Below are 118,637 nucleotides of genomic sequence, written 5' to 3'. Positions count from 1 at the left end.
TCCCAAGGGCCTGGGATATTAGAGGTATTATTTTATTATGACACAGCAAACAAGATAGATATGCTGGATTTCGTATCACAAAACCACAAGTCGAACACTTCCCAAGTGTCTAGGACTGTGTGATGTATTATTATTATTATTATTATTATTATTATTATTATTATTATTATTATTATTATCAAACTCTTCCCAAGGGCCTGGGATATTAGAGGTATTATTTTATTATGACACAGCAAACAAGATAGATATGCTGGATTTCGTATCACAAAACCACAAGTCGAACACTTCCCAAGTGTCTAGGACTGTGTGATGTATTATTATTATTATTATTATTATTATTATTATTATTATTATTATTATCAAACTCTTCCCAAGGGCCTGGGATATTAGAGGTATTATTTTATTATGACACAGCAAACAAGATAGATATGCTGGATTTCGTATCACAAAACCACAAGTCGAACACTTCCCAAGTGTCTAGGACTGTGAGATGTATTTTCAGATGATGCGCGCAGATCCCAGTCGGGTGGCCTTTTGCAGTTATTATTATTATTGGCCCAGGCAGCCTGCAGAAGACAATCCAATATTATTGATGTGCATGCACATCACAACATAGCACACATGTGCATTAGGCCCAAGTGGATGGGGTTCGTCTCTGAATATCGAACTCTTCCCAAGGGCCGGGGATATTATTATTATTATTATTATTATTATTATTATTATTATTATTATTATTATTATTATTATATTAGAGGTATTATTGTTGTTGTAAGTTGTTAGCTGGCCCTGATTGTTTCCTGTCTGGAATTCCTCTGTTTTCAGAGTGTTCTTCTCTACTTACTGTCCTGATTTTAAAGTATTTTTTTAATACTGGAAGGCAGATGGTGTTCATGTTCATGGTTTCCTCCGTTCTGTTGAGATTCTTCACCTGAACCTTGTGGATTTCAGTGGCTTCTCTCTGTCGTCTGACATGGTGGTTGTGAGAGTGGCCCAGCATTTCTCTCTTCTCAAATAATGCGCTGTGTCCAGAATATTTTTTTCAGGCTTCCAAGTCGGGTTCAGATTAGCAGGGGAGAAGTGGGAGAGGCTGGGCCCTGGCTGCTCTTTCCTATCTCGCCAAAGCAGTTGGAGCTTCTCGTTTGGCAATTCCACAGAGTCACGTTTGCAAGCAATTTCCATGTATTTGCTGCTTTTGGGAGTGGAAGTGCATGTATGTATGAGTGGACACTTACCATCATGAGCATCTGCACTTTGGGGTGAACTATTGCTATTTACTAGGGATGTGCCATCCATACCTCACAACCTCTGAGGATGCCTGCCATAGATGTGGGCGAAACGTCAGGAGAGAATGCTTCTGGAACATGGCCACACAGCCCGAAAGACACACAACAACCCCATTAAAAAGTGGTTCAAAATTACTGTATATACTCGAGTATAAGCCTAATTTTTCAGCCCTTTTTTTAAGACTGAAAAAGGCCCCTCGGCTTATACTCGGGTGAAGGTTACTGGTTGGCTTATATTTGGGTCAGCTTATACTCGAGAATATATGGTACATTTATTATTTTTCTCTATTATTATTGGTATTATTACATTTATTATTTTTCTCTATTATTGTTGGTATTATTACATTTATTATTTCTCTATTATTGTTGCTACTATTACGTTCATTTTACTCTATTTTTATTATTATTACAGTAGAGTCTCACTTATCCAAGCTAAACGGGCCGGCAGAATGTTGGATAAGCGAATATGTTGGATAATAAGGAGGTATTAAGGAAAAGCCTATTAAACATCAAATTAGGTTATGATTTTACAAATTAAGCACTAAAACATCATGTTAGACAACAAATTTGGCAGAAAAAGTAGTTCAATACGCAGTAATGCTATGTAGTAATTACTGTATTTATGAATTTAGCACCAAAATATCACAATGCATTGAAAACATTGACTACAAAAATGTGTTGGATAATCCAGAATGTTGGATAAGCAAGTGTTGGATAAGTGAGACTCTACTGAATTAATACATTATTTCTGATCTTATTATTGTTGCATTTATTATTTTACTCTATTTATTATTGCTTGTATTATTTTCCTGTATTTATTATTATTATTATTATTACATGTATTATTTTACTCTATTATTATTAAAAGGATACATAAGCACATTTACATTGAAGAAGATGAGAATAATGATTTGATCAGAGTCGGAGAGTCTTATCTTAAATTTGAGCTTTATGTAAATATTCAAAAACATTTAACCTACTGATGCCTCAATTAATGTCATTTTATTGGTATCTATTTTTATTGCTGAAATTTCCCACCCTCGGCTTATACTGGAGTCAATGTTTTCCCAGTTTTTTTGTGGCAAAATTAGGTGCCTCGGCTTATATTCGGGTCGGCTTATACTCGAGTATATATGGTAATTACAAAACTGAGATGCTCTGGCATTTTATTTCTAAAGTGTTTCTAAAGTATAGGTAATGAAGTTGGCATGAAGTCTATTTGTGCCTGACCCTAGGGGTTGGTACTCATCTCCATTCCTAAGCCCAAGAGCCGGCGTTGTCCTTAGACACCTCCAAAGTCATGTGGCCATTGGTATGACTGCATGGCGCATTGGAACGGTACCTATTGATCTACTCACATTTACATGTTTTCTCTCTCTCTTTTTTTATTTATCTTTGCACCCTAATACTATTACTGCTTAATTTGTAAAATCATAACCTAATTTGATGTTCGATCGGCTTTTCCTTAATCCCTCCTTATTATCCAAGATATTCGCTTATCCAAGGTTCTGCCGGCCCGTTTTGCTTGGATAAGTGAGACTCTACAGTATGTAAATGAAAAAAAAAACCATTTACATATTTTCAAACTGCCAAGTTGTCAGAAGCTGGGGCTAACAGCAGGAGCTCACCCTGCTCCCCGGATTTGAACCTCCCACCTTTCAGTAAAACAGAGTCACTGATAATAACCTACACCTGGTCTCCAATTACACAAAAGTTTTGCATGGCTCTGACATGTCTTTCCTGAAAGGAGTGAAGAATTACACAAAAGTTTTATATAAACTTTATTAGAAACGGTGATCAACCACAAAACATTCCTTGGGTGGCATAGTCAACAAAGTATTTTCCATTTTGGGAGAAAAATATGATTACAGAGCAGCAAACTGGTGGTACTGGTCCGAAAGAGACGAGGGAGGTTCTGGTCGAGGAGAGAGGACTCAAAACGGTTTCATGAAGGCAACGGGTTAGCGAGATGATTGGACAAAACTAACAGAATGCATTTCAATGAGAACAAATGTAAGATACGAGAATTAGGCAGAAAAAGGGGACGATGCCTGGCTCCAATAGAGTCCTATGGGAAAGTGGTTCTTGGCCCATCAAAGTTTGTTTACTGGCCAGAAAAATATAGTGATTCAGGCTAGAGTTTCTTTCAAATGTTTCAGTTTCTTTGTGTATTATATTCACGGTGATGCCCTTCATTGTTTTGATTTTAAAAACACACAAACATCTTATAATCGGAAACAAACAAAACAAAAACCTGCACTTAAGCCGCCCTCCAGAAGGACGTTTTTCCAATGTTTACGATGCAAGAAAGAAAATACAATTTCGGGAAAAGGATTTTCCACACTCAGAAAAAGTTTTTCCAATGTTTACGATGCAACCAAGAAAGTATAATTTTGGGGAAAGGATTTTCCACACTTGTCGTCCTGCTCATAAAAATATTGGGTTGCACTTATTCGCATGGCAATGAAGCCACAACTTAACTCGTCCCATTAACTTCCATTCGTTGTGAGTTCAACTAAATTCCCAGAAAGTTCTGCATTTTAGAGGCATTTCATAGTAGGAAAAAAGACTTGACATCGGGATGAAGAGAGGAAGACAGGGTTTCTGGAGGGAAAGAGCTTTTTTCCCTGGAAGACAATGGATTCAGAGGGGTTGGGGTAGGATACGTGGTCGTTCTGATCCGTTGGGAAACCACGTCAAAGCTTCCCATGTATTTCTGCAGTCCTAAGAGGAAAGCCAGAATGCAACCACCGTTTGAAGCACGACATGGTGAATGTCCTTCTCGCCAGAAGAGAGTCCATTCGGCAATTTTGCAAACGACGCAACGCAGATCAGCAGAGACCAAAGCAAATCCACGTCTATGATGGAGATGGACATTCCAACCTTGGGACCATCCGTGATCCTTCCTGGTCCACGAGAACGAGTTCTGAAAGTCAAAAGCCTCCCACGTGCATTCGTCACAGAGACATCACCACCAGATGATGTTTGGTGGCAACCAGGCTCAAGAGGAAACCGGGCAAATCGGCATGCCAGTGTTTGTATATTCAGACATCAGATCAGGACTGGTTCAAGGTCTGGAGACCAGGAATAATCCCTCTGAGGAGTGGCCTAAAGAGCTGGGCATGTTTAGCCTGCAGAAGAGAAGGAGGAGACATGATGGACATGTCTAAATACAGTAGAGTCCCACTTATCCAACACTCGCTTATCCAACGTTCTGGATTATCCAACGCATTTTTGTAGTCAATGTTTTCAATACATCGTGACATTTTGGCGCTAAATTCATAATTACAGTAATTACTACACAGCATTACTGCGTATTGAACTACTTTTTCTGTCACATTTGTTGTCTAACATGATGTTTTGGTGCTTAATTTGTAAAAGCATAACCTAATTTGATGTTTAATCGGCTTTTCCTTAATCCCTCCTTATCATCCAACATATTCGCTTATCCAACGTTCTGGATTATCCAAGGCATTTTTGTAGTCAATGTTTTCAATACATCATGACATTTTGGTGCTAAATTCGTAAATACAGTAATTACTACATAGCATTACTGCGTATTGAACTACTTTTTCTGTCACATTTGTTGTATAACATGATGTTTTGGTGCATAATTTGTAAAAGCATAACCTAATTTGATGTTTAATAGGCTTTTCCTTAATCCCTCCTTATCATCCAACATATTCGCTTATCCAACGTTCTGGATTATCCAAGGCATTTTTGTAGTCAATGTTTTCAATACATCGTGACATTTTGGTGCTAAATTCGTAAATACAGTAATTACTACATAGCATTACTGCATATTGAACTACTTTTTCTGTCACATTTGTTGTCTAACATGATGTTTTGGTGCTTAATTTGTAAAAGCATAACCTAATTTGATGTTTAATCGGCTTTTCCTTAATCCATTCTTATTATCCAACATGTTTGCTTATCCAACGTTCTGCCGGCCCGTTTATGTTGGATAAGTGAGACTCTACTGTACTCAAGTATATACTGTATAATATATAATTAGGTTGTTTCAGTAAGTTTAGGAGTCCAAAAAAGCATATTGTATTGTTATAAGGAAGAAGGAACAAGCTTGCTTTCTGTTGCCTTGGACACAATGGAGCCATGGGTTCAAATTACAGGAAAGGAGATTCCATTGAACATTAGGAGGAACTTCCTGACTGTAAGAAGAGCTGTTCAGCAGTGGAACTCTCTGCCTCTCCGAGAGTTTTAAGCAGAGGCTGGATGGCCATCTGTCCGGGGTACTTTAATGGTGCTTTTCCTGCATGGCACAAGGGGGTTAGACTGGGTGGCAGGTGCTTTCTCTTCCAACTCGAGGAGTTTGTGGTCCATCTCTCCAGTTGAAGAATAGATGCATCTGAGGTCCGGTCATCAGTCCTGCAAAGGATGGACAAAGCTGGACGGAAAGGAGCCCGTCCTTGTGCCGTCGCCTTCAATGAAGCCGATCTGGGAAGACAAAAAAGGGCAACAAGGTGGAAGAACAACATAGGCTGGATGCAAAAACATGTGGTCATTTAGATCAGGCATGGGCCAACTTGGGCCCTCCAGGTGTTTTGGACTTCAACTCCCACAATTCCTAACAGCCGGTAGGCTGTTAGGAATTGTGGGAGTTGAAGTCCAAAACACCTGGAGGGCCCAAGTTGGCCCACGCCTGATTTAGATCATTATATCAAAAAGTTTACTTACTTACTATATTGATATAGTAAGTAAGTAAACTTTTATTACGGTCAATGACCAGCTCGTAACAGGGGTACCCAGTTCTGTACATCCATGTCAGACTTCATTAATAACAATAAAATTATAATTAATTTTTTTTTAAAAAAAAAATCATTATAAAATTGAATTATTTACCATTATTATTCAACCTCTACATCAGGGGTCCCCAAACTAAGGCCCCAAACTAAGGCCCTCCGAGGTCATTGACCTGGCCCCCGCCCTCAGTTTTATAATATAATATATTGTATATACATATAATATTGATAATAATATTATAATATAATACAATATAACACTAATAATAATACCATATAATAATATTAATTATATATTCTATATTACATATAATATTACTAATAATATTACAGTATAGTGGTATAGTTCAATATAGTAATATATAATGCTAATATTGTGCTATGCTAATAATATAATATATTGTATGTACATATAATATTGATAATAATATTATAATATAATACAATATAACACTAATAATAATACCATATAATAATATTAATTATATATTCTATATTACATATAATATTACTAATAATATTACAGTATAGTGGTATAGTTCAATATAGTAATATATAATGCTAATATTGTGCTATGCTAATAATATAATATATTGTATGTACATATAACATTGATAATAATATTATAATGTAGTACAATATAACACTAATAATAATACCATATAATAATATTAATTATATATTCTATATTACATATAATATTACTAATAATATTACAGTATAGTGGTATAGTTCAATATAGTAATATATAATGCTAATATTGTGCTATGCTAATAATATAATATATTGTATGTACATATAATTTGTAAGCCACTCTGAGTCCCCTTTGGGGTGAGAAGGGTGTGATACAAATGTAGTAAATAAATGCAGTACATAAATAAATAATAAATAAATACATTTTAGACTTAGGCTCGCCCAAAGTCTGAAATGACTTGAAGGCACACAACAACAACAACAACAACAACAACCCTAATTAACTTGACTATCTCATTGGCCAGAAGCAGGAGCACACTTCCCATTGAAAATCCTGATAAATATATGATGGTTAAAATTATCTTTATTTTTAAATATTGTATTGTTCTTTCGTTGTTGTTGTTGTTGTTGTTGTTGTTTTTGCACTACAAATAAGACATGTGCAGTGTGCATCGGAATTTGTTTGTATTTTTTTTCCAAATGATAATCTGGCCCCTCAACAGTCTGAAGGATTGTGGACCGGCCCTCGGCTTAAAAAGTTTGAGGACCCCTGCTCTACATCAACTCTATGTTCGACCAATTACAATGGACTTTCACTCTCCAAAACTCTCCGGGAGACATATCTCCACCCTACGATATGCAGACGATGCAGCACTGATTTCAAGAACTCCAATCGGCCTCAAAAGGGCTTTGAAAGCATTAGCACAATATTGTAGGGATGAACAGTTACAACTCAACTATCAGAAAACGAAAATCGTGGTGTTTGCTAAAAGACCTGAGCCCCACCACTGGACTATAGATGGAAACAAAATTGAGCAGGTCCCTTGTTTCAAATATTTGGGAGTAGTCCTCCACTCTTCCGGCATATTGATATAATGATCTAAATCCCAGCTGGAAACCAAATTTGTCTCTGTCCAGTGAAGAAGAGGTCACACTCACCCAATTCTGCTCGTCCTCTTCTCGCGTCACCACGATCACCTCGCCCTTGGAGAACGTCAACTCCCGGGCTCGGTCTCCTCTGCAGTCGGCCAAAGCCATGACCCGCTTTGGCCGTCCTTTGGCCTGCAAACACCAAAGCTTATCAGGACCATGGAGACTGCAATGCTTCCTCTTCCTTTTTTCGGTGAAACGCACTTCCTACACCGCCATATAATCCAGATTATCAAAGCAGACAATCCACATTAACTTTGACCTGGATTATATAGTAGAGCCACGGTGGTGCAATGGGTTAAACCCTTGTGCCAGCTGAACTGCTGACCTGAAGGTTGCCAGTTTGAATCCGTGAGACAGGGTGAGCTCCCGTCTGTCAGCTCTAACTTGTAGAGACATGAGAGAAGCCTCCCAGCATCCCCTGGGCAACGTCTCTGTAGACAGCCAATTCTCTCACAATAGAAGTGACTTGCAATATGCTCTCAAGTCGCTTCTGACAGTTAATAATAATAATAATAATACTTTATTTTTCTATCCCGCCACCATCTCCCCGAAGGGACTCGGGGCGGCTCACAATAATAATAATAATAATAATAATAATAATAATAATAATAATACTTTATTTTTCTATCCTGCCACAATCTCCCTGGAGGGACTCGGGGTGGCTCACAACAACAACAATAATAATAATAATAATAATAATAATAATAATAATAATAATTTTCTATCCCGCCACCATCTCCCCGAAGGGACTCGGGGTGGCTCACAATAATAATAATAATAATAATAATAATAATAATAATAATAATAATAATAATATTTTTCTATCCCGCCACCATCTCCTCAGAGGGACTCAGGGTGGCTCACAATAATAATAATAATAATAATAATAATAATAATAATAATAATAATATTTTTCTATCCCACCACCATCTCCCCGAAGGGACTTGAGGCAGCTCACAATAATAATAATAATAATAATAATAATAATAATAATAATACTTTATTTTTCTATCCCGCCACCATCTCCCCGAAGGGACTTGGGGCGGCTAACATGGGTCTGAGCCCAACACAGAAACAAAGTATCACAATTTAAAACACATATCAATAACTAAAAACAATAATACAACAATCATGTTTGGACTTGCTGTCAGGTCCTGCAATTTTTTGTCCCACATTTTGACGCTGTCTACAAGCGCCCTGTAAATGTACACATTTGTGACTGCAAAAAGCATAATCGCTATTAAGAAAAGTGCAGATACTAATGGCATTTCCAGTTTTTGTTTTGAAATCAGACGTGACTGGCATGGCCATCGTTGGGGTGGAAATGTAGCCGAGTGAGACCCTCGTCCGTCATCTCCCCAAACTCACCGGAGCAAACCTTCTGGGCACCGGCACCGGCGGAGGGCTCTGCATCAGGGCGGGGGCCTTGCTGGGCAGCAGGTCGTCTGGACAACTGGACGTCTGTGGGGAAAGCGGGGCCCCAGACTTGCCCACGGAGCCACCGCTGATCCTCCGGTAGGACCGGGTGCTCTCTGAACTGGAAAAGAAGAGAAGGCGAGTGTAACGGGGTATGAACGACTAACACCAATTTGGAAAGATGCAAACCACCAAAGACTCAGGGAGGAGACCTTTTACTTTAAAGGGTAGAGTAACTTGGGTCAGGATATATGTGACAGAGGCTTAGATGTTGGAAGGACAATAACAAGTTTATTCAGGTACAGAGCTTAGTGGTTACAATGTTTTTCTCACTTAGAGGTATTCTTATTAACAGTTACAATACTAGAATGAGATGAATCAAACTCTCTAAAGTATCACTTCTTTTCTTAAAGTAGTTAAAACCTATTCCTCTGCTCCTTTCTAACGATTACTTCAATGTTTGGACTATCCAGTGATTTCAAACCACAGTCACCCCTGTGATATACTATCACAGATTCTCTGTGCCTTAGCAGGTCACAGACTACATTAAATCAGTCACCAAACTTATTTAAAACTGACTCAAAATGAACAACTGAGTCTCCTTGATCCCATCAACCTGGAATCAATCTTCCCTGTGCCTTATCAGAGCACAGACTTGACTCTCTTTTTTAAACTCTGCACTTCTTCCACTAAACAGCAGTTGGCTCCGCCTATTTCTCCATGGCAACCAGCCTCTGAGTGCTGAGATACAATAACTGTAATACTTACCCTTTTAAAACATAAACACACAATTAAACCTGTGTTTTATTAATGATTGTGACTTTATTTTATGTCTTTTTAATTTACATTTGCGCGTTTTTTATTCGGTACTTGATGTTAGTGTATGTTCGTTCTGTATTTGTAAGCCCCTAGTCCCCCCAGGGAGATGGAGGCGGGGTATAAAAATAAAATTATTATTATTATTATTATTATTATTATTATTATTATTATTATTGAAGGAAAATGCGCACAGATTCGGATTAACAGCTGGAAAACACGTGTTAAAAAGGTGTGCTTAAAACCCGACTTTGGCCGGAAAATATTAGGAATTGTGGGAGTTGAAATCCAAAATACCTGGAAGGCTGAAGTTGGCCCATGCCTGCACTACACCAAAGGTAAAAAAGGTAAGGGTTTTCCCCTGATGTTAAGTCCAGTCATATCTGACTCTGGGGGTTGGTGCTCATCTCCATTTCTAAGCCGAAGAGCTGGCGTTGTCCATAGACATCTCCAGGTCTTGTGGCTGGCGTGACTGCATGGAGTGCTGTTACCTTCCCACCGGATCGGTACCTATTGATCTACTCACATTGACATGTTTTCGAACTGCTAGGTTGGCAAGAGCTGGGGCTAACAGCGGGCGCTCATTCCGCTCCCAGGGTTTGAACCTGGGACCTTTTGATCCGCAAGTTCAGCCGCTCAGCGCTTTAACACACTGTGCCACCAGGGCCCCCAGTTATCACAAATCAGTTCCATGAGACGCTGTTACTAACTCCTAAGGAGGCGGATTTTCAATCCTTTTCCCAAATGCTAAGGTCCAAGTCCCACCTGAACCGGACGGGCGTTAGTGGCCCTTGTTCCGGAGCGGTGCCTGGAGACGGCGGAGGCGGAGGCGTTGTTGTTGTTGTTGTTGTCTGCGTGGGCTCCGACCGCCTCCGTTGCGCCCGGCCCTCCGCCTCGCAGCAGGTTTCCCAATAGGCCGTGCCTTTGACTTCCACGGAGTTGCGGAAGCTGGACAGCGGCCTGGGCGTTGCAGTGTCCACTGGGCCAGGAGCAGCGGAAGTGGGCGAGTGCCAGACATCAGAGGCATCCGGGGACTGGGTCAGGGAGTCGGGAGCATCTAGAAGGAATTGGGAAAGGGGAGTGAGACAACAACAACCATTTATGACAAGGCTCAGAATGACAGAGAGACAAGGCCTCTACTACGTGACAGGAGGAAACACGGGAAGGAGGTCATGCTAACCCAGGCATGGGCCAACTTCGGCTCTCCGGGTGTTTTGGACTTCAATTCCCACAATTCCTAACAACCGGTAGTTGAAATCCAAAATACCCAGAGTGCCAAAGTTGGCCCATGCCTGTGCTAACCACTTCTCTTTGCCCAAATCTTCACTTGCTCCCCGAGACTCTAGTTTTCCAAGTACAGTAGAGTCTCATTTATCCAAGGTTCTGGATTATCCAAGGCATTTTTGTAGTCAATGTTTTCAATATATCATGATATTTTGGTGCTAAATTCGTAAATACAGTAATTACAACATAACATCACTGCGTATTGAACTACCTTTTCTGTCAAATTTGTTGTATGACACGATGTTTTGGTGCTTAATTTGTAAAATCATAACCAAATTTGATGCTTAATAGGCTTTTCCTTAATCCCTCCTTATTATCCAAGATATTCGCTTATCCAAGGTTCTGCCAGCCCGTTTAGCTTGGATAAGTGAGACTCTACTGTAGAACATCTTTTCATTGTTTTGGACTTCGGACACCAGAATCCCCAGCCATTGGAACAGCTGGCTAGGGCTTCTAGGAGTTGGAGGCCCAAACATCTGGAGGGCGGCAAGCAAGTCAGTCAAGAGGAGACTTCTGGGTCTCGACCTCCTTAATCTGACCCTTGCAGCCAAGACCGCTTGTTCCCCTACCACGTCATTCATTCCATGCGAGCCTGGAGTCATGGCAGCACAGCTTTGCATTTTGATTCAATTGCAACTGCAAGATGTAACGTGTTGCCATCATCATCTCTTTTGGATGGGAGATATACAACGTGGGTAAACAAGGTTGTGTCTGTTAAGTCACAGTAATATTATGCATATATATTGACACGTAGCAGTGTAGTGTTTCTAAAGTTGATATTTCAGGATTAAATTCCCACAAGTATGTGTTCATATAACAAAACAGTTTGAGTTTTGATTCCGCTCACTACGGAAAACAAAAAACCTTAGTTCTACACTCTATGTAGAGCCACGTAGGAATTGAATGAATGAATGAGAATTCAAGGAGAATATAGAGTCTCTGCAACATAATTGGCCTTAAAAAAAAACCTGAAGAAGGGCTTGACCCGAAACAAAGAAGAAAAAAACCCAGGACTCTTTGTCGTGCATCCCTTTAAGGACACAACAAACATTTCTCATATCAGAGACTTCCTTCATTTCTACTTACCAACCTTCTCCTCATATGCAAAAAAGAGAAAGAAGACAACTACTTGCAACATACTGTGCAATTATAATATTGTTATAACAAGTCGCGAAAGAGTGAATTGAACTCTAACTGTTTTGCATTATATACTTTAAGCAGCAGAGTAATTAAAACTCAAACTGTTTTGTTATATGAACACATACTTGTGGGAATTTAATCCTGAAATATCAACTTTAGAAACACTACACTGCTACGTGTCAATATTTCGGTGGATATATATCCATAATATTACTGTGACTTAACAGACACAACCTTGTTTACCTTCTTTGTACTGTATAGATATCTGTGACTTTTTAGATATACAACGTGGCACATTTCAAAAGGATTTGTTCAGAGGGTCGCAAGTTTCTCTAATAATCATACCCTGTTTCCCCGAAAATAAGACAGTGTCTTATATTCATTTTTGCTCCCAAAGATGCGCTAGGTCTTATTTTCAGGGGATGTATTATTTTTCCACATACATTCAAATTTATGGTTGAATTTTTTTAAAAATGAAAATTTATTATCTACTGGACAGTAGTTGTCATCACAAACCAGCGTAACCAAACTGTGAACCCTTTCAAGAATGTCCATATTATATTTTATTGCTATACTGTTTTTAAATTACTGTTTTTAAATTTCTGTTTGTATGTAAATTTATGTTGCTGTTGGGCTTGTCCCTGTGTAAGCTGCCCTGAGTCCCTTCTGGGAGATGGAGGTGGGATACAAGAAGAAAGTTCTAATAAAGTTCATCAAGGGAACTACTGACCGCATAGGGAAGCTGATGAAGAAGCACAACCTACAAACTATCTACAGACCCACGAAGAAAATCCAACAAATGCTACGGTCAGCGAAGGACAAGAGGGATCCTCTCTCTTCTGCAGGAGTCTACCGGATCCCATGCAGCTGTGGACAAGTCTACATAGGGACCACCAAACGCAGCATTGCCCAAACAAGAGTCAAAGAACATGAAAGGCACTGCAGACTAATTCAACCAGAGAAATCAGCCATAGCAGAGCATTTGATGAACCAGCCTGGACACAGAATACTATTTGAGAACACAAAAATGCTGGACCATTCTAACAACTATCATGTCAGACGACACAGAGAAGCCATTGAAATCCACAAGCATGTGGACAACTTCAACAGAAAGGAAGAAACCATGAAAATGAACAAAATCTGGCTACCAGTATTAAAAAACTCAAAAATCAGAACAGTAAATAAAAAGCAATACTCTGAAAACAGAGGATTTCCAGACATGAATCAACCTAGGGCAGTTAACGACTCTAAACAAAGGATGCCCCAGAGGCAGGAAGAAGACAGCAGATAAGCTTTTCAATGCTAATTAAAGTGATTAACTACACAACATTCACACTGACCTCTCTCACCCTAGACTTTCCACAGATACATATTAACCTCTTTGCTTAGTTTTCTCCATACCTCACAACCTCTGAGGATGCCTGCCATAGATGTGGGCGAAACGTCAGGAGAGAATGCTTCTGGAACATGGCCACACAGCCCGAAAGACATACAACAACCCTGTGATCCTGGCCATGAAAGCCTTCGACAACACATTATTACTTCTTGTTACTACCTTTATTTCCATGTACAACAATCTATGGTATGTACATTTATCGATCCTGCATGCTTCCAAACAAAAACTTTGCTAGGTCTTACTTTCGGGGGAGGCCTTATATTTAGCAATTCAGCCAAACTTCTACGAGGTCTTATTTTCCGAGGATGTCTTATTTTCAGGGAAACAGGGTAGCTGCTTTTGGCTGACCTGTCTTTGTGAGGGAACTTCCTCTGGTGGGTTTCTTGAGGGGCAGAGGCGGAGGGGTCTCCTCGCTGCCAGGCCGCGACGGGACCAGGAGGCTTTCGTAGGTCTTGTTGGTGATGTCCATGCCTGAGCAGCTCCATCTGTTTGGAGGAAAGAGGGCAGGCTGGTCCAGGGTTGGAGAAGGCGAGGACCCAAAGGACCGCTGAAGAGGACTCACCTGCCAGAGGAAGCAACAAAGCAGAGGGTTGTTGTGTGTTGGGGAGCTGGAGATGACAGAGGAAGCTCACCTGCTCTCCACGGATTCGAACCACCGACTTGTTGGACAGCAGTTCTGCCAGCAGAAGGGTTTAACCCACTGCGCCACTAGGGGCTCCAGGGCCGGAATGAAAGTCTGGGATGAGGCCAGCCTTATATCCAATCATGTTTATGAGAAAAAGAAAACCTTGTATAGGATGCCACCCAATTCACTGTTTGAACAGGAGATGTAAATGGTCACCAGGAATGAAAACCAGGCTTGAAAAGAAAAGTAAAGGCCAGAGAGGAGGTCAAAACTGTAAAATGTGACTGTATAGCCCAGCCAAGAACATGAAAACATATTTTAAAGAGCAACATATTATTCATTGCCTGTTAACTTTTTATGAATAATACAACACAGTATTAATGACATACTCTTTAATTGCTTTTTAACAAAAACTACCAACACCTGCACCACAAAAATGGCCCTCAAGAGGGTTGTTGTGTGACTCTCTGGCCATGTTCCAGAAGCATTCTCTCCTGACGTTTCGCCCACATCTATGGCAGTCACCCCCAGAGGTTGTGAGGTATGGAAAAACTAAGCAAGAAATGTTTATATATATCTGTGGGAAGTCGAGGGTAAGGGAAGAACTCTCGACAGTTGGAGGTCAGCGTAAATATTCCAATTAATCACCCTAATTTGCATTGAATGGCTTCATCTACTGGCTACTTTCTGCCTGGGGCCATCCTTTGTTAGCTGCCCCTAGTTCCCATGTCTCAGAGTGTTGCTTCTTATTTACTGTTCTGATTTTTGAGTTTTTTTAATACTGGTAGCCAGATTTTGTACTGACAAGAGTACTTCCCTCACCCTGGACTTCCCACAGATATATATAAACCTTCCTTGCTTAATGTGTTGTCGAAGGCTTTCATGGCCAGAATCACAGGGTTGTTGTATGTCTTTCGGGCTGTGTGGCCATGTTCCAGAAGCATTCTCTCCTGACGTTTCGCCCACATCTATGGCAGGCATCCTCAGAGGTTGTGAGGTATACTTAGTTTATCCATACCTCACAACCTCTGAGGATGCCTGCCATAGATGTGGGCGAAACGTCAGGAGAGAATGCTTCTGGAACATGGCCACACAGCCCGAAAGACATACAACAACCTTCCTTGCTTAGTTTCTCCATGCCTCACAACCTCTGAGGATGCCTGCCATAGATGTGGGCGAAACGTCAGGAGAGAATGCTTCTGGAACATAGCCACACAGCCCGAAAGACTGTGGTGGAGGCTCCTTCTTTGGAAGCTTTTAAGCAGAGGCTGGATGGCCATCTGTCGGGGGTGCTTTGAATGCGATTTCCTGCTTCTTGGCAGAATGGGGTTGGACTGGATGGCCCATGAGGTCTCTTCCAACTCTACTATTCTATGATTCTTTGTCAGTTGGAATGTTGCGTGAATGTTGCAGTTAATCACTCTAATTAGCATTGGAAAGGTTCGTCTCTTGCCTGGGGGGCATCCATTGTTCAGAGTCATTAGTCATCCCTGGAGCTCCTCTGCCCTCAGAGTGTTGCTTCCCATCTACTGTTCTGATTTTTGAGTTTTTTTAATACCAGTATTAGAGTGATTAACTGCAACATTCAAGCAACATTCCAACTGACAAAGAACTCTTCTCACACCCTGGACAGATATATATAAACCTTCCTTGCCTAGTTTCTCCTTACCTCACAACCTCTGAGGATGCCTGCCATAGATGTGGGCAAAACGTCAGGAGAGAATGCTTCTGGAACATGGCCACACAGCCCGAAAGACATACAACAACCCTGTGATCCTGGCCATGAAAGCCTTCAACAACACATTCAACAAAGCAGAGTTTGCAATGTTTACTTTGTGGATTGTGAACTTCAGCATCCCTCACATGGAGGGTCCAATGGCTGATTCCAAGGATTTGCAGTTTTCCAAAGGAATGTTTCTGGGCTCCAGATCTGGTTCCCATATAGAACCAACACCAGTCCTGTCTCAAAGCCTCTGCCAAGAACCAGATTTAACCACCTGATTTGCATGCCTGTTTTATATACGAGGCACAGGTGAAAAAGCTTTAGATGTACAACACAGAGTAAAGATGTTGATGTTTTATTGATGTGACATTTGTCTTATTTTCGATATTTGTTTTACTGTTTTATTGCTGTTATTGTATTGCTGTCGGGCATGGCCCATGTAAGCCGCTCCGAGTCCCTCCGGGGAGATGGAGTGGGGTATAAAAATAAAGTTGTTATTATTATTATTATTATTATTATTATAAAGCACCTTCTCATCCAGCTCGTCTTCGCTGTCGTAAGAAAACTCTTGAGGAGCTTCCCAATCATAGTCCACGTGGATCGGGGCCACCATCCGCCCCATCTGCGCTTGCTCCAGCTGCAAAGAGATGCCCGTTATGATCAGTAGACTATTATATCTTCCGACATGGTGACACCAATCCTTATCAATAGGTATGCTTTTATCTAATCCAAGTGTGGTTGTTTATATCCAAATAATACTGAATTTTACTTACATTTTTCTTAATGATAACAGAGTCTATAGTTGAGAAGGGAGTTGACCCTGGATCTCTCCAATGAGAGTCTGAGATTCCAAGCAACGTTCCCACATGTCTGTCAATGGTCACCCACAACTCACCAGGTCTTCACACTCGGTATGCTTGTACTTTTTGGCCACGTCCAGAGGTGTTTCGCCAGCTGCATTTACTGCCCATGGAAAAGAAAACAACAGCTCGCCTGAACTAGGGAGCCCGACACGAAGGGAAAAGGTGGTTCTGATATTCCCATGTATGTGCTCCAAAACAGCACACAAGACTATTGACTTGAATACCTGGAACCATGAATGACTTTCCGAATAAAGATTGTATCTATGTACAATTGTATTAGTTCATGCTTTTACTAATATTTTGAAGCTATGCATTTTCTAGGAATGATAATACTTCCCCACGCAATAAATAGCAGATTTATGGACCGGGCTGTGGTGCAGCTGGTTCGTAGCCGGCTGCAATAAATCACTACTGACCGAGAGGTCATGAGTTCGAAGCCAGCTGGGGTCAGAGTGAGCTCTAGACCATTAATAGCCTAGCTTGCTGTTGACCTATGCAGCCCAAAAGACAGTTGCGTCTGTCGAGTAGGAAATTTAGGTACCGTTTTATGTGGGGAGGCTAATTTAACTAATTTATGATACCATAAAAGCCTTCCAGCAGCACACAGAAAGGAATGAGGAAGGCCCAGGCTGTGGCGCAGGCTGGTGAGCAGCCAGCAGCAGCCAGCTGCAACAAATCACTCTGACCAAGAAGTCATGAGTTCGAGGCCAGCTCGGAGCCTGCGTTTGTCTCTGTCTTTGTTCTATGTTAAGGCATTGAATGTTTGCCCTATATGTATATAATGTGATCCGCCCTGAGTCCCCTTCGGGGTGAGAAAGAAGGGCGGGATATAAATACTGTAAATAAATAAATAAATAATACTCCATCAAGGACTCGGTGTCACAAGTGGACAATGAAGCGGCAGCTCCCCCTGTGGCCGGAATCGAGCATAATACCCTCATGAAGCCGGAAGTTGGAAAATGTTAAATTGCCTCTGTGTCTGTCTATATATGTCGTATGTCTAAATGGCATGGGATGTTTGCCATGTATAGGTGCATTGTGATCCGCCCTGAGAAGGGTGGAATATAAATAATGTAAATAAACAAATAATAAATAAATGCTTTTGATAGCCTTTGGATACTCTCTGGAAGCCAACCCATCCTCCACTACACGGTCTGTCGTCTTCACCACGACCGCATGGCTGGATCTCAAATGCCAGGTAGTCTTCTCGCCTATTGGCTCTTTAACCCTAACATGACTCTAAGAATGACTCTTTTACTACCTGCGCTTGTGGAGGCCTTTCCCTTCAGCAAGAGTTTGATGCAGTTGGGCTGGTTGCACTGGGCTCCATAATGCAGTGCGGTGTTTCCGTCGGGCGCAGGGCTGTCCAGGTTCCCCCTGCACACGGACACAAAACGAACGGAAAGCACACACCAGCTTGCTTTTAAAGAAGGACACAACAAAGAATCCTGTGCCTGGTTTGAAAGTGTGATTTCCTGTTTAATTGTGCAGTCCTTACTTTGGAAGTCATTGCTCTACTCCAGAAACTTTGTTTTTGTGGCACAAACCATGTTGAATTGGTTGATAACAACAACAACAACAACAACAACAATAATAATAATGTAATAATAATAATAATAATAATAATAATAATAATAATAATAATGGATCATTGATGTTGCCATCCCAGGTGACAGTCGCATTGACGAAAAACAACAGGAAAAACTCAGCCGCTATCAGGACCTCAAGATTGAACTGCAAAGACTCTGGCAGAAACCAGTGCAGGTGGTCCCGGTGGTGATGGGCACACTGGGTGCCGTGCCAAAAGATCTCAGCCGGCATTTGGAAACAATAGACATTGACAAAATTACGATCTGCCAACTGCAAAAGGCCACCTTACTGGGATCTGCACGCATCATCCGAAAATACATCACACAGTCCTAGACACTTGGGAAGTGTTCGACTTGTGATTTTGTGAAACGAAATCCAGCATATCTATCTTGTTTGCTGTGTCATACAACGTCGTTGTGTCAATAATAATAATAATAATACATCACACAGTCCTAGACACTTGGGAAGTGTTCGACTTGTGATTTTGTGATATGTAATCCAGCATATCTATCTTGTTTGCTGTGTCATAAAATAATAATAATAATAATAATAATAATAATAATAATAATAATAATAATAATAATAATATGGGTGCCATGCCAAAAGATCTCAGCCGGCATTTGGAAACAATAGATATTGACAAAATTACGATCTGCCAACTGCAAAAGGCCACCTTACTAGGATCTGCACACATTATCCGAAAATACATCACACAGTCCTAGAAACTTGGGAAGTGTTCGACTGATTTTGTGAAACGAATATCTATCTTGTTTGCTGTGCCATACAATAATAATAACAATAATAATAATAATAGTAATAATAATAATAATAATAATAATAATAATAATAATAATAATAATAACTGCAAAAGGCCACCCTACTGGGATCTGCACACATCATCCTAAAATATATCACACAGTCCTGGACACTTGGGAAGTGTTCGACTTGAGATTTTGTGATACGAAATCCAGCATATCTATCTTGTTTGCTGTGTCATAATATAATAATAATAATAATAATAATAATAATAATAATAATAATAATAATAATAATAATAGAATGAACATTTCAAGCTACTCTGGGACTTCCGAATTCAGACAGACAGGGTTTTGGAGCATAAGACTCCTGACCTCACGATTGTGTTAAAAGACAAAGTATGGATTGTCAATGTTGCAATCCCAGGGGACAGCAGGATTAAGGAGAAACAACTGGAAAAGTTGACACGATGTGAGGATTTAAAGATCGAATTGCAAAGACTCTGGCACAAGCCAGTCAAGGTGGTCCCAGTGGTGATCGGCACACTAGGTGCAGGGATTAAAGGCCTTGGCCTGCACTTGAACACAATCGGCACTGAATAAATCACCACCTGTCAGTTGCAAAAGGCCACCTGACTGGGATCTGTGCGCATTATGCGCCAATACATCACACAGTCCTAGACACTTGGGAAGTGTCCGGCATGTGATCCAATACAACAGCCAGAAGAGTTTCTACTGTGGACTCATCTTGTTGTGTTTCAAATAGTAATAGTAATAATAGTAATAATAATAATAATAATAATAATAATAATAATAATAATAATAATAAATCACACAGCCCTAAACACTTGGGAGTGTCTGGCGTGTGATCCAATACAACAGCCAGAAGAGTTTCTACTGTGGACTCATCTTGTTGTGTTTCAAATAGTAATAGTAATAGTAATAATAATAATAATAATAATAATAATAATAAATCACACAGCCCTAAACACTTGGGAGTGTCCGGCGTGTGATCCAATACAACAGCCAGAAGAGTTTCTACTGTGGACTCATCTTGTTGTGTTTCAAATAGTAATAGTAATAATAATAATAATAATAATAATAATAAATCACACAGCCCTAAACACTTGGGAGTGTCCGGCGTGTGATCCAATACAACAGCCAGCCGAGTTTCTGCTGTGGACTCATCTTGTTGTGTTTCAAATAATAATAATAATAATAATAATAATAATAATAATAATAATAATAATAATAATAATAATAATGTACAATTATGGTCTCCTGGATGGAGAGGGCATCACAGTGCCACCCATCTCTGCCGACAGCAGGCAAGGAATCCTCTGAGGAAATATTTACCCGTTCTGAATGATGAAGTCCACCAGTGGGAGGGAAGACCTGTTGGCCCAGCGCACAGCCAGGTGCAGGGCCCGCTCGCCTGGTTCCTGTCCCAGGAAGACAACACAGAATCACTTTGCGAGCCAAAAGAGAATCAACATTTTGCTAAACTTTCTGTGCCAAACCTCTTCTTAGAAGGGTTCAAGTCAGATCAAGAACGAAAGGACCAAGTAGATCTTAATCCGAAGGAAATCCTGCATCCTCTATGCTTCTCGTGTCCTTCCACTCACCTGTCCGTCAGGGCTGGCCAACGGCTTGGCCAGGTCGTGTCCCTCGGCAAAGGCCTGAAGCGTGGCCAGAAGATCCCGGCTCCTGACGGCTTCCCAGACGCGGTGCGGTTCGTCCTTGGCGGACTTGTGGACATACTTGCGCTCCATGTACTTGGCCATGATGAATTCCTTCCGCGCAACCCTGCAACCCAAGAGAAGGAACGTTCTCAAAAACGGTGAGATGACTACTGAGAAAAGATGACCAAGAAAAGACTTTCTGGACTCGAGCAAGGATCCGTCTCCTCCTCCAGCATCCCCATTCTTCCTGTTTAATTTCAAAATTGCTGTTGTCTGTCTCCAATTTCTATCTGACATTGGACACTTGTCATTGGTTTTCCTTGGAAAGATTTGCTCAAAGGGAGTTTGCTATGGCCTTGCACTGTGACTTAACCCCAAATTCCCCAAGAAGTGTCCATCCTGAATAGAGTAGATTCATGGACTTGGTGGGATGAGTCCACGGAATTGGTCAGAGCTCCCACTTTTGAGGTCTAGACATTTCCAAAGATGTTGCTGTGCCGGCACAGAATATCCCCATTGAATAACCCCAGAAGAAATAGGACATTTCTGGACTAGTTTCTCATTCTGGGAGATGGCATCTACCCTACAATGGCCACCACACCAACACCTTTTCCTTGCAAGAATGTCAGTGTCCACTCACATGTCGCTGGTCGAGGAGGGCTTCAGGCTGCCTTGTGCCGGCAAAGTGGCCTCCATGACGTCATTAAACTTGGCATTTCCAATGCTGACGGCCAGCTATGGGAAGGTAAGAAATATGGGTCAATGGGGAGGAAACGAATCATCCTAGGAAACAACTCTGGATGTGACTTTTTTATTTCTGGTTTGCTCAGTTGTGGTGCAGGTGGGACAACCTTGTATGGGATGAGAACAGGATCTCCTGGAAGCCTCCCAAGGAAACTATTATCCTGTTGGGTTGCTGTGAGTTTTCTGGGCTGTCTGGCCATGTTCCAGAAGCATTCTCTCCCCCCCCCCCCCCCCTCTGTCTGGAACATGGCCAGACAGCCCAGAAAACTCACAGCAACCCAATGATTCCAGCCATGAAAGCCTTCAACAACACCTTATAGTTTGGATTTTAATGTATTTATTATTTATTTTGTGAATCGTTGGAATGTTTTTGGTCAAATGTCTTGTGTTGTTGTTTTCGGGCTTGTCCCTGTTGTAAGCCGCCCCGAGTCCCTTCGGGGAGATGGGGCGGGATATAAAAATAAAGTTTATTATTATTATTATTATTATAGTTGGCCACTCCAACATTGAATCCTGGTCACTGTATCTGGTTTTATTGAGGGAATTTTTGTCATTAGGTTTTAAATCTTGGTTAACTGATTATATGTCTTATGAACTTATGTTCATGTGGTATTATGTTCTAATTGCTGTATGGTTTTAACTTGTATGTGTTCTGTTGTGTTGGAAATCGCTCTGAGTCCCTTGAGGAGATAAGACAGTATGTAATTAATCATCATTATTATTATTATTTTATTTTATTGTATGACACAGCAAACAAGATAGATATGCTGGATTTCGTATCACAAAATCACAAGTCGAACACTTCCCAAGTGTCTAGGACTGTGTGATGTATACTATTATTATTATTATTATTATTATTATTATTATTATTATTATTATTATTTTATTGTATGACACAGCAAACAAGATAGATATGCTGGATTTCGTTTCACAAAATCACAAGTCGAACACTTCCCAAGTGTCTAGGACTGTGTGATGTATTTTCAGATGATGCGCTCAGATCCCAGTCGGGTGGCCTTTTGCAGTTGGCAGATCGTAATTTTGTCCATGTCTATTGTTTCCAAATGCTGGCTGAGATCTTTTGGCACGGCACCCAGTGTGCACCCATTATTATTATTATTATTATTATTATTATTATTATTATTATTATTATTATCATCATCATCATCCAGTGTGCCGATCACCACCGGGACCACCTGCACTGGTTTCTCAGTGGTGATTGGCACACTGGATATTATTATTATTATTATTACTACTACTACTACTACTACTACTATGACTACTACAACTACTACTATTATTATCCTGTTTCCTGCAGCCACAAAAAAAGTAGTAAGTAACTAAAAGTTTATTTCTATACCGCCCTCTCTCCCGAAAGGGACTCAGGGGGGTTTCCAATATAAAATCAGCATAAAACATTGTACGATAAAACACTAAAAACACTATAAAACCTTCTAAGAATTAAAAACAAAACATAACAATTGACTAAAACAATCACAAAAAAAGTGGAGCTGGCCAACATGAGGTCCAGGGAAATAGCCACTGCTGCATAGAATCTGTTTCATGGCCTCTTATTGCTGATCTCTGCAATGGTTTTATAGTGGATCATTTGCGATACATCTCATACATAACAAATTTGGTTGTTTATGAGTGTTTCGGTCAGTTTGGGAGTCCAGAAAAGCATATTTGGCCCAAAAGAAAGAGAGAAAGAAGAGGATAAACAGCCCATTGCTCCCAATGTTCGGATCTGTCGCTCACCAGGAGTTCGGAGGTGCTGAGCACGTCCAGCGTCAGCGACTGGATGCGGGAATAATGGACGCCCAATTCGCGGTGAATCCCCGAGCACTCGATGCACGTCAGGATGCCAAGGTTGGTCGAGAGCCACGTGGGATCTGTAAGGGAACAGGGGAGCATTGAGGCTTTGTACAAAAATTATTACATTTCCTCCCTATTCTTCTTATGCACAGGAAACTCCCTCCTATAGAGAATCAGCTCAAAAAATGCACAGAAATGCAGATGGTCATAGTCTACTCTTATTCCTGAGTCCCTTCTGGGTTGAAGGCTTTCTCATTCTTCTCCTCACTCTGTAATATTATAATTCATTTCCCAAGCAAAAGGTGGACAGATTGATTCAGGACGATCGTCATATCACTCAGAGAGAAATTTCAAGCGCAATTGGCATTTCACAAGAACATGTGGGTCACAGTATTGCTTTCCTTGGCTGTTTGAAGATCTGTGCTCAGTGGGTTCTGTGAGACGCCGGTTGCAGAAACAGAGTGTCAACGGCTTTTGTGACGGCTTCAGAAAACTTGTTCATCGTTGGCAGAAATGTATCCAATTGTCTGGTGATGGTGTGGGAAAGTGAATAGTGGTCGTTAAAGAACATGTTCTGAGGATTATTTCTGTGCTTGATTTATTAAAATATTCCCATCCAAACCCAAGTAACGAAGGTGGAGGCATTACTTTTCATTCAACCCTCGTAATATAATATATTGTATATTGGTAAAGGTAAAGGTTTTCCGCTAATGTTAAGTCTAGTCATGTTCGACTTTGGGGACTACAACTCCCAGAGTTCCCAGCAATGGCTAATGGCATGCTGCTTTGGAATTCCTGGGGAGTATTGCAAAGGGAAATTTTTCCAAGGCCCTGCAGAGCTTCCACGCACAGTCCATTATTGCCATCTCTCAATCAGACTACAACTACAACAGTCCATCATTGCCATCTGTCAATCAGACTACAACAGTTCCATTAGGCGGGAAGCCTTAGCATTGAACGGTTGTGTTGTTAAAGTTCGAAGTATGGAACCCTGCGCAGACGGTCAGTCCATGCGACTTAAGCAACATTCCGTCATTGAATTCTTGACAGCAGAAGAATTTCAAGCATAATCGGCATTTCACAAGAACGTGTGGGTCACATTATTGCTTTGCTTGGCTATCGGGTCCTGTGAGACGCACGTTGTGAAAACAGAGTGCCGACTTCTTCCGTGGCGGCTTCAGAAAACTTGTTCTTCATTGGCAGAAATGTATCCAATTGTCTGGTGATTATGTGCGAATAGTGGTAGTTAAAGAGCACATTCTAAGGATTATTCAATATTTATTAAAATATTCCCATCCAAACCCAAGTAACGAAGGTGGAGGCATTACTTTTCATTCAACCCTCGTCTATTGAAACTTCTAGCTTAGTTCTAGGAGATTCTCTGTTTGTACCTGGAGCTCCGCAGTCGCAGCAGTGCCTGTTCCCGGGCAGGTTCTTCACCTCGGCGATGATGAGCTTGGTCAATTCCTGCAGCCCGGTGTCGGCCACGCCGGCCGCGGAAGACACGCAGCTCCCGGGGTCCCCCTTGAAGGCCTTGCTGAGGGATTCGTCCTTGCTGTTCTGGAGCACAGACACCCACCTGGCCGGCCCATGAAGAAAGACACCGTCCGTCACCTTTCATAGAGGACCAACCATTCCATAGATCAGGGGTCCCCAAACTAAGGCCCTCCGAGGTCATTTACCTGGCCCCCGCCCTCAGTTTTATAATATCATATATTGTATCTATATATATAAAAGAGTGATGGCGTCACGGCAGCGGACAAAACAACAAAGGTAAACACCCCACAACCTCGAAAATTGACAGCACAACCCCTCATCCATGCCTCTAGGTTGATACAACAAAAAGAAAAGAAAAATAAAGTCCTAATTAGAGGGAGAGGAATAATTGTTTTTATCCAATTGCTGCCAGTTAGAAGGCTAAGCTCCGCCCACTTGGTCTCCTAGCAACCCACTCAGCCTAGGGGAGAGGCAGAGTTAGGTCTCACTTAGGCCTCTTCCCCACTGCCTATAAAATACAGATTATCTGATTTTAACTGAATTATAGGGCAGTGTAGACTCAAGGCCCTTCCACGCAGCTATATAACCCATTTATAATCTTATATTATCTGCTTTGCACTGGATTATCTTGACTCCACACTGCCATATAATCCACTTCAGTGTGCATTTTATACAGTTGTGTAGAAGGGGCCTCATATAATCCAGTTCTAAGCAGATAATATAAGATACTTTATTTCCCATATCACCATACTTCGCCACAGCAACACGTGGCCGGGCACAGCTAGTATCATATATTGTATATACATATAATATTGATAATATTATTATAATGTAATACAATATAACACTAATAATAATAATAATACCATATAATAATATTAATTATATATTCTATATTACATATAATATTACTAATAATATTACAGTACAGTGGTATATAATGCTAATATTGTGCTATGCTAATAATATAATATATTGTATGTATGTACATATAATATTGATAATAATATTATAATGTAATACAATATAACACTAATAATAATAATACCATATAATAATATTAATTATATATTCTATATTACATATAATATTACTAATAATATTACAGTACAGTGGTATATAATGCTAATATTGTGCTATGCTAATAATATAATATATTGTATGTACATATAATACTGATAATATTATAATGTAATACAATATAACACTAATAATAATAATACCATATAATAATATTAATTATATATTCTATATTACATATAGTATTACTAATAATATTACAGTATAGTGGTATAGTTCAATATAGTAATATATAATGCTAATATTGTGCTATGCTAATAATATAATATATTGTATGTATGTACATATAATATTGATAATAATATTATAATGTAATACAATATAACACTAATAATAATAATACTATATAATAATATTAATTATATATTCTATATTACATATAATATTACTAATAATATTACAGTAGAGTGGTATATAATGCTAATATTGTGCTATGCTAATAATATAATATATTGTATCTAGATATAATGCTGATAATATTATAATGTAATACAATATAACACTAATAATAATACCATATAATAATTATATATTCTATATTACATATAGTATTACTAATAATATTACAGTATAGTGGTATAGTTCAATATAGTAATATATAATGCTAATATTGTGCTATGCTAATAATATAATATATTGTATGTATGTACATATAATATTGATAATAATATTATAATGTAATACAATATAACACTAATAATAATAATACCATATAATAATATTAATTATATATTCTATATTACATATAATATTACTAATAATATTACAGTACAGTGGTATATAATGCTAATATTGTGCTATGCTAATAATATAATATATTGTATGTACATATAATACTGATAATATTATAATGTAATACAATATAACACTAATAATAATACCATATAATAATATTAATTATATATTCTATATTACATATAGTATTACTAATAATATTACAGTATAGTGGTATAGTTCAATATAGTAATATATAATGCTAATATTGTGCTATGCTAATAATATAATATATTGTATGTACATATAATTTGTAAGCCGCTCTGAGTCCCCTTTGGGGTGGGAAGGGTGGGATATAAATGTAGTAAATAAATAAATAATAAATAAATATATTTTAGACTTAGGCTCGCCCAAAGTCTGAAATGACTTGAAGGCACACAACAACAACAACAACAACAACAATCCTAACTAACTTGACTATCTCATTGGCCAGAATCAGGAGCACACTTCCCATTGAAATCCTGATAAATGTATGTTGGGTTAAAATTGTTTTTATTTTTAAATATTGTATTGTTCTTTCATTGTTCTTGTTGTTGTTTTTATACTACAAATAAGACATGTGCAGTGTGCATCGGAATTTGTTTGTATTTCTTTTTCAAATGATAATCCGGCCCCTCAACAGTCTCAAGGATTGTGGACCGGCTCTCGGATTAAAAAGTTTGAGGACCCCTGCCATAGATGATCACCATTGGCGGATGAAGTCTTCCAGACACAACACAACCCCCTTATCAAGGCTTTCCTCTCTCTCGTTGCCTTCGCTGAAATTACTTGACCCACAAGCTCTTTGGGGCCAAAGAAACACCCATTTGTGTTCATTGTCCAACGCTATCCAATACCCTGCTACTCAGGGTTAAATGCAAATGTCATAAGAACAGTGTCATTTTGGGAAAGAGGAGACATGGCTTTGTGCGCAAGCATTTAATAAACAAGTAATAATAATAATAATAATAATAATAATAATAATAATAATAATAATAATTACTATTATTATTGACTGTGCAAGGAAACCGACGAAACCATGGATCATCTCCTCAGCTGCTGTAAGAAAATTGCACAGACAGACTACAAACAGAGGCACAACTATGTGGCCCAAATGATTCATTGGAACTTATGCCTCAAGTACCACCTGCCAGCAGCAAAGAACTGGTGGGATCACAAACCTTCAAAAGTATTGGAAAATGAACATGCAAAGATACTGTGGGACTTCCGAATCCAGACTGACAAAGTTCTGGAACACAACACACCAGACATCACAGTTGTGGAAAAGAACAAGGTTTGGATCATTGATGTTGCCATCCCAGGTGACAGTCGCATTGAAGAAAAACAACAGGAAAAACTCAGCCGCTATCAGGACCTCAAGATTGAACTTCAAAGACTCTGGCAGAAACCAGTGCAGGTGGTCCCGGTGGTGATGGGCACACTAGGTGCCATGCCAAAAGATCTCAGCCGGCATTTGGAAACAATAGACATGGACAAAATTACGATTGCCAACTGCAAAAGGCCACCCTGATGGGATCTGCAGCATCATCCGAAAATACATCACACAGTCCCAGACACTTGGGAAGTGTTCGACTTGTGATTTTGTGATATGAAATCCAGCATGTCTATCTTGTTTGCTGTGTCATAATAAAGTAATAATAATAATAATAATAATAATAATAATAATAATAATAATAATAATAACTTTATTGTTATACCCCGCTTCTGTCTCCACAAAGGGGCCTCAGGCCGAGCCCGAATAAAAACAATAGCAATATAAAACACAACAATAGACAAAGAACATGCACAATTATAAAAATTTAAACATTAGCCAATAAAAACAAATGACAAGAACTAATAAAAACATGGATTAACAAGTACTGTATTGACATGGTCTGGACTTAGGTTTATGTGCAATGGTTCCTTGGAAGAATGGTAATAAGTAACTATATGTTTTAAGCTTGATTATTGTATTTTATGGATTACTGTATATGATTTTTGATGTGTTGCTGTTTTTATTGATTGTTCGGCATTGAATTTTGCCAGTTGTTGTAAGCCGCCCTGAGTCCCCTAGGGTGAGAAGGGCGGGGTAGAAATGTTGTAAATAAATATTAATAATAAACTGCTCGTTCTCTTTATTAATACCAGCACCCAATGAGGAGTTTCCCAAAGTAAACAGTAGAACTTACACAACACACTCTTGTTCATCTTCTGCTTGGAAGTGATAAGTCCGGCTGTCTGCAAGGAGAAATTTTTTTTTTGTCATCCATGGGAGTCCCAAAACCAAACCCTTACAGATCTGGAGGACCCAATGTAAAACCATAGCATCCTCTAACTAGAACTGGTTAATCCAGCTGTGATACAGCTGCAAGAAGTTGGTTTCAGACTTCACGAACAAGTTCTTTACATACGTGTCACAAGGTCAAAGGACTTCTTATCCTCTGAATGGGGTCTCACTTGGCAGGTCAGCAGATTTAACTTTACAGGAGGCCGGTTTATCTGCAAAAGCAGAGTTTGGGAGGTTAGTCCATCATCCAGTCATCTCTATCAACTAAGATGGATCTATATCTATTGATCTATATAGGCCCGGGCTGTGGCGCAGCCTGGTGAGCAGCCAGCTGCAGCCAGCTGCAACAAATCACTCTGACCAGGAGGTCATGAGTTCGAGGCCAGCTCGGAGCCTGCGTTTGTCTTGTCTTTGTTCTATGTTAAAAGGCATTGAATGTTTGCCTTACATGTGTAATGTGATCCGCCCTGAGTCCCCTTCCGGGTGAGAAAGAAGGGTGGAATATAAGTGCTGTAAATAAATAAATAAATAAATATTTTGCAATATATTATTTTCACAGAGGGAGTGAAAAATAGGCAAATTAGATGCTCTGAGACTCTATGGGAAGACCTTGAAGCCCAAATGTGTTAGACATGATCTCCTTAATTTCAGCCCGACCAAGTAGCCATGAGATCATGTCTAACACGCTTGGGCTTCAAGGTCTTCCCACGGAGTCTCTCAGAGAATCTAATTCGCCTATTTTTCACTCCCTCTGTTCTCAGGCCTAATCTAGCTTCTCTTGAAAACTCTCAATCATCTAAAGGCTGATTCCAGGGACCCAGGACTTTAACTTTCCCCTGTGGAATCCAAAATATTTTCCCCTTCTGTGGCCTCTTCTGGCTGCAATGCAAGTTAATAATTTTTAATCTGATTTATAGTGTATTGTATAATTTTTTATATGTGTGTTTATTGTAAGCCGCCCTGAGTCCCCTCTCGGGTGAGAAGGACAGGATATAAATGTTGTAATAAATAATAAATAAATAAACACTTCCCTACCGCCCTATGTTTGCATTCACTGAACATGTGGTTCCTTTGGTGACAGATGTCACTCCCACTCTGTAAGCCCGACTTACTGTGCTGTGGGAGATGGTGAGGAATCCGTACTTCACTCCGCACTTCCTCTTCTGCCAGACTTTCCTAATCCTAGGAGAGAGAGACAGAGAGAGAATCAAAACAGAGGAATCAGAAATGGCAGCCAAGATCCCAAGTAACAAATGTTCTATACAATGGCCATTTGCACATTGCCCAAAATGAACAGATAAAGAGGAAATACTTCACAGACAAGAAGAGATGAAACCAAGAAAAATGGACACTGGATGATGAACTCACACGGATAGGAAACAAAGCTATACAGGGCCGGGCTGTGGTGCACCTGGCTAGTAACCAGCTGCAATAAATCACTACTGACAGAAAGGTCATGAGTTCGAAGCCTGGGTCGACCATTAAATAGCCCAGCTTGCTGTTGACCTTTGCAGCCCCGAAAGACAGTTGCATCTGTCAAGTAGGGAAATTTAGGTACGCTTTATGCGGGGAGGCTAATTTAACTAATTTACAACACCATAAAACTGCCAGCAAAACACGAGGAAAGGAATGAGGAAGTACAGCCACTAGTGGACGGTGAAGCAACAGCTCCCCCTGTGGCCGGAATCGTGAAACTGGAAAAATGTTAAATGCCTCTGTGTCTGTCTATACTGTATGTTGTTTGTCTGTTGGCATTGAATGTTTGCCATATATGTGTTCATTGTAATCCGCCCTGAGTCCCCTTCGGGGTGAGAAAGAAGGGCAGAAAATTAATACTGTAAATAAATAAATCAATCAATACAGGAGACGGACGGCAGGGATTTGTATCAACAAATTGCCAGAATTCTGCAATTGCACCAAGGTGTGGAAGGGATTGTACCAAATAAGGGTATGTTTCTGTTGGCTAAAATGACACAATTGATTCTTGCTTTGGCCAGAGTGGTGCAGAAGTACATTTAATGGCACACGCATGGAACACGCAGCACAAAGGCCACACATGTCTGGCTCTGACCCGTCACTCTTCTTGTAGAGGAAGCCCGACTTCTCGGTCCCGTACTGCTTGTTGCCTTGGTGCTGATGGATGCTGTACCCACTCCCAGAGTTCTTCCTGTTGAGATTTTCCTGAATGGCCAAGAGGCATCATAAAATAAATAAAAATAAACTTTATTTTTATATCCCGCCCCATCTCCCCGAAGGGACTCGGGGCAGCTCACAACAGGGACCAGCCCGAAACAACAACACAACATATTTAACATAAACTTAAAACATTCCAACAATACACAAAATAAAATAATGGACAAATACATTAAAAACCAAGCAGATAAAATCAGAGTAATTAAAAGCAATGAAAAGCATCACACGATGGTATGGACAGCATAATGTATTGGTAATGCTTTATTATTATGGCATTGAATGTTTGCTGTTACTTGTTGGAAAGCACCCTGAGTCCCCTCGGAGAGATAAGGCAGGATATAAAGTTTTATTACACGAGGGTTATCCAGAAAGTAGATTACGCTTTGGAATTAAAAATGAACAAAGTATAGGAGAAAACATTTACCATATGCAGTTGAAAGCCACACCCAAATTCCACTTCTCAACATAGTCGTCATTCAGATCTAGGCACTTACCATAGCAATGAATGAGCTTGGCAACTCTTTCCCCACAAAACTCTGCCGCTTGTGTCCTCAATTAGCCGGCTACCCCTTCCCGTAGCTGCGCATCGTCGCCAAAGCTCTGCGTTGAGGACGCAAGCGGCAAAGTTTTGTGGGGAAGGAGCTGCCAAGCTCATTCATCGCTATGAGACGTGCCTAGATTTGAATAATGAAAGGACCAAGGCACTGACATCTCCAGCCCATCCTCTATTCGGATATCAGCCAGCAAGCCAACGCCATAAATCAAGAAATAGTTTTCTAAGATCTACAGGGATACTTGCAAGAACACCTCAGCAAGCAAGAGTCCAAAAGTGGCAGGCAAAAACCCAGAACCTCAATGCCATCAACTCTTTGCTCAGGATACTGGGAAAAGCGTGTGAGAATAAGGATTAATGCTGTTTTGGAATTTAAAAATGAACAAAGTATAGGAGAAAACATTACCATATGCAGTTGAAAGCCACACCCAAATACCACTTCTCAACATAGTCCCCATTCAAATCTAAGCACTTCTCATAGCAATGAATGAGCTTGGCAACTCCTTCCCCACAAAACTCTGCCGGTCACCCTTCCCGCAGCTGCGCATTGTCGCCAAAACGCTGTGTTGAGGACGCAGGTGGCAGAGTTTTGTGTGGAAGGAGTTGCCAAGCTCATTCATCTACTTTCTGGATAACCCTCGTATTATTACTAATGGATTAGCCGGTGCGTCGGATAATACAGTGTGTCAGATAAGTGCAAGTCGGATAACCGGAACTCTACCGTAATGGATTAGCTACCGGCTGTTAGTAATTGTGGGAGTTGGAGTCCAAAGCACCAGGAAGGACGGCCGAAGTTGGCCCAGGCCTGATGCAAACTCTGATCCAAACGTTTTATGGCAAACCTATATGGGTGCCTCAGAGGCATGGGCAAGTGTGGGCCCAGAGGAAATCCCCCGGATGCTCGCTCACTCACTCGCTCGCTCACTCACTCACCCCCTTGTTCTCCATCTGCAAAAGGCCTCGGAGGGAGTCGCGGATGTGCGTGAGCTGCTTGACCTCTTCCTCCTTGGCCTGGCGGAGCTGGAAAGAGAAGAAGAAGGAGGAGAAGGAGGTGGCATCAAGGGCACGGACGCCACGCCGGCGGAAAGCGGTCCAGCCGGTGGCCGGGAGTTGCAGCCACGGCGGAGCAAAGACACTCCGAGGAGCATTCTGTGCTACTACCGGAGTCGGGCTGTAAGGCCCAGAGTGTAGACAAAACAACATTATGACTTGCAGCAACTCCACTTGCACCATTAACATCATTAACATGGGGCCGGGCTGTGGCGCAGGCTAGTGAGCAGCCTGCTGCAATAAATCACTCTGACCAGGAGGTCATGAGTTCGAGGCCAGCCCATGGCGGGGTGAGCACCCATCAATTAAAAAAAAATAGCCCCTGCTCGTTGCTGACCTAGCAACCCGAAAGATAGTTGCATCTATCAAGTAGGAAATAAGGTACCACTTATAAAGTGGGGAGGCAAATTTAACTAATTTACGACGTTGGAATGAGGAAGTGCCATCACAGTGGATGATGAAGCCAGAAACGAACATCCCCTCAGGAGAAGGTTAAATTGCCTCTGCGTCTGTCTCTGTCTCGGCTCTATGTGCATATGGGCATTGAATGGTTGCCCTGGATGGATACAATGTGATCCGCTCCAAGTCCCCTTTGAGGTGAGAAAGAAGGGCGGAATATAAATACTGTAAATAAACAAATAATAAATAACATTAGGATTATTTGTTCCTGGGGTTGTTGTATGCTTTCCGGGCAGTATGGCCATGTTCCAGAAGCACTCTCTCCTGACGTTTCACCCATATCTATGGCAGGCATCCTCGGAGGTTATGAGCTATGGAGACACTAAGCAAGGAAGGTTCACATACCTGTGGAAGTTCCCGGGTAGGGAGAAGAATTCTTGTCTGTTGACAGAAGAATTCCAGACAGGAATCAATCAGGGGCAGTGAATGACTCTGAACAAAGGATTCCCCCAGGCCAGGATGTGAGGCTAGGAAGGCCATGTAATGCTGACAAAGGTGATTAACTACAACATTCACACTGGCCTCCAACAGACAAGAGTTCTTCACCCAGGAATCTCCACAGATATATAAACCTTCCTCGCTTAGTGTCTCCATATACCTCACAATCTCTGAGGATGCCTGCCATAGATGTGGGTGAAACGTCAGGAGAGAATGCTTCTGGAACATGGCCATACAGCCCGGAAAACACACAACAACCCTGTGATCCCGGCCATGAAAGCCTTCGACAACACACTTTGTTCTTGGGTTATCAATATCATTTCCTAATTGGTCCTGTCATTAAAAAAAACATGGGAAAAGTTTATTAAACTACAAAAACTTTGTTTTTGTGGAACATCCAATGGCAGCAAATTTTGCTATAGTTTTTCAATGAACTGCAGTGGCGCTATGGGTTAAGTCCTTGTGCTGCTGAACCGCTGACCTGGAGGTTGGCAGTTCGAATCCGCGAGACGGGGTGAGCTCCTGATGTTAGCCCTAGCTCCTTCCAACCTGCAAATGTGAGTAGATAAATAGGTACCGCTTTGGCGGTAAAAGGCAAAAAGACGCTCCAAGCAAGTGTCTACAACAATGCTTGGAAGCGGAGAAGAACACCTCCCCCAGAGCCACATAAAGCTCTGAATGTGTTTGAATCCCTTAAATCAGGTAACATTACTCACAGCACGGGACAATTTTTCATTTCTGCTTTTGGCAGGAAAACCAACTGTTCTGTCCCCCAGAGGTTTGGTTTGCATTTTTTCATAGTTGCAGAAAATAGCACCTGTTTGCATTTGTTCCAGGGTTGCTGCATATTCTGCAGCACTCTGATAGTCAACCATTAGCAGAGTTTGTAGCCTGTTTGCAAAGCTTTGCTGCTTGCAGCCTGCAAATGTATCTTATTGTTCTGGAGACTGCCCCTTTTCCTGGGGAAAGAAGGCTCCATTTTGAGAAGCCTCTTGCCTTCTAGACTGAAGAAGAAAGAACTTAGATGTGCTTGTGTGGCCAAGCCAGGCCAACTCTGACAAAGCCATCGTAAGTACTGACCTGCCTTTAAAACCAGTGCTGAGCTCTTTCTAAAATTAGTAGCTTAGCACTGGGGCAGAGAATATCTCAGGATTTCTCTGCCACTGGAGGAAGTTCTACCTACTTTGCCTCAAAAACTAGCTTGGAGTTTAGATAGTTATCGACCTGCTCTTTCTGATAGCTCAGGGCCTCAGGATCTCTTCGCCTTTGGAGGAAGTTAAACCAGCAGCTAAAGGGGAAAAGCAAGAAAGGAACATCTGCAAGGTTTTATAAGTTGACTGTTTACATTTGCAACCTTAACTACGTGTGCCAAGTCTGTCATAGACTTTGTGAAAATAAAATTTTGTTTGATTGTTCAACTTAAAGTGCCTTTGGTTACTGGGATTTCCAGAGCTTCTAAGTCAGGCCCCGCAGTTCACCTGGGCAAAGGAAAAAGCACATCTCAAAGCTTTAAAAGGTGCTTGGGTGTGATGGCATACCAACAGTTGTCCAGAGTTAAAAATACAGTTCATAATATTTGGAAATGGATGAACACAGAGACCCATAAGTGACTTACCGCATGTAAAGACGTGGCTAGCTTCTCGATGAACGGGTACAGGTTCTGAGACGCCTTCCAGCCGTCTTGGAAAAAACTGAAAATGATGGAGTTTGGTTTTCAATCCCCAAAGAAGCATTTAGAAGCAGAAAGACAAGGAGAGACAATAACACTGTGAAGTTAGATTGCTCTGCTGTGGACAGACAATTTTCCGTCACATTTGAAGCAACTTAGGAATTGCAAAAAAATATGAATGACTGGCTATAGTGTTGAAATTTATCACAAGCAGTTGGAAGGAAATGCCAACCCTGAATTGGGAACTTCATTATATTTGTATGTGATTTTATGACCTGTTTTATTGTTTTTGATTCATTTGTTTTATTGCTTTGTTTTTATATTGTTGATGTTCGGGCTTGGCCCCATGTAAGCCGCCCCGAGTCCCTTTGGGGAGATGGGGCGGGGTATAAAATAAAATTATTATTATTATTATTATAACTTACTTGTGTTGTGCATGATAAAACTTGATAAGGCTCTGCAGAAAATCTGGACCTTGCTTCATTTGGCTTTCATTTGCTTTCAGAAGGTACTGCAAAGAGAGGAAACGAGCAAAACATTCAGGTGATGATATAATAGAGAGGTTGGGTAGCATGGCATTATCTTTTGCTTATTTTATTTTTTATTTTAACTTTAAAATAATAATAATAATAATGATAATAATAATAATAATTTTATTGGTGCTTTCCTAAAAGTATAATACACATAAATAGTGATATAAAAACAGACAGTACTACACATAAAGACATCCACATAATATAAACCTCGTGATGCCCCCAGTTAGACAGACAAAAGAGAAGAGGGGAAAAGAGGAGAAAAAGAAAAGGGAAAAAAAGGAAAGAAAGAAAAGAAATTATAATAGTGAAATGAGAACGAATAACATATAACAACATACACATATGCAGCACTGTGTGAATATATATATGTGTGTGTATATATATTTTTTAAAATAAATTTTTATTAGAGTTTCAGATAAAATTAACAGCTGAGTAGTGGAAACAAAGAGGGGAGGTAAGAAGGGGGGGGGGTGTGCATGGATAAATGGAAAAAAGAGAAAAGAGAGAGTCCAACCAGAAGAACCCGCGGAAAACAACCGATAAAAAAAAAAACAAAAAACAAAAAACACATACACAAATAAACCAAATAGTGCAAATAATAATAAAAAATAAAAAAAAATAAAATAAAAATAAAAATTGACTTCCATCTCTTACACAGATATTTTGTATCCTCTTACATTTGATCTATTTCTAATAATTGTTTATCTAAATTAGCATCATTATTTGTTTTTCTCTTAAGTACTTCTTTATCAAGCCCCAATCCGTTTGCCTTTTTGGTATGCCATTATTATTTTTTAGTAAATACGTCAGTTTGTCCATATTCATAATTTCCAACACTTTGTCTATCCAACTGCTTAGCTCGGGAGTTTCTTTCTTTTTCCAATCTTTGGCATATATTATTCTAGCCGCCGTGGTGAGGTAATTAAACAAAGTTTCTTTATTTTTATCTTTTTCTATATTGAGCATACCCAATAGAAAATACTTTGGGTCCAGCTCTACCTTAATTTGCAACATCTCTTGTATTTTTTGATGGATTTCCTTCCAATATTTCTTCGCCTTTTTGCATGTCCACCAACAGTGGAAAAATGTCCCCACCTGGTCGCCGCATTTCCAACATTTGTTTGAAGTTTTTTTATAATAGTTTGATAATTTTTGAGGGGTCAAATACCAGCAATAGAACATTTTAATCCAATTTTCTTTCAATTCTATGGCATAAGTTGTTTTTAGTCTGGAGTTCCAGGCCTTTTCCCATTCTTCTAAATAAATTTTTTCCCCTAAATTTTTAGCCCATTTAGTCATGTTTTCTTTTATTGCTACTTCATCCGTCTCCCATTCTATTAGTTTTGTATAAATTATGGATATTTGTTTTTTTCCCAATTTCATTACCTTATCCCAGAAACTATCTCTCTCTTCAAATCCTAGAATTTTGTCTTTATTATAATATTCTTTCAATTGCATGTATTGGAACCATCCAACATTAGGGAATTTGCGATTTATTTCTTCCTGACTTCGTAGACTATGTTTTCCATTTTCTTTCACTAGGATGTCTTTATGTGTGTGTATATTCATATATATATATATCACACCCTCCGCTCCTACCCTCTTTTGTGTATTTTCTGATCGGTAGCAATGGGGAGTTGAATGCAATGATGGTATAGCCAGATCTTTGCGGGATTGGCCCAGTTGAATTCTGCCAGGAAAATGCCAAGAACCAAAGGCTTGACAGTTATACCACCTGGGCATTGTGTGATTCTATTGAACCAACATCACTATGCTACACTTAGACAATGCCAAGTTTATAGCAAATATGAAGGTTGTGCAGATTATCATGTGTTTTTGTTGTTTGACACTAAATGCATAATAAAAACCAACCAGCAATGAAGCTACAATGCAAGGTAAACAAACTGGCAATTTTCAAACACTGGTCTGCATTATGTTGCTAAGCCTAACTGGAATATTCCCATGGAATTGCTAAGATCCATTTATGTGTTGTCTTATCATTTTATAAGTGAACCATTAAGGAAAACTAATCAGGAGAAAAATAACCCTACAACTCTTGTACCAAATGCAGCGGCACTGGATTTATGTTATGGAAAAGTACAATTATTTGCAAGCATACATCCCAAAAGGAATGAGATGGAAAAATATGGAGAATTGGATAATATGTAAAAAAAATAAATAATCATAGCATACTAAAAGTCACATTTAGAATTATTATTTTAGAAAAAAGAAAAGACAGAGTGAGTATTGGCAGTAAAATTTCACTTCTGTTTATGTAACTTAGTGCTAGAGTTGTAGCGTTCGCTGTTTCAATGTATTCTACTCATTCCGCTTCTGTTTAGGTAACTTAGTGTTGATAGTTGTAGCGTTCAGTGCTTCCGTGTCTCCTACTCTAACCTTTCGCCTTCTGTTAGTTGTGCAAACATGCATACTTGTGAGTGACTCTCTCTGTTGCTCTACAATCTGTTGCTCGAGGTTATCTAAAGTGTATGTTAATTAATATTTTTTAAAAGAGAAAACAACCAAAACAACAACAACAACAAAGGACTGCAATAGACCTCCCATAACCCAGGAGCCCTGGAGCCCAGGATGCTTCCTATGAGCCCCGTTCCATGATATTGTGCATTGGCTTCCATGGGCTGTTATGTATGTTAACACTGGAGCTATTCAAAGGGGTGACTCATTCCCTGGCCAAACCCCAAATGTTCCACAGAACGGGGAAAAAGGCAGCGAGACGGAGGCCTGCCCGGCTTTCCTTGGACCCTTCTGCAAAATCCCTTCACAAAGAGACAACCCTCAGAGACTGTACACAGAGAATGGCTCAACATTGTCAAGGAACCAAAACGCATATTATATTTTTCCCCCCCCAGAGACTGAAGAAAGTCCTCCTGAGACTACAATTCTCAGAATTCAATAGCAGTTTTGCCTACAATAGATATCCACTGACCAAACTTGATTTCAGTCTACCGTATATACTCGAGTATAAGCCGACCCAAATATTATTTATTTATTTATTTACAGTATTTATATTCCGCCCTTCTTTCTCACCCCGAAGGGGACTCAGGGCGGATCACATGACACATATAGGCAAACATTCAATGCCTTTTAACATAGAACAAAGACCAAGACAAACATAGGCTCCGAGCGGGCCTCGAACTCATGACCTCCTGGTCAGAGTGATTCATTGCAGCTGGTTGCAGCTGGCTTGCTCTCCAGCCTGCGCCACAGCCCGGGCCCGGCAATTAGGTGCCTCAGAATATAAGCCGAGGCACCTAATTTTACCACAAAAACCTGGGAAAACATGGACTCCAGTATAAGCCGAGATACCAACAAAATTACCGTATATACTCGAGTATAAGCCAACCCGAATATAAGCCGAGGCACCTAATTTTACCACAAAAAACCTGGGAAAACATTGACTCCAGTATAAGCCGAGATACCAATAAAATTACCGTATATACTCGAGTATAAGCCAACCCGAATATAAGCCGAGGCACCTAATTTTACCACAAAAAACCTGGGAAAACATTGACTCCAGTATAAGCCAAGATACCAATAAAATTACCGTATATACTCGAGTATAAGCTGACCTGAATATAAGCCAAGGCACCTAATTTTACCACAAAAAACCTGGGAAAACATTGACTCCAGTATAAGCCGAGATACCAACAAAATTACCGTATATACTCGAGTATAAGCCAACCCGAATATAAGCCGAGGCACCTAATTTTACTACAAAAAAACCTGGGAAAACATTGACTCCAGTATAAGCCGAGATACCAATAAAATTACCGTATATACTTGAGTATAAGCCAACCCGAATATAAGCCAAGGCACCTAATTTTACCACAAAAAAACTGGGAAAACATTGACTCCAGTATAAGCCGAGATACCAATAAAATTACATTAATTGAGGCATCAGTAGTTCAAATGTTTTTGAATCTTTACCTCAAACTGTCATTTAAGATATGAGTGTCCAACTCTGATTAAATCATGATTCTCATCTTCTTCAATGTAAATGTGCTTATGTATCCTTTTAATAATAATAGAGTGAAATAATAAATGTAATAATAATACTAATAATAATAATAAATGCAGTAAAATAATAAATGTAGTAATAATACTAATAATAATAAATGCAGTAAAATAATAAATGTAATAGAGTAATAATAATAGAGCGAAATAATAAATGTAGTAATAATACTACTAATAATAATAAATGCAGTAAAATAATAAATGTAATAATAGAGTAAAATAATTTATTATTAATAATAATAATAGAGTAAAATAAATGTAAAAGTAACAACAATAATATAGTAAGATAATAAATGTAATAATAATAATTAATAGAGTAAAATAATAAATATAACAATACCAATAATAATAGAGAAAAATAATAAATATACCATATATACTTGAGTATAAGCCGACCTGAATATAAGCCCACCAGGACCCTCACCCAAGTATAAGCCGAGGAGGGTTTTTTCAGTCCTAAAAAAGGGCTGATCAATAGTGAGGATTTGATCAATAGTGAGGATCTCTCCCAAGCTTTAGGCCCACGTTTTCCCTTCCTACGTTCCTGTTAGATAAAACCTCAATTACCCTCTGGTATGTGAGAGCCCCCATATAAATGGGCTACAGAGAAGATTCTGGTATTCTGTACAAATTGTTAGGTTCTCTTCTTCCAGTTGTGCTGTGGGTAAGTCTTCCCCAGAAGAATGCACCAAGACACGCGCTGGGTAGATTCCAACAGGTTTTTATTGTACAGAATACCAGAATCTTCTCTGTAGCCCATTTATATAGGGGCTCTCACATACCAGAGGGTAACTGAGGTTTTATGGCTGGCATCTGTTCTTTGTCAGCGCTTGCTCTGTGTCCGAGATGTCAAAGATCGGAGATCATGACAGTTCATCATTTTCCATCTGGGAAGGAGGAGGGGAAAGAGGCCTTGCTTCCATGAAAGATTGCACCGGGGACTAAATGGAGATGAAAGAAATCATCAGGCAATAATACGGCCTTACGTATAAGGAGGAGTGCAGCCAGGAAAGTTTGCAAACCACACCTCACATTCACTCTCAACTAATCATGGAGGGAAAAAAGTCTCCCAAAGGTGTCCTAACATTTTTTGGTTATTACAATGGAATCCACGTATACGCAGGAACCCCCTTCTCGCTCTCGTTCTGGCAACTCATCCACAGCAGTGCTTGCCTCGTCGTCTCTCTGAATACTGTTTTCCATTGCATTTGACAGGATTCTGGCTGGCTTTTGTACAAGAGGATTTTCTGTATGTGTTTAAATCAGGCCATCTGGGTCCCGGTGCTGCCAAAGAATGACTCCGTCTTGGCAAAAGACATCGATGTTGCAATGGGTCAGGGAGTTCTGCATTTGCAGTAAAGGTGCTTCGGGCCGTGCATCGTCTCGTTTTTAACAATATTATCTTGTATCGGTGCATAGTATGTGTTGAGACTTGTCCACGGCTTCTGCTGACAGCTATCATCTGCAACTGGCACTTGTTATGATAATTCTATGTCGAGCTCTTCTGCAATGTTACAGAAAGGACAGGGAGCTTTGTTTTCCGTCAGATGTTGGGCTCGTCATCTGAAGCAGATACGTCCATTGATAACATGGTTTTGTTCCTGGTTATCAAGGTCATTTCCTAATTGGTTCTCGTAGAAACATGGCAAAAGTTTATTAAACTTTTAAAGTTTATTAAAAGTTTATTAAAACCATTGTTTTTGCAGGACATCCTGCTATAGCACATTTTTCTCTAGTTTTACAATGAATATTCAATGAATATAGGGCTGGGTTTTAGCCCAACTGGTAAATTACCAGCAGTAATAAAATCTACCAACTGAATGGTGGCCAGTTCGAAATCTGGTCGGGGTGAGCGCCCAACCGTCAAGCCCAGCTCACTGTTTACCTAAGAAGTTCGAAAACAGTTTAGAGAAGTAAGTAGAGAAATTAGGTACCACTAATTAGCAGGGGAGGTATTTTACGACACCATAAAGAACAAGACCAGAAGTGCAATGACCAAAAGGAAGGTGGAAGGAGGAAGTCCTGAGCAAAAGCACCCCCATGACTGAATCCGAACTCAACCTCCAAGACTTTGAGACAACATAAGTAGACTCCAACTGATTCCAAAATTGAAGAGCAATACACCCACAGAAGAGGACTGCACCAAGATCAGGGGAAGACATCCAGAAGGAACAAGCAGCGAAAGAGATCCTTCCTACCTCACACATTTGGAGCTGAAAAGTCCGCCGCTCTTTCTGCAAGTCCTCCGCAATTTCCGCAGCCGAGAGCTCCGTCTGAATGACGCTCGAGATCTTGCTTCTCTCCTTCTCCTTCTCCAGCTTTGCTCTAGGAAAGAATGCCACCATCAGAAGAATTTGGTCTCATTTGCACAAGCTCTCAATTGTATTCTCTCCAAGCCCATCACAGCCACCTCCTAGAAGACTTGAACCCAAGTCCGATGAAGCAGCTAAAGCAGGAACTAAAGGTACCATGATATATCATAACAGTTACGCTAGGCAAGACTGATGGCCACAGTTATGCATCCGTGCTGTACGCTCCGGTTTAGAGACGATGACCGCGAATGAACCCGTACGGCCTTAAGTGAGGACGTTTTCAGTCCCGGGAAGAACTATTTTCCTATGTTGATGGGCACCAACTTTCACAGGTTTTACAGCAGCGCTTAGTATTTTATTAGAGCCCTGTTTGGAAGCGTTGTCAGTCAGAGGTGGAATCTTATGCACAGGAATCCCACAGGCCTAGTCTATGGCTGAGCGGCACGATTGCAAGGGGCAAGTCCCATTGGCTGGCTTCCTCCTTTGTGCCGCTGGACCCACAACAAAACACCTTTGTCTTCCGGGAGGAGACGGCAGGACCGGCCTCTCCGGCCAGAAGCAGCAGCAGCAGCAGCTACTTACACTTTGGTCTCATAATCCTTCCAGGCTTTTTCAATCTGTTTCTTGGATTCCTGCCGAGCAAAAGAGAAAGCGAGGAGGGAGAGACGGGAAAAGCGGAAAACAAAGCGTCAGCAAGGAGCGGCAGTTAGCGTGACATTCCACATCTAGCACAGGCATGGGACAACTTCATCCCTCCCTCCGGGTGTTTTGGACTACAACTCCCACAATTCCCAACAACCTGGGCTGGTGCCCATGAGTGGCATGAGTGGCACACGGCTCTAGCCAACCACATGTGGAGACAGTACGAGTAGCACATGGCACTGTCCAGGCACATGTGGATACAACACGCATGGCACATGGCTCTGTCCAACCACATGTGGATACAGTACGAGTAGCACATGGCACTGTCCAGGCACATGTGGATACAACACGCATGGCACATGGCTCTGTCCAACCACATGTGGAGACAACATGCATGGCACACGGCTCTGTCCAACCACATGTGGATACAATACGAGTGGCACACAGCTCTGTCCAACCACATGTGGATACAGTACGAGTAGCACATGGCACTGTCCAGGCACATGTGGATACAACACGCATGGCACACGGCTCTATCCAACCACATGTGGATACCGTACGAGTAGCACATGGCACTGTCCAGGCACATGTGGATACAACACGCATGGCACATGGCTCTGTCCAACCACATGTGGAGACAACACGAGTGGTACATGGCTCTATCCAACCACATGTGGATATGAGTGGCACATGGCTCTGTCCAACCACATGTGGATACAACATGAGTGGCACATGGCTCTATCCAACCACATGTGGATATAGTACGAGTGGCACATGGCTCTGTCCAACCACATGTGGATACAACATGAGTGGCACATGGCTCTATCCAACCACATGTGGATATAGTACGAGTGGCACATGGCTCTGTCCAACCACATGTGGATACAACATGAGTGGCACACGGCTCTGTCCAACCACATGTGGATACAACATGAGTGGCACACGGCTCTGTCCAACCACATGTGGAGACAACACGAGTGGTACACGGCTCTATCCAACCACATGTGGATATGAGTGGCACATGGCTCTGTCCAACCACATGTGGATACAATACGAGTGGCACATGGCTCTGTCCAACCACAGTCCATTCCTATGCCCACATTTTCTCACCCAGCCCTAAAAAACCACGCTTTTCCCAACCATTAAAGAGCACCTACCGATCTCGCGTCCTTCAGCTGCCCCTTCAGCAGGCTGTCCAGAGGGAAGGAGACAATATTGTTCAGATTCTGCACCTGGAAGAGTCAAGCGGAGGGGAGTTCCTTAGGGTTCCAAGAAGTTTTGGCATCATTTTTCAAAAAGTTGTAACTTCTAACAAGGTCATGCCTTTCCAAAGATCATAACCTCTCCAAAAGGTTCTGGAGATTTCCTTTTCCCAAAAAAAAAATACAGCCTGGAAATGGGTGATGAGATATTGGAAACCTGAATCCAAGACATTGACTGTTTCCAAAGCAAAACAGAACTCACAGAGAAGGACACCGGCCCCACCGGGAAGTGGCCTTACCAGGTTTTTGAAAAGTGCCGTCACTTCCCTGGTGAAGACGGCGAGGTTCAGGAAGCCCGTGGAAAGCTCGTGGTTGTTCTGGGAGAGGTGGTTGTTCCCAAAGTTCTCCAGGATTTCACTGTATTGCTCTTCATTCTCCACGTGCGCTAAGAGAGGAAAGAGCGTCACGGCTTCTCACGGCTTCTGCACAGGAATGAGTGAGCCCAGGGCGCATATCCCATAGTCGTCTGGGAAGTTGGGTCCAATTCGATCGTTGGTGGGATTCAGAAGGCTCTCTCATTGCAGGTGAACTATAAATCCCAGCAAATACATCTCCCAAATGACAAAATCATTTGAGTCAGGTATTTGTGCCAAATGTGGCCCAGGGACTGAAAATACATTCTGCATATAATAGGATTAAAACTGGCTGGGTAGGAGGTACCGTATATACTCGAGTATAAGCCGACCCAAATATAAGCCGAGGCACCTAATTTTACCACAAAATAACTGGGAAAACATTGACTCCAGTATAAGCTGAGATACCAATAAAATTACTGTATATACTCAAGCATAAGGCGACCCAAATATAAGCCGAGGCACCTAATTTTACCACAAAATAACTGGGAAAACATTGACTCCAGTATAAGCCGAGATACCAATAAAATTACTGTATATACTCAAGCATAAGGCGACCCAAATATAAGCCGAGGCACCTAATTTTACCACAAAATAACTGGGAAAACATTGACTCCAGTATAACCTGAGGTACCAAAAAATTTACCGTATATACTCGAGTATAAGCTGACCTGAATATAAGCCAAGGCACCTAATTTGACAACAAAAAAAGCTGGGAAAACATTGACTCCAGTATAAGCCGAGATACAAATAAAATTACCGTATATACTCAAGCATAAGCCGACCCAAATATAAGCTGAGGCACCTAATTTTACCACAAAATAACTGGGAAAACATTGACTCCAGTATAAGCTGAGGTACCAAAAAAATTACCATATATACTCGAGTATAAGCTGACCTGAATATAAGCCGAGGCACCTAATTTTACCACAAAAAAACTGGGAAAACATTGACTCCAGTATAAGCCGTGATACCAATAAAATTACTGTATATACTCGAGTATAAGCTGACCCAAATATAAGCCGAGGCCCCTAATTTTACCACAAAAAAACTGGGGAAACATTGACTCCAGTATAAGCCGAGATACCAATAAAATTACATTAATTGAGGCATCAGTAGGTGAAATGTTTTTGAATCTTTACATCAAACTAATTTAAGAAATGACTATTCAACTCTGATTAAATCATTATTTTCCTCTTCTTCAATGTAAATGTGCTTATGTATCCTTTTAATAATAATGAGTGAAATAATAAATGTAATAATAATAATTGCAGTAAAATAAATGTAATAATAAATGCAGTAAAATAATAAATGTATTAACAATAATAAAAATGGATTAAAATAAATGTAAAAGTAACAACAATAATAGAGTAAAATAACAAATGTAATAATAATAATAATTAATAGAGTAAAATAATAAATGTAACAATATCAATAATAATAGAGAAAAATAATAAATATACCATATATACTTAAGTATGGCTGTTGGAAACTATGTTTTGAGTTTGTTTTATTGCATTTATGTGATTTAATTGTTTAATAATTTGAAATTTATATTTATTATTTCTATGTATAATGCAGCATTGAATTTTGCCATAGTCTGCAAGCCGCTCTGAGTCCCCTTTGGGGTGAGAAGAGTGCGGTATAAATATAGCAAATAAATAAATATAAGCTGACCTGAATATAAGCCCACCAGGACCCTCACCCGAGTATAAGCCGGGGAGGGTTTTTTTTTTCAGTTCTAAAAAAGGGCTGAAAAACTAGGGTTATACTCGAGTATATACAGTAATAACACAGATAGAATGTTTATGCTTTAATTTAAAAGAGATCCTTAGTCAGCATTCTTGTCGCATAATATATTCAAAAGTAGATTACGCAAGAGTCAACTCGGCCGAGTGAGTGCGGCTCCAAAGCCAGTTATTTGCTTCTGGCGACGAGAAAACCCCAACGTGACCGTAAGGAATATTATCTACACATTTCTAACCGATGAGAAGGAAGCGGCTGTCAGGGAATGTTTAGAAACAGTGCAGAAAGTTTAGAAAGAGCAGCAGAATGGCTCAGAATTGCTTCCTAAGCCTGGAAAAGTTCACTTGGATAGCATATGATTGCAAGAAATAGTCCCATAAACAACATCTTAGTGCAAAAATAGTGTTACTATCTTACTGTTTTAGCATGTTACTGTGTCTATTGGGTTTCACTTTGTTGCATTTTTATCTGCTGATGATACGCGTCCTGTATGGATTTTATTTTGTTTTATTGTAACTGCCTGGGCTTGGCCCCATGTTAGTCCCTTCGGGAAGATGGAAGCGGGGGACAAAAATAAATATGTTGTTATTACAACATATTGGGGCAAAAATAGTCCACTATATTTATTTATTATTTATTTACAGCATTTATATTCCGCCCTTCTTTCTCACCCCGAAGGGGACTCAGGGCGGATCACATGACACAAATAGGCAAACATTCAATGCCTTTTAACATAGGACAAAGACAAACAACATAGCTCCGAGCGGGCCTCGAACTTATGACCTCCTGGTCAGTGATCCATTGCAGTTAATTGCACTGGCTTGCTCTCCCGTCTGCGCCACAGCCCTGGGCAACTATACAACGTATTTGTGCAAAAATAGTCCAATAGACAACTTATTAGTGCCAAAATCCTCCACTATACAACATATTGGTGCAAAAATAGTCAAATAAACAACATATTTGTGCCAAAATAGTCAACTATACAACATATTGGTGCCAAAATAGTCCATAGACAACATATTAGTGCAAAAGTAGTCCACTATACAACATATTTGTGCCAAAATAGTCCACTATGCAACATATTAGTGCAAAAATAGTCCAATAGACAACTTATTAGTGCCAAAATCCTCCACTGTACAATATATTGGTGCAAAAATAGTCCAATAAACAACATATTAGTGCCAAAATAGTCAAATAAACAACATATTAGTGCCAAAATAGTTAAATAAACCTATTAGTGCCAAAAAAAGTCCACTATACCACATAGTAGTGCAAAAATAGTCCACTATACCACATAGTAGTGCAAAAATAGACCAATAAACAACATATTTGTGCAAAAATAGTTAAATAAACAATGTATTAGTGCCAAAATAGTCCACTATACCACACAGTAGTGCAAAAATAGACCAATAAACAACATATTTGTGCAAAAATAGTTAAATAAACAATGTATTAGTGCCAAAATAGTCCACTATACCACACAGTAGTGCAAAAATAGACCAATAAACGACATATTTATGCAAAAATAGTCCACTATACCACATATTAATGCAGAAGTAGTCCACTATACAACATATTGGTGCCAAAATAGTCCACTATACAACATATTGGTGCAAAAATAGTCCAATAAGCAACATATTTGTGCCAAAATAATCCACTATACAAAATATTGGTGCAAAAATAATCCAGTAAACAACATATTAGTGCCAAAATAGTCGACTATACAACGTATTAGTGCAAAAGTAGTCCACTGTCCAACATACTGGTGCATAAATAGTCCAATAAGCAACATATTTGTGCCAGAATAGTCCACTATACAACACATTGGTGCAATAAGAGTCTAAACCTCCAGCCCTTTGTGGACCCTAGTCTATGGCAGTGGGTTCCTAGGAGTCTGAAAGCGTTTCCGGGCCTCTCTGGACCTGCCCCCGAATCACTAGGCCCGGAGTTGTTTTCCTTCCCCTGCCCCACTTCCTCCACTGCCATGGGGACGCATACAGAGCCATGCACTTACTGAGTCCCGAAACATGGATGGCTTTCACATATTTCCTGATCCGCTGCAGAATGGCTTGGTCTCCGTCCAAAGTCTGCAAAGCAAAAAAAGAGAACCCAGTGGTTGGTTGCGGTGAAGGAGAGGAGAGGAGGGTTTGCCGGGCCACCCAGAGTCCCTCTGAAGCTCATGCGCCTGGCAGATGTGCGGGGCGGCTGCCAAGGTTCCCAAAAGCGGAGTGGTTGGGCATACCCGGGACGGACGGGCTGGAAAGTGCTTGAGTTGCAAAGAGTGGAGCATGAGGAGTGGCTCCGTGCCCAGCTCGTCCTTTGATGCCGCTTGGTGGCAAAGCACAGAGTTTGCATACGATGCGCATGGAGACCGGCAACCACAGGATTTGGGGCAGAAGATAATGAGAAACACCCCCAAATCTGTGTGTGGCGTTTGAGGGGATCAAGCAAAGTATTGCTAATGGTACCCTTCTGCAGATAGATTTCAGTTAACGCAGCAGTTATGTTGCTGAGCATTACATCTTGGGGCTGGGCTGTGGCGCAGCTGGCTAGTAACCAGATGCAATAAATCACTACTGACCAAGAAGTCATGAGTTCGAAGCCCGGGTCGGGTTAAGCGCCCAACCATTAAATAGCCTGGCTTGCTGTTGACCTATGCAGTCCCGAAAGACAGTTGCATCTATCAAGTAGGGAAATTTAGGTACGCTTTATGCGGGAGGCTAATTTAACTAATTTACCACATCATAAAACTGCCAGCAAAACACGAGGAAAGGAATGAGGAAGTACAGCCACTAGTGGACGGTGAAGCAACAGCTCCCCCTGTGGCCGGAATCGTGAAGCTGGAAAAAAATGTTAAATGCCTCTGTGTCTGTCTCTACTGTATGTTGTTTGTCTGTTGGCATTGAATGTTTGCCATATATGTGTTCATTGTAATCCGCCCTGAGTCCCCTTCGGGGTGAGTGAGAAGAGCGGAATATAAATACTGTAAATAAATAAAATAATAAATAAATCTTTATCCAAAGGCCTGAGTGAAGGCAGGATGCATAGGGATAGAGGTCCGACTCCCTACGCCAACCAAAGGTTAACAGGCTTCAGCAGCCTTTCTCTTGAGCACTAACAACATGCAGGCGTGAAATGAAACAACCAAGTCGGGTAAGTCTTATATCAAAAGGAGAAAACATTTTGAACCTTTGAGAAAACATAGACAGACTCATAGAGGACGTTCACTGTTGAAGCTCCATCTGAAGCTCTCCAGAGGTGGACGTCCACCACCTCTTTAGGAAATCTGTCCCATCACCAAATCCATCTTACTACCAAGATGTTCCTAAGGTAGACGTGAAGGTCTCCCCTGATGTTAAGTCCAGTCATGTCCGACTCTGGGGTTGGTGCTCATCTCCATTTCTAAGCCCGAGAGCCGGCGTTGTCCGTAGACACCTCCTAGGTCATGTGGCCACTGGCATGACTGCATGGAGCACCATTACCTTCCTGCCAGAGAAGGACCTATTGATCTACTCACACTCTGAAGGTTGGTGCTCATCTCCATTTCTAAGCCCGAGAGCCGGCGTTGTCCGTAGACACCTCCTAGGTCATGTGGCCACTGGCATGACTGCATGGAGCACCATTACCTTCCTGCCAGAGAAGTACCTATTGATCTACTCACACTCTGAAGGTTGGTGCTCATCTCCATTTCTAAGCCAAAGAGCCGGCATTGTCCGTAGACACCTCGAAGGTCATGTGGCCACTGACATGACTGCATGGAGCACCATTACCTTCCCGCCAGAGCAGTACCTATTGATCTACTCACACTCTGAAGGTTGGTGCTCATCTCCATTTCTAAGCCCGAGAGCCGGCGTTGTCCGTAGACACCTCCTAGGTCATGTGGCCACTGGCATGACTGCATGGAGCACCATTACCTTCCTGCCAGAGAAGTACCTATTGATCTACTCACACTCTGAAGGTTGGTGCTCATCTCCATTTCTAAGCCAAAGAGCCGGCATTGTCCGTAGACACCTCGAAGGTCATGTGGCCACTGGCATGACTGCATGGAGCACCATTACCTTCTTGCCAGAGAAGTACCTATTGATCTACTCACACTCTGAAGGTTGGTGCTCATCTCCATTTCTAAGCCAAAGAGCCGGCATTGTCCGTAGACACCTCGAAGGTCATGTGGCCACTGACATGACTGCATGGAGCACCATTACCTTCCCGCCAGAGCAGTACCTATTGATCTACTCACACTCTGAAGGTTGGTGCTCATCTCCATTTCTAAGCCCGAGAGCCGGCGTTGTCCGTAGACACCTCCTAGGTCATGTGGCCACTGGCATGACTGCATGGAGCACCATTACCTTCCTGCCAGAGAAGGACCTATTGATCTACTCACACTCTGAAGGTTGGTGCTCATCTCCATTTCTAAGCCAAAGAGCCGGCATTGTCCGTAGACACCTCGAAGGTCATGTGGCCACTGGCATGACTGCATGGAGCACCATTACCTTCTTGCCAGAGAAGTACCTATTGATCTACTCACACTCTGAAGGTTGGTGCTCATCTCCATTTCTAAGCCAAAGAGCCGGCATTGTCCATAGACACCTCGAAGGTCATGTGGCCACTGACATGACTGCATGGAGCACCATTACCTTCCCGCCAGAGCAGTACCTATTGATCTACTCACACTCTGAAGGTTGGTGCTCATCTCCATTTCTAAGCCCGAGAGCCGGCGTTGTCCGTAGACACCTCCTAGGTCATGTGGCCACTGGCATGACTGCATGGAGCACCATTACCTTCCTGCCAGAGAAGGACCTATTGATCTACTCACACTCTGAAGGTTGGTGCTCATCTCCATTTCTAAGCCCGAGAGCCGGCGTTGTCCGTAGACACCTCCTAGGTCATGTGGCCACTGGCATGACTGCATGGAGCACCATTACCTTCCTGCCAGAGAAGTACCTATTGATCTACTCACACTCTGAAGGTTGGTGCTCATCTCCATTTCTAAGCCAAAGAGCCGGCATTGTCCATAGACACCTCGAAGGTCATGTGGCCACTGACATGACTGCATGGAGCACCATTACCTTCCCGCCAGAGCAGTACCTATTGATCTACTCACACTCTGAAGGTTGGTGCTCATCTCCATTTCTAAGCCCGAGAGCCGGCGTTGTCCGTAGACACCTCCTAGGTCATGTGGCCACTGGCATGACTGCATGGAGCACCATTACCTTCCTGCCAGAGAAGGACCTATTGATCTACTCACACTCTGAAGGTTGGTGCTCATCTCCATTTCTAAGCCCGAGAGCCGGCGTTGTCCGTAGACACCTCCTAGGTCATGTGGCCACTGGCATGACTGCATGGAGCACCATTACCTTCCTGCCAGAGAAGTACCTATTGATCTACTCACACTCTGAAGGTTGGTGCTCATCTCCATTTCTAAGCCAAAGAGCCGGCATTGTCCGTAGACACCTCGAAGGTCATGTGGCCACTGACATGACTGCATGGAGCACCATTACCTTCCCGCCAGAGCAGTACCTATTGATCTACTCACACTCTGAAGGTTGGTGCTCATCTCCATTTCTAAGCCCGAGAGCCGGCGTTGTCCGTAGACACCTCCTAGGTCATGTGGCCACTGGCATGACTGCATGGAGCACCATTACCTTCCTGCCAGAGAAGTACCTATTGATCTACTCACACTCTGAAGGTTGGTGCTCATCTCCATTTCTAAGCCAAAGAGCCGGCATTGTCCGTAGACACCTCGAAGGTCATGTGGCCACTGACATGACTGCATGGAGCACCATTACCTTCCTGCCAGAGAAGTACCTATTGATCTACTCACACTCTGAAGGTTGGTGCTCATCTCCATTTCTAAGCCAAAGAGCCGGCATTGTCCGTAGACACCTCGAAGGTCATGTGGCCACTGGCATGACTGCATGGAGCACCATTACCTTCTTGCCAGAGAAGTACCTATTGATCTACTCACACTCTGAAGGTTGGTGCTCATCTCCATTTCTAAGCCAAAGAGCCGGCATTGTCCGTAGACACCTCGAAGGTCATGTGGCCACTGGCATGACTGCATGGAGCACCATTACCTTCTTGCCAGAGAAGTACCTATTGATCTACTCACACTCTGAAGGTTGGTGCTCATCTCCATTTCTAAGCCAAAGAGCCGGCATTGTCCGTAGACACCTCGAAGGTCATGTGGCCACTGACATGACTGCATGGAGCACCATTACCTTCCCGCCAGAGCAGTACCTATTGATCTACTCACACTCTGAAGGTTGGTGCTCATCTCCATTTCTAAGCCAAAGAGCCGGCATTGTCCGTAGACACCTCGAAGGTCATGTGGCCACTGGCATGACTGCATGGAGCACCATTACCTTCCCGCCAGAGCAGTACCTATTGATCTACTCACACTCTGAAGGTTGGGGCTCATCTTTCTAAGCCAAAGAGCCGGCGTTGTCCATAGACACCTCCAAGGTCATATGGCTGGCATGACTGCATGGAGCACCATAACCTTCCCGACCTATTGATCTACTCACATTGGCATGTTTTTGAACTGCTAGGTTGGCAGAAGCTGGGGCTAACAGCGGGAGCTCACCCCACTCCCCGCATTCGAACCTGTGACCTTTTGATCCATGAGTTCAGCAGCTGTACCTATTGATCTACTCACATTGGCATGTTGTCGAACTGCTAGGTTGGCAGAAGCTGGGGCTAACAGCAGGAGCTCACCCCACTACCTGGATTCGAACCGCCAACTTTTTGGTCAGCAAGTTCAGCAGCTCAGCGGTTTAATCTGCTGCACTACCGTGCACTACCTTTCCCACTTGTGTGTGTGTGTGTGTGTGTGTGTGTGTATATATATATATATATATATACTAGCTGTGCCCGGCCACGCGTTGCTGTGGCGAAGTCTGGTGGTCTGGGAAATAAAGTATTGAGGAATTGGTGGTAGTTAAGGTCAAGGGTCAAGGTTTTCTCCTGACATTAAGTCCAGTTGTGTCTGACTGCACACTGAAGTGGATTATATGGCAGTGTGGAGTCAAGATAATCCATTTCAAAGCAGATAATATAAGATTATAAATGGGTTATATAGCTGTGTGGAAGGGCCTTGAGTCTACACTGCCATATAATCCAGTTAAAATCTGATAATCTGTGGAAGAGGCCTAAGTGAGGCCTAACTGTGCCTGTCCCCTGGGCTGAGGAGGTTGCTAGGAGACCAAGTGGGTGGAGCTTAGCCTTCAAACTGGCAGCAATTGGATAAAAACTATTATTCCTCTCCCTGTAATTAGGACTTTATTTTTCTTTTCTTTTTTGTTGTATCAACCTAGAGCCGTGAATGATGAGTTGTGTTGTCAAATTTCGAGGTTGGGGGGCCTGTAGTTTTGTTGTTTTGTCCGCTGCCCTGATGCCATCACTCTTTTATATATATAGATATTCTCCCAATCCCCTGAAGGTTCAGCCAGCAGAAATCAAGCCAGTCAGTTGTACGAGCCTCAATGGAGTGATCCAGCTGCAGTTCAAGCGTGCACCATCTCCTACACACACACACACACACACACACAGAGGCGGGGATGCCAAAATCTCAAATAAAGGACGAAATTCAATATTTTTGTTCCTACAAGTTGGAGCCATGGCTGGGTTTGCAGCTGGGGTGACCTCACATCAGGCAGACCCCGTGGAGCCGCTCCATGTCGGGATCTCGTCTACACGGGGTGCTTCCAAACCAGGCCCCGTAAGACAGACTGAATCTTTGCCAGCTGTTCAGAAAAAGAAGAAGGAGGAGGCTTGGAAACTCTCCCTCTGCTTCACATGCGGGAGTAAAAATCAATGGGAGCCATTCTCCACCTCCTGGCACTCAGCAAAGTGGGGACGGGTTGGTACGGCAGGGATGAGGTGAGGGTGGCCAGCTGGCAAGAGAACCGGCCGAGCCAAGAAGGAGGGCAGAGGAATCTCAAGTGAGTGCCAGCACAGGGAAAGAAAGAAAGAAAGAAAGAAAGAAAGAAAGAAAGAAAGAAAGAAAGAAAGGAAGAAAGAGAGGGAGGGAGGGAGGGAGGGAGGGAGGGAGGGAGGGAGGGAGGAAGGAAGGGAGAGAGAGAGAAGGAAAGGAAGGAAGGAAAGAAGGAAGGAAGGAAGGAAGGAAGGAAGGAAGGAAGGAAGGAAGGAAGAGAGAGAGAGAAGGAAAGGAAGGAAGGAAGGAAGGAAGAAAGAGAGGAAGGAAGGAAGGAAGAGAGGAAGGAAGGAAGGAAGAGAGGAAGAGAGAGAGAGAAGGAAAGGAAGGAAAGAAGGAAGGAAGGAAGGAAGGAAGGAAGGAAGGAAGGAAGGAAGGAAGGAAGGAAGGAAGGAAGAGAGAGAGAGAAGGAAAGGAAGGAAGGAAGGAAGGAAGAAAGAGAGGAAGGAAGGAAGGAAGAGAGGAAGGAAGGAAGGAAGAGAGGAAGAGAGAGAGAGAAGGAAAGGAAGGAAAGAAGGAAGGAAGGAAGGAAGGAAGGAAGGAAGGAAGGGAGAAAGGAAGGAAGGAAGGAAGGAAGGAAGGAAGGAAGGAAGGAAGGAAGGAAGGAAGGAAGGAAAAGAAGGAAAAAAGGAAGGAAGGAAGGGATAGAGAAGGGGGGATTCTGAAGTGCTCCTCATGACACCTGTCAGAGTTCTGCACCCAAGAAGAGGCCACAATGTCAATCAAGATCTTGATTTTCCCAATCTGACTCTTGCAGCAAAGCCAACTTGTTCCCCTACCCCGTCATTCATTCCATGTGAGCGTGGAGTCATGGCAGATTACCTTCGCATTTTCATTCGTATCAGTTAAGTTTGGTCCAGATCCATCGTCAGCTGGGTTCAGGGCTCTCTGGATAAGGGTGAACTACAACTCCCAGATTCCCAGGGCAATCACCCTTAAACCCTGCCAGTATTTGCAGTTGGCCGTGTTGGGTCTGTCCGCCAAGTTTGGTCCAGATCTGACATCAGTTGGGTTCAGGGCTCTCTGGATAAGGGTGAACTATAACTCCCAAAACCAAGGTCCACTCCCACTAACCCCTGCAGTATGTTCAGTTGCTCCACTCAAGGTGAAGCCTTACCTTGAAATCTTCAGTCTGTCACTCTAATCAGCCAACCTTTTGTCCAACCTGATAGGCAGCAGCAAGCCAGGGCAAATATTTCCCCAGAAGCAACACAAACGAAAGGTCGGGTTACATGTAAACAAAGGAAATGTTGGCCTCGGCTTTGATAAGATCAGGTTCAAGTCCCAACTGAGCCGTGACATTTCCAGGGTGGCCTCAGACCACGCATGGGCCAGCTTGTTTTGGACTGCAACTCCCACAATTTTGGACCTCCACGTGTTTTGGACTGCAACTCCCACCATTCCCAACAGCCTGACCATAAGGGAAAGTAGTGACCCGACACCTGTTGAGATGCATCATGGCATCACACTAGGAAGGATCCCGATCTCTGAACGGCATGTCCACCCCTCGTGCTATTATCCAAGCACACTGCACTAGGACTCCTATCATCCCCAACCGAGATGCATCAGACTAAGCCTCAGGAGGATACGTTTTGCAGCCTGAGACAGGAAGTGCCTTTTCAATCAAATTGCATAATATTTAGTTGACCAAACGAATGTGTCAACGGTCTTTCCTGTGAGACAGTTGCCACATAAGAGTAGACACTCAGAATGACAAATTGTGGCCGCAGATTTCTCCTGCAGCCAGAGCAGAACTCATTCATGCACAGAATTCAATACAAAGTTTAAAACCCAAAGAGTTTGATAGAAGAATGTAAACACTCAAGTTCAAAACAACGGAAAGGTATCTGCATGCAATGACTTCCAACAGAAGAGAAGATGTCACGGGGAGAGAGAAGCTGTCCAAAAATGTCACCAAATAAGACAGGACATTAAGATCCAGGATGAAGGCTGATGCCGGGGATATTTCAAAGGAACCTGCAAAACCTCTTCTGAGGATCCTTCCCTTAAAAAATCCCGTGATGTTCATGGAGTCACCATGCGTCACCAGGTGACTTGATGCAGAGAAAGCATTTGATAATATTTATAGGAGTTGTATAGACAGGCTATTAGGAACGGTGGGAGCTGGAGTCCAAAATACCTGAAGGGAGGGCTGAAGTTGGCCCAGGTCTGGAATATATGGTACACAATACTATAGAACATCTATAGAAGCATGAAGACCAGCAAGGAGAGATGATATGCCTGGATGCAGAGAAGGCATTCGATAATATTTCTTGGAGTTGTATAGACAGGCTGTTAGGAATGGTGGGAGCTGAAGTCCAAAACACCTGGAGGGAGGGTCCAAGTTGGCCCATGCCTGGTATAGAATGCTATAGGATATCTATAGAGGCATGAAGACCAGTAAGGAGCGTTGATGTTCTTAGATGCAGAGAAGCCATTTGATAACACTTATTGGACTGTTATAGATAGGGTGTTAGGAATGGTGGGAGTTGGAGTCCAAAACACCTCAAAGGAGGGCCCAAGTTGGCCCAGGCCTGGTATAGAATGCTATAGGATATCTATAGAGGCATGAAGACCAGTAAGGAGCGTTGATGTTCTTAGATGCAGAGAAGCCATTTGATAACACTTATTGGACTGTTATAGATAGGGTGTTAGGAATGGTGGGAGTTGGAGTCCAAAACACCTCAAAGGAGGGCCCAAGTTGGCCCAGGCCTGGTATAGAATGCTATAGGATATCTATAGAGGCATGAAGACCAGTAAGGAGCGTTGATGTTCTTAGATGCAGAGAAGCCATTTGATAACACTTATTGGACTGTTATAGATAGGGTGTTAGGAATGGTGGGAGTTGGAGTCCAAAACACCTGGAGGGAGGGAGGGCCCAAGTTGGCCCAGGCCTGGTATAGAATGCTATAGGATATCTATAGGGTCATGAAGACCAGCAAGGAGCGTTGATGTTCTTGGATGCAGAGAAGGCATTTGATAACATTCACTGGACTTTTATAGAAAGGTTGTTAGGAGTGGTGGGAGTTGGAGTCCTAAACACCTGGAGGGGGGGCCCAAGTTGGCCCAGGCCTGGAATATATGGTATAGAGTGCTATAGGATATCTATAGAGGCATGAAGACCACAAGGAGCGATGATGTCCCTGGATGCAGAAAAGGCATTTGATAACATTCATTGGACTATTATGGATAGGCTGTTAGGAATGATGGGAGAGAAGGCCAAAATTGGCCCATGCCTGGAGGGTTGAAGTTTCCCCAGGCCTGGTATAGAATGCTATGGGATATCTATAGAGGCATGAAAACCAGCATTGATGTTCTTGGATGCAGAAAAGGCATTTGATAACCTTCACTGCACTTTTCTAGATAGGCTGTTAGAGTTGGAGTTGGGAGTTGGAGGTGGCAGTTGGGAGAGGTGGGAGTTGGAGTCCAAAACACCTCAAGGGAGGGTCGAAGTTTCCCCAGGCCTGGTATAGAATGCTATGGGATATCTATAGGGTCATGAAGACAACATGGAGCCATGATGTTCTTGGATGTAGAGAAGGCATTTGATAACATTCACTGGACTTTTATAGAAAGGTTGTTAGGAGTGGTGGGAGTTGGAGTCCTAAACACCTGGAGGGGGGGGCCCAAGTTGGCCCAGGCCTGGAATATATGGTATAGAGTGCTATAGGATATCTATAGAGGCATGAAGACCACAAGGAGCGATGATGTTCTTGGATGCAGAGAAGGCATTTGATAACATTCACTGGACTTTTATAGAAAGGTTGTTAGGAGTGGTGGGAGTTGGAGTCCTAAACACCTGGAGGGGGGGGCCCAAGTTGGCCCAGGCCTGGAATATATGGTATAGAGTGCTATAGGATATCTATAGAGGCATGAAGACCACAAGGAGCGATGATGTTCTTGGATGCAGAGAAGGCATTTGATAACCTTCACTGCACTTTTCTAGATAGGCTGTTAGAGTTGGAGGTGGCAGTTGGGAGAGGTGGGAGTTGGAGTCCAAAACACCTCAAGGGAGGGTCGAAGTTTCCCCAGGCCTGGTATAGAATGCTATAGGATATCTATAGGGTCATGAAGACAACATGGAGCCATGATGTTCTTGGATGTAGAGAAGGCATTGGATAACCTTCACTGGACTGTTATAGCCTGTTAGGAATGGTGGGAGTTGGAGTCCAAAACACCCGGAGGGGGGGCCCAGGTGTTCCTGGGCTGGAGCCGGGGCCGAGAGGGGTCCCGTGCGGTGCGGGTGAGTGCGTGCTCCCTCCCTCCCTCCCTCACTCCCTGGAGGGCTCACTGACCTGCTCGAGGGCGGCGGCGGCGGCGCGGCACTTGTGGATCTTGTCCGGGGATCCGGGGCGCGGCTCCTCCGCCGCCAGCGACACCAGCTCGGCCAGGCTCAGCGGCTGCTCCGGCATCGCGAACCGGGGACCGGGACGAGGAGGAGGAGGAGGAGGAGGAGGGAGGAAGGCAGGCAGGGCGGGGGCAGAGGAGCCCCACTCACATCCCGCTCCCCGCCGGGCCGCCCCACCGCCTCTTCCTCTCTTTCTTTCTTTCCTTCTTTCCTTCCTTCTTTCTTTCTCTTTCTCTCCCTTCTTCTTGGCTTCGCTGCTTGCAGGGCTGTCACGTGGGAGGAGGAGGAGGAGGAGGAGGAGGAGGCAGCCCTCTCTGGCCCCCAGCCCAGCCTCCTCCTCCTCCTCCTCCTCCCATTACTTTTTTATATTCATTCTTTCTTCTTCCTATTATTATTATTATTATTATTGAATTTATTTATACTCTTTCCTCTGCCCTTTGCTTCTTTTCCTTCCTATTCTTCTCACTACAGTAGAGTCTCACTAATCCAAGCTAAACGGGCCGGCAGAACATTGGATAAGCGAATATCTTGGATAATAAGGAGGGATTAAGGGAAAGCCTATTCGACATCAAATTAGGTTATGATTTTACACATTAAGCACCAAAACATCATGTTTTACAACAAATTTGACAGAAAAAGCAGTTCAATACGCAGTCATGTTATGTTGTAATGACTGTATTTACGAATTTAGCACCAAAATATCACGATATATTGAAAACATTGACTACAAAAATGCGTTGGGTAATCCAGAGGCTTGGATAAGCGAGGCTTGGATAAGTGAGACTCTACTGTACTTAATTTATTGGTATCCTTTTTTCTTCCTCCTCTTCCTATTATTATTTTATTTGTATTCATTGTCTTCCTCTTATTTTCTGCTGCCCTTTCCCCTTCTTCTTTAATTTATTTTATATTCATTATTTCTTCTTCTTCTTATTATTATTATTTTACTTATTTATATTATTTCTTCTGCCTCTTTTTCTTATAATAATTTTTTTTTCTGTGTCAGGAGCGACTTGAGAAACTGTAAGTGGCTTCTGGTGTGAGAGAATTGGCTGTCCACAAGAACGTTGCCCAGGGGATTCCCGGATGGGGAGCTGGAGCTGACAGAGGGAGCTCACCCAATCTCCCTAGATTCGAGCTGCTGACCTGTCGGTCAGCAGGCCTCCCAGCACAAGGGTTTAGCCCATTGCGCCGCCAGGGGCTCAATAATAATAATAATAATAATAATAATAATAATAATAATAATAATAGTTTATTTGTATCCCGTCTCCTTGCAAACTCAGGGTGTTTTCCAACAAACACTAAACATACAACAGAGTTAAAATAAGCAATTTACACCAGATAATAGCAATCCAAAAAGCTGTTCTTCTCCTTCTTCTTCCTATTATTTAATGTATGTATATTAATTATTTCTTCCTCCTCTTCCTCCTATTATCTAATGTATATTATTTTTTCTTCTTCCTATTATTTAATGTATGTATATTATTTCTTCCTCCTCTTATTTAATGTATATTATTTCTTCCTCTTCCTATTATTATTTAATGTATGTATATTATTTCTTCCTCCTCTTCCTCCTATTATTTAATGCAGGGGTCCCCAAACTTTTTAAGCCGAGGGCCGGTCCACAATCCTCCAGACTGTTGAGGGGCTGAATAATCATTTGAAAAAAAAATACAAACAAATTCCTATGCATACTGCATGTCTTATTTGTAGTGCAACAACAACAACAATGAAAGAACAATACAATATTTAAAAATGAAAACAATTTTAACCAACATAAACCTATTAGGATTTCAATGGAAAGTGTGGGCCTGCTTCTGGCCAATGAGATAGTCAAGTTAATTAGGATTGTTGTTGTTGTTGTTGTTGTTGTTGTTGTTGTTGTGTGTGCCTTCAAGTCATGTCAGACTTTGGCCGAGCCTAAGTCTAAAATTAATTATTTATTTACTGCATTTATTTACTACATTTATATCCCACCCTTCTCACCCCGAAGGGGACTCAGAGCAGCTGTATGTACATACAATATATTATATTATTAGCATAGCACAATATTAGCATTATATATTACTATATTGAACTATACCACTATACTATTATATAATATGTAATATATAACATATAATTAATATTATTATATGGTATAACTATTAGTATTATATTGTATAACATAAGATTATTATCAATATTATATGTATATACAATATATTATATTATTAAAACGGATATAAAAATATTATATTATAAAACTGAGGGTGGGGGCCAGGTAAAAGACCTTGGAGGGCCGCATCCGGCCTCCGGGCCTTAGTTTGGGGACCCCTGATTTAATGTATATTATTTTTTCTTCTTCCTCCTATTATTTAACGTATGTATATTAATTATTTCTTCCTCCTTTTCCTATTATTTAATGTATATTATTTCTTCCTCCTTTTCCTCCTATTATTATTTAATGTATATTATTTTTTCTTCTTCCTCCTATTATTTAATGTATGTATATTAATTATTTCTTCCTCCTCTTCCTCCTATTATTTAATGTATATTATTTTTTCTTCTTCCTATTAGTTAATGTATGTATATTAATTATTTCTTCCTCCTCTTCCTCCTATTATTTAATGTATATTATTTTTTCTTCTTCCTATTAGTTAATGTATGTATATTAATTATTTCTTCCTCCTCTTCCTCCTATTATTTAATATATATTATTTCTTCCTCTTCCTATTATTATTATTTAATGTATGTATATTATTTCTTCCTCTTCCTCCTATTATTATTTAATGTATGTATATTAATGATTTCTTCCTCCTCCTCTCTGTTCCCCTCCCAGAGTCAACTTCCAGGCTTGCCCTCAAACCTCCCCCCTTCCTTGGCTGAAAAAAACACCAGAACATAAGCAGAGAAACCAGTTCCACCAGTTGGGTTACACCATGTCCCATCTGCTGCTGCCGCCGTGTCCTGTCCCGTTCGCATGGCAAGGAAGGACAAGGAAGTCAGCGGCTGTGTTTTCTCCACCTCTTTCCCAGGGAACTCTGCTTTCTCCATGTTCCTTCCCAATCCTCATGGCCAGAGACCATTGATTGACATACAGTAAAAAAGGTAAAGGTTTTTCCCTGATGTTAAGTTCAGTCGTGATCCATTTCTAAGCCCAAGAGCCGGCGTTGTCCATAGACACCTCCAAGGCCATGTGGCAAGCATGGAGCACCGTTACTTTCCTGCCAGAGCAGTACCTATTGATCTACTCACACTCTGGGGGTTGGTGCTCATCTCCATTTCTAAGCCCAAGAGCCGGCGTTGTCCATAGACACCTCCAAGGCCATGTGGCCAGCATGGAGCACCGTTACTTTCCTGCCAGAGCAGTACCTATTGATCTACTCACACTCTGGGGGTTGGTGCTCATCTCCATTTCTAAGCCGAAGAGCCGGCGTTGTCCGTAGACACCTCCAAGGCCATGTGGCCAGCATGGCTGCATGGAGCACCATTACTTTCCTGCCAGAGCAGTACCTATTGATCTACTCACACTCAGGGGGTTGGTGCTCATCTCCATTTCTAAGCCGAAGAGCCGGCGTTGTCCGTAGACACCTCCAAGGCCATGTGGCCACTGGCACGACTGCATGGAGCGCCGTTACCTTCCCGCTGGAGCGGTACCTATTGATCTACTCACATTGGAATGTTTTCGAACTGCTAAGCTGGCAGGAGCTGGGGCTAACAGCGGGCGCTCATTCCGCTCCCGGGATTTGAACCTGGGACCTTTCAGTCTGCAAGTTCAGCAGCTCAGCGCTTTAACACACTGAGCCACCACGTACAGTAGAGTCTCACTTATCCAAGCTAAACGGGCCGGCAGAACCTTGGATAAGCTAAAATCTTGGATGATAGGGAGGGATTAAGAAAAAAGCCTATTAAACATAAAATGACATTATGATTTTACAAATTAAGCACCAAAGCATCATGTTTTACAAGAAATTGACGGAAAAAGCAGTTCAATACACAGCAATGTTATGTAACAATTACTGTATTTACGAATTTAGCACCAAAACATGGCAACATTTACTACAAAAACAATGACTACTAAAAGGCAGACTGCCTTCGATAATACAGAACCTTGGATAAGTGAAACTTGGATAAGTGAGACTCTAATGTACATACAACTGGGAACCTTTTTGGCTTCCTTGCGCTGAACATGAAACCGATTTTAGGAGGCTTCTGAGGTTGACAAAATGCAAACAAAAAAGTACAGTAGAGTCTCACTTATCCAACATAAACAGACTGGCAGAATAAGCGTTGGATAAGCAAATATGTTGGATAATAAGGAGGGATTAAGGAAAAGTCTATTAAACATCAAGCTAGGTTATGATTTTACAAATTAAGCACGAAAACATCATGTTATACAACAACTTTGGCAGGAAAAGTAGTTCAATACGCAGTACTGCTATATAGTAATTACTGTATTTACGAATTTAGCACCAAAATATCACGATGTATGACACAGCAAACAAGATAGATATGCTGGATTTCATATCACAAAATCACAAGTCAAACACTTCCCAAGCGTCTAGGACTGTGTGATGTATTATTATTATTGTTGTTGTTGTTGTGGTATGACATAGCAAACAAGATAGATATGCTGGATTTCGTATCACAAAATCACAAGTCAAACACTTCCCAAGTGTCTAGGACTGTGTGATGTATTTTCGGATGATGTTTGTATTATTATTATTATTATGATTTTATTATGACACAGCAAACAAGATAGACATGCTGGATTTCATATCACAAAATCACAAGTCGAACACTTCCCAAGTGTCTAGGACTATATGATGTATATTATTATTATTATTATTATTATTATTATTATTATTATTATTATTTTATATTGTATGACACAGCAAACAAGATAGATATGCTGGATTTCGTATCACAAAATCACAAGTCGAACACTTCCCAAGTGTTTAGGGTTATTATTATTATTATTATTATTACTACTATTATTATTGTTATATTGTATGACACAGCAAACAAGATAGATATGCTGGATTTCGTATCACAAAATCACAAGTCGAACACTTCCCAAGTGTCTAGGACTATATGATGTATATTATTATTATCATTATTATTATTATTTTATATTGTATGACACAGCAAACAAGATAGACATGCTGGATTTCGTATCGCAAAATCACAAGTCGAACACTCCCCAAATGTCTAGGACTGTATGATGTATATTATTATTCTTATTGTTTTATATTGTATGACACAGCAAACAAGATAGAGATGCTGGATTTCATATCACAAAATCACAAGTCGAGCACTTCCCAAGTGTCTAGGACTGTGTGATTTATTATTATTATTATTATTATTATTATTATTATTATTATTATTATGACGACACAGCAAACAAGATAGAGATGCTGGATTTCATATCACAAAATCACAAGTCGAACACTTCCCAAGTGTCTAGGACTGTGTGATGTATTTTCGGATGATGCGTGCAGATCCCAGCAGGGTGGCCTTTTGCAGTTGGCAGATCGTAATTTTGTCAGTCTATTGTTATTATTATTATTGTGTCATAAGTACGAATTTGATCCAACTTACGAGGACTAATGATAGTTTTGCCCAGCCCTAGTCAGAGGCAGAGAGGTCCAGCAGGTAAAGGTTGTTCCGCGTCACGGAGGCGAAAGCTTTCCTTTTCCTGGAAGGACGTTTCCCTGCCTGCCGTTGGGTTCCTTGCCTCCTGCGCAGACTTCCAAAGGGCTGCTGCTGATAAACAAGTCTGGTAAGTTCCAAAGGTAATAATTACCCAGAGAAGCAAAATTAAGGATTGGGCAAGGGCTGCATCTCAGCTGGCACCGCACAGGCTTTGCGTGCAAAAGCGCCCTGCGTTCAGTCACTGTTGTCGACTGCGAACCAGGTTGGGTTGCCGATCTGAAGGTTGCCGGCTTGAATCCAACCTGGGGAGAGCGCGGATGAGCTCCCTCTCTCAGCTCCAGCTCCCCATGCATGCGGGGACATGAAAAAAGCCTCCCACAAGGAAATAAAAACATCAAAACATCCGGGCAACGTCCTTGCAGACAGACAATTTTCTCACACCAGAAGCGATTTGCAGTTTTTCAAGTCGCTCTTGACATGAGAAAAGAAATTTCACATTGGGTTTCCATGAAGAAAGCGTTGACTGCCACCTTCTGTTCCATCGAGGAAATGTGGACGTCAAAGTTATACGTATAACACTAATTTACAGTAGTCTCACTTATCCAACATAAACAGCCGACAGAACATTGGATAAGCGAATATGTTGGATAATAAGGAAGGATTAAGGAGAAGCCTATTAAACATCAAATTAGGTTGTGATTTTACAAATTAAGCACCAAAACATCATGTTATACAACAAATTTGACAGAAGTACAGTAGAGTCTCACTTATCCAACACTCGCTTATCCAACGTTCTGGATTATCCAACGCATTTTTGTAGTCAATGTTTTCAATATATCGGGATATTTTGATGCTAAATTCATAAATACAGTAATTACTACATAGCATTACTGCGTATTGAACTACTTTTTCTGCCAAATTTGTTGTCTAACATGATGTTTTGGTGCTTCATTTGTAAAATCATAACCTAATTTGATGCTTAATAGGCTTTTCCTTAATGCCTCCTTATTATCCAACATATTCGCTTATCCAACATTCTGCCGGCCCGTTTATGTTGGATAAGTGAGACTCTACTGTAGTTCAATACGCAGTTAAGCTATGTAGTAATTACTGTATTTCCGAATTTAGCACCAAAATATCACGATATATTGAAAACATTGACTACAAAAATGCGTTGGATAATCCAGAATGTTGGATAAGTGAGACTCTACTGTACTAACAAACACATTGGACTAATACTTTTCTAAGATTAGTTTCATACAATCCTAGAGTTGGAAAATACTTGGTGGACCATATTCCAGTCCAAACCCATTCTGCCAAGAAGCAGGAAAATCCCATTCAAAGTGCCCCGACAGATGGCCATCCAGCCTCTGCTTCAAAGCCTCCACCATACTCCGCGGCAGAGAGTTCCACTGTTCTCCTTACAGTCAGGAAGTTCTTCCTCTTGTCCAGGTGGAATCTTTCCTGTCGTTTGAAGCCATTGTTCTGCATCCTAGTCTCCAGGACAGCAGAGCTTTTTCCTCAACAGCATTTTGGCTCCTCCCACAAGTTGCATCCACCTCCACTGAGGTCTGATACAAACATGCATCCACCACATGACAGAATTGGCCTTTTTTCCCATCTCTGTCCAGATAATTTGCAAAAAAAAAGTCACTTGCCAATCATCTTGGAAAGCACTCTCATAACCCACCACTGATTTCAAAATATTTATTTCCTTTTGCTGTCGTCCACACCAACACGTTATCAAGTGCCTTAAGTTCAAAACAAAAGCTCGTCCCCCCCCCCGCATGTCATGCACACGCCTCCACACGCAAGGGCCATGCCAAACATCGCAAGGAAGCCCTAAAACGCTTATTTTTAAATACTCATTTTCGAAAACGTCCCTGCAAAAACAATGGTCTCAAAAGAGGATTCCCATTATAAATACAGTGCAATAATTATGTACAACTCCTACAAATATCAAGACTTTGAAAAGAAGGAAGCGGAAAATTGGGAAAATTAAACATCACGTCCTTCTGCAAATATGTGCTGCTGAGTTAAGACTAAAGTTAAGCCGCAAATTCATTCTTAATGCATGCTCAACTCGTGTATATATATTTTTAAAAAACTAGCTTGGAGCTAAATCTGGGGAGCATTAAAACAGCAAATTGGCAACACAGAGAATAATTATTATCCCAAGTTCCAAAACAGTTACAGTCAATAAACACAGTATTATGTCACAAATCCACACGTCATCTCAATGTACAAAATAATGTAATCTACACAAAAGTCATCTATCCATTCAGATTGGTTCAAAAAGCTTATTATTTTTCAAAACCAACCAAACAAGTAGCCCTTAAGGATCCCTTTGTCCCGCAAAATAATTCCAAAGTCCAGATATGTGGCCTTTCTGCACAAAACCAGGGCGATCCCTGAAGCCCCTTCTACGCTGCCATATAAAACCCATATTATCTGCTTTGAACTGGATTATATGGCAGTGTGGACTCATATAATCCAGTTCAAAGCGGATAATGTGGATTATCCGCTTGGATAATCAGGATTATATGGCAGTGTTGGTAGAAGAGGCCTCCAAAACATCAGGCCACGTCTTCCTTGCTGTGGTTACTGGGTCATGAACAAACCATGCAAAACAAGACTACTTTGATAATGTGGATTATCAAAGTCGATAATCCACATTACTTGCTTTGAAGTGGGTTATTTTAAACCTCTTCCACACAGCTGTATACAATCCACATTGAAATGTGTTATGTATGGCAATGTGGACTCAAGATAACCCAGTTCAAAGCAGATATTGTGAATTAGCTGCCTTGATATTCTGGATTATATGGCAGTGTGGACTCAGATAACTCAGCTCCCCAAATATTGTGGATAATCTGCCTTGATATTCTGGGTTATAGGGCTGTGCGGAAGGCCTCTTGGTCTGCACTGCCATATAATCCAGATTATCAAGGTAGATAATCCACATTACTTGCTTTGAAGTGGGTTATTTTAAACCTCTTCCACACAGCTGTATACAATCCACATTGAAGTGTGTTATGTATGACAGTGTGGACTCAAGATAACCCAGTTCAAAGCAGATATTGTGAATGATCTGCCTTGATATTCTGGGTTATAGGGCTGTGCGGAAGGCCTCTTGGTCTGCACTGCCATATAATCCAGATTATCAAATCAGATCATCCACATTATTTGCTTAAGTCTACACTGACCTATGATCCTGTTCAAAGCAGAGGTGGGTATTGTATGGCAGTGTGGAAGGGGCCTCCAATTGTGCAACGGCATCTATCTCATGGCAATAGACACGTTGCACATCTCTGGCATGCTGATGCGCCCTTGGCTTCTCCTGGTGCTGCGACCACTCCATGCAATGCGGACCCATGTTTATGGCACGAGCGCAACAATGTGTATGTCCTGTTTTCTCAGGGAGAAGAACGGAGGTAGTTGGCTTGGTCTGCGCTCTTTGCAGTAGCGCGGCAAAGAGAGGGACGGATCTGGCTTGAAGCCGAGCTCGGCACACACGGAAGCCGCTCCCAATGGGTTCCTGGGAAGCAACGTTTCAACCAAAGTCCAAGGCTTTGGAGCAGAGAGCGGGAAGGATTAGCACCATTGAAAGGACGGCGGGTCCAGTTCAGTTCTTCAGCAGGTCACCCAGGTCATAGGCCTCGAACAGGTCGCTGACCCCCTCGCCCTCCTCCAGGCCCCACAGGTAGTCCTCCTGGTCGAGGGGAGGGGAGAAGCTCACCAAGGGGGCCGGGTCGGCGTATGGGGCGGAAGGGAGCTGGTCCTCCGTCTGCTGAAGGAGGTTCTGAGGAAGGTCCAGGAGGCCGAGACCTCCCTCCGCCAGGCAGCCGGGCAGACCCGTCCTCACCGACTCGGCTGGAGAAGGAAAGAGAGAGGACAGCACGGATGGGGCTGGGAATGGCAGCCTCCCAAGCCTTTCACTATTTACCGTATATACTCCAGTATAAGCCGACCCGAATATAAGCAGAGGCAGCTAATTTTACCACAAAAAAACTGGGAAAACATTGACTCCAGTATAAGCCGAGATACCAATAAAATTACATTAATTGAGGCCTCAGTAGGTTAAATGTTTTTGAATATTTACATAAAGCTCAAATTTAAGATAAGACTGTCCAACTCTGATCAAATCATTACTCTCATCTACAGTAGAGTCTCACTTATCCAACGTTCTGGATTATCCAACACATTCTTGTAGTCAATGTTTTCAATACATCGTGATATTTTGGTGCTAAATTCGTAAATACAGCAATTACAACATAACCTTACTGCGTATTGAACTACTTTTTCTATCAAATTTGTTGTATAACATGATGTTTTGGTGCTTAATTTGTAAAATCATAACCTAATTTGATGTTTAATAGGCTTTTCCTTAATCTCTCCTTATTATCCAACATATTTGCTTATCCAAGGTTCTGCCGGCCCGTTTACGTTGGATAAGTGAGATTCTACTGTACTTCAATGTAAATGCCCTTATGTATCCTTTTAATAATAATAGAGTAAAATAATACATGTAATAATATTAATAATAAATACAGGAAAATAATACATGTAATAATAGAGTAAAATAATAAATAAAATAATAATAATAATAAGATCAGAGTGAAATAATAAATGTATTATTAATAATAATGTACCATATATTCTCGAGTATAAGCTGACCCAAATATAAGCCAACCAGGACCCTCACCCGAGTATAAGCCGAGGGGGGCTTTTTCAGTCTTAAAAAAAGGGCTGAAAAACTAGGCTTATACTCAAGTATATACAGTATTTGTTTATATATATATATATTTGCTAACTTATATTCTATGTGTATGTTGATCAGCCCATTTGACTATACCTCTTGGGTGTGGGAGGGGTTATAGGCATGTGATTGTACTGAGCAAATTCAGACTCAGGGCTCCATTTTGTAGCCAGTCTGATTCACACCCCAGTGGAGGTGGGTGCATGCCTGCTCTAAACCTCAGTGGAAGTGGATGCACGTTACTGTTTTGGACTTCAATTCAGAAGTATGACTTATGGACTTTAGTGAGTATTTATTTATTTATTTGCGACATTTATATACCGCCCTTCTCACCCCGAAGGGGACTCAGGGAGGTTTACAAGTATATATACATACAATATATTATATTATACAACTATATCGCAATATTATTAGTAATATTGCATGTAATATAAGTACAATTATACTACAGACTATGGACTATTAATTAAGAATGATAACCTGTGTACTCAACACAGAGAGAAGCTACATCCTATCTATAACTAAACTTTAATAAAAAATGTGCCTGTATACTGAATTAATACAAGATGCTTGTGAGTAAACAAGATGTTATTTTAACTTGTGTTTCAATTATTCTGTAACCCGCCTTGAGCCATGGGGAGAAATGGGTAAGAAATAAAATTATTATTATTATTATTATTGTTATTATTACCTTTCACTGCTGGGGAGTTGCTACTTTCGCTCCGCTTAGCGGGGCTCTTCTCAAGGATTTCCTCAGGGCAGAGGTACACATCGATGGGGCCGTTGCTGCTTTTCAGGTGAAGCTGGACGTTCTCCTGGTCAGAGAAGGAGGAAGGAAAAAGGGACTCAATGGCCACTCCATTCCTGCCAAGACAGAGGCACCTTTCGGGTGACCTTTAAACAAATATTCTAAGCTGCAAATCAAGCACGTGGACAAAGGCCAAAGACAAGGTGGGTGGACACCATCAAGGGAGGCATGCATGCTGCCAGCCTGAGACCCGAGGGTGCCCAAAACAAGGCCCTGGGCAAACGATAATAGATTGGGGAAAATAGCTTAGAGAGAAGGAGAAGAGTGCTCCAAGGCTCACCTCGCAGACATCCGGCACCTCGAGACGGGTTTCTGGCGGGGCCCTGACCACAATCACGGTCTGCTCGCTGAAGTTGCTGATGGCACGGATGTCCTGGTAGGTGACATAGGCCAACGTGGCACACGGGAGGCGGAAGTCAAAGGAAACGCCCAGAAAGGCAGGACTTGCAGAGGAAGGGGAACACGCATGGAGTGCTTAAGATAAAACATGACATCTCCAACCCTTTCATTTTGCAATACCGGTATTTATTTATACTACGCTTTTATCTCTTCTGGAGGAAACTCAAAGTGGCTTAACACACAAACATTAGCATACAATTTAAAATATACTATTATTATTATTATTATTATTATTGTTGTTGTTGTTGTTATTATTACTCTGCTTTGTCTGTCCCAAAGGAGGCTCAAAGTAGCTTAACATAAAATCAATAGCATACAATTAAAATATACTATTATTATTATTATTATTATTAATACTCTGCTTTATCTCAAAGTGGTTTAACATACAAACATTAGCATACAATTTAAAATATATCATTATTATTATTAACAATACTCCGCTTTATCTCCCAAAGGAGGCTCAAAGTGGCTTAACATAAAAGCATTAGCATATAATTAAAAATATACATTATTATTATTATTATTATTCCACTTATCTCTCCCGGAGGAGGCTCAAAGTGGCTTAACATAAAAGCATTAGCATATAATTAAAAATATACATTATTATTATTATTATTCCACTTATCTCTCCCAGAGGAGGCTCAAAGTGGCTTAACATAAAATCATTAGCATACAATTAAAATATACTATTATTATTATTATTATTATTATTATTAACAATACTCCGCTTTATCTCTCCCAAAGCAGGCTCAAAGTGGCTTAAGATAAAAGCATTAGCATATAATTAAAAATATACATTATTATTATTATTCCACTTATCTCTCCCGGAGGAGGCTCAAAGTGGCTTAACATAAAATCATTAGCATACAATTAAAATATATTATTATTAATAATACTCTGCTTTTTCTCAAAGTGGATTAACATAAAAGTATTAGCATAGAATTTAAAATATACCATTATTATTATTATTATTATCATTATTATTATTATTATTGCTCCGCTTTATCTCTCCCAAAGGAGGCTCAAAGTGGCTTAACATAAAAGCATTAGCATAGAATTTGAAATATACCATTTTATTATTATTATTATTATTATTATTATTATTATTATTATTATTATTATTATTATCTATTCTGGACCAAGACATTTGCTTCCAGGCGACTTTCCCTTCCCGCCCTGACCCTCCAAAAGGATATCTCTGGTTCGTGCCATCGTCCGTCAGGTGCTTCAGCTGGAGTGTGCACTCGTGGATGAGCTTGTCCAGCATCCTCTCGATCTTGGAGGCCTCGCTCAGCTCTTTCCGCAATGACTGCTGCTGCCGATGCTGCTGCTGCGTGGTCTCGGAGGAGTCCTCAAAGATCCCGGTTCCCCTGGCAGCACATACAGCAAGTTAGCAAGAGGAGAGACTGACGCAGGAACACACTGGCATTGACGGAAGGAAAGCAGAACCTACATCCACTGAATGTTGTTCTTGGACTTCTTGCGGATGAGCTGGATCCCTTCCAGGACGTTGGTGATGTCGTAGATGCGCCGCTTCTGGACGTCCAGCACCTCCGCGGCCCGGTTCAGGTCCAGCACACCGTCCTCGGACTCGCTGAGCAGGTGGACAAACTTCTTGGTCAGGAGGCCCAGAGAGGTGTCGTACCGCGTCTTCTCCCCGGGGGATTTGGGGGCTGCAAAGCAAACAGTCAATACTGGGGTTTAATACTTGCATATATTAAGTTGCACTGCAATGCTTTTCCTTGTGAGATGCTTCTGAGTCTCCATACGGGAAGCAAAAGCGGGCTTTTCGTTCCCCTTACTTTTGGGACTCGGGATGGGCGGGACGGTCCTCCCTTTGCCTTTCGGGGTCCGGAATTCCGGGGCGCAATGCTGGCCAGTCCCTTCCAAGTCCAGCTTCCTTTTGGCCTAGGAAAGAAGAAGACAGACTGGCATGTTAGACTGTGGACATAATCTGGAAAACAATTAACATTTGTACCATGGTGTGTCCATCTCTTTTACATAAATACGTTATGTATTTATGGGCCAGGCTGTGGCACAGCTGGTCAGTAGCCAGTTGCAATAAATCACCACTGACCGAGAGGTCATGAGTTCGAAGCCAGCCTGGATCACGGTAAACTCCTGACCATTAATAGTCCAGCTTGCTGTTGACCTATGCAGCCGAAAGACAGTTGCATCTGTCAAGTACGGAGTTTAGGTACTACTTTATGTGGGGAGGCTAATTTAACTAATTTACGACACCATAAAATCGCCAGCAGTGTGTGGAAGAATGAGGAAGTACTCCATCAAGGACTTGGTGTCACAAGTGGACGGTGAAGCAGCAGCTCCCCCTGTGGCCGGAATCAAGCATACCCTCATGAAGACAGAAGCTGGAAAATGTTAAATAGCCTCTGTGACTCTGTATGTTGTATGTCTAATGGCATTGAACGTTTGCCATATACATACAGTATATGTACATTGTGATCCGCCCCGAGTTCCCTTTGGGGTGAGAAAGAAGGGCGGAATATAAATGCTGTAAATAAGTAAATAAATAAAGAAAGAAAGAATGTAAATACGTCTTATGGAGATGAGCATCAACCCCCAGAGTCGGGTACGACTAAACTTATTGTCAGGAGAAAACTTTTATCTTTACTGTCTCTCTCTCTCTCTATACACACACACACGTATATGTGTGTATATATGGTATATATAATATGCAGTTTAGCTGAGCATAGCCTTTGAACTAGATATAAGCATTCCATTTCATAGCTTCTCCTGTCACTCAAATAACCAACTAGCACAGGAAGCACCTGCCAATCTGAGCAGGGTCACAAGATCTGCTACACCTCCTCCCATCCTTCCTGTATTTTTTAGGCTGAGCAGATATAAACACAAACACACACACACACACACAAATATATAGTTAGTCCCTGGAGAAACAGGAACGCAGTGCAATTATAGCCAAAGGTGGATTGTATACCCACCTATGCGACTGCAAGTGAAAATAAATATCATTTACCAATAATACGAACAAACGGAGTCCATAGGACACCCCGATAAATAAAGAGATTCCTGTTCCGTACCGGTGCAGTAAAAAGACTATTCAGATCACTATGAAATAAATGCAGGATGTGAGTTTGCAAAATGATCTTGTTCCTCAAATGCTACAGAAGCTGTTGGGTCAACTTCCTCAGCTTTTCGGTCTTGCTCAAATAACTGCAGAGATAGCATTGATATTATTATTATATTTATTTATACCCCGCTTTATCTCTCCCGAAGGAGGCGAGGGCCCCTTCCACACAGCTGTTTCAAACCCACATTGAACTGGATGACATGGCAGTGTGGACACTGATAAACAGTGCTGTCTTATATTATTATTATATTTATTGTTATTATTATATATTGCATAATTTATTATTGTATATTATATTATTCTATATTATTTATTATTGTTATAATTTATTGCATGCACATACATGTAATAAAATATACTATAATAATATATAAATATTGATAATAAATATAATAATATGTAATAAAGGATAATAATAAATCTAATAATAATAATAATCATCTAATAATATCCCTAATCTCCATGGGAAGATCTGAACCCCAAATACTTGGACCGAATGTGCATGTGTGCTGTGCTATATTATTCTGTTATTTATTATCATTATATATGTACATGCATGTAATAACAATATATAATAATAATAATCTAATAATACTTTTAATATCCTAGCTGAAGCCCAGACACTTGGACCTTATGTGGATGTGTGCTGTGTTATATTATTATTATTATATATTATTGTTATTTATTATCATTATATATGTATATACCTGTAATAACAATATAATATATAATAATAATACATATAAAATAAATATAATAGTCTAATAATACCCTTAATATCCTAGCCGAAGCCCATCATTATATATGTACATGCATGTAATAACAATATATAATAATAATAATACATGGAATAAATATAATATAATAATAATAATAATAATAATCTAATAATACTTTTAATATCCTAGCTGAAGTCCAGACATTTGGATCTTATGTGCATGTGTTATATTATTATTATTATATATTATTGTTATTTATTATCATTATATATGTACATGCATGTAATAACAATATAACAATATATAATAATACATATAAAATAAATATAATAATAATAATAATCTAATAATGCCCTTAATATCCGAGCCGAAGCCCAGACACTTGGACCTTATGTGGATGTGTGCTGAGTTATATTATTATTATTATATATTATTATGTTATTTATTATCATTATATATGTACATGCATGTAATAATATAACAATATATAATAATATAACACAGCACACATCCACATAAGGTCCAAGTGTCTGAGGTTTGGCTAGGATTATTATTATATTTATTTTTATATGGATTATTATTATCCTTTATGATATATTCTTATATTGGGTTGTTGTATGTCTTTCGGGCTGTGTGGCCATGTTCCAGAAGTATTCTCTCCTGACGTTTCGCCCACATCTATGGCAGGCATCCTCAGAGGTTGTGAGGTATGGATACCATAGATGTGGGAGAAACGTCAGGAGAGAATACTTCTGGAACATGGCCACACAGCCCGAAAGACATACAACCCAATATAAGAATATATCATAAAGGATAATAATAATCCATATAAAAATAAATATAATAATAATCCTAGCCAAACCTCAGACACTTGGACCTTATGCGGATGTGTGTTGTGCTGTGCCTGTAAACAAATACAGTAGAGTCTCACTTATCCAACACTCGCTTATCCAACGTTCTGGATTATCCAACGCATTTTTGTAGTCAATGTTTTCAATACATCATGATATTTTGGTGCTAAATTCATAAATACAGTAATTACCACATAGCATTACTGTGTATTGAACTACTTTTTCTGCCAAATTTGTTGTCTAACATGTTTTGGTGCTTAATTTATAAAATCATAACCTAATTTGATGTTTAATAGGCTTTTTCTCAATCCCTCCTTATTATCCAACATATTCGCTTATCCAACATTCTGCCGGCACGTTTATGTTGGATAAGTGAGACTCTACTGTACCACTATTCCTACTACTAGGTGTGTGTGTGTGTGTGTGTGTGTGTGCTGGCTTACCGGGGTCTTGCGGAGGGGCCTGGCGTGGGCCCGGAGCGGGGTGGCGAAGGCGGGCGGGCTCAGCATGGCCCAGGCCGCGGTGCAGCCGCCCTCCAGGCCCTCCTCCCGGGCCCATTCACAGGCCAGGCCGGGCCGGCCTTGGCCTTCCCGCTCGGCCGGGCGGCGCCGCCATGGGCATCGGCCTTCCCGGGCAACCCGAAGGGCTCGGACCCGCTGCCGGGCTTCTCCCTAGGTCTCCCCGCGAGGCCTCGGCCCGGAGCGGGACCAGGATGGGCCCGGATTGGACTCCGAGGCGCCTCCTTCGTCCCTTCTTCTCTCCCTTCCTTCCTTCCTTCTTCCTCTCAGGCCTTTTTTAGCGCCAAACGACGTCCCGCGAAATTCGGATTTCCCGCGGAAAATCCCGCCCTGCCATTGGCCCGCTGGCATTGTCCCCGCCCACCGCGTTTTGCATACGCTTCGTCTCTTAAAGGGGAAGTCTCGTTGAAGGGGCTATGCAAATGAGACGCGCTGGGATTGGCCCGCCTTTCTCTGCGCGCCTGCTCTTCCCTCTCCCGGCCGGCAGGGGCTCCTTTTGTTTACATCCGGCCTGGGTCAACCTGGCGGGGTCACGACTTGTTGACAAACACTCCAAGCCTGATCCCAGCGTGGGAAACATATCATCTAATAATAATAATAATAATAATAATAATAATAATAATAATAATAATAATAATAATAATAATAATTTTGCGTTTTGCGAAACGGAATCCAGCATATCTATCTTGTTTGCTGTGCCATACAACGTCGTTGTGTTGATAATAATAATAATAATAATAATAGATTGTATATACTTATAATATTCATAATATTTTATATGTAATATAATATAATATTATATAATAATATTATATAATACTAATAATATTAATACTAATAATATAATAATATTAATTATATATTTTACATGTAATATTACTAATAATATTACAATATATTGCTACAGTACAATATAGTAATTTATTACCAGTATTGTACTATGATAATAATATAATATTGTATGTAAATTTAATTTGTAAGCCGCACTGAGTCCCCTTCGGGGTGAGAAGGGCGGGATATAAATGTAGCAAATAAATAAATAAATAAACAAATCTTGGGGACCCAGTGGTGCTCAGGTTATCAGAAAAAGGCAATTTTGTTTGTTTTGGGATGTCAGGTCATATCAATGAAGTTTGGCCCAGATCCATCGTTGGCAGGGCTCAGTGGTCTCTAGATAAGGGTGAACTACAAATCCCAGATTCCTAGGGCAACCACCCCCAAAGCAGGCTTGTATGCACACTTAGCCGTGTTTGGTCCAGATCCATTGTCAACAGGGTTCAGGACTCTCTGGATAAAGGTGAACTATAACTCCCGAAATCAAGGTCCATTCCACTAACCCCTACATTATGTTGAGTTGGTCATGAGGCTTCTCTGTGCCCAGTTTGGTCCCAGTCCATTGTTGGTGGGGGTCAGTTTATCTGGATGCAGGTGAACTACAACTCCCAAAACCAAGGTCCATTCCACTAACCCCTGCAATATGTTCAGTCGGTCATGAAGCTTTTCTGCCCAGTTTGGTCCCAGTCCATTGCTGGTGGGGGTCAGTTTATCTGGATGTAGGTGAACTACAACTCCCAAAACCAAGGTCCATTCCACTAACCCCTGCAATATGTTCAGTTGGTCATGAGGCTTCTCTGTGCCGTTTGGTCCCAGACCATTGTTGGTGGGGGTCAGTTTATCTGGATGTAGGTGAACTATAACTCCCAAAACCAAGGTCCATTCCACTAACCCCTGCAGTATGTTCAGTCGGTCATGAAGCTTTTCTGCCCAGTTTGGTCCCAGTCCATTGCTGGTGGGGGTCAGTTTATCTGGATGTAGGTGAACTACAACTCCCAAAACCAAGGTCCATTCCACTAACCCCTGCAATATGTTCAGTTGGTCATGAGGCTTCTCTGTGCCGTTTGGTCCCAGTCCATTGTTGGTGGGGGTCAGTTTATCTGGATGTAGGTGAACTATAACTCCCGAAATCAAGGTCCATTCCACTAACCCCTGCAGTATGTTCAGTTGGTCATGAGGCTTCTCTGTGCCGTTTGGTCCCAGTCCATTGTTGGTGGGGGTCAGTTTATCTGGATGCAGGTGAACTACAACTCCCAAAACCAAGGTCCATTCCACTAACCCCTGCAATATGTTCAGTCGGTCATGAAGCTTTTCTGCCCAGTTTGGTCCCAGTCCATTGCTGGTGGGGGTCAGTTTATCTGGATGTAGGTGAACTACAACTCCCAAAACCAAGGTCCATTCCACTAACCCCTGCAATATGTTCAGTTGGTCATGAGGCTTCTCTGTGCCGTTTGGTCCCAGACCATTGTTGGTGGGGGTCAGTTTATCTGGATGTAGGTGAACTATAACTCCCAAAACCAAGGTCCATTCCACTAACCCCTGCAGTATGTTCAGTCGGTCATGAAGCTTTTCTGCCCAGTTTGGTCCCAGTCCATTGCTGGTGGGGGTCAGTTTATCTGGATGTAGGTGAACTACAACTCCCAAAACCAAGGTCCATTCTCCCAAACCCCCAAACCAGGCCTGTATGCCCGATTGGCCATGTTTGGTCTGTGTGCCAAGCTTGGTCCAGCTCTGACGTCAGCTGGGTTCAGGGCTCTCTGGATGTAGGTGAACTACAACTCCCAAAACCAAGGTCCATTCCACTAACCCCTACATTATGTTCAGTTGGTCATGAGGCTTCTCTGTGCCCAGTTTGGTCCCAGTCCATTGTTGGTGGGGGTCAGTTTCTCTGGATGTAGGTGAACTACAACTCCCAGAATCAAGGTCCATTCCCCTAAACCCCTGCAGTATGTTCAGTTGGTTGTGGGGCTTTTCAGTGCCAAGTGTGGTCCCAGCCCATTGTCAGTGGGGGTCACAGTATCAGTGATGGTACTGTAAGTCCTATTATCCATGGCATGTTTGGTCCAGGTCCATCATTGGTTGGGTTCGCAGTGCTCTCTGGATGTCGGTCAAGCACCCCCCCCCCCTCCCGATCTGGCCGTTGTGCGTATTAGCACATGTTGCAACCTATGCGCAAGTGACAATACAGAAGCAATTTCCACACAGAAGTAATTGAAGAGGGAAATCAGCTGTATTTTGACAAATGCTCGCGATAAACTGATTGTGATGCATCTTCTCTCTTTTCTTGCTTTCAGGGATGAAGACCTGTCTGAGGAAGCAGGTTCCTTTCACACATATGTACACATGCATATTTCTATTATACAGTTCACCATGTCGCCAGAGACCATCAGAAAGCACATATTGATTCACAGTGCTCTCCGGAGGCCGGTGAACTACATCTCCCCTAAATCGCTGTCAATTCCTCTCAAATTCCTACAGTATTTTCTGTTGGTCCTGGGGATTCTGTGTGGGAAGCTTGGCCCAATTCTATCGTCAGTGGGATTCAAGGGGCTTTTTGATTGTAGGTGAACTATACATCCCAGCAGCTACAAATCCCAAATGTCAAGGTCTATTTTGCCCAAACTCCACCAGTGTTCACATTTAGGCATATTGAGTATTTGTGCCAAGTTTGGTCCAGATCCATCATTGTTTGAGTTCACGGTGCACTCTGGATGCAGGTGAACTACAACTCCCAAACTCAATGTCAATGCCCACCAAACCCTTCCAGTATTTCCATGGGAGTTCTGTGTTCCAAGTTTGGTTCAATTCCATCGTTGGTGGAGTTCAGAATGCTCTTTGGTTGGAGGTGAACTATAAATCCCAGCAACTACAATTCCCAAATTATAAAAGCAATGCCCCCCCCCCCCCCCAACCCCAGCATCTTACCATACTCTGCCTGCGGTGATGACCCTGGGCCTTCCCTCCAGAGGTTCCTTCCGGCTTTGAAAGTGCAGAACAGAAGGAAAGTTAAAACATAACAAGCATTCTCTCCTGACGTTTCTCCCACATCTATGGCAGGCATCCTCAGAGGTTGTGAGGTCTCTTGGAGAACTAAGCAAGGTGGAAGGTCCGGGGTGGGAGAAAGAAAGGACTCTCGCCTGTTGGAGTCCAGGGTGGATGTTGTAATTAATTCTCTTTTTTGTGCCATGCTACTCACAAACGTGCACTGAAACGGTATAAAGGAGCAAGTACAGTAGAGTCTCACTTATCCAACATAAACGGGCCCGCAGAACCTTGGATAAGCAAATATCTTGGATAATAAGGAGGGATTAAGGAAAAGCCACCAAATTAGATTATGATTTCACAAATAAGCACCCAAACATCATGTTTTACAACAAATTTGACAGAAAAAGTAGTTCAAGACGCAGTAATGCTATGTAGTAATTACTGTATTTAATAATAATATAATAATAATTTTATTTTTGTACCCCGCCACCATCTCCCCAGAGGGACTCGGGGCGGCTTACAGATATAAAACCAACATACAATAATATCAAATACAAAAACACACAAATAAATTTAAAAGGCATTAAAAATCACAGTCATTATAAAACACTTGAGAAACACAGCAATAAAAACATAAAATGAGCTGAATTTATTATTTATGAATTTAGCACCAAAATATCACGATATATTGAAAACATTGACTACAAAAATGTGTTGGATAATCCAGAACGTTGGATAAGCGAGACTCTACTGTACTCACAAACGTGCACTGAAACGGTATAAAGGAGCAAGTACAGTAGAGTCTCACTTATCCAACATAAACGAGCCGGCAGAACGTTGGATAAGCGAATATGTTGGATAATAAGGAGGGATTAAGGAAAAGCCTATTAAACATCAAATTAGGTTATGATTTTACAAATTAAGCACCAAAACATCATGTTATACAACAAATTTGACAGAAAACGTAGTTCAATAGGCAGTAATGCTACGTAGTAATTACAGTATTTACGAATTTAGTACCAAAACATCACAATGTACTGAAAACATTGATTACAAAAACATTGACAACTAACAATTAGCAGCACTAATTGGAACTCAATCGACAGACCCAGTCCTTTAAATTTGAACACGCCCATTTTAGAATGTATTTTAGAATGTTTTTATGAATGTTGACGTAAGTTATGATTTTCTATATTGATTTATAGTGTATTGTATAATTTTTATATATGTGCTTATTGTAAGCCGCCCTGAGTCCCCTCTCGGGTGAGAAGGGCGGGATATAAATGTTGTAATAATAAATAAATAAATAAATAAAAGGCAGACTGCGTTGGATAATCCAGAACGTTGGATAAGCGAGTGTTGGATAAGTGAGACTCTACTGTATTTACGAATTTAGTACCAAAACATCACAATGTATTGAAAACATTGACTACAAAAACATTGACAACTAAAAGGCAGACTGCGTTGGGTAATCCAGAACGTTGGATAAGCGAATGTTGGATAAGTGAGACTCTACTGTACTCATCTCATGGGATGTGCTGCTTGAGTCTTACCGTGTCGTGAGGCTTCTTGGTCACGTCCTCAGGGACTCCCGACTAAAGGATCAAGGAGCAATGAAGAAAGTAGGAAAGGGAGACGTTAAATCAAGATTTACAACAGACATATAAGCAGAGGAAGTCTCTTAGATATATGGAAAAGTTATAAATATGATGTAGAATCCACAACACCCCTATGGGGAGCTTTCAAGAGAAGTTAGATTAGGCCTGAGAACGGAGGGAGTGAAAAATAGACTCATTAGACGCTCTGAGAGAATCCGTGAGAAGACCTTGAAGCTGGGAAATCATTAAACAGTGGGGATAATTAACAAAGCATGTCCCCTTCTGGGAAAGGACATAGGATTTGGCCTCACGACCCATGTTCCCCCAGTCCCACCACCATATTGATTCGGTACAACGCGGTCCTTACCACACTGTGTCGGCGAAACTTTTCATCTGGTATTTCTTGCTGTGAAGGAGAAAGACCAAAAAACTCAGGGTCAGGATGTGGCACTCAGGAGACTTACTATGCTCCCTTTTCTCGACCTTTGGCCATCAAAGTCAGGAGAGACTCAGTGAGAAGACCATTGAGCCAACCGCCACGCAGTCTTGCCACCACGTCTCCGCAGATGTGGTTCTACATACCTTTCCCATGGACTGCCGCCGTGCTCTCAGAGTTGCCGTTTTCATGGCTCCCTTTTGGTAGTCTGTATCCATGATACTGGACTGAGAAAGGAAAGGCGGCACAGGGAAAGCAAACCTTAGCGCTGCTGCAAAGTTGAAGTCCAAAACACCTGGAGAGATGGCCAAAGTTGGCCCATGCTTCGTCTATATCAGGGGTCCCCAAACTAAGGCCCGGGGGCCGGCTGCGGCCCTCCAAGGCCATTGACCTGGCCCCCGCCCTCAGTTTTAGACTTAGGCTCGCCCAAAGTCTGAAATGACTTGAAGGCACAACAACAACCATCCTACTTGATTATCTCATTGGCCAGAAGCAGGCCCACACTTCCCACTGAAATCCTGATAAGTTTACAGTATGTTGGTAAAAATTATTTTTATTTTTAAATATTGTATTGTTCTTTCATTTACCAATATTGTAAATGAAATATTGTAAATGAATGATGTGGTAATAATATAATATACTAGCTGTGCCCGGCCACGCGTTGCTGTGGCATTGTCTGGTGGTGTTGGTGAGAAATTGTTGAGGTAGTGATGGTATTGAATGTCTGTTGTATGGTTGTCTTTATGTTTAGCATGCACACTGAAGTGGATTATATGGCAGTGTGGAGTCAAGATAATCCAGTTCAAAGCAGATAATATAAGATTCTAAATGGGTTATATAGCTGTTTGGAAAGGCCTTGAGTCTACACTGCCATATAATCCAGTGCAAATGAGATAATCTGTGGAACAAGTCTGCCTGTCCCCTGGGCTGAGTTGGTTGCTAGGAGACCAAGTGGGCAGAGATTAGTCCTCTAACTGGCAGCAATTGGATAAAAACAATTATTGCTCTCCCTCTAATTAGGACTTTATTTTTCTTTTCTTTTTGTTGTATCAACCTAGAGGCGTGGATGATGGGTTGTGTTGTCAAATTTCGAGGTTGGGGGGCAACAAGTTTTGTTGTTTTGTTGGTCGCCGTGATGCCATCACTCATTTATATATATAAAGTCTAAGAACCGCTGTGTTCAGCTGATTAACGACTGTGGTGTCATTTGTCGGTGCTGCTTATCCTGACGGACAGGACTGAGGATGTATTGGTGAGAGGCCTGGATCACCAATAAATCAGAGTGGTGTGGAGCTGATGATTGTTTTAACCACACCCTGACATACTAGAGATCTTAATCTCAGCTGCCTTACCTCAGATGGGAAGCAAATGTGAGTAATTTCAGTGGGGCCTCATTTATTTTATTATTTATTTTATTTACAGTATTTATATTCCGCCCTTCTTTCTCACCCCGAAGGGGACTCAGGACGGATTACAATGAACACATATATGACAAACATTCAATGCCAACAGACAAACATCATACATTAGACAGACTCAGAGGCATTTTTAACATTTTTCCAGCTTCACGATTCTGGCCACAGGGGGAGCTGTTGCTTCACTGTCCAGTAGTGGCTGTACTTCCTCATTCCTTTCCTCGTGTTTTGCTGGCAGTTTTATGGTGTTGTAAATTAGCCTCCCGCATAAAGCGTGCCTAAATTTCCCTAATTGACAGGTGCAACTGTCTTTCGAGGCTGCATAGGTCAACAGCAAGCCGGGGCTATTAATGGTCGGAGGCTTAACCCGACCCGGGCTTCGAACTCATGACCTCTCAGTCAGTAGTAATTTATAGCAGCTGGTTACTGGCCAGCTGCACCACAGCCCGGCCCCTTTAGAGGTTTTTAAGGAGAGGCATCATGGCCATCTGTCAAGAGGGCTTTGATTCCATGTTCCCACGTGGTAGGGGATGGGACTGGGTGGCTCTTGAGCTCTCCTTCCAACTCCGTGTTCCCGTGTTGCGACTTACCTTCTCCAGGTTCATCAACGTAGCAAAAACATCGCCCGGCTTCCCTTGCATGATGTCAGTGCCGAGCATCGTTTCCGAGATGTTGGCCCCACGGATATTTCGTAAAACAATCTCTTGCTCCTGTTCTATGTTGAATCGGATAGACCTCACCTCCTGAACTATTCTGGAAGGATCGTAGTCAACAAGAAAAAAAAAACAACGAGCAGGGGCTATATTTTATTTTTAATTGTCGGGTGCTCATCCAGACACGGGCTGGCCTCGAACTCATGACCTCTTGGTCAGAGTGATTTATTGCAGCTGGCTGCTAACCAGCCTGCGCCACAGCCCGGCCCCTAGCCCTAATGTGATGTGTGTGACGTGTACTGTGTGTATTTATTACGTTTGTAAATTTTAATTTAAATAAGAGGGAGGAAAAGATAACAAGCTATATAGAAAACAAACTCTTAACTGGTCCAGCTCATCCCGGATGACCCGGTATTCCTTGAGATTCTCGTGGATGGCTTCCAGGACCACGCAGAGCTCCTCACATGTGGCGTCAGTCAGGTTGCCTAAGTTCCCACCGCACAACAGCTCCTGCCGGTGGACCATGGGTGTTCCGAGCATGACCTCTTTCACATGCACAGGTTCAGCCTGGGGTATGAAGGCATCATCATCCGCGTCGTCCTGCTTAAGCACAAAGGAAAGTCATGTCAGGGTATTGTGTATTGTGAAATGTTAAAATCAATCTGGGTTATTAGAAATGCCTTATGAGTTAGTTTTTCGGCAAGGCATTTCAGCAGTTATGGAGTTAATGAGAGTCTGCTATGATTGACGTATCACAGGACCAATGGGGTCAAGTTTGTTTTGACCGGGACTTTCTTTCTTGTTCTTGTGGAATGCAGAGGAGTGTCTTCAGAAGAGCAGTGAGCTGTGTGTGTGTGTGTGCATGAGTCGCTTCGGCAAGAGCACTCATGGTGGAAGGACTGATTTGCTCTGTTTGTATGTAGTCATGTAAATAAAGATTGATTGCTGTTGGATTTCCAACCGAACCCTCGTCTGCTGGAGTGTGTTTGTCCAGTGCTGTTTTCCCACACGGGGAGACAGTCTGGAGAAGGAGGTGAAGACCGGGATGGTGAATTTTTGGATTTCACTCTGCTACCCATCATCCCCTGACAAGTCAGAGGTGCCCCATGCGCATCAACCAACCAAGCCACACGTTTGTGGGTGAGTAGGTTTCCATGTGGTTTTGCCTTTCCTTCTCCGACCTCTGAATTGTGAACTCACATCCAGTCCCACGTTGGCCACCTCAAGCGGGGACTGGGATTGCATCTGCCTCTCCACGTTGTATTCAGCCATGGACTGCTCCAGGTTGGTGGTCACCACGGCCACGAGGAGGTTGGCAAAGATGAAGGCCCCAAACGTGATGAAGATAAAGAAGTAGAGGGCCCCTCCGATCTCCAGGGCAAGGCCTTCTTGTCTGCAGAGGCATTAAAACACCTTGTCAAGGTACGTTAAAAAGCAACAACAATAACGGTTGTGTTTTGAAGTAGCAAAACTACGAGTTGCTGCAAAATTCTGGATGCTACAAGCTACTGGCCGGTGCTACAAAACACACGTCAATCATCTCCACAAACAATTCACCCCAAAACATACAAACTCCAAAGTAGATGCTTCAAGTCTGAAACTTGCTAAAACGAACTTTGTGAAGCATTTTTTTAACTACTTTATTTACTCGAATCTAACGCTCACCTTTTTTGGGCGAAATTGCCTTGCAAAAAAATTAGGATGCGCATTAGATTCGCATCATACGGTCATCTTAGTGCTGAGCCAAAGCCAAAGGGGAAGCTGCTTCAGGAAGAGCTGGAAATCCTATTTGAAGGACATGACCTCTAATTTAATTGCCATGGCTCAATGTTATGGCATCCTGGGATTTGTAGTTTGGTGACGCACCTACATTCTTTGCAGAGAGTGCTCAAAACTTTGTCAAATTACAGTCCTCATGATTCCTTAGCATTGGACCAAGACGACTGAAGTGAGTGATTTAATTGTGCTTTTCCTGCATGTCAGAAAGGGGTTGGACTGGATGGCCCATGAAGTCTCTTCCAACTCTATTGTCTATGATTCTATGACGTCTTGTGGCTCAATGTGGGGAGAGAAGTGTACTCACTCAAAGTCATCGTATATGTTAATCCACCCGTCCTGAGTGATGCAGATGAAGAGTGTGTACAGCGCAGTCCCCAGGTTCCCAAAATGTTTTGGGACAAGGCTTCCAAAGAGCGTGACACCAAACACAGAGAAGACCTGCAAAGAGAACGAAACAAGGACGAAGGGAAAAAAGGGTTTGCAAAAGACACCTAGTCCCACTCATGGTCCCTTTCTGGTATTTGAAGGACAAGGCAACTCTTGCAAAACATAGCAAGGTATTTTCCTAGCAACATTATTGACTTCTTAACCCATGGCTCCTTCCACAATAAGCGCATCACAGCAACACAGCTAATGCACAAAGAAGGACTTTTCAATTACTGTATATACTCGAGTATAAGCCTAGTTTTTCAGCCTTTTTTTAAGACTGAAAAAGCCCCCCTCGGCTTATACTCGGGTGAGGGTCCTTGTTGACTTATATATACTCAAGAATATATGGTACATTTATTATTTTTCTCTATTATTATTGGTATTATTACATTTATTATTTTTCTCTATTATTGTTGCTACTATTACATTTATTTTACTCTATTATTATTATTATTATTACATTTATTATTTCACTCAGATATTATTGTATTTATTATTTTACTCTATTTATTACTACATGTAATATTTTCCTGTATATATGATTATTGTTGTTGTTGTTGTTGTTACAGTATTATTATTATTATTATTACATGTATTATTTTACTCTGTTATTATTAAAAGGATACATAAGCACATTTAAATTGAAGAAGATAAGAATAATGATTTAATCAGAATTGGACAGTCTTATCTTAAATTTGAGCTTGATGTAAATATTCAAAAACATTTAACCTACTGATGCCTCAATTAATGTAATTTTATTGGTATCTGTTTTTATTTCTGAAATTTACCACCCTCGACTTATACTGGAGTCAATGTTTTCCCAGTTTTTTTGTGGTAAAATTAGGTGCCTTGGCTTATATTCGGGTCAGCTTATACTCGAGTATATACGGTAATGTAATTTTATTGGTATCTCAGCTTATCCTGGAGTCAATGTTTTCCCAGGTTTTTTTGTGGTAAAATTAGGTGCTTCGGCTTATATTCGGGTCAGCTTATACTCAAATATATACGGTAATGTAATTTTATTGGTATCTCGGCTTATCCTGGAGTCAGTGTTTTCCCAGTTTTATTGTGGTAAAATTAGATGCCTTGGCTTATATTCGGGTCAGCTTATACTCGAGTATATATGGTAATGTAATTTTATTGGTATCTCGGCTTATACTGGAGTCAATGTTTTCCCAGGTTTTTTTGTGGTAAAATTAGGTGCCTTGGCTTATATTCGGGTCGGCTTATACTTGAGTATATACGGTAGTCTGGAAATTCCTCCTTCCACTTTCCTTTTGGTAAACGATACTTTCTGGTCTTGTTCTTTATGGTGTCGTGATATACCAACCCCACTAATGAGCGGTACCTAATTTCTCTACTTACAGCTCTAAGCTGTTTTCGAACTGCTTAGGTCAGCAGTGAGCTGGGCTTGATGGTCGGGTGCTCATCCTGACCGGGCTTCAAACTGGCAGATCTTCTTCCTGCTGGTGATTTTCCAGCTGTGCTACAGCCCAGCCCCTTGTCATTGCCTTCTTCCCAAATGTATATGTATTTCGTGACACCAAACTGGGAGGGATAGCTAACACTCCAGAAGACAGGAGCAGAATTCAAAACGATCTTGACAGACTAGAGAGATGGGCCGAAACTCACAAAATGAAGTTCAACAGGGACAAATGCAAGAGACTTCACTTTGGCAGAAAAAATGGAAATCAAAGATACAGAATGGGGGACGCCTGGCTTGACAGCAGTGTGTGCGAAAAAGATCTTGGAGTCCTCGTGGACAACAAGTTAAACATGAGCCTACAATGTGATGCGGCAGCTAAAAAAGCCAATGGGATTCTGGCCTCATCAATAGGGGAATAACGTCTAGATCCAGGGAAGTCTTGCTCCCCCTCTATTCTGCCTTGGTCAGACCACACCTGGAATACTGTGTCCAATTTTGGGCACCGCAGATGAAGGGAGATGCTGACAAGCTGGAAAGCGTCCAGAGGAGGGCAACTAAAATGATTAAGGGTCTGGAGAACAAGCCCTATGAGGAGCGGCTTAAAGAGCTGGGCATGTTTAGCCTGCAGAAGAGAAGGCTGAGAGGAGACATGATAGCCATGTACAAATACGTGAAGGGAAGTCCTAGGGAGGAGGGAGGGAGCTTGTTTTCTGCTGCCCTGCAGACTAGGACACAAGGGAACAAGGGCTTCGAACTACAGGAAAGGAAGGAGATTCCACCTGAACATCAGGAAGAACTTCCTCGCTGTGAGAAGGGCTGTTCGACAGTGGAACTCTCTGCCGCAGACTGTGGAGGCTTTTAAGCAGAGGCTGGATGGCCATCTGTCGGGGGTGCTTTGAATGCGATTTCCTTCTTCTTAGCAGGGGGTTGGACTGGATGGCCCATGAGGTCTCTTCCAACTCTACTATTCTATGATTCTATGATTCTAATTTTCACTTCCAAGAATTTGCAACATTTTATCAGTTACCTCGTGTTTACAATATTTATATAGTGCACTTTATCCAGTCTATTTTTACAACCTCTCTGTTTTAATCCATGTTTTTATTAAGTTTTTGTCATTTACTTTATTGGTTAATGTTTAAATTTTTAATTGTGCATGTTTCTTGTCTATATTGTTGGGTTTCATATTGTTTTTATTCGGGCTTGGCCCCATGTAAGCCGCCCTGAGTCCCTTTGGGGAGATAGAGGCAGGGTATAAAAATAAAGAAGTTGTTGTTTGTTGTTATTATTATTATTATTAAAAAAAAGAAAAAGAATTATAGTAGAGTCTCACTAATCCAAGCCTTGCTTATCCAAGCCTCGCTTATCAAAGCCATTTTTGTAGTCAGTGTTTTCAATACATTGTGATATTTTAGTGCTAAATTCGTAAATACAGTAATTACTACATAGCATTACTGCGTATTGAACTACTTTTTCTGTCAAATTTGTTGTATAACATGATGTTTTGGTGCTTGTTAGGACGCGGAACAATGGCTTCAAACTACAGGAAAGGAGATTCCACCTGAACATCAGGAAGAACTTCCTCACTGTGAGAAGGGCTGTTCACCAGTGGAACTCTCTCCCCGGGGCCGTGGTGGAGGCTCCTTCTTTGGAGGCTTTTAAGCAGAGGCTGGATGGCCATCTGTCGGGGGTGCTTTGAATGCGATTTCCTGCTTCTTGGCAGAATGGGGTTGGACTGGATGGCCCATGAGGTCTCTTCCAACTCTAATATTCTATGATTCTATGATTCTATGACACGCAGGAGGGCAAGGCACGGTTCAGAAGGGCGTGCTGCTGGTGTGAAAAAAAATCCTACCTTTTCTGAACGTGTCGAGATGCAAAAGCAAAGGGAGACAAACAGGGTTAGAGCTTGTTTCTGATCGTTACCATTTGGGGAAAGGTAGGGCGAGCCGAGGAAGGCGCCTCACCAGCATGATGGCAAAAAGCAGGATCATGATGTGCAGCATGTCGGGACCCGACTGCAGGATCACCTGAATCATCCTGGCCAGGCCGCCCACCAAGGTACACACCTGCATCAGCCGCATGACTCTGGAAAGAACGGGGAAAATACTTATTTATTTATTTATTTGTTTATTTATTTACAGCATTTATATCCCGCCCTTCTTTCTCACCCCGAAGGGGACTCAGGGCGGATCACATTGCACACATAAAAGCAAACATTCAATGCCTTTAACATAGAACAGAGACAGAGACAAACGCAGGCTCCGAGCTGGCCTCGAACTCATGACCTCTAGGTCAGAGTGATTTGTTGCAGCTGGCTTGCTTCCCAGCTTGCGCCACAGCCCGGCCTGTGTGTCGATCTGCCAAATAGCAGGGCTGCAATCCTCTCATCCAGAGATTTCCAAAACTTCCATGCTAGTGACACATTTTTTTTTAGACATGCATCCCTTCGCGACACAGTAATTCAGTTTTACTAGCAAACCGGAGGTTGAACCAAACCCTTTATAGCAGTTCCATACAATATGCGACATCTTCACAAAAGGTGAAGACCTGGCTTTGTGAACAAGCGTGTAATGAATGAATTATGTTGGCTTTGACTCGGTCCGGATTAAGGTTTACATGCAAGGTTTTTGTGGACGAATTTTTTTTATATATATAATACTTTTTATTAAGATTTCTTTTATAATACAATAATAATATAATAGTAATAAAGAAGAGAAAGGAAAAGAAAAAAGGAAAAAAGAGAAGAGAAAAAGAAAGGTTAATATATAGATATGAAAAAAGGGACATAAATAGAACAGAATGAAGCGTGGACGAATGGTTTAAGTATTTTTATTGTACTGTTTTAAACGTATTTATTGTATTATGCTAAACTGATTGTTTTAATTGCCTATGTTTTATTTTTTGTACTATATACGGCATTGAATTTTGCCAGATTGTGAGCCGCCCTGAGTCCCTTCGGGTGAGAAGGGCGGCATAGAAATGATGGAAATAAATAAATAAATAAATATCTATACACATAATAAAAGTGAAAATCTGCATGTGTATATGTGGCACGGGTGTCCGCTCACACAGGCTGTGGAGCCACCAAGTCACTCCCTCCCAGGACATTGCAGGTTACAGCGAGCACATCCCAGAGTCTCTTTCTCTCGCCATTTGCATGGCCCCGCCCACTGCCGTTCTCTGCCTCGCCAATTGAACATACTAGAGAGGTTTGGGGAGAATTCACCATGTTGTATAGGAGTTGTATTTAATCATTAATTTAGTATTTAGTCATTAATTAATCAGCCCCAGAGGGTTTTTAATAATCTATCCTGTATTTATTATGATTTTACCATTTATGTGTTTTAAATGCAATTTTTTATCCTGTATTTTTGTTTTAATTGATATATTGTATTATTGTTTTATCTTTTTTATATTGTGATGTGTATTATGTTGCTTATACAGTAGAGTCTCACTTATCCAACATAAATGGGCCGGCAGAATGTTGGATAAGCGAATATGTTGGATAATAAGGAGGGATTAATAAAAAGCCTATTAAACAGCAAATTAGGTTATGATTTTACAAATTCAGCACCAAAACATCATGTTATACAACAAATTTGACAGAAAAAGTAGTTCCATACGCAGTAATGCTACGTAGTAATTACTGTATTTACGAATTTAGCACCAAAATATCACGATGTATTGAAAACATTGACTACAAAAATGCGTTGGATAATCCAGAACGTTGGATAATTGAGTGTTGGATAAGTGAGACTCTACTGTATTTTGTTCTTATGTTGTTTGGGCCTCTGCCCCATGTAAGCCGCCCCGAGTCCCCACGGGGAGATGGTGGCGGGGTATAAATAAAGTATTATTATTATTATTATTATTATTATTATTATTATTATTTACTGTAGGGACTGGGATGTATAGTTCACCTGCTATCTAAGAGCACTCTGAACCCCACCTGGTCCCGGGAACATCCCAGACGAGCCCCCAGATTTATGTCAGACTCTGGAACTCACTTGGCACACAGACCCAACATGGTCAAATTTGCATACTGGCGGGGTTTGGGGATGATGGACCTTGACATCCAGGAGTTATAGTTCACCCGTATTCAGAGAACAATAAACCCAGGAAGTGACGGATCTGGACCAAACTTGACACACAGACTCAACATGGCCAACAGGGAATAAGGCGGAGTTTGGGGAGAGCTGAACCAAGTTTTTTGGGAATTGTAGTTCATCCACATCCTTATGCATTTTCTTATGGAAACATTCATAAAAAAAAGTCTCTAATACATAGTATAACAGATGACCAAACTGATATTACCTAACGTCCAAAAACAAACAATGCCCTTTTCAAATAACCCAGACATCGCTGGCTACCCAAGCTAGTATCTATATATATAAAAGATTGATGGCATCACGGCAGCGGACAAAACAACAAAAGTAAACACCCCACAACCTCAAAAATTGACAGCACAACCCCTCATCCATGCATCTAGGTTGATACAACAAAAAGAAAAGAAAAACAAAGTCCCCATTAGAGGGAGAGGAATAATTGTTTTTATCCAATTGCTGCCAGTTAGAAGGCTAAGCTCCTCCAACTTGGTCTCCTAGCAACCCAATAAAAAATAATAAAAAACACTAAAATTAATACAATAAAATACTATAATAACAGAAAATAACTAAAAATAATACAAGAAAATAATAAAATATAATAAATAAAAAATATAACTTACAGTAAAATTAATTAAAAAATGCAAATAACGTCAAATAAAAATTACACAACAATTTTTAACCAATACCACCACCACTTTGCCACAGCAACGCGTGGCCGGGCACAGCTAGTATATTAGATAATACTAGCTGTGCCCGGCCACGTGTTGCTGTGGCTTATGGGAATACTTTGTTGGCCAGGTGGAATAGCCTTGCAGTCTCAAAGCCTGGCCGTTTTCTGGAGTAGCTGGAGCTTTTTGTTGTATGAATGTAGAGGCATGGATGAGGGGTTGTGCTGCCAAGTTTAGTGTTTCTGGGATGTGTAGTTTTGTTGTTTTGTCCTAGGCCGAAATTTCATTACCCTTTTATATAGATAGATATAATATAATGTACATCTATATATATAAAAGAGTGATGGCATCACAGCGACTCACAAAACAACAAAACTACAGGCCTCCCAACCTCAAAATGTAACAACACAACCTATCATCCATGCCTCTAGGTTGATACAACAAAAAGAAAAGAAAAACAAAGTCCCCATTAGAGGGAGAGGAATAATTGTTTTTATCCAATTGCTGCCAGTTAGAAGGCTAAGCTCCTCCAACTTGGTCTCCTAGCAACCCAATCAAAAATAATAAAAAACACTAAAAAATAATTAAAAACACTAAAAATTAATACAATAACATGCTATAATAACAGAAAATAACTAAAAATAATACAAGAAAATAATAAAATATAATAAATAAAAAGATATCTTACAATAAAATTAATTAAAAAATACAAATAACGTCAAATAAAAATTACACAACAATTTTTAACCAATACCACCACCACTTTGCCACAGCAATGCGTGGCCGGGCACAGCTAGTATGATATATAAGGAGATCTTTTTCCCTCAGAAAAGTGTGCCAGATCTGGGAGGAATGCAGAGCCTGAACTCCTTCCAAGGTGGACGGAATGAGGAAAGGTGGTGAGTATGTATGTGAGTGAATGTATGTATGTGGAGTGAATGCGGAGTAAATGGGAATATTTCCCTATGTCTGCGTAATCTGCTATTATAAAACCAGTATGGGGTCTATGAGTCTACTTCTTCCTCTGGAAGTGCCTGATGCAACCTGTCCCACGAAAGGACATTTTCAAGGTTCAAAACGTATCCGTGACGTATTTTGGGAAGTCCTACCTGAGCATGTGGAAAAAGGTCTTGTCGTTGAGTGTAGGGATGAGGAAGCCAATGAAGAGCGAGACCACGATGAAAAAGTTGAGGATGTTCCAACCATCCTGTGTGTCAAAAGAACAACGTTTTTAGGAGATTGACAGAGTATCCACATTGACAGTTGACGTGGGCTTCGAGATGGGTGTCCCGTTCTCACCTTCCAATACAACAAGAATCCGTAGTACCAGCTGAGGAAGACTTCGCAGAGGAGTAAAGATAGGACAACGGTATCAATGGCAGAGAAGAACTCAAAGTATTTCTACAAATAAGCGGAGGAAAGAACAAACAGGCAGGTTAGGCTCAGACAAGTAGAAAGACGCATGCGCAGAGCCCGAGGCCCCATCTGCACTGCCATTATAATTGTGATGACTCATGGGCCATGTAGTCCCGTTCCAAGTACTATTGTGGCAGACGAAGAGGAAAACTTGGGTTTCCCACCGTTTCAGCCAGAATTGGAGCCATTGCACCTGCAAGATGTTTGCCCACAAGAAGTCAGCCAAACAAGCCTTGAGCAGAAATCTCCCCCATTTTCTCGCCGGGATTATTATAATCAACATAGAGGCGCTCGAGAGGCGACTCGCAGGAGCGCCAGGATAGCTGCCAGACAATTAGCTGATTAAGTCTGTTTCCCTTGGGAAACTTTAAGGAGTCATGCATCTGGACACAGTATAGGTTTCGGTTCTTGTTCCCCACAGAAAGTGTTCCTTGGCGGGAAAACAAGATCCTATATAGGTGTTTGCCCACAAAGAATTCCTTGCGGAGTCAATTCGTCAGCTGGAGGAGTGAGATCGTGTGTAGACTTCGTACTCCAGTTCCCAGATTCCGGATCAAGTTTCCACCCTTGCCTTGTCCCGCGTTTACCACGGACCTTGTTTTTGCTCTTGTTGCCTTGTCTCAAGCCTTGTTCTAGCCAAGTATCAAGTTTGCCTTCCAGCCTAATTGCCAAGTTTCTATGGACTTAAGGACCTTGTCTTCTCCCCACACTTTGCTTGGCAAAGTGTGTGTTTCGGTTATTGGATTATAACTTTGGACCTTAATATCACATATTGGACATTATTTTCCTGGACTATATTTGACCTTTCCTGAAAGGTCTACTTCTGAACTATATTCTACACTTGTTTTTATTGACTTTATATATTTCCTTAATAAAGATATTAGATAGATTCTGGTCTCTGCGCATGGTTATTGGTGCTCTGCAGCCTGGGTCCTGACAATAATGCAGATTGAACGGCTTTGCATGGTCATGTTCAGTGATTCCCAAAGTGGGCGCTACCGCCCCCTGGTGGGCGCTGCAGTGATCCAGGGGGGCGGTGATGGCACCTATTAGGACACAGGGGCGGGGCCAGGGGAGGGGAGGGGCCTCTTCCCAAGTGCCGGAGACAGGGCTGAGCACCCGAGACACTTGTTAGGACACAGGGGGCGGAGCTAGAGGAGTGGGCGTGGCTTCTTTCCAAGAGCCTGAGACAGGGCTGAGCATCTATACCAGGGGTCCCCAAACTAAGGCCCGGGGGCCGGATGCGGCCCTCCAAAGTCATTTACGTGGCCCCCGGCCCTCAGCTTTGGATTTAGGCTCACCCAAAGTCTGAAGTGACTTGAAGGCACACAACAACAACAACAACAACAACAACAACAATCCTACTTAACATGACTATCTCATTGGCCAGAAGCAGGCCCACTCTTCCCATTGAAATCCTGATAGGTTTACTGTATGTTGGTTACAATTGTTTTCATTTTTAAATATTGTATTGTTCTTTCATTTACTAATATTGTGCTATGGTAATAATATGATATATTGTGTGTACATATAATATTGATACAAATATTATAATGTAATACAATATAATAATAATAATAATAATAATAGAATATAATAATATTTATTATATATTATATATCAAATGTAATACAGTAGAGTCTCACTTATCCAACACTCGCTTATCCAACGTTCTGCATTATCCAACACATTTTTGTAGTCAATATTTTCAATATATCGTGATATTTTGGTGCTAAATTTATAAATACAATAATTACTACATAGAATTACTGCATATTGAACTACTTTTTCTGCCAAATTGTTGTCTAACATGATGTTTTGGTGCTTCATTTGTAAAATCATAACCTAATTTATGTTTAATAGGCTTTTCCTTAATGCCTCCTTATTATCCAACATATTTGCTTATCCAACATTCTGCTGGCCCGTTTATGTTGGATAAGTGAGACTCTACTGTATTACTAATAATATTACAGTATATTGGTATAGTACAATAAGGTAAAGGTTTCCCCTGACGTTAAGTCCAGTCGTATCTGACTCTGGGGGTTGGTGTTCATCTCCATTTCTAAGTCAAAGAGCCGGCGTTGTCCGTAGACACCTCCAAGGCCATGTGGCCGGCATGATTGCATGGAGCGCCATTACCTTCCTGCTGGAGCGGTACCTATTGCTCGACTCACATTGGCATGTTTTTGAACTGCTAGGTTGGCAGAAACTGGAGCTAACAGCAGGAGCTCATTCCGCTCCCCTGATTCGAACCTGCAACCTTTTGGTCCACAAGTTCAGCAGCTCAGTGGTTTAACCCACTGTGTCACTGGACGCCCCATAGTACAATATAGTAATATATAATGCTAATATTGTGCTATGCTAATGATATAATATATTATATGTACATAAAACTTGTAAGCTGCTCTGAGTCCCCTTCGGGGTGAAAGAGGGTGGGCTATAAATGTAGTCAATCAATAAATACATAAATAAATAAATGTTGGGGATTTGTTGCACTACAAATAAGACGTGCAGTGTGCATAGGAATTTGTTTGGGTTTTTTTTTTTTTCAAATGAAAATCCAACCCCCCAGCAGTCTGAGGGACCATAAACGGCCCTCCACTTAAAAAGTTTGAGGACCCCTGCTCTATACCATACATACCATATATTCTCGAGTATAAGCTGACCCAAAAATAAGCCAACCAGGACCCTCACCCAAGTATAAGCCGAGGGGGGCTTTTTCAGTCTTAAAAAAAGGGCTGAAAAACTAGGCTTATACTCGAGTATGTACAGTAATGCGGTTTGAATGTGGAAGAGGATTCTGTCCAAATGAGTGTGGGGCTTCGTGAACCACGTACCTCTTCCAAAGTGGGATCTGTCCGCATGGAAATGAGAACGGCATTAAAAATGATGAAGGTGGCCAGTAAGAGCTTGAAGGCCTTGTGGTGGAGGAACATCCCCATGCATGTCTTCGAGACAAACTCTTCCACGTCCCAGTCATCCTGTTTGGGAAGAGAGGCAGAGCCGTCTCAGGCGGAGGAGACGCACCTGCTCCACCTGAGCTTTCCTGCCATCTCAGTGTGGTGAGCTGGTTGTGGCCGAGCGCATGGCCATCACTTCATTGGCTTGCTCAAGCAAAGTTTTACTGTATCAACACAAACAGACGTACAGACGACAGATGAACACAGGACTTGACTCAAACTCTAGGCAGACAGAACACAACAGAAGAGAATATTGGACACCCAATAAAATTAGAAAAATGGGAAAAAATTTGGAATCAGAGAATCAAATACACATATGCATTCGACTTAAGAGAGAACTGGTATAAAATGATATATAGATGGTATATTACACCACAAAAAAATTCAAAATTTTACAAAAATGTTTCCAACAAATGTTGGAAATGTGAACAACAGGTAGGTACTTTTTTTCATACATGGTGGACCTGCCCAAAAGCTAAATTGTTTTGGAAAGATATACACGGAGAAAAACAAAAAATATTAAAGACTAACATTAAAAAGGAGCCAGAATATTTCTTGCTAGGAATGTTGGATCTGGATAAAGACAAAGACAAAGAGATTCTATTTAACCACCTGACAATAGCAGCCAGAATAACATATGCGAAGAAGTGGAGATCAAAAGAAATACCGAAAAGAGAAGAATGGCAAAATAAAGTCTTAGAAATAATGAATATGGATAAATTAACTTACTGGCTCTCTCCGAACCAAGGACTACCGAAAAAACAAACGAACTGGGACACGGTAAAAGAATATTTTAATCAACTTAAAATGGAGCTTATAATTTGAAATGATAAGAACAACAAGAAAATATTAGAGACAAAGGGGAAGAAGACGTTTTGGACTATAAATTACTAAAATACAGAAAGTCACAATACAAACACCAAGGATAAGATGGAAGTCAACCCCTCCCACATACCTTTTCTTTTTTTTCTCTCCTTGTTCTTACTTTCATTTTTTTCTTTTATTTTTCTTTCTTTCTTTCTCTCTACCCATATTGTTCTCCCACTTTCCATGTATTTTTTATTTTATTTTAATCTTTAAATTTATTACTAATAAAAATTAATTTTAAAAAAAAAGAACACAACAGAACTGACGCAATCAATCATGCGCACACACTTGTGTCTGGATACTCCCTAGTTCCAGCCACGCATCAAGGTCATCCTAGCTTCTTGGCAATTAACTCTTTCCACACTATGGTACATTCTGGATGATGCAATCAGTTGCAATACAAGCATGGCACAAATTGCATTTAAACACTCTCAATACACAAATCCCACATTAACAGGGTCATACTGTAAGACAATTACCTTCAAAGGGTCCGGGCTCAGGAGGGAAATCAGGCAGAAAACTCAGTCTCGTGAGAGATGCCAAAAGCAAAGTTTATTATAATAGCTATGATAAGGCAAACCCATTTCAATAGGTCCCGTGCCATGCAAATGGCTGCCGCAACATGTGTGCGTAGCAAACAAATAATTTATACCTTTGGCTTATCTAAAATGGACCAATGGCTGAGGGTCTTCCTCACCTTCCACACCTACTTGGCATAAATTATACCAATGACCTCACTTGTTTACTCTGAGCTTCCTTCTCTCTTTGGAACTTCCTTGAGAAAGGCATCAGCTCACAGGAAGGGATGGGCATATGCCGAGGCAAAGCTACATAGGCAAAAGTTTATTATTTTCTGGCTTATTACCTGGATACAAGTGATGTCCTTGCAGTTGATCTCCACCGGCTCCTGGTCGCCCGTGTTCCCTCGTGCCGCCTGCTGATGTGTCCAGAAAACATGGAAATGCGCAAAGGTCTTTTTAAAGCACCAGCACATAGACTTTCCAAAGACATATCCCAACATCTAGCTGATGCGTTTGCTATGCCATCTGCAATGCTTAGGAGTGTTTGTTTTTCTGGACTGCAGTTCGACAAATACACTCTGCCTAGCAAATAACCGTCTCCCCATAAGCAGAGACCAAAGTTCACCCTAAGTGCCAGAGACATATGTCAAGTGTCAACAAGAATAGATAAGCTAATGGACAAAAGACAAATTAAGGCTTTTGGGATGTCAAGATAAGACCTGGCGCCATGTAGGAGTGCTAATGGCTCCCTGAAAGCTAGGATAAGGGGGAATTCCTCAATTAATGGATCCCTGAGAGCCTAGACAGGAATTCCTTAGATAAGGCCTAATGGAGGGCCAGAGGTCTTGAAAGTAACCTATATTTTAGGAAAATGCAAAAGTGACTTTTAGTAAAGTGCAAAGTAAGACTTTTTTGACCCTAATTGGTGATGGATAATGCCTAGATGATGCAGGTAGATGGAGGCAAAAAGGGTATATAAGAACCTGTGTTTCTTTGTTCTGTACCTTCGCTTTCCTGATTACAGGAGAAGGTCCTTCCTATTGCTTATTCTCTCTGGCCACTGAGAATAAACTCTTTTTCTACAGCAACCGGAACTCTCTTTGTCTCATTACCTTTGTCTGCCATTTCAAGTCTAGTAAGAATAAATAAAATTATTGAATCGGAAAATAGGACTAAAGTTTGCTCATGCCTGGTATATATCCATTGGAGAATCTCTCCACGAAGTCTCTTGTTTTCGATCTGGCCCAAGGGAGAGTTAATGCCTGACTGCTCGGCTTTTTAGAGAAATCATCTGCTGAGGTTTCACCACGGAGCTCCGGCGACGGTTGTCCATCCTGCCCATAGTGCAGGCCGGCCAAGACCAGAACACTGCTTCTCTTGCATTGTGATGGTGTCGATGTTCTGTCTTGTGGGATTCTGTCAGCATGAAACCACAGAAGCCAGATCTCTCGTAAGACTATTCTGTAGGTCAGGAAAAGCAAAACATGGAACGTGCTGAAGGACAGAATAATAATAATAATAATAATAATAATAATAATAATAATAATCAGAAGGCCTGATCCTTGCAGCCCAGGAGCAAGCCATCATAACAAAGGCAATTCCGGCCAAGATCGAAAAATCAGCTGATGACCCAAAATGCAGACTCTGCAAGGAAACCGACGAAACCATTGATCATATCCTCAGCTGCTGTAAGAAAATCGCACAGACAGACTACAAACAGAGGCACAACTATGTGGCCCAAATGATTCATTGGAACTTATGCCTCAAGACAGACAATATAAGGTTCATGGAGAAATAATAATAATAATAACAACAAACAACAACTTCTTTATTTTTATACCCTGCCTCTATCTCCCCAAAGGGACTCAGGGCGGCTTACATGGGGCCAAGCCCGAATAAAAACAATATGAAACCCGACAATATAGACAAGAAACATGCACAATTAAAAATTTAAACATTAACCAATAAAGTAAATGACAAAAACTTAATAAAAACATGGATTAAAACAGAGAGGTTGTAAAAATAGACTGGATAAAGTGCACTATATAAATATTGTAAACACGAGGTAACTGATAAAATGTTGCAAATTCTTGGAAGTGAAAATTAGAATCATAGAATCATAGAATAGTAGAGTTGGAAGAGACCTCATGGGCCATCTAGTCCAACCCCATTCTGCCAAGAAGCAGGAAATCGCATTCAAAGCACCCCCGGCAGATGGCCATCCAGCCTCTGCTTAAAAGCCTCCAAGGAAGGAGCCTCCACCACAGCCCGGGGCAGAGAGTTCCACTGGTGAACAGCCCTTCTCACAGTGAGGAAGTTCTTCCTGATGTTCAGGTGGAATCTCCTTCCTTTCCTGTAGTTTGAAGCCATTGTTCCCTTGCGTCCTAGTCTGCAGGGCAGCAGAAAACAATCTTGCTCCCTCTTCCCTAGGACTTCCCTTCACGTATTTGTACATGGCTCTCATCATGTCTCCTCTCAGCCTTCTCTTCTGCAGGCTAAACATGCCCAGCTCTTTAAGCCGCTCCTCATAGGGCTTGTTCTCCAGACCCTTCATCATTTTAGTTGCCCTCCTCTGGACACTTTCCAGCTTGTCAACATCTCCCTTCAACTGTGGTGCCCAAAATTGGGCCCAGTGTGATTCCAGGTGTGGTCTGACCAAGGCAGAATAGAAGAAGGGGGAGCAGGACTTCCCTGGATCTAGACGCTATTCCCCTCTTGATGCAGGCCAGAATCCCATTGGCTTTTTTAGCTGCCGCATCACATTGTTGGCTCATGTTCCCCTTCCTCCCCACGAGGACTCCAAGGTCTTTTTCGCACACACTGCTGTCAAGCCAGGCATCGTCCCCCATTCTGTATCTTTGATTTCCATTTTTTCTGCCGAAGTGAAGTATCTTGCATTTGTCCCTGTTGAACTTCATTTTGTGAGTTTCGGCCAATCATCTCTCTAGTCTGTCAAGATCGTTTTGAATTCTGCTCCTGTCTTCTGGAGTGTTAGCTATCCCTCCCAGTTTTGTGTCGTCTGCAAACTCGATGATCGTGCCTTCTGACCCTTCGTCTAAGTCGTTAATAAAGATGTTGAACAGAACCGGGCCCAGGACGGAGCCCTGCTTGTGGCACTCCACTTGTCACTTCTTTCCATGATGAAGACGACGCATTGGTGAGCATCACCCTTTGGGTTCGTTCGCTTAGCCAATTGCAGATCCACCTCACCGTAGTTTTGTCTAGCCCACATTTTACTAGTTTCCTTGCCAGAAGGTCGTGGGGGACTTTGTCGAAGGCCTTACTGAAATCCAGGTACGCTACATCCACAGCATTCCCTGTATCGACCCAACTCGTAACTCTATCGAAAAAAGAGATCAGATTAGATTAGAGATCAGATTAGAGATCAGATCAAATTGGGATGGGAATAGACCCTGTGTCTATATCAAGTTGAACCAAAGATTCTGAGAGCTGGAAGAGAGCCCTAAAGGACATCCAGTCCAACCCCCTTTTGCCAGGCAGAGCTCTCTTGACTGATGGCCATCAAACAACTACAGTCGAAACAGGGTTGTTGAGCATTTCCTGGGCTTTCTGGTCGTGTTCCAGAAGCAGCATTCTCTCCTGACGCCTCGCCCACATCCATGGCAGGCATCCTCAGGGGTTGTGGGTGAAACGTCAGGAGAGAATGCTGCTTCTGGAACATGGCCAGGCAGCCCGGAAAACACACAACCACCCTGTGATCCTGGCCAGGAAAGCCTTCGACAACACATGGTTGAAACAGTTCAAACTATCCAACACTTGGAGGCAACTCTGCAACTCACCCGCTGGATGGAGACAAAGAGTTGCAAGTGTTTGCGGCAATCCACACACCCAGGCGCCTTCCATGCACAACATAGGCTTCATTTCTGTAAGATGCTTCCACGCAGCTGTATCAAATCCACACTGAACTGGGTTATATGCCAGTGTGGACTCAGATAACCCAGTTCAAAGCAGATACTGTGGATGAGCTGCCTGGATATTTTGTTTCCAGTGGCTGACTGGAAGGGCCTAATGTGGATCATTTCCTTCGAAATTTTGTCTTATATGGCAGAGCAGAAGGGGCCTGAGCCTAGGTTGTTGTGCGTTTCCTGGGCTGTATGGCCATGTTCGGGAAGCATTCTCTCCTGACGTTTCACCCACATCTATGTCAGGCATCCTCAGAGGTTGTGAGGTCTGTTGGAAACTTGGCAAGTTGGGTTTATATAGATCCCTAACAACAACAACAACAACAACAACAACAACAAATAGGTTGCAGTGAGCTTTCTGGGCTGTCTGACCATGTTCGGGAAGCATTCTCTCCTGACGTTTCACCCACATCTATGTCAGGCATCCTCAGAGGTTGTGAGGTCTGTTGGAAACTTGGCAAGTTGGGTTTATATAGATCCCTAACAACAACAACAACAACAACAACAACAATAAATAGGTTGCAGTGAGCTTTCCGGGCTGTCTGACCATGTTCGGGAAGCATTCTCTCCTGACATTTCGCCCACATCTATGTCAGGCATCCTCAAACATTGTGAGGTCTGTTGGAAACTTGGCAAGTTGGGTTTATATAGATCCCTAACAACAACAACAACAACAACAACAACAACAACAACAAATAGGTTGCAGTGAGCTTTCCGGGCTGTCTGACCATGTTCGGGAAGCATTCTCTCCTGACGTTTCGCCCACATCTATGTCAGGCATCCTCAGACATTGTGAGGTCTGTTGGAAACTTGGCAAGTTGGGTTTATATGATCAATAATAATAATAATAATAATAATGGTGATGAATAGGTTGCTGTGAGTTTTTCGGGCTGCCTGGCCATGTTCCAGAAGCATTCTCTCCTAATGTTTCACCCACATCTATGGCAGGCATCCTCAGAGGTTGTGAAGTCTGTTGGAAAACTAAGCAAGGAAGGTTTATATATATTTGGAAGATCCAGGGTGGGAGAAAGGACTCTTGTCTGCTGTTGTAATTAATCACCTTGATGAGCATTAATGGCCTTGCAACCTTCATTCCTGCCTGGGGGAAGCCTTTGTTCGGAGGTGTTAGCTGGCCCTGATTGATTCATGTCTGTAATTCCTCCAGTGATTCCGGCCATGAAAGCCTTCGACAAGACATGGGCTTGAGTCTACTTTGCCATATAATCCAAATCCGTGCCATTGATCTGTATCCTGAAATGGCACTATATACCAGTGTAGATAAGACTTGGAAACTTTGTCTTATATGGCAACGTAGAAGAGGTTTGAGTCTACGTTGCCATATAATCCAAATCAATGCCGCCGATCTGTATCCTAAAACGGAATAGTTTTGACTTTGGTGTGCATGTATGTGCAAAGAAGCAACGGGAACGGCATTACTGTATATACTCGAGTATAAGTCTAGTTTTTCAGCCCTTCTTCAGGACTGAAAAAAAAAAAACTCAGCTTATATTTGGGTGAGGGTCCTGGTGGGCTTATATTCAGGTCAGCTTATACTCAAGTATATATGGTATACTTATTATTTTTCTCTATTTCTATTGGTATTGTTACATTTATTATTTTATTCTATTTATTATTATTATTATTATTATTATTATTATTATTATTATTACATTTATTATTTTACTTTATTATTGCTGTTACTTTTATATTTATTTTACACTATTTTTATTATTATTAATACATTTATTATTTTACTCAAAAACATTGAAACTACTGATTCAAAAACATTAAAACTACTGATGCCTCAATTAATGTAATTGTATTGGTATCTCGGCTTATACTGGAGTCAATGTTTTCCCAGTTTTTTTTTTGTGGTAAAATTACGTGCCTGGGCTTATATTCGGGTCGGCTTATACTCGAGTATATACGGTATATGCCAGTGTAGATCCAGTCTGAGTTTTGACTTTTGTGTGTGTCTGTGTGCAAAGCAGCACCACCGGGAATCAAGAACGTGCCGCTGGATGGAAATTTGGCTCCGGCAGCGAAAGACCCGGCGACTTTGCCAAGAAGCAAAACAATATGCGCAGTGCGCAGCCCTATTTTATATTATCCCTTGTCCTTTGATATTCTTGGAAATGACTGAGGATGGCTCAAGGAAGGGCCGGCCTTCCTCCTGTCCGGCTCACTCCGGCCACTTTCCCAAGGCGGTGGAACAGACTCCAAGGAGGAACATGGAGCATGATGCGCCCTTGGCCTTCCTCTCCCAAGGTTTCAGGAGAAGGAAGAGGAAGGCGGAAAAGGCGCAGCCGCGCAGGGAGGGCCGGGCGGAATGTTTTCCATGCTCAGAAGTTCAGGAGCATCACACTGGATGTGTTTGTAAATAAAAAGTGGAATCTAAATAGATCTATATATATAAAAGAGTGATGGCATCACGGCGACCCACAACACAACAAATCTACAGGCCCTCCAACCTCGAAATTTGACAACACAACCCATCATCCACGCCTCTAGGCTGATACAACAAAAAGAAAAGAAAAATAAAGTCCTAATTAGAGAGAGAGGAATAATTGCTTTTATCCAATTGCTGCCAGTTAGAAGGCTAAGCTCCTCCAACTTGGTCTCCTACCAACCCTATAAAAAAATAATAAAAAACACTAAAAAAATTTATACAATAAAATACTATAATAACAGAAAATAACTAAAAATAATACAAGAAAATAATAAAATATAATAAATAAAAATATAACTTACAATAAAATTAATTAAAAAATGCAAATAACGTCAAATAAAAATGCCACAACAATTTTTAACCAATACCACCACCACTTTGCCACAGCAACGCGTGGCCGGGCACAGCTAGTATGATATATAAAAGAAAAAGTTCAAGAACAGAAGTTCTTCTTCTGCCCGGTCCCTTCTGTGCATGGCAACACAACAACAACCTTGCGCAGAAATACAATGAAAAAAGTGGAGGTTTGCAAGGATTTCTGTGGCCCCTTCCGCACTGCGATCTAATCCGGATTATCAAAGCAGACCACCCACCCTTTCTGCTTCGGACTGCGTGATCAGAGTCCGCACTGCCCTGCAATCCGGTCCAATGTGAATTTGGCACAGCTGTGTGGAAGGGGCCTTGTTATGATGTTGTGTTGACGGTTTATTGCCTATGGTTTGTTTTGCACTTGTTGTATTTTGTATCACACCTTGAGTTCTGTAAGTCACCCCGAGTCCCTCTGGGAGATGGCGGCAGGTTATAAATAGTGTTATCATTGGCAAAAGAACATAGTCTGACACAGCAAACAAGATAGACATGCTGGATTTCGTATCACAAAACCACAAGTCAAACACTTCCCAAGTGGATCATTTGGGCCACATGGTTGTGCCTCTGTTTGTAGTCTGTCTGTGCGATTTTCTTACAGCAGCTGAGGATATGATCAATGGTTTCGTCAGTTTCTTTGCACAGTCTGCATTTTGGGTCATCAGCTGATTTTTCGATCTTGGCCTGAATGGCCTTTGTCCTGATGTCTTGCTCCTGGGCTGAAGGATCAGGCCTTCTGTCTCCTTCTTCAGGGTCCCATTCGTGAGCCACAGCCAGGTCTTCTATTATTATTATTATTATTATTATTATTATTATTATTATTATTATTATTATTAATTGGCTTTGTCCTGATGGCTTGCTCCTGGGCTGCAAGGACCAGGCCTTCTGTCTCCTTCTTCAGGGTCCCATTCGTGAGCCAGAGCCAGGTCTTCTCCTTATCAGCTTTTCCTTCAGTTTTGCCAAGGAACCTTCCATGCAATGTTTTGTTGTGCCAGCTGTCAGCTCTAGTTTGTAGTGCGGTTTTCTTGTACTCGTTTTTTTGTCTGCTGTGCTATTATTATTATTATTATTATTGATATTCTGGGTGATATGGCAGTGTCGCCGGGGCCAATGCGACGGCATGCCGACTCCGCTCAGCTCAGCGGTGACGTCTAATGAGGAGGAACACCGAAGTGCAGTGAGCGCCAAGTGGCTTTCCAACCAGGCCCAGATCCCGGTGCAGAGACACAACCCTGGCCGGCTCTGCTGGTGGGTCTTGGCCGCCTCCCGAAACTGATGCAATCAGCCGTGATGAAGCACCGCGGGGAGAGGCCTGGCCTCCCCCACCTGCCTTTGCCATGGTGTTCCTTGTGCTGAGCCGCTCGCTCGCTCGCTCGCTCGCAGGTGTTTGCTGGCGCCAGTCTGTCTGGGCTCCCAGCCGCACTCGCTCTTCCCGCCCTCCACTCGGCCTCTCACTCCCTTCCCAAAGACATTCCTTAGGCAGGCAGGCCGTACACAACCCAGATGATCTGCTTTGAACTGGAATACACAGCCGTCCAGGCTCGACCCCCTTCTACGCTGCCCTAGCCTCCAGATTTTCAAAGCACATCATGATTATTATGACCATTCGGAGGAGACCCCGGTGGCGCGGCGGGTTGAACCACTGAGCTGCCGAACTTGTTGACCGAAAGGTCGGCGGTTCGAATTCGGGGAGCGGAGTGAGCTGCCACCTTTTATAATAATAAAAGGTAAAGGTTTCCCCTGATGTTAAGTCCAGTCGTGTCCAATGACTCTGGGGAGGCTGATTTAACCAATTTAAAAGGTTAAAAGGTAAAGGTTTTCCCCTTGACATTAAGTCTAGTTGTATCAGGGGGTTGGTGCTCATCTCTATTTCTAAGCCAAAGAGCCGGCGTTGTCCGTAGACACCTCCAAGGTCATGTGGCCAAAGCCATGACTGCATGGAGCGCAGTTACCTTCCCGTCAGAGCAGTACCTATTGATCTACTCACACTCTGTGGCCTGGTGCTCATCTCCATTTCTAAGCCGAAGAGCCGGCGTTGTCCTTAGACACCTCCAATGTCATGTGGCCAAAGCCATGACTGCATGGAGCGCAGTTACCTTCCCGCCAAAGCAGTACCTATTGATCTACTCACACTCTAAAGGTTGGTGCTCATCTCCATTTCTAAGCCGAAGAACCGGCATTGTCCGTAGACACCTCCAATGTCATGTGGCCAAAGCCATGACTGCATGGAGTGCAGTTACCTTCCCGCCAGAGCAGTACCTATTGATCTACTCACACTCTATAGGTTGGTGCTCATCTCCATTTCGAAGCCGAAGAACCGGCATTGTCCGTAGACACCTCCAATGTCATGTGGCCACTGGCATGACTGCATGGAGCGCCGTTATAATAATAATAATAATAATAATAATAATAATAATAATAATAATAATAATAAACTTTATTTCTAGGCCACCCTCTCTCCCCAAGGGACTCGAGGCGGTTAACATACATATAAATGGCAAACGTTCAATGCTACAACTACTTCGCTTAATACGAGTATAAAATGTGACGGGGTGGGACCGAGAGCGGGGCGCTTGTGACGCGGTGGGACTGACGGGGTGTCAACCATTGGGTTAGTGATCGATAAGGCCACAGAGGCATTGCTTTCATGCGCTTATGCCTCTGTTCTTTCCTCTCCCTTGCCTTGCACATCCCTGCCTGGTCCGGCTTGTGACATCTGTATTTCCCAACGCAACACAGCTGGGCGGGTGTAGGTGGCTCAGTTCATCCTGGCTCTTCTCTGCTCGTTTCTGGGAATATGGATTAGATTAATCGTAGGCAGGCGATGCATAAGCCTTCCTCTACCGCTGCCGCTCTGAGGTAGATCAATACATTGATGATTGCAAAAGGGAGAGCCAGTTGCACAACGTGGCTTGCAACATTAGAGAGACATCCCAATAGCTGAACAAGTGTCCTCAGAACAATTTGAAATCGGAGTGAGGAACGTCAGGGTCCGGCTGCGACATTCTGGAAGCTCAAGCTCTGGCCACAACTTTTCTCCATCGTTTCATCATCCATTGGGCAAAAAAGGCCGGGCTGTGGCACAGCTGCAGTAAATCACTACTGACCGAGAGGTCATGGGATCGAAGCCCGGATCGGATTGAGTTCCAGACCGCTAATAGCCTAGCTCGCTGCCCGCCTGAGCAGCTCAAAAAAACAGTTGCGTCTGTTGAGTAGAAAATGTAGGTACCGCTTTATGCAGGGAGGCTAATTTAAATCATTTACGACACCATAAAAACGGCCAACAGTTTGCAGAAAGGAATGAGGAAGTACTCCATCAAGGACTCAGCATCACAGGTGGACAATGAAGCAGCAGCTCCCCCTATGGCCGGAATCGGAAGCTGGACTTCTCACAAGGTCGTGCCTTTCCCAAGATCATAAGATCTCCAAAAAGTGATGGAGATTTCCATTTCCCACAAGCCATGGGCTCATACCTGGTGTGTCCCAAAATATACTGTATATACTTGAGTATAAGCTTAGTTTTTCAGCCCTTTTTTTAACACTGAAAAAGCCCCGCTCGGCTTATACTCGGGTGAGGGTCCTGGCTGGCTTATATTTGGGTCAGCTTATACTCGAGAATATATGGTACCTTTATTATTTTTCTCTATTATTATTGGTATTATTAAATTTATTATTTTTCTCTATTATTATTGGTATTATTATTTATTATTTTTGTTATTGTTCCTACTATTCCATTTATTTTATTCTATTATTATTATTATTATTATTACATTTATTATTTCACTCTGATATTATATTTATTATTTTTTCTATTATTATTGGTATTATTACATTTATTATTTTTCTCTATTATTGTTCCTACTATTCCATTTATTTTACTCTATTATTATTATTATTATTACATTTATTATTTCACTCTGATATTATTATTATATTTATTATTTTACTCTATTTATTATTATTAGTAGTAGTAGTAGTATTATTTTACTCTATTATTATTAAAAGGATACACAAGCATATTTACATTGAAGAAGGTAATAATGATTTAACCAGAATCTTATCTTAAATTTGACGTTTATGTATATATTCAAAAAATTAAACCTACTTAATGTAGTTTTATTGGTATCTATTTTTATTCCTGAAATTTACCACTCTCGGCTTATACTTGAGTCAATGTTTTCCCAAGTTTTTGGGGTAAAATTAGGTGCCTCGGCTTATACGGTATTTACGGTACATTGGCAAGAGAAGAAGAAAAGAACTCAAATTTAAAATTTATTACGTAACAAACTTTTATAAAAAGTTTTTTTTTTACAAAGTAGGTACAACATAAGGGTGCAGAAATCCACCTTCCTGCAAAATCAAAAAGGTAGGCGCTTGTGATCTCTCTATTGTAGAGTTCAAGAACTAAAGAGAGAGAAAACACCAGGCCAAGAGGGTTCGGTTTTCCACATTCTTCTTCAGTGTCCCGTTTCTCCTTCCCAGAAACCAAGGCTAAAAAGACTATAATCCAAAATATACACAAAAGCTATCTGCAGGAGTTCTGCCTTGCATTTTCTTGTCTCGAAAAGGCGGCTTTGCAAATGGGTTTTTCTGCGAAGGTTTGGAAGCTTGCAACCACTGACATGGTTGCCTGCCATAGAGGTGGGCGAAACGTCAGGAGAGAATGCTTCTGGAACATGGAGATATAGTCCTCACAACCTCTGAGGATGCCTGCCATAGATGTGGGCGAAACGTCAGGAGAGAATGCTTCTGGAACATGGAGATATATTCCTCACAACCTCTGAGGATGCCTGCCATAGATGTGGGAGAAACGTCAGGAGAGAATACTTTTGGAACATGGAGATATATTCCTCACAACCTCTGAGGATGCCTTGCCATAGATGTGGGCGAAACGTCAGGAGAGAATGCTTCTGGAACATGGAGATATAGTCTTCACAACCTCTGAGGATGCCTGCCATAGATGTGGGCGAAACGTCAGGAGAGAATGCTTCTGGAACATGGAGATATATTCCTCACAACCTCTGAGGATGCCTGCCATAGATGTGGGAGAAACGTCAGGAGAGAATGCTTCTGGGACATGGAGATATATTCCTCACAACCTCTGAGGATGCCTTGCCATAGATGTGGGCGAAACGTCAGGAGAGAATGCTTCTGGAACATGGAGATATATTCCTCACAACCTCTGAGGATGCCTGCCATAGATGTGGGAGAAACGTCAGGAGAGAATACTTCGGGAACATGGAGATATATTCCTCACAACCTCTGAGGATGCCTGCCATAGATGTGGGAGAAACGTCAGGAGAGAATACTTCTGGAACATGGAGATATAGTCTTCACAACCTCTGAGGATGCCTGCCATAGATGTGGGCGAAACGTCAGGAGAGAATACTTCGGGAACATGGAGGTATATTCCTCACAACCTCTGAGGATGCCTGCCCTAGATGTGGGCGAAACGTCAGGAGAGAATACTTCTGGAACATGGAGATATATTCCTCACAACCTCTGAGGATGCCTGCCATAGATGTGGGCGAAACGTCAGGAGAGAATACTTCTGGAACATGGAGATATAGTCTTCACAACCTCTGAGGATGCCTGCCATAGATGTGGGAGAAACGTCAGGAGAGAATACTTCTGGAACATGGAGATATAGTCTTCACAACCTCTGAGAATGCCTGCCATGGATGTGGGCGAAACGTCAGGAGAGAATGCTTCTGGAACATGGCCAGACAGCCTGGAAAACATACAACAACCCCAACCACGTACAGTTCGTGGAGATGTCCAACCAGAAAACCATGTGCAGACTCTTGACATTGTTCCTTCCATCCTGCCGGGGATGATGGGTTTCCTCTTGTGTTAATGCAGCGATCTGATCTGATGATTCATTTGGATTGTGGGAAGAGGAGAATTTTTTTCTTTTCTTTACCCAGCAGAGTTTCTGATATTTGTATACACTGAGGGGAAAATAAGAGCGGATATTAGGAAACTTGAGCGTCCTGAAGGCATCTGAAATGGCTAATACGTTCTGCAGACGAGTCTTATCGGGAAGGCAACGGCAGAAGAAGAGGCGAAAACGTCGGTTGTGGGATCCCTTCTCCACCAGCCAAGGTCTCTTTTTCCTTGATGATCTTCATCCGAGAGCCAGGATCCACACCTGCAGCCTGGGAGGAGGAGGAGGGAGAAGAAAGGCACGTCAGTCTAACCACCGAGCAGAGGCAGGGCGGCAGACTTCCTGGCGCCAGAGAGGAAACTTCTATTTACCTCCAGCTGATAAGGAATCAGGAGCCAACACTCACGCCAGAGGTTTGCTAATTGGCACCAGAAGAAAGAAAGAAACACCGAGAAAGAGAGGCAAGAAAAGGAGCCGAGGGAGAGGAGCCCTTCCTTCCCTTTCTCACTCCCTGCAGATGGAGTTAAATCACGGGATTTATTTTATTTTATCTTCTGAAATTATTTTTAATAATTACTAGCTTGGGAACTGGGTTATTTGAGAAAGGCATTGTTTGTCTGTGCTCCACATTAAGTCTACCGTGTTTCCCCAAAAATAAGACAGTGTCTTAGATTAATTTTTGCTCCCAAAGATGCTCTAGGTCTTATTTTCAGGGGGTGTCTTATTTTTACAGGGAGAAGAATTCACATTTATTGATGAACAAAAAAAATGTACATTTATTGTATCCTGTACAGTAGTTGTCATCACAAACTAGCATAACCAGACAAACTGTGAACCCTATCAAGAATTTCTTGTTACAGTAGAGTCTCATTTATCCAACATAAACGGGCCAGCAGAATGTTGGATAAGCGAATATGTTGGATAATAAGGAGGCATTAAGGAGAAGCCTATTAAACATCAAATTAGGTTATGATTTTACAAATTAAGCACCAAAACATCATGTTAGACAACAAATTTGGCAGAAAAAGTAGTTCTATTCACAGTAATGCTATGTAGTAATTACTGTATTTATGAATTTAGCACCAAAATATCATGATATATTGAAAACATTGACTACAAAAATGCGTTGGATAATCCAGAATGTTGGATAAGCGAGTGTTGGATAAGTGAGACTCTACTGTACTACCATTATTTCCATGTACATTTACCAAACCTGCATGCTCTGGTGTTTTGTTCGGTGGACATGCTTCCAAACAAAAACTTTGCTGCACCACCTGCACTGGTTTCTGCCAGTCTTGGAAGTTATTATTATTATTATTATTATTATTATTATTATTATTACAGTAGAGTCTCACTTATCCAACATAAACGGGCCGGCAGAATGTTGGATAAGCGAATATGTTGGATAATAAGGAGGCATTAAGGAAAAGCCTATTGCACATCAAATTAGGTTATGATTTTACAAATTGAGCACCAAAACATCATGTTAGATAACAAATTTGGCAGAAAAAGTAGTTCAATACGCAGTAATGCTATGGAATAATTACTGTATTTACGAATTTAGCACCAAAATATCACGATGTATTGAAAACATTGACTCCAAAAATGCGTTGGATAATCCAGAACGTTGGATAAGTGAGACTCTACTGTATTATTATTATTAGATCCAATGTCAGCTGGGTTCAGTGGGTGTGGGTGAACTACAACTGCCCTATGCAAGTCCCATCATCCATGACCCATCCTCCTCCAAACAGTGCCAGGATGTAGAGGGGGTCCTGGGGGGTCTTGTGTGCCAAGCTTGGTCAAAAATCCAAAAGAGAGGCAGGCCAAAAAGAAGGGGAGAAAGAGGAACCCTTCCCTTTGTAACTCCCTACAGATGCAGTTAAATGACGGGAATGCGTTTTATTTTTGTGCAAAGGGGGGGGGGGGGGAGTCATGTGGAGCCTTCCCGGCTGAAGTGGGGAGGGGGGGGGAGGGGGGGGGGGCAAAGTGCCTCTTGATTCACTGATATCAACAGGGCTGTTTCCGCAGCTGCACAGACTTCAAGCTATTAAAAGCACGGCACTGCACAGATAATGACTCCATTTACAGGCAAAAGAAAAGCAAGAGGCAAAAGGACCCCGAATCTGCCCTTCGGAGGGAATCCTCATGGGTTGCTTATAGGATAGACATGGGGAGACTTCGTCCCTCCCTCCAGGTGTTTTGGACTCCAACTCCCACCATTCCTAACAACCTATCTATGAAAGTCCAGTGAATGTTATCAAATGCCTTCTCTGCATCCAAGAACATCATCGCTCCTTGCTGGTCTTCATGCTTCTATAGATATTCTATAGCATCCTATACTATATATTCCAGACCTGGGCCAACTTCGTCCCTCCCTCCAAGTGTTTTGGACTCCAACTCCCACCACTCCTAACAACCTATCCATAATAGTCCAGTAAGTGTTATCAAATGCCTTCTCTAGATCCAAGAACATCATCGCTCCTTGCTGGTCTTCATGCTTCTATAGATATTCTATAGCATCCTATACTATATATTCCAGACCTGGGCCAACTTCGTCCCTCCCTCCAAGTGTTTTGGACTCCAACTCCCACCACTCCTAACAACCTATCCATAATAGTCCAGTAAGTGTTATCAAATGCCTTCTCTAGATCCAAGAACATCATCGCTCCTTGCTGGTCTTCATGCTTCTATAGATATTCTATAGCATCCTATACTATATATTCCAGACCTGGGCCAACTTCGTCCCTCCCTCCAAGTGTTTTGGACTCCAACTCCCACCACTCCTAACAACCTATCCATAATAGTCCAGTAAGTGTTATCAAATGCCTTCTCTAGATCCAAGAACATCATCGCTCCTTGCTGGTCTTCATGCTTCTATAGATATTCTATAGCATCCTATACTATATATTCCAGACCTGGGCCAACTTCGTCCCTCCCTCCAAGTGTTTTGGACTCCAACTCCCACCACTCCTAACAACCTATCCATAATAGTCCAGTAAGTGTTATCAAATGCCTTCTCTAGATCCAAGAACATCATCGCTCCTTGCTGGTCTTCATGCTTCTATAGATATTCTATAGCATCCTATACTATATATTCCAGACCTGGGCCAACTTCGTCCCTCCCTCCAAGTGTTTTGGACTCCAACTCCCACCACTCCTAACAACCTATCCATAATAGTCCAGTAAGTGTTATCAAATGCCTTCTCTAGATCCAAGAACATCATCGCTCCTTGCTGGTCTTCATGCTTCTATAGATATTCTATAGCATCCTATACTATATATTCCAGACCTGGGCCAACTTCGTCCCTCCCTCCAAGTGTTTTGGACTCCAACTCCCACCACTCCTAACAACCTATCCATAATAGTCCAGTAAGTGTTATCAAATGCCTTCTCTAGATCCAAGAACATCATCGCTCCTTGCTGGTCTTCATGCTTCTATAGATATTCTATAGCATCCTATACTATATATTCCAGACCTGGGCCAACTTCGTCCCTCCCTCCAAGTGTTTTGGACTCCAACTCCCACCACTCCTAACAACCTATCCATAATAGTCCAGTAAGTGTTATCAAATGCCTTCTCTAGATCCAAGAACATCATCGCTCCTTGCTGGTCTTCATGCTTCTATAGATATTCTATAGCATCCTATACTATATATTCCAGACCTGGGCCAACTTCGTCCCTCCCTCCAAGTGTTTTGGACTCCAACTCCCACCACTCCTAACAACCTATCCATAATAGTCCAGTAAGTGTTATCAAATGCCTTCTCTAGATCCAAGAACATCATCGCTCCTTGCTGGTCTTCATGCTTCTATAGATATTCTATAGCATCCTATACTATATATTCCAGACCTGGGCCAACTTCATCCCTCCCTCCAAGTGTTTTGGACTCCAACTCCCACCACTCCTAACAACCTATCCATAATAGTCCAGTAAGTGTTATCAAATGCCTTCTCTAGATCCAAGAACATCATCGCTCCTTGCTGGTCTTCATGCTTCTATAGATATTCTATAGCATCCTATACTATATATTCCAGACCTGGGCCAACTTCGTCCCTCCCTCCAAGTGTTTTGGACTCCAACTCCCACCACTCCTAACAACCTATCCATAATAGTCCAGTAAGTGTTATCAAATGCCTTCTCTAGATCCAAGAACATCATCGCTCCTTGCTGGTCTTCATGCTTCTATAGATATTCTATAGCATCCTATACTATATATTCCAGACCTGGGCCAACTTCGTCCCTCCCTCCAAGTGTTTTGGACTCCAACTCCCACCACTCCTAACAACCTATCCATAATAGTCCAGTAAGTGTTATCAAATGCCTTCTCTAGATCCAAGAACATCATCGCTCCTTGCTGGTCTTCATGCCCCTATAGATATCCTATAGCATTCTATACCATATATTCCAGGCCTGGGCCAACTTCAGCCCTCTCTCCAGGTTTTTTGGATTCCAGCTCCCACCATTCCTAACATCCTGCCTATAAAAGTCCAATGAATGTTATCAAATGCCTGATGCTCAACGTTCTTCCTCATGTTCCTAAGAAGAAGTTCTTCCTCATATTCAGTGGAATCTCCTTCCCTGTCATTTGAACCCACGGCTCGTGGGTTCAAGTTTCCTAGTTGTTTCCTAGTTGTCCTAGTTTCAAGGTTAGCAAGAAACAATCTTACTTCCTCTTCCTTAGGAGATCCTTTCACATCTTGAGACATGGCTCTCACGTCTCCTTCTCTCAACCTTCTCTTCTGCAGGCCAAACAGACCCAGTTCTTTAAGACGTTCCTCAGAGGGATCATTCATGGTCTCCAGACCTTTGAGTCACCCTCTTCCTCTGGACACCTTCCAGTCTGTCAATCTCTCTTTGGAACTGTGTTGCCCAGAACTGGACATGGTGTGATTCCAGATGAAGAGGTCTGACCAAAGTAGAATCCATGACTTCCCTCAATCTGGACACTAGACTCCTTTGGATGCAGCCCAAAATCACACTGTTGGCTCATGTTCAGCTTGTTCTCCATGAAGACTCCGGGGTGTATGGCCATGTTCCAGGAGCATTCTCTCCTAATATTTTCACCCGCATCAATCAGGAGAGAATGCTTCTAGAACATGGCCATACAGTCCAGAAAACTCACAACAACCTGGTGATTCTGGCCATGAAGGCCTTCAACAACACTTTCCTTTTGTTAGTATTGGCCAACCTGCTTTCTAATCTGTTGACTCCTTTTGAATCCTGACCCTGTCCTCTCCCTCCCCACATGGTCCCATCTCCAGACTTGATCAGGAGGACCTTCAACCTTCTCAACCTTCATCCAAGTCATTAATAAGGACGTTGGACAGGACCGGGCCCAGGACAGAACCCTCTTGAGGTCCCTCCACTAGAAGAAGAACCACTGGGGAGAAGAAGCACCCGTTGGGTTTGGTCCTTGGGAGGATTTCGGCAGAACAGCGGAAGAAATAGACCCTGAGACCTCCCATCGGCCGTACCTGTCCAAGGCTAGTGGCAGGGAGTCCTCTCGTCCGTTGAGCAGAGTTCGGAGGCAAGTTCTGCCGCCTGCGGAAAGAATGAATAAGAATAATGTTATTTCTTATCAGCCTCTCCTCATGACTCCAGTTGGGTTACAACATGGCCAGAACACAGACTCAAACCACAGAACAGTTTCAAAACACTCTGGAAAGCACACACATGAAGGCGGATTTCCATAAAATACACCTTAACACATAGCAAAGACTAATCAGACACAGAATGGGAGTTTAAAAGACAGAGGACTGGGTTGTAAACTGATTTATATACATATATATTATACACACACACAATATATATATATATATATATATATACACACACACACACACACATATATAAATATATATATAATACAATAATAAATAATAACTCTAATAATAATATATGAGTCTGAGATATACATATATAAATTTAATAAGAGTAATATTAAAATAATAAATATATTAAAATAATAATACAATAATAAATCTAATAATATGAGTCTGAGATGTACATATATAAATTTAATAAGAATAATATTAAATTAATAAATATATTAAAATAATAATACAATAATAAATCTAATAATAATATGAGTCTGAGATATACATATATAAATTTAATAATAGTAATTATTAAAATAATAAATATAATCTTAAAATAAAATAATAATAAATCTAATAATAATATAGGAGTCTCCTCTGTCAGATAATCTGGGATTATATCCTGTGATATAAAGACTGTGTAGAACAGGCATGGGCCAGTTTGGGCCCTCCAAGAGTTATTATATTTATTTCTATATTTATTACTATATTTATATTTATTATTACGATATTTATTATTATACTTATTATAATATTATTGTTGTATTTATTATTACATTTATTTATACCCCACTTTATCTCCCCCATAGGGCACTCAAAGTGGCTATCATATATATACACACACACACACACACACACACATATATATATATGAAAGCCGCTTTGAGTGCCTTATGGGGGAGATAAAGTGGGGTATAAATAAATATTATAATAAATATTTATATATATGCCTAGTAGGATTTCAGGAATGGTGGGAGTTAGAGTACAAACCCAAAAGTCACAGTAACATCTGGGGGTAATAATTGGGCAATAATAAAATATTATTATATTTATTATATTTATTATCACAATATTTATCACTATAGTTATTATTGTATTTATTATTATATATTAGCATTATATTATTATATTTATTATTATATTTATTATTATATTTATAATCACAATATTTATTACTATAGTTATTATATTTATTATTATATATTAGCATTATATTATTATATTTATTATCACAATATTACTATCGTTATTATATTATTATATATTATTATAGTTTTTATAATATTTATTATTATATTATTGTATTTATTTATTCCCTGCTTTATCTCCCCCATAGGGCACTCAATGTGGCTATCTATTTATTATTATTATTATTATTATTATTATTATTATAGTTATAATATTTATTTATTCCCCGCTTTATCTCCCCCATAGGGCACTCAATGTGGCTATCTATTTATTATTATTATTATTATTATTATTGTTATAATATTTATTTATTCCCTGCTTATCTCCCCATAGGGCACTCAATGTGGCTATCTATTTATTATTATTATTATTATTATTATTGTTATAATATTTATTTATTCCCTGCTTATCTCCCCATAGGGCACTCAATGTGGCTATCTATTTATTATTATTATTATTATTATTATTGTTATAATATTTATTTATTCCCTGCTTATCTCCCCATAGGGCACTCAATGTGGCTATCTATCTATTTATTATTATTATTTATTATAGTTATAATATTTATTTATTCCCTGCTTTATCTCCCCCATAGGGCACTCAATGTGGCTATCTATTTATTATTATTATTATTATTATTATTATAGTTATAATATTTATTTATTCCCTGCTTTATCTCCCCCATAGGGCACTCAATGTGGCTATCTATTTATTATTATTATTATTATTATTATTTATAGTTATAATATTTATTTATTCCCTGCTTTATCTCCCCATAGGGCACTCAATGTGGCTATCTATTTATTATTATTATTATTATATTATTATTATTATTATATTATTGTATTTATTTATTCCCTGCTTTATCTCCCCATAGGGCACTCAATGTGGCTATCTATTTATTATTATTATTATTATTATTATTATTATTGTTATAATATTTATTTATTCCCTGCTTTATCTCCCCATAGGGCACTCAATGTGGCTATCTATTTATTATTATTATTATTATTATCATTGTTATAATATTTATTTATTCCATGCTTTATCTCCCCCATAGGGCACTCAATGTGGCTATCTATTTATTATTATTATTATTATTATTATTATTATTATTATATTATTGTATTTATTTATTCCCTGCTTTATCTCCCCATAGGGCACTCAATGTGGCTATCTATTTATTATTATTATTATATTATTATTATTATTATTATTATTATTATTATTATTATTATATTATTGTATTTATTTATTCCCTGCTTATCTCCCCATAGGGCACTCAATGTGGCTGTCTACTGGTAGGCTGTCAGGACTGGTGAGAATTCGAGTCCAAACCCAAAAGCTGCGATAACACCTGGGGGTAATACTGGGGCGATAGTAAACTATGATCCCATGTATTTCTGGGTCCCGACTGGGCTGCTGCAGTGCTTACTGGTTGGTTCTGGTGGTGTCCCCGGGCGCTGCTCCGGCCCTCGCTCTTGTTCTTGTGGTTGTGCTTCTGGCTGCGCGTGGCCTGTTCCTCGAGCACGAGCTGGAGGTCGAAGATGTAGTCGATGACGCGCTGGAGGATCTCGACCTGGCTGGGCTGGCTGCCCTGCGGGATGCCCGGCACCAGCGCGGCCAGGCGCGAGTAGCAGCCCCGCATGTCGTCCAGCAG

The 118,637-nt window shown here is 41.5% G+C and overlaps 4 protein-coding genes across 6 annotated transcripts in view; all 4 read right to left on the bottom strand.

Moving 5' to 3' along the window:
* Positions 1–3,051: 3,051 nt before the first annotated feature.
* asap3 (ArfGAP with SH3 domain, ankyrin repeat and PH domain 3) lies at positions 3,052–58,939 on the bottom strand. 2 transcript variants are annotated; one of them, XM_062962841.1, is made up of 26 exons: positions 58,612–58,939; positions 48,398–48,470; positions 44,524–44,669; positions 44,180–44,254; positions 42,963–43,012; positions 42,267–42,393; positions 35,923–36,008; positions 35,444–35,519; positions 32,815–32,901; positions 31,207–31,316; positions 30,248–30,317; positions 29,260–29,347; positions 29,038–29,086; positions 24,910–25,097; positions 23,462–23,595; positions 21,600–21,694; positions 20,903–21,083; positions 20,634–20,719; positions 18,194–18,309; positions 16,965–17,032; positions 16,599–16,706; positions 14,070–14,283; positions 10,667–10,958; positions 9,038–9,206; positions 7,676–7,798; positions 3,052–5,738 (listed from the first exon to the last, which is right to left on the bottom strand). In XM_062962841.1, the coding sequence occupies exons 1-26, from the start codon at positions 58,726–58,728 to the stop codon at positions 5,664–5,666; spliced, it is 3,003 nt and encodes a 1,000-aa protein (XP_062818911.1). In that variant the 5' UTR covers positions 58,729–58,939; the 3' UTR covers positions 3,052–5,663. The 2 variants fall into 2 exon arrangements, with proteins under 2 accessions (XP_062818911.1, XP_062818912.1); XM_062962842.1 differs by lacking the exons at positions 42,267–42,393; positions 42,963–43,012; positions 44,180–44,254; positions 44,524–44,669 and having other exon boundaries at positions 58,612–58,752.
* Positions 58,940–65,994: 7,055 nt separating this feature from the next.
* e2f2 (E2F transcription factor 2) lies at positions 65,995–75,761 on the bottom strand. Its single transcript, XM_062962846.1, has 7 exons — positions 75,393–75,761; positions 72,070–72,175; positions 71,721–71,940; positions 71,464–71,637; positions 70,149–70,263; positions 69,752–69,875; positions 65,995–68,174 (listed from the first exon to the last, which is right to left on the bottom strand). Exons 1-7 carry the CDS (start codon positions 75,456–75,458, stop codon positions 67,927–67,929), a joined length of 1,053 nt encoding a protein of 350 aa, XP_062818916.1. The 5' UTR covers positions 75,459–75,761; the 3' UTR covers positions 65,995–67,926.
* A 2,748-nt stretch (positions 75,762–78,509) lies between these two features.
* Positions 78,510–100,149, bottom strand: catsper4 (cation channel sperm associated 4). Of its 2 annotated transcripts, none has more exons than XM_062962839.1 (15): positions 98,753–100,149; positions 97,908–97,979; positions 96,053–96,196; positions 93,099–93,200; positions 92,909–93,006; positions 88,990–89,110; positions 85,472–85,605; positions 84,589–84,781; positions 83,774–83,988; positions 83,326–83,488; positions 81,467–81,547; positions 81,252–81,290; positions 80,840–80,881; positions 79,227–79,280; positions 78,510–78,609 (listed from the first exon to the last, which is right to left on the bottom strand). In XM_062962839.1, exons 1-15 carry the CDS (start codon positions 98,765–98,767, stop codon positions 78,592–78,594), a joined length of 1,491 nt encoding a protein of 496 aa, XP_062818909.1. In that variant the 5' UTR covers positions 98,768–100,149; the 3' UTR covers positions 78,510–78,591. The 2 variants fall into 2 exon arrangements, with proteins under 2 accessions (XP_062818909.1, XP_062818910.1); XM_062962840.1 differs by having other exon boundaries at positions 97,908–97,976.
* Positions 100,150–108,560: 8,411 nt separating this feature from the next.
* Positions 108,561–118,637, bottom strand: part of id3 (inhibitor of DNA binding 3) — a 10,426-nt gene continuing 349 nt past the window's right edge. The window contains exons 1-3 of the mRNA XM_062962325.1: positions 118,413–118,637; positions 115,667–115,733; positions 108,561–110,459 (exon numbers count right to left, since the gene is read on the bottom strand). The exon at positions 118,413–118,637 is cut by the window's right edge and continues 349 nt beyond it. Of these exons, the coding sequence (XP_062818395.1) occupies positions 115,677–115,733; positions 118,413–118,637 (282 nt within the window). The 3' untranslated portion in view covers positions 108,561–110,459; positions 115,667–115,676. The remainder of the gene's footprint in view (positions 110,460–115,666; positions 115,734–118,412) is intronic.

Source organism: Anolis carolinensis, unplaced genomic scaffold, assembly GCF_035594765.1.
Source record: "Anolis carolinensis isolate JA03-04 unplaced genomic scaffold, rAnoCar3.1.pri scaffold_10, whole genome shotgun sequence".
Classification (NCBI taxonomy): domain Eukaryota; kingdom Metazoa; phylum Chordata; class Lepidosauria; order Squamata; family Dactyloidae; genus Anolis; species Anolis carolinensis.
The sequence above is the reverse complement of the archived record's forward strand: the minus strand, read 5'-3'. Positions and strand labels throughout refer to the sequence as shown.

Excerpts from the sequence above, each read along its gene's own strand:
- asap3 (XM_062962841.1), bottom strand. The coding sequence starts at position 58,728 with ATGCCGGAGCAGCCGCTGAGCCTGGCCGAGCTGGTGTCGCTGGCGGCG. Across the intron at positions 32,902-35,443 it reads TAGCCACGTCTTTACATGCG|CTCCGCCAGGCCAAGGAGGA; the intron begins GTAAGTCACTTA and ends TTCTCTTTCCAG. Across the intron at positions 17,033-18,193 it reads AAAGGCCTCCACAAGCGCAG|TAAATGCAGCTGGCGAAACA; the intron begins GTAGTAAAAGAG and ends TTCCATGGGCAG.
- e2f2 (XM_062962846.1), bottom strand. The coding sequence starts at position 75,458 with ATGCTGAGCCCGCCCGCCTTCGCCACCCCGCTCCGGGCCCACGCCAGG. Across the intron at positions 71,638-71,720 it reads AAGAACAACATTCAGTGGAT|GGGAACCGGGATCTTTGAGG; the intron begins GTAGGTTCTGCT and ends ATGTGCTGCCAG. Across the intron at positions 70,264-71,463 it reads GACGATGGCACGAACCAGAG|GTTGGCCTATGTCACCTACC; the intron begins ATATCCTTTTGG and ends CCCGTGTGCCAC.
- catsper4 (XM_062962839.1), bottom strand. Across the intron at positions 85,606-88,989 it reads TGCTTTTTGCCATCATGCTG|GTCTTCTCTGTGTTTGGTGT; the intron begins GTGAGGCGCCTT and ends TTCTCTTTGCAG. Across the intron at positions 80,882-81,251 it reads AGTTTCGCCGACACAGTGTG|TCGGGAGTCCCTGAGGACGT; the intron begins GTAAGGACCGCG and ends TTGATCCTTTAG.